This window comes from Magnolia sinica, chromosome 3, assembly GCF_029962835.1.
Source record: "Magnolia sinica isolate HGM2019 chromosome 3, MsV1, whole genome shotgun sequence".
Lineage (NCBI taxonomy): Eukaryota > Viridiplantae > Streptophyta > Magnoliopsida > Magnoliales > Magnoliaceae > Magnolia > Magnolia sinica.
In genome coordinates this window covers 100,348,733-100,475,483 of record NC_080575.1, presented here as the reverse complement: position 1 = coordinate 100,475,483, position 126,751 = coordinate 100,348,733, and the positions used below count along the sequence as shown (strand labels likewise).

The following is a 126,751-nucleotide window of genomic DNA, read 5'->3' as shown; positions in this document are numbered from 1 at the left end:
GAGCGGGCTTCAACTAGTCAAAGGGATCCTCTACTAGTCAAGCTAGCCCCTCGACTAGTCGAGCAGTATGTCTTCAATCTTTAACCGTGTAGTTTCTTGACCTCTTCTCTTATCTCTGCATCACATTATAGCTTCTCGTGCACACTCTGTCCTTCTTTTTCACTATCGCCAAGCCTAGAGAAGTTGCACATAACTTGAACTCCTCTGCAGGAACATTCTAGGTGAGCATGTCTGACGGATCAAAATCCACGTGCTCAACCACCTTAGCTCTTGTCTTCTCAAAAGGAAAGACGTAATCTTCTTACCATCTCACTGCTACCCAATATTGCTTGCCAGAGTATTTGCTCACAACACCGATAGCCTGTGAAATAATCAGTCTAATACAGACCATGGCATGCACTGCCAACCGCATTTGAATAAGGCTCATGAGACATATCCTACTTTTCCTCATTTATTTTAGGACATGCCCTGATAAAAACTTGAGAAGAGACGCGTAGGAAATGCTCATCGGCTTTTCCTAGTCCATCACATCCTTATTCAATACATACACAAGGTATTCTAGATGTGATTACCAAAACCTACTCCTCTTTCAGTCTCAATGCCAAGAACTATCTTTGTAGCCCCCCAATCCTTCATCCTTAATGTCCCACTTAATCGAGTCTTCAGTACATGATTTCAAACATGTCATAATTGACGATCCACATGTCATCTATATACCATTCCTGACTCACCATGAAAGAATCAAATCACTACCTAGGCAATAGGTCGTATCACAACCTCCTGCAAACTTTTTTCTCAGCCCCTTTAACTTTGAACTGCTCTGGTTGCTTCATATAGATATGCTCTTCCAATTTCTCGTACAGAAGTGTAGACTCCACATCCATCCATCCAGTTCGAGATCACATTGGCCAACCAACGCCAATCACGAATCTAATAGACACCTACTATACCGTCGGTGCGAATATCTCTGAGAAGCCGATCCCTTTTCTTTGAGCATAACCCTTTGCTACCAACCTCACTTTGTATCTATGTTATATCCTCCTGAAGATCCACCTGCATCCAACCACTTCCTGGCCCACTAGAAGCTCCACCAGCTCCCATGTGTCGATCTGGTACAACGAGTCAATCACATTGCCCATAGTTACCTTCCACTTCTCAGCACTAGGCTCACCTAGAGCCATTTGAATATAAGACAGATCCCTTGCGATATTGGAGTCATCCATGTACCTCACTGATATCCTACGATTATGCTATATGATTCTTCTCATAGATGACTGCTCCACCTGCTCTGTATCTCTGTCAGCGCGTCACATCCTTCCTGCCCTGCCCACTCATGTGGCCAGCCTAGCATGTCACACACGTGCAGAGGTGGAATCCGCTATAACCACTGTGCTTCACCTTTTGAAGTGCTCCCAATCAACCTGTAAACATTATCGAGTCGTTGTACTTCCATGATTACCTGTACCCCCTTAAATACTTTAAGGACACCATCAATACTTGTGAACCTGCACCTTATAGCCTCGAGTCCACAGAGAGAAATCAAGCTCTTCTTCATGTTAGAAATGTGCCTCACCCCAGTCAGGGTATGCTCTGTCCAATCAAATATCTTGACACGCACCATACCAACAGCCACAACATTACAGATACTATCATTGTTCATAAATACCTATCCACCATCTCACTCCTTGTAGCTGGTGAACCAACTCCGATAAGAAGTCATGTGAAAGGATGCCCCTGTGTCTAGAATTCACTCGCCCCTACGATCATCGTATGACCATCTAATCGTAGACACAAACAAAACATCACCATCACATCCACTCGATCCATCTGACATGGCAGCATTGGTCTCCCTTTACGAAGCCTCAGATTCTTCTCTCTTAGATTTGAGATTTTCACAATCCTTCTTCACATGTCCTTCCATCCCATAGTTCCAGCACTTCACCTTTCTTTTGCCTTTGCCCTTGGATTTAGACCTAGAACCTAAAGAACCTATACCATGTTCAGAATTCCTATCCCTTGTAAACAGTGTATCAGAAGATATCCCCATGTCGACGTTTAGCTTTCTCATGGCCTTCCCTTGAAGGGTTGAGATAACGGTATCAATACTCAGGGTTTTATTCGTGGTGCATATTATGTCCTTGAATGACTCATACGATGTCGGAAGAGAATTCAACAACATACATACATGTTCTTTACTTTCATCACTTCCTCTATATCCAGCAATTTGTAAACTAATTTATTAAAGTTACTAATGTGAGCCTCAAGATCTCCACCATCTACCATCTTGAAGTTATACCATTGACGTTTCAAGTATAGGTGATTTTCAGAGAATTTTTTTGCATAGACATCCGCTAACTTTGCCCATAACTTAGCCATAATTTTCTCCCTCATGACATTGTAGAGAACCTCATCCGTGAGACGTAAACAGATCAATGATAAGATCTTCTTATCATGAGTATTCCAATCATCATCAGTCATAGTAGACTTTCACTCCTCAAGAGCACCATCTTCACCTTGCTTGATTAAGGAACTGATCATTTTGATCTTCCATAACTCAAAGTTATTTTTTCCTAAGTACTTCTCAATATCATACCTTGTGCTAACCATTATTGCATATCCCTCATATTTAGATCTGTGCCCCAACGATTGCTCTGGTACCACTTGTTGGGATTTGAGTTGTGGAATCACACAGATCTAGATCTAGGATAGCAATCCAAGAGCACCAAGCAATCACAAGATAACACAAAAATTTAACGTGGAAAAACCCCAGTGGGAAAAAACCATGGCATGAAGCGACAGATCTTCACTATGAAAATAAAAATTATGAAGAGAGAGGACTTACTCGATTCGAACAACCTCAAATTTCATCCTTACTACACTCTTGATAACCCTAGATCCCTTTTAAAAACCCTTGGAATAACTTTAGGATGCCTTAACATTACTTAGAAAGAACCTAGGGACTCCTATTTATAGTTTAGGAAACTCCACTTATGCACCTCTCTGAAATTGCTTTAAATTTATGCAGTTCGCAGAATCCACGCAGTATCTGCGTAACCTTCGATTGATCGAGCCTGGGTTCGACTAGTCGAGCCTGTCCCTTGACTCGTCGAAGACCTTGGGATCTTTAGAAACCTTGTCAATGGACTTCAAGTCGAGCGGGCTTCGACTGGTCGAAGGGATCCTCGACTAGTCGAGCCAGCCCCAGCCCCTCAACTGGTCGAGCAGCGCGGTGAAACCAAATTTAAGATATCTGTTTTACAATAGGAATAAACAAATATTATAATTAAATCATATTTTTTAAATATGTGCAACTTCTATGAATGCGCATGAGGTAAATCATTTTTCCTATGAGGTTTCTGTATTCGTTGCCACTATATCTTATTAGAAATTTCAAGTTTCTTTCATTCAACAGATTTGGGCATATGAGGTTTATATGAGGTTTTACCTGAATTATCCATCCCAAAGTGCTATGCCGCCAGATGTACTTTTATTAGAATTTCACGTTTTTTGAAATGCACTATAACTAGGGCGACAAAAATAATAGTACATTAAGAATATTTAAGAATGTGCTGGTAAGTTGTAATATTAGTAATTTATTTGTTCGTTTTGTAACCCTATGATTAGTGTTTCTAACATTATATGTTGTTTTAGCTTTGAATTAGCGATGAACTCATCCCCACAATAGATGAGGAAAATATTGTCATTCTTGTCCAAGTTCATGAAATTTTAAAAGGGATGAAAGAGATGAGAATTTTGAGGAAGACGGGTGTGGAGGTGGATTGGTGTGTGAAGGGGGAGGGGAGTAGTGTGAAGAATAATGAAGAGGTGAATACTGAACAAGATAATGGGAGGAGAGGGGCAGGGGAGGAGGGTGAAGAGCAGTATACTGGTAGGAAAGAGACGATGGAGTGTTCCGGTGGAATAGAGGTTATGATGAGAAGATTGATTGCTAATCATAAGAGATTGTCGGAAAGGGTAGTGTAGTATGTAGCAAAATTGAACGAACTAAAAATGGAGAATAAGATACTGTGGAGGAAAATAAACCGTCCATGTGCCGTGGTGGAGTCAAATAAGGTATTTAAATGTCTAGATGCAATCATGTACAAATTTAATTTATTGCGAAGTATCTTATGCATATGATGATCTTGCAGGGTATGCGTCGCACGTCACTAGCGGCTGAGGCCCAAGGGCAGCCCTCACGATCTAATGAGTCGGTGACCCACTTCACATCATCGGATTAGGCGAGGGACTCTACTCATGACATGGATGATTCGGAGACCCACTCTGCATCATCAAATTAGGCGAGGGACTATGCTCATGACATGAATGAGTTGGGAGTCTGCTCCGCATCATCAGATTAGGTAGGGGGACTAACGACTGTTGTGAATGAGGCAGGGGCCATTCCCGATGACATTCATGAGTCCGGGGCCATGCCGAGGTGGTGTCATCATTTGTGACACCTCACCAAGTTACGTGTGGGGTGGTATATAGAAATGATGGAAAAGTCATATGCGACAAACGTCATTTAATGTAGGTGATCAGTCTATATACAACACTTCGCACTGAGGAAGAAGCCATTTTGTTCAACAAATATATAATTATGTACCTGTTGCAAATGCGTAGCGCTAAAGAATTTGAAACAGTTAAGGCATCTTATGATGAGGTTATTCATTCTTGGCTGCAATGTCTATGGGATGATACATGGGTCAATGACCAGGTAAGATTTTTCACCAAAGTCTTTTAGGGAATGTTTGGTGTATGGACTTACGTGGGATTAAGTGGGATGGAAATACAATGAAAGTAATAATTACGGAGTGTCAGTGATTATCGCAGGACTCAGAACACGCAACAAACCTCATTTTGTGTTTGGGATGTAAATTTTTTAGACAGTGATTCTCAGAACACCTCAAATGTTTGTTTAGGACTTGCACAACAACAAAACGCAACCTTTCGCAAGTTCCTATGTGGGATGCTAGGTGTGCCCACGATGATGTTAGTGAGAAATCCACCCTAATCATCCATTTTGCAAGATCATTTTAGGACATGCAAAAAAAAAAATGAAGTGGATCCAAAACTCGAGTGGGGCATATGAGAGAGAAAATTAGGAAAGAGTTTCCTATCATTGAAACCTTCTTGGGCGCCATCTTGATGTTTATATGCCATCAAAACCATTTATAAGGTCACTCCCATTAAGATGAAGTGAAAAAAAATAAAAATAAAATTAGCCTAATATGAAACTTTTGTGGCCACATGAATGTTTCAACGGTGGTCATTGAATCCCCATTATTTCCTCTCATGTGGCACACTCGAGTTTTAGATCCCCCTCATTTTTTTTTGTTACACGTCCTAAAATGATCTCGCAAAATGGATGGACGGAGTGGATTTATCATAAACATCACAATGGGCCCCGCCTAACATTGTAACGTAGGAACATCATGCTAAAGGCTTTGTTTGGAACCGGCATCCTAAATCCAAGAGAGATAGACCATATCCATCTTTAGCCAACATAGCACTGACGTGGTTTCCAATGCTTGAATTCTTTGGTTGAGGAATGTGATGCCAAAATGCCGATTTCAATTCCCAATGGGATTTCAAGTACTATCCCTCCTAATTTCACTTAAGTCCATATACCAAACACTCCCTTAAGTACTTCATTTTATACATGATTTTTGATAATTTGGGAATTGCACAGGGAATCGACCTGTACATAGATTTATTTTTTTATTAATCATCGTTTAAAACATCCCGAAACATATTCTCAGGATTGCATATTTGTGTCGGTAGTTTTTAGAGTTATGTCCATTTACTAATATGCAAATTTAACTTATATAGTATTAATCAAACTTTCAATATTTTGATTCATTTGTGACAATAACTTTTTTATAACGACGTTATAGTGTTGGTAACTATAAAAACAAAGATAAAATTTTGAAGGTTATTAAGATAATGCCCTCAGTTTTGTTAAAGGGCATTACTTACAAAAGTATATGTAAAATTTTAAATGTGTAAGTTTGTCATTGCACTTATACATGATGCGTTTGGCTTAATATTATAAGTTGGGTTTATTGTAAATGCACTCATAATAGTTTTTACGTGTTTTGTACATATATTTTCTTATCAATGTCCAAAGCGAACATTGGATTTTGCTTGTAACATACACCTATGACAGACATGTTCAGTTGCTTGATAACATCCAAACTAAATGGAAGGATGATCATGACGAGGAATATATTAGCTTCATGAAGGGCCTGAGATGGTTGTTCTATCTATGTGATTAAGGGAATGCTTACTGAAAAATCAACTGGAGTTTTAAAATGGTAAGCGAGATCCGAAAATAGGTTGGTGGGAATGAATGTGGGATCAGCATGATGAAATACATTAATTCCCTATATAACGAGCTAGAGATTATATGGAGTCGGGCAAGATTCTTCGAAATATGTGTAAGTCCTATTCATTATGACTTATTCATCATTTTATAAATAACAGTAACTTGTATGACAACTTATAGGATGAAATATCTAATTTCATAAAGATATGCCTTTCAACTGGCAACATCATTTTAGAAAGAATGAAAGAAGAAAAAGTAAAATGATTAATGCTAAATAAGTGGAAGATAAATTACAGGTTGTTGAAGAGGTGGGAGATGAGGTACATATGCTAGCTATAATACCACCCGATATGAAGCAAACCTAACAAAGATTCCACTTCCAAAAGAGGCCACTAGAAGCCAGACTCGTAAAGCTAAAAACCCCATATACGAATCCAAAATGCAGACTTATATATGAAGGAGAAAAATGAAAATTTAACAAGCCGAAATGCAATGATGTAGAGTTATTTTACTATTTATTTTATTATATTTTGAATTTGAGCGACAAACATATGTATGGGTATTGTAATAACTGATTAATATATATTAAATACTTCATTTTTAAGCGACAAATGTACATGTGTTCTAATAATTGTTTCATATTTATTTATTTTTGTACAACAAATGTATGTTTGAATGTTGCGTAAACAACGAATGTTGGAATGGAGGAATGTTGTGATCGTCGATACATACTTCGAATCACTATTAAACACCGTGCTTTGCCAATACATAATAGGGATCACCGATAGCGACTGTTGTTTGCCAATACTGATTGTGGTTCGCTGCAACACACAGTGGATCATCAATATTGATCGTGATTCACCCATACACACTATGGATTGCTGATGGTGACCATGGATCGCTGACACTGATTTTGGTTTGCTGATACAAATTGTGAATCACTGATAATGATTGTGGTTCACCCATATATACTGTGGATCACCGATAGTGACTCTAGATTGCCGACACTTACTGTTCGTTGAAAGTACTTGCGATTGATAGTGATTATCGTTGATCAACAGCGACAATCGACAATTGATAGTTTTAATATCTCCGATCCGCTATATATTATCGGTGATCCACAATGATTATCGTTTATCAACACTGACTATCGACAATCAACATTGTTAATATCGCCAATCCACTGTATATATCAGCGATCCATAGGGAACATCTCTTATCTTTATGGTTTGTATCTGCGTTACACATCCATATTCATTCGATCAAAATTCAACATTTACATTCACCTATAATTCTTCAATCATTTAATTTATCTTTCACATTTTTTCAAAAAATAGAGCATGCATATACAAGTGATGAGAATTACTTCACAAAAAATAGAATAAACATATACATGAAAATCAATTTTCATTGATGACGGGGGAGGAAAATGCATGTTGTTCGATTGTGACCTGTTTGCTTGCACCTAAATCATTTTACGATTGACCTTTTTTCTCATTGGCTTGCAATTTTGTTCTTTTTCCATCTTCCCCTTTTTCTTTCTTGACTTGGGGGACATATTTTATCACATATTACCTTAACATCAGTGAAGTGTGTTCCATTGGCTAATATTAGGGACTGGATACAGGGATTCCTGGTATATACATTAGTAAATTGGTGTTAAGTACAATGAGGAATACCAGTTGTAACAATCCTTTTCATAGTTAGCACAGGTTGCAATTGCATGCATGTAATGCAATTCATCACAACAAACTCACCACATCCACATTTCACTTCGCTCAATTTCACAACGTCAATATACTCCCTTTGCTATTACTTGATATTCATCCACAGTTATTATTATAGATGATGTCCTCATAGCCTCTCTTGATGGTTCGGTCAAACAGGCCTCCCCCCACGGAGTTACTTTTCCACAAAAATCCTTTACATATTCTATTATAACCATAAAGAACTCTCCTGTCTTGTGTCTCACATCATCAAAAAGCTTCATGATCAGGTGTTCTCTAGGGTGTTTCCACAAAAAATTTCTACTCATAGCTATGTTTGCTATTATGATTTGCATCTCATAACCGGAAAGAATGCAAATGCCCATCTTTCTTAATTTATATTATTTAGCCAGTCATATGTGGCAGGGTTGGCCAATGTTATTCAGTGCATGACATCCTCAAATCTTTTTCTTCGACAAGTTTTAATAGCTGCACAACGTCTGATCCTTATATGCATATATCATATTTGTCCATATATGGTGTGCAATATTCATGCGTTGTAAAAGAGCACGAATTTCACTCCGTTAATCATATATGTATGACGATCCAATATAATAAATAGATCGTCGACTAGTTCAATAGCTCGTCGTAAACTTTTTAGGAACTAATTCCACCTGCTATTATTCTTCGCCTCACCAATCCTGTAAGCTACCGTTAGGATGTGATTATTCACATCTGATGTTGTAGTTATGAATAATACACCTTTATACATCTCCTTTAGATGAGCCCTGTTCATAAACAATACTTTTCAAATATAGAGCCGAAAGCTTCAAATGCATTATTCGGGTGTAATAAAGCATCTATCAAAGTAGTTGATTTTGTTGTTTATTTGTAAATTCGTTACTGTTCCCTGGTTTACCTTCGATAACTAATGTAGATAGGCCAGCATCACAATGTACGAATATTCGAATAAACTCATAACCTCAATAGTTGTGATTCTCTTGTCGATATACGCCTTCATATAATTGACATCAATTGTGAAATCCTTGCACATTTCGTGTTATATATTGCTTGTCTTACATGCTAAGCCCTTTGTCATTTGACTAGCGGCAATCTTGCTGTATACGTTGATGATTTACTATCGATGATGTTTCTCCATCCATTTATAAGTTGCTTTACGTTTACTATTCTCATTCTCATTCTCTATAGAATATGTCTGACGATAAGCTATCGCCTCGGAAGATTGGCTACTTGTGTATTCAAATTAATATGTCTTTATTTTGAATGCACCAGTGTCATCCAACATCGATGCATGCAACTTTCAACCATAACTTTCAATTAGACATTTAATCTTGTATCTCTGTTTATTTGATTTCAATACCTTATATTAGTAGTTTTATATTGCAAACTTGCATATCTAGAAAATTCTGCATTAACGAATACAACGTTGACTTCACATATGTTAAGCGGCAACATTGCAAATGGCGTGAAGATGACATCCATTGTAATATGACTCTGTGGAGTTAATGACTGCTCCCAACCATCAGCCTCTGATCTCGAATAGGTGAATTGGTCGATAGGCTAGGGATGTCTACATGATCCTGTGAAGGGAAGTTCATGTAGTCTTGTTTATCGATTAGTTGAAAAGTTGTCACATCAAAACTGTTGAACCTCGGATCTTGAATATGTGAATTAGTTGATGGGCCATAGATGCTTGCATGATCCTATGAAGGAAAGTTCGTGCAGACTTGACTATCGATCAATTGAGAAGTTGGTGTGTCAAAATTGTCGAGCCTTCGATCTTGATAGGTGAATTGGTTGATGGCTCATGAATGTTTGCACGATCCTATAAAGGAAAGTCTATGCAGTCTTGGCTATTAATCAGTTAAAAAGTTGTAACATTAAAATTGTCGAACCTCGAATCTTGAATAAAGTGAATTGGTTGATGGGCTAGTAATGTCTGCACGATCCAGAGAAAGAAAGTCTATGCAATTTTCTTTATGTACAGATGTATCCATAGTTATTATTGACGCATTCGGATCTACCATCACGAGCTCTTTTGTACGTCTTACTTTCTCTACAAAACATGTGTATGAATTTTAAAGTCATAGCCAGAGATAATCATATACGCCATGACATTGTCGTCTATCATAATTTGTGTTCCAACTGAGATGGTACCATGCATATGGTAAATAACATTTATTCTAACATTGTATTACTCAGGTGTTGTGTTCAGTAGTATAGATAGTAGCTCCTCATATATAATTTCATTGCTCATAAGGACCATCTTATTCTTGCCATTAGTGTAATCTCATTTCTATGTTCATATACTAGCTCACAATCATAATTGCATTAGCCATCATGTTCAAAATTTACTATACCTGAAAGGAAAATTGCTTTGCCAATTAGGATTATAATTATAATATTCTCTATATTCAATGTGCACCTCCATTTGTTAGGATACATGCATATATATAAAAAAGCATAAAATACACTTTACCCCATTCCTGCAAAATTATTTTAAAAGAGTCGCTAGAAACTCGTTGGAATGGAAGTAATGGTGCCGCATGTATGTCGTCAGGTCGTCGGAGTGGCACCAATAGTCCCTACTGCCTTCTACGGTAGTGGTCCCCACACTCCAAAATAACTTCCACAATAATTCAAATAGGGCCCCCTTGTCTTACATGCATCTTTGGGATTATTTTTGTGGGGCCCACCATGTATCTCCATTTAAATCCACACCAACTATTACCTCGTATGAATAATTTTAGGGCATGGCGCAAAGATTAATTAAGAGAAGAAGACATCAGGGGTAATGTTGTTAATAGGTCGGGCATAGGGTAGGTCTAGCTTAAATTTTGAACTACTTCGGACCGGGCCGTCAGGCCTACCCTATTCAAAATTCTGAATTTTCAAGCTTAAGCCCGACCAATTGATACCCCTACTTAGAAGTATACCACAATAGAGGAAACAACTCCAATCAAAAGTCCACTAATATCTCTAGTACGATGTTAAAGACGACTTAGATGAAGATGAAATCAAGACTCATCGATGTCTCATGATTCTTCAAAATAAATTAACAGATAAGATCAAGCAAGGAGTGGGATTCACAATCAGCTCTTCCAATCAACTTTCTAGACAAGCCATTTGATTAAGGATGATGAAAGAGAGAGAAGAAAATGCCAAAATGGCCTTTCCCACCCAAGGACCCCCACCTATTGAACCCATTCCATGTCTTCTTTATGTCACTGCCTTGTCTTGGAACAAATTCAAGCTATCCACATGATATGAGTTTTAATTTCATGCTATAGGATGAAGTTTGAGTGCAAAACTCATGACAGGTGGGCTACATTGATGGAAAAAAATAATCTAAAATTAGCACATACTGCTTATGCAGTTGTGTGTTATGGATAGCTCAATTTTTTTTTATTTTTTATTTAAAACGATTATACTCATGGGTTCATGACTATTCGATTGATGTAAACGGATAAAAGTCGACTGAAGAATAACCCTAATTATTGGTTCAGTGTCCACGCTGTTTTCAAAAGGATCTCTTGATTTCCGCGACGCAGGAATATTTTCATTCCGACTTCATATGATGAGGCATCACCTCCATGACATCACAACTGAGGGCTATTATAATTAATAACCTAAAAGGAACTCTTCAATGGGAGGGACCGTGCATAAAATGTGTTCACATGCTAAACGCACGAGCGCCGTTGATGGCAATCTAGATCATTCAAAAGCCGTGGCCTTACGTTGAATAGCCAAAAAATACAATAATTGGGCAAATTCTAGCCGCTTGATCAATATGGACATCAGATGAACAGTTGGAACCAAGTAGCGGTTAACAGCTATATATTTTGTTGGCCCTATGATTATAGGGACACTTAAGTTTTGGTATGATTCTTTTGGCCCTATGATTTTTTGATGTGCCGGATCCACAATGTTGAAAATGTATGGCCCACTTTTTCGATTTAGTTCTTTGGAGGTGGGCCTAAACTATAATCAGATGATCTTATCCGTAGGATCAAGAGTCTGCAAGATGGACGATCGAAATGAAAATCAGGAACACCACCGGCTGAGGAGCAATCTTTGGATCCTGCACCAGTCTATACATGTGGGCCCCTGAATAAGTGATCTGAACCATTGATCTGGTGGGCCCAAAGGTAGACGGTGGATGGCCCAAAAATAATTCATCGATAATAAGTGGGGTTCACTGGATCATAGGTCTGGATTGAAAAAAACTGGCCCCACCGTCCACCTATACACTGCAGATTATGTACGTCTTGATGCATCAGGACCCTGCAATTTTGCAGAGGCTTGACTCAGGAAATGTTTTAGTGTCACGTGCGGAGACACGTGTATCTTATCTAAAAGAGGAGTCGTTATGTCGGCGAGCGAGAAATCTCAATGCCCACAAGTCGTTATGTCGGCGAGCGAGAAAAAGACAAGCACGTCGTGTTTTTGGGTTAAGTATGATACGGACGTACCATGCCCTTTGATAAAGCAAATATACTCTGGCAGAGTGTGATGATACTCAGGCACCAATGAATTGTACACGTGGCATTCTATGTGCTTCAAAATGAACCGTCAAATTACGAGTCCAAACATGAATCATCAACCGGTACTCATCACACCAGATGTGGTTATCCAAACAGCCGATTGGTGGGAATTTATCCAACTATCCTAATTTTAAGGAAAGGATTTTCTATGATTCAACGGTTAGGATACTCTAGCGAATCCAAGTTTGGGCTTAAAAACTATACAAGGGTGGGCCCCATAATTCGAACGGTTTATATTGATCTAATGTCTAATACGTATCAAATTTCTGAGTGCCAGCGTATCAACCATCACACTCTACCAGAGTATCAAAATTCAAAAGACTCCTACGAAAACAATAGCTGTATGCGAGTGCACGTAGCATGGTTAGAACCGCGTTTGGCTACAAAATCAGGAGACAAAATACTTCCAAACTAAATCATTTATGAGAAAAGCTTTAATACTCTGCCATTGTGTGATGGATGAAACGCAAGCAGTTAGAAATTACATTGTACACGTTCTCTAAGTAATTCAAATTAAACCGTACAATTATATGTACCATTTTAGATGAATGATGCACACAAAGTTATACTAATGTAATTATATGAATATCATATTGGTGGACATCTATTGGACGGTTAATAATGGGATTAAAAAAAATCCAACGGTCTCATATCAAGCAAGCGTCCGTCCACGAATAAGGGATTATGATTTTTTAATCAAATCTGATTTTTGGACCGTGACTCAAAAGACAGGTTTCAACGATTTAGCGGGTTCAATTTGAGTTAACATATGGGGCGTGTACGACTTCCAAGTGCCTGCGTATCAAGCATCATACGGTCGGCCAGAGTATAAAAAAACTCCCCATCATTTATTATTGCGTGTTTGAATTTCATGTAACAAATATAAGTGATGGCTCATTTGGAGTTTCAACTCCCGATCGAGGGCATAGTTGGTTTGGAGTTTCAACTCCCGATCAAGTGAGTGTGGGGGGGGTGTGTGTAAAAAGAAAATAATAATAAAATAAAAAATAATGTAACAAATATAAGAAGATTAGTGCTTTTGCTCTACGCTGAGTAGATGGTTTTTTTTTTTTTTTTTTTTTTTTTACACACGCACACACACCCCCACACACTCACGTTGGTGGAATTTCACCACTTATGGGTACTTGAACCCTTGACCGGGAGTTGAAACTCCTGAGAGTCTACCACCCGACCAAATTTCACCACCTGAGTCGATGGCTCGGGTGCCCCAGATGAGCCGCAAAATCCTACTGATTATTGAGAAATTTAGGACGGTGGACCCCACCTTTTAGCCAGCTGTTTTTATGAAAGAAGACAAACTTAGTTTTGCAACTTAGGCCTGCCCGTGCTGAGACCGAATTTCAGGACGAAAATACCCCTCCTTTCACGGAAACGGATTGGGTACTCCGCCTGCCACCAACCAATGGTGGATGGTCAGTGGTCTGTGGGCCTCACTATGATGTATGATTTTCATCCATGCCGTCCATATACTTTTCCAGATCATTTTATGGTATGAGACCAAAAATGAGGTATATCCAAATCTCAAGTGTACCACATTACAGGAAACAGTGTTGAATGAGCGTCAACCATTAGAAACCTTTAGGGGGCACACTGTGATGTTTGTGAGAAATCCTCCCCGTCTAAGTTCATTCATATGGTCACAAAGACCTGGATGAAGAGGAAAAACAACTTTCATAATGATCCAAAACTTTTGTAACCCCTAAAAGGGTTTCAATGGTAGATGTTCAATTCCCTATTGTGTTTTAGAGTGTGGTCCACTTGATAGTTAGATCTATCTTATTTTTCGTCTCAAGACTTAATATGAGTACGCCAAATAGATGGATGGTTTGGATATAACCTAGACCTCATGATGGGACCCACATAAGCAACACAACATTAAAAAAATAAAAAGCCATAGACTGTAGCGGCCGCGCAGTATAGCTACGGTTATAACCCGTAGCCATAGTGTATCGAAAATTACAATTTTTTTGGCAAACTCGCTGGACAGTTCTGGACTTTTTCGATAATATTGAAAGCCTTTCGATATATCAAAGGACCTATAGCTATGGTTATAACCGTAGCCAGTCTATGCAAAATTTATGTTTATTTTTATTTTTTATTTTATTTTTATTTTTTTACATGAAGAACTTTATTCTACCTACTATTATCTAATACACATTTATATAAATATGTATATATAAGCATATAAAATTTTTCTCTCTCTTTTTTTCATTTCTTTCTTTATTCATTTAACAAGAATATCTTCTAAACTAGAATTAGTTACCTGACGTACCCTATATGATTTTGGGGTACGAGAAGTTACTTTAGCCAACCAACCCGGTTATTTTTCAAGATTCCATCAGGTCGATGGTTGAAAATCCATTTCATTCACTTCGTGGTCAATTTCATTTACTTTGCGATCAATTTTATGTTTGCTCCGCTCAATTTTTAGTTTGCCCCGCTCATTTTCATTTTTGCCCCGCTCAATTTCATGTTTGCCCCGCTCAATTTCTACTTTGCTCCGCTTAATTTCGAGTTTGCCACACTCAATTTCTAGTTTGCCCCGCTCAATTTCTGTTATGGTGGGCCCTACAAAATTTTTAACGATGAAAATCAATTTTCCCGCTGCTCTTTGTAGTGTGGTCTAGTTGATCTTTAGATATGGTTCTTTTTTTTATATATATAATGCTCCCAAATGATCTCGAAATATGGATGAATGTTGTGGATATAATAAATATAAAAATGTGGGGCCCATGTAACTTTGATCTCCTTTGAGCGGGGTGAACATGAAAATTGAGCAGGGCAAATTAGAAATTGAGCAGGGTAAACATGAAATTGAGCGGGGCAAACATGTAATTGAGCGGGGCAAACATGAAATTGAGCAGGGCAAACATGAAATTGAGAGAGGTAAATTGAAAGTTGAGCGGGGTAAACATGAAATTGAGCGGGGCTAACGAGTATATCTACTCTGTTCATCGATTTTTCCATCTAATATAAGAGGTTGAGCCCCAAATTGAAGCATATCAAAATATCAACTGGATCATACCACTGGAAACAGTGGGCATAATGATTTTCTAGTTTGCCCCGCTGATTTTTGAGTTTGCCCCGCTGATTTCATGTTTCCCCTGCTCAATTTCATGTTTGCCCCGCTGATTTTCTAGATTGCCCCGCTGAGTTTTTAGTTTGCCCTGTTGAATTTCATGTTTTCCCCGCTGAATTTCATGTTTCCCCCGCTCATTTTTCAGTTTTTCCCGTTGAATTTCATGTTTGCCCTGCTCAATTTGCAGTTTTTCCTGCTGAATTTCATGTTTCCCCTGTTGAATTTCATGATTTGCCCTGCTGAATTTCATGTTTTCCCCGCTGAAAATCAAGTTTGCCCCGATCAATTTCATGTTTTCCCCGCTGAATTTAATGTTTCCCTCGCTGAATTTCATGTTTGCCCCATTCAATTTCATGTTTGCCTCATTCAATGTCTAGGTTCCCTCCCTCAATGTCTAAGTTCCCTCCCACATATGGGGTTTTGGTGTATACATAATCCGATGAACATGATGTATTACAAATAAAACATCATTGTGGGGCGTAGCAAGCGTAATTGGATTGCATACTGAGTTAGCCAGTACGCTCCCATTGTACTAAGTAAACTTAGATGAGCCCACATTGAATGTATGTAGTATATCCACGGCGTCCATCCGTTCTTCCATCTAATTTTAGCGGTTTAGCCCCAAATTGAAGCATATCAAAAGATCAAGTGAATCATACCACGGGAAACAGTGTTGATTTACTTGACATAGCCCAACCTGGCCTGCTGACAGCCTTAGATTTCACAATATATGTTTCTCTAACACACCAATGTGGTTTCTATTTTTCTAATTAGAATGCTGAGTTTGAAAGTCACATTGAAACATTCAAAGAAGTTATGGAATGACTTTTCCATCTTCAAGGTTGTAGGCCCCATTGTTGTATCTTTTGTTGGTTTCTTGGTGACAGGAAGCTGTACACCTAACTGTTAATGTTATTTTTGAAGACCCTGGAGTCCAGGAGTTACTGGCCAAACTTTACCAAAAAGGTATTTTTTAGCACCTCATGTCATCCATTCATATATAATACAATTCAGAAAAACTTGTCTTTATTAGGATTTTTTCTTACCCTTCGAAAAAAAAGGGTCCCCATTTTTCCATCTGTAGATTTTTCATCTGTATGTATAGTATAAGTTATCTAAATAAAAAGAAAGAAAAAAGTTGCAGTATCACTCACTGCTGCTGCTAATATCAGAATCTTATATTGGACCACATGCATTAGATGGAAAAACTGAGCTTCCATGTTGTACTTGGATCTTCTTGTGAGAGAATTGCTACAGAACATTAACAATTCTATCCATATGTATAATGTTAACATGCTGTTTTATATGTGTAGTGTAGAAGCACTGTTTGCTGCTTTTATGTTGGTTTACACAGGATACTTTTTCTGGTCTATGTTGAAAAAATGTTGAAATTCTCGTGCTATGTTTGAACGATAAGGACAACCAGAGTAGTATTAGTAGAATAGCAAGAATATCATTAGTAGAAATAAAGCACGGAACAAATATGTTTTTAAAGAACATATTGCCGAAAGTACACTTTTTAGGTTATTCACCTGGAACAATTGGATGACAACATGTTGAAGCAATATGGAAAAACTACATCAGATTTTTATGGAAGTTATTGAATTTTAAGAAATCTATGATGGTAGAAACTTATGGCAGTTGCATGTGCATTTAAACTCGCTTTCAACAACACATCTAATAGGTCTTAAGTACAAAACATACCTCTCAATGCAATGTGCTTATTGGAACGAACATTTCGAACATTATTCAAAGCATTCCTCAGAAGATCTATAAATTATTCCTGAGGGACACCTCCATAGTTTAGTAGTGAAATTAAAGTCTTATTTAGGTACGTTTTCCTTGGTTGATTCCTAAAAAATACAAGCACTAAAAGCAAACAAGGTACTGTACTATTATTCACACAGCAATTTCAAGAACACGTAACTCCAATGTCTTACCTTAATAAAATTTCAAATACTCCCAACAAAGATGGAATTTATTCATCTTCGTATCGATTCCTAGTGGGGATGGCTAACATGGAGGGTATGTATTGACATGGGTGTATACAACAAGCTAACCCAAAAAAAACACAACAAAAAATAAAATTACAAAATATGCAAATGTAGATATTATCGACATATCATCGATATTATCGAAATAAATCATCGATAATATCGAATCTGAATGACAATTGTCTAGTAAGATTTGATGTATTTCCATAAAATGTCGATATATCGAGATATTATTGATATATCGACTTATCGATATATCGACATGTCGTAGATAATATCGATATATCGGCTACGGTACCTATTGCTACGGTTATAATCCGTAGCAATAGGTGTACGGTTATTACTCAACATTAGTTATCGATACTATCGATCATATCTCGATATTATCGATGACTTATGCTTGATACTATCGAACATATGTCGATAATATCGAAAATTCTTCCATTTTTTGAGTTTTGTTGCTGGACAATTTGGCATTCATATTCGATGTTATCGAACTATCTATGGCTACGGTTATAATCCGTAGCTATAGGTCTACGGTCATTTTCTCCTTCTCCCTCACATCTTTGCAGCCATTTGAATGCCTTCGAGAACTTCTGTCCTCATCATACGATGATGACAGTTTTTCTGGACCTTCAAAGGACTCAGGAAGATCAGCAGGAAGAACAACACAATCATCCCCACCTAACTTTTCCATAGATAGGCTGTTCCCACTTGCTTCATCTTTGCAACCTATGCATGATGTATCAGGTGCAGATTCACATGCTTCAAATTATGCCTCATCAGCATTTGCATGAGATTCTGTCTTACTGCAGTTGTATTTACAGACCTTAAGAACAGAATTAGTGCAATTCCTTAAAGGCGGACTACCGCTGATAGTCTGATGCTCAGCCCAACACTTTTTCCTCTGCTCAAATTGCTCTAATGCTTCAGAATATGCCTCATCAGCATTTTTTTTCTTTTTGAGAATTTTCGTATTAATTGAGAATCTTAATTAAAAAAATAAATTAAGAAATTTCAAATAATCGAAAATTTTGAACAAAATTAGCTGAGCTTCTTCTATTGGGAACTCATTCCCTTTTATCTATATATGTTGACTATTGTGTTTGACACCTTAACAGACAAGCAAGTGGAGGCCTTTGGCTCTGTCCGGAAAATGGATCGCAAATCTCCTAGAAATTCCTTTAGCCTGCAGGAAAAAGGAAACCAAAACTATCGAGAAGCGGAATTGTACAATACTCTGACAGATTCAACATCCACACATCCACAGTGCTGAACAGGGCATAATTGCAGTTTGGGGGCTACTTCCTCATACAAATACTAATGGAGGTTGTTGCAATTTGATTACCTCACTATTGAAATCCAATTTAGTTGTGTGTGCAACCACATCTTAGGTTCTTGAGTGTTCTTTCATTAAATAGTTATTATTTGAAGATGTTGGTTGGCTTCTCCTTCTAATTGCACTTGTTTTTATGATAAATAGATGGCATGAATTTCAACTTTGACATACAATGTTCATCTACTGCAGAAGCTCAACCTGGTGAACAGTGTGCTATTTACTGGTGGATGGGCTAAAACTGGTTTATACTATGAGACTGTGCAGGAGATTTTCAAGGTGTTTAACTGTTTTGCGATTTATGCTATTTTTATTTTTCTGACTTGATATCCACATTAGTTTTTTTTTTTTTATAAAAGAAAGAAAGTGCCTTTTGTGAATTATGATTATTGGGAGATACACATGACACACATGGACTATGGAAATCAATCCAGATTGTCCCGGTTATGGGCCCTTTTAATTAGATGGAGCATAGCAAAAGAAACCACACTAATTGGATTACTAGACCACCTGTTTTTCTTTTTCTCAATGAATTTCAGTTCCTCCTAAATCTAGGGTCCTAGACTAATATCCCAAGGAATTCCTGGAAAAAATCAGCAGGTACACCCAAAGTTTTCATTAGTTTAATTTGTGATTACTCATTATATCTATCAAATCTAGGATCCTAGACTAATATCCCAAGGAATTCTTTCTTTCTTATTCTGGATCATTGCTGAAAAATGACTTATTGTTATCACACACATTTAGCAGTTACTTCCTCTCACTCAGTTGAATGGAGTACTATTTCATTTATAAATTATATATGAATTGTCTTGTAGGTAAATTATACATGGAAATAATTTTATATACAGAGGTAACTATTTTAAAGAGACAATCAATTGTTCATGTATCACTATAAGATAAGGCAACTCATCCAATCAATAGATCTGGATTGTCCATTAGGTTCAGCCACAATTCATGGGCCACCATGCAAAATACACTGATTGAATTATCATAACTGTCCAAAAGTTGAACTTTCATTTGCTGACATTCTGTTTTCCAAAACATGGATGTGTTGGTTAGAGTCATCAGGGCAAGGTGATTGTTTGGAATCATTAACAAATGTGCCCCACCAAATGGGTGGTTAATATGTCAATTGGACCTTTTTCATAGCAATCTCGACTCTCCATTTTATGGTTCTATTAATTGGATGGCTTGATTCGTGCCCCAACGAAGGGTGGGTTGGGTCAAAGGGACTGTCAAAATCGTTTGATTGGTCTGTCTAGGTAGCCCTATGCAATTGGGAGCACATAATTTGTAGAGCTGTGGGAGCACTGGACCATTTCTCTAATTAAATTTCAGTTTACTTAGTTCATAATTTCTGTGGTCAGATATCCCAAATACCAAAAGCATTAGTTGATGCATACAAGAAAGTAACAAGAACGCAGGAGGTAAAAGTGCACAAAAGATGTTCCAATGTCGCACAAAAAAAATTGCAACCAAAGGGCCGCGATCATTGGCAGATAAGATGGCGAATAGTGATTTTGATGGAGACATGTATTGGGTGTCAAGAAATCCAGAGGTTCGTAACCATTCCCTATTAGTTTATTAAGTAACATATGTTAGCACAAGTCTTTCTCAATATCATTCATTTTGGCACTTGATTTTTTCATGTCAATTAATTGGTGGACATGAACATGTTATTTCATTAACAAGTAAATGAGTTCCTCACTATATTAGTAAAATATTAAGTTTCCTCGTATGTCTTAGTTAAAAAATGCCCAATTGTTCTTTTCTTAAGTGTATTATTTAGGAATCTTTTTTCTTTGGAAGGATTTTCACAAGAATTAAGACAAGATCTCGGCTAACATAAAGGAGCGGGGCAAACATGAAATTGAGCGGGGCAAACTGGAAATTGAGCGGGGCAAACATGAAATTGAGCGGGGCAAACTAGGAATTCAGCGGGGCAAACTGGAAATTGAGCGGGGCGAACATGAAATTGAGAACCTTTCAAGTCCAAAGAAAAGTAGAGAATGCATTGGCTCCTTACCTCTAGCTCTAACATCAACCTCTAGAGCAAGGACAAGAAAAGAAATCTAATAGATTCTAAAAGACTTTAAGTTGTCGATTAGAAGTTTTCAATACTTGACTCATATTAGCCTAAACATCTTGTATATTGTGGAATTACTTAACTAGTACATGAAATTTCTAAGTTGGATTCATCTACAAGTAGGGAAAAGGATTTTGCATCATTTGAAAGGTATACTTGATCATGATATTTTTGTGTGTTAAAGAATATAGACTCTTTTTTTGTTCACAAATAGTGATTAGGTTGGCCAATTTATATAGATGTGATAACAAACAAACATCATTGTTGGGCCCACTATGGTTTCAACGGTGGAAACCATTATGCCTACTGGTATGATCCACTTGATCTTTTGATATGCTTCAATTTGGGGCTAAACCACTAAAAGTAGATGGAAGAATGGATGGACGGCTCAATTTCTGCATCAGGTGTGAAGAAGAAAGTTGATAAAGTAATAGTACTTGTGGGGAAAAGAGAGGAGAAAATGACCGTAGACCTATGCCCCGCTCAATTTCATGTTTTCCATGCTCAATTTCTAGTTTGCCCTGCTCAATTTCATGTTTGCCCCGCTCAATTTTCAATTTGCCCTGCTCAATTTCTAGTTTGCCTCGCTCAATTTCATGTTTGCCCCGCTTAATTTTCATGTTCGCCCCGCTCAAAGGAGATCAAAGTTACATGGGCCCCACAGTTATGTATTTATTATATCCACAACGTTCATCCATATTTTGAGATCATTTGGGGGCATTATTTTTTTTTAAAAAAAGAATCATATCCAAAGATCAATTGGACCACACCACAAAGAGCAGTGGGAAAATCGATTTTCACCGTTAAAAATTTTGTAGGGCCCACCATAACATATTTTTTCCATCCAATATATTCATAAGGTCACAAAGACCTGGATGAAGAGGAAAAACAAATTTCATAATGATCTAAAACTTATATGACCCCTAAAAGGGTTTCAATAGTAGACGTTCAATCCTCCACTACCTTTTACAGTGTGGTCCACTTGATAGCTAGCTTCTTTTTCTTTTCTTTTTTTTCGTTGTAATTCCTGGTTCATGATTGGTTGAATTCCCCAAGTAATGACCTTAAAATTTGATGTTTGGTTAGTTCATTCGCATTTCAAGTTCATTGAAATTCATGTTAGGCTAGTTCAATTGTATTTCAAATTCATTGAAATTCATGTTACCCTCGCTGAATTTTCAGTTTTTTTTTTAATATATATAAAACTGCTGAATTTCATGTTTGCCCCACTGAATTTTCAGTTTGCCCTGCTCAATTTCCAGTTTGCCCCGCTGAATTTCATGTTTGCCCCGCTCATTTTCCAGTTTGCCCCGTTGAATTTCATGTTTGCCCTACTGAATTTCTAGTTTGCCCCGCTCATTTTTCAGTTCGCCCCGCTGAATTTCATGTTTGCCCGCTGAATTTCATGTTTGCCCCGTTCAATTTCCAGTTTGTCCCACTCAATTTTTAGTTTGCCCCGCTAAGTAGCAAGCGTAATCGAATTGCGTACTAAGTTAGTACGCTCCCATCGTACTGAGTAAACTCAGTTGGGCCCACATTGAATGTATGTAGTATATCCACGTCGTCCATCCGTTTTTCCATCTAATTTAAAGGGTTGAGCCCCAAATTGAAGCATATCAAAAGATCAAGTGGATCATACCACGGGAAACAGTGGGCATAATGATTTCCACCGTTGAAACCGTATTAGGCCCAACAGTGATGTTTGTTTATTATCAAACACGTTCATAAAATGATTCAAACGTTAAGTCCCTATTGAATTCAAGAGTAACTAATCAAATAACAAGCCTTTCTTGTTGCATGATAATATGGAGGATTGTTACTGAAAATTCAAAATAACTTGAAAGAGTTATGGTGTAATATGCATACTATGGCATGTCACATCTCAACTTGATAGGTATCATTTTTGTATTGATTAGTGGATATTGTTAATACTTCTTAACTTGATTCGAAATTTTTTAAAATGATTTTGTAATGGAATTGGATGGTATGTGTTGTTTGGAATTGGATTGAATCCACTATCTAAATCAGTCATATATGCATGCATAATTTCATTTTGAAATTACATTGATTCACGAGGTGTAGTGGGATTTTACTCTACATCGTATCCTACACTATTGCTGCTGAAATGATGTCTTGGGTTTGTTGCAATTTTGAAAATAATATATTTCCCGAGATTTGTCCATTCTCTTGGTATTTTAGTGAGAAATAAAGCATGGAAATGTTAATTAGGTAACAAATGCAAACATATCACATTAGTCTAAAACAATCAGAGGAATCACATAAACAGAGTCATATAACAACAAAATTAAAAACAGATTAACACAAACTTCAATAACTTTTAGCATTCCAGTCGGATCTACAGTTCCCATAAAATAGTAACACTCACTGGCATGACGCCTTCCTCCCTTGAGACTTTTCAATTCTTCTATCATTAGCACTGACAAGTGAGCTTTCAAATATGGTTCATCAAGAAGAATTCCATAGAGAATCATTCTTAACGCAAGAAAATCATCCATGTCTCCGTGATTTAATGTAGATGCAATTGTAAGGACCAGTAATTAGTGAAATTTATCATAGAGGGTGTCAAAAATATTTTCCTAAAGAACAAATTGCCCAAAGAACACTTTTACTTTTTAGGTAATTCAGCTGGAACAAGTGGATGACAACATGTTCAATTTCCTGTTTGACCCGCTTAAACAAGTGGATGACAACATGTTGAAGCAATAAGGAAAAAGTACAATGAATAGTAAATCAGTTGTTTTTGTCATTCCTTTGAATTTCAGATGTTCCAATTGAGCAGCTATACAGTTCCTTGTTTGATATTTATTTGTCAACACATCAACGAACAATATCTTTAATAGGATGTATCAATGATACAAGTAGGCACTAATTTTGAGTAGGGAGGCGGACCCAAATTTACAAATGTCATGTGAGACTCAACCATGGATAGATTTTCAACTAGCATCAAGTTCAGATTTGGTGTTGTAGAAAGTCACATGATCCACTACTTCCCGCTCAATTTCTAGTTTGCTTCACTCAATTTCATGTTTGCCGCGCTGAATTTATAGTTTGCCCTACCTAATTTCTAGTTTGCCCCGCTTAATTTCTAGTTTGCCCCGCTCAATTTCATGTTTACCCCGCTCAATTTCTAGTTTACCCCGCTCAATTTCATGTTTGCCCCGCTGAATTTATAGTTTGCCCCGCTTAATTTTCAGTTTACCCCGCTTAATTTCATGTTTGGCCCGCTCAATTTCATGTTTGCCCCACTCAATTTCTAGTTTGCCCTGCTGAATTTTTAGTTTCTCTCACTGAATTTATAGTTTACCCCGCTCAATTTTCAGTTTGCCCCGCTCAATTTCTAGTTTGCCCCGCTGAATTTCTTGTTTGCCCCGCTGAAATTCGTGTTTGCCCCGCTCAATTTCTTGTATGCCCCACTGAAATTCATGTTTGCCCCGCTCAATTTCTAGTTTGGCCTGCTAAAATTCGTGTTTGCCCTGCTCAATTTCATGCTAGGATTGCTCAATTTAATGTTTGCCCATCTTAATTTCATGGTAGATAAGGTCAATTTAATGTTTGCCTCGATAAATATAATGCTAGGATCGCTGAATTTAATGTTTGCCTAACTCAATATTATCCTATGCTCGCTCAATTTACAGTTTGCCCATTCAATATCCATGCAATGCTCGCTCGATTTCATGTTTGCTCCGCTGAATTTCATGTTTGCTCCGCTGAATTTCATGTTTGCCCCACTTAATTTCCAGTTTGCTCCACTCATTTTCTAGGTTACCCCACTAAATTTTCAGTTTGCCCTACTCATTTTCGGCACAAACAATGAAATTGTATTAAAATTTACCCAATTCTAACAAGGACTTGATTGACAAGACAAGAATAATGGAATTGTTCTAGACATTATAAAATGAAAAACCATTGTTGTCAAATGCAATCACATATGCGCATACTATGGATCAGATCTCAAATACCATCATGGCATATGCAATCTCAGCAAGTACGCCATGACATACTTTGATATGCAACTAATATGCAATCACATATGTGAGTACGTGATGGCATATTGCATATGTAATCACATATTTCTCAATAGTCAGAAATATGACCATTGGGAGCAATCTTTTTTATTTTTTTTGCAATGTGGGACACTGTTGCTTATAAATAGGCACTCATATCCCCTCCATTTTCATTATTCTTGACTCTAAAGCTCTCATTCTTTCTCTTTTACTCTAATCTCTCTACAACTATTTCAAGTTTCTCCCTATTACTTTTCATTTCCCATTTACAAATTTGAACATTTCCAAGACCATTCAAGATTTAAGAATACCATCCAAGATGAAGATTCATCATTCGAGTATCCAAGATCGAGCTTCAAATTTAAAGTTTAAAGTCGAAGCGTTCAACCATCGAAGATCAAGATTCAACAATTAAGATTATTTCATTTCCTCCCTTTTCTTTTATAGTTTTATTTCTCATTCACTCATTCATAGGCAAGTCTTCCCTTATTTTTTAGATTTTTTTAAAGGTTACATTGCCTTTTAAGGTTACATTCTCTACGGTTTCTTAATGTTTTGTTTTACTTTATTTATTTATTTATTTATTTTTGCATCAGGTGTGAAGAAGAAAGTTGATAAAGTAATAAGTACCTGTGGGGAAAAGAAAGGAGAAAATGACCACAGACCTATGGCTACGGATTATAACCGTAGCCATAGATTATTGATAATATCAACTATATTTTGATAATATCGAAAATGAATGCCAAATTGGCCAGTAACAAAACTCAAAAAATGGATAAAATTTTGATATTATCAACATATGTTCGATAATATCGAGCATAAGTTATCGATAATATCGAGACATGATCAATAGTATCGATAACTAATATTGAGTAATTACCATAGACGTAGGCTACGGATTATAACCGTAGCAATAGGTAGCGTCGATATACCAATGACCTTTCGATATTATCGAAAAGGTCCATTAACTGTCCAACGTGTTTGCCTAAAAATCCTCCAATTTTCAATACACTATAGCTACGGATTATAACCGTAGCCATAACCGCAGCCAGACTCCACCGCGGCCGTCTTTTTTTTTTGCTCTGTTGCTTTTGTGGGTCCCATCATGAGGTCTGTATTATATCCAAACCATCCATCTATTTGGAGAGATCATATTAAGGCTTGAGATGAAAAATAAGATAGATCTAACTATCAAGTGAACTACACTGTAAAAGGCAGTGGGGAATTGAACGTCTACCATTGAAACCCTTTTAGAGGTTACAGAAATTTTGGATCATTATGAAATTTATTTTCCTCTTCATCCAGGTCTTTATGACCCTATGAAGGAACTTAGACGGAGAGATTTTCTCACAAACATCACAGTGGGCCCCCTAAAAGTTTTTAAGGGTCAACGCTCATTCAACACTGTTTCCTGTAATGTGGTACATTTGAGATGTGGATATAACTCATTTTTGGTCTCGTATCATAAAATGATCTGGAAAAATATATGGACGGCATGGATGAAGAGCATACATCATGTTGGGGCCCACAGACCACCGACCATCCGCCGTTGGCTGGTGGCAAGCAGAGTACCCAATCCGTTTCCGTGAAAGGAGGGGAATTTTCGTCCCGAAATTCAGTATCCGCACGTGGAGGGTCTAAGTTGCAAAACAAGGTTTGTCTTCTTTCATAAAAACAGCTAAAAGGTGGGGTCCACAGTCCTAAATTTCTCCTGATTATTCGGTAACCGAAGGCTTATTTATACTCTGGTGAAGTGTGGTGGCTCATACGCACGCACACAACGCATTTTAGTAAACTCAATATGAATCGTCCGAAATACCTAAACTCTCTGAAAATAGGTCAGGGGACCTAAAATTAGTTTTCTCATGAAATCTTCACCACTGATTAATAGAAATATGTTCGTAGAAATCAGATCAATGAATACTTTTGTTATTAACTGTCCAATAGATTAAAAAAGATCAATGAATACTTTTGGCATTAACTGTCCAATGGATATCCACCAGTCCTTCATTTGAGATATTTAGAGAACCAAGGACGCGGATTAGATACTGACAGGTTGAGTAGCCAGACTCGCTACTGAAGTGACCTCATCAAGTTCTGTGGGACCCACAATGATGTATATGTTGTATCTACATCGTCCATCCATTTGGAGAGATCATTTTAGGACATGAGACAAAGAATGAGTCATATCTAAATCTGGAGTGGACCCCACCACAGAAAACAGTGGGAAGATTGACGCCCACCGTTGAAACCTTCCTAAGATCCACTATTATGTTTATCTGTGATCCAATGTGTTCGTAAGTTAAGACAGACATGAAAGAAGGGAAAACACAAATTTTAACTTGATCGAAAACTTTTGTGGCTCTTAGAAAATTTTAATGGTGGGTGTCACTCTCTCCACTGTTTTCTGTGGTTGGTCCAGTCGAGCTTTGGATCTGACTCATTCTTTGGTTCGTACCCTAAATTTATATCTCCAAAAGGATGGATGGTGTGGATACAACACATACATCATGGTGGGTCCCACAGAACTCAGTGACGTTACTTCAGCAGCAAGTCTGGCTACTCAATAGCTAATCCGTGTCCGAGAATCAAAGGACGTCATATATTTTGTTAGAAGTTTTTAGCAAAATGACCTCACGGTAGGGATATTTCGAGGATATCCTTTTTATTTTCTTTATTTTTTTTTAAAAATGTTTTAGCAAATTTTTAATTTTTTGGTGAACCAAAATACGCTTGCTTTTAGGAGATTTGCCCTTGCTTTTTTTCATGAGATATATGAAGTGGCCATAACATGATGACTGGGGCCACTTGAATGCAGATCTAATCCATTCATTCTTTTTGTGGCCTATTATTTCAATGAAAATACATTGACTTCATCTTAATATGAGTTCCTTGTGGCCCAACCAAGCGATAATGTAGTCATTCTCGATTATTTCTTTGTAGTGTGATCAAGTTGATATGCGAATAAGACTCATTCTTTGGCCTATATTCATTTATGAAATGTTGATTCCAATGGACCGAATATATTCAATACATATCCAAATAAAAAGATTAAATAAAGTCCAAACACATAAACTTCATTAGGCACATTAGGTGATAACACGATAGAGATGGTAGAACTAGAGCTCAACTCAGCTCGGCCACTAGCTGACCCCAGCTTGAACTTGGCTCGGCTCGGCTCGGTCTTCGAGCCTAACTGGCTAGCTCAGCTCAATTTGGTCAGCAGCTCGAGCCAGTTCAAGCCAAGTTCACCTGTGCAAAAAACAGCAACAACGGTTTACAGGTATTTCATCAAATACCTTGTAGGCAACATCAAAATCAAGAAAAAAGTGTATTTGTTTTATATACATACCTTCTATGCCACTGGCCGACACTTCATTGAGTCATTTCATCAAACACTTGGTGAGCAACATCAATATCAAAGTAACCAAGTCACCGAACTGGTTTGATCCGAGTCAAGTCGAGCTCGGGCAAGCCCGAACTCGGTTTGAAAATTTTTCGAGCTCAAAAAATCAACTCGACTTGGCTCGAACTCAATTTCGACCCGAGTCGAGTCGAATGGAGCTTTTTTGAGTCGTGTGTGTGTGTGTGTGTGTGTGTGTGTGAAGGCCAACCAAGAACCCCACGGCAATTCTCTCACATATCAAATACACCTCGGTTTCCAGGAACAAGGAGGAAAAAAGAGAGACCACTTCAGTGATAGAAAGTTTTAGGAACCACTAGCTGTGAAATCTGTAACTCATACAGACGATGAAGAATCATAATACAAGTTCCGAGGTGACCAATGTCCAAAAGGGAGAGGTTATCTGCCACAAGGGTTTTTCCGTCATTTTAAATTCAATCCTCAAGGAGATTACGAGAACAGATACAAAAGGAACTGCAATTCGACCATCAGAGAAGTTTAGCCACAAGACACCCACAATGGCAACTGGGAAGCATGAAGTTGCTGCCATAAATCATTTTATCACATGCAGCTACCGAAACAAGACGCTCTTAGTCTTTCTCCACAACAAGAGAGCATGATAGAGAACAAAAGATCCGTAAGAGAGCTACCCCAAATAGCTGCCGAACCTGCAAAATCTTGCAAAACAATCTGCAGCATTTTACATAGAGAACAGAGACCCTTCCCCCAACCAAAATCATCAAAGCTGGACCGTGGTGTTCCATATGGTGCATTTAAAATTCCACATAGCTGTTGAAGCTGCCCAAAGAGAGCTTTTCACAATTTTAATTTGTAAAAACTGTCTCAAAGAAACCCAAGCATGCATCTAAAAAGATCATAAAGGCCAAATCGTAGCCTGCCAGAACATTAAACACAATTAAATTTCATCGGGTATATAACAAATTAACTGGCACACAAGATTATATTGGTAAGTAATGAAAATTTACCGCGTTTCTTCTTGTCAACGACTTGGTAAAGTCGATCCCTAGTGGGGGTAGCTAACATGGAGTGTGTGTACTGACATGGGTGTGTACAAACAAGCTAACAAAAAAAATAAAAATGATTTGGTAAAGAACCCGTGGTATGGAGAGGCATTGATCTTACAGTAGAAACTAGCCACAAAACATGCATCAAGAATAACACCATACCAAGAACCAAGAACCCAGAACCTCTATAATTAGGCAGCAATAACGGGCATTCAAAGACTAAAAAGACAAAATCCCCAAGTTCATGTCAGATCAAGAAGAAGAAGACAGTGAATTTGTTGGAAATATGATGAAGCACTACCATCAGATTCACACATTTAGGTCAACATGATGAAAGAAAAATTGAAGAAGATAATCAGTTGAAAACTCGTAGAAAAAGAGTGGTCTCTTTCCCAGACCTTTCACGTCTACACTATTAATCACCCTACTTTTGCATCCCAATAGTTTACGACTCACCCAGGACCGCCAACACCTATTAAAGATCAACCAATTCTAAAAAGTTTCGGAAGTGAAATTCGCCTCAAGGAATAATTCCAAGAAATTAGCATCAGGAAATGTCATCCCACAAGGAGAAATATATGTTCAACAGTCACTCTTCCTAGTTCTTGCCCCACACTGAAAGACTGACGGGAGTACACTAGTTCGTAAGATCTAGTTTCTTTCTTATAAACATCATCCACATCATCCTCCCCTAATACATGCACACAAGCAGATGGAGCCCCTCAAGGTAGATGAACATCCTCATTTGTATGTAAGAAGATACAAGCAGACAAGCATTAGCTGAGGAGAGGCAACCATTCTTCTAACACTCCCCTTATGCATGCTTTGTCCATCTATTTCTCATGCCCACATTGGGACAACAGTCCAAAAATCAGGCAGATCCAAAACTCAGTCCATAAATCTGTAAATTAGGGTTTTTTTTTTTTTTTTTATTTTATAAATTACCTGTACGATCATAATGGCTTCCACAACACCAGCTACAACAGATTGAGACGATGCCTTCTCTATGCAGAGAACCACACCCATCCCTGATTTACAAATGGGAGAAACGAGATCCATACCAAATGACCAGTAGCATGCTTTTTTCCAAGAAGATTCTTGGTTGAAGCATGTCTTCAAACAGTTAAAATACACGTGTAGGCGGCCATGGACAGTAGCGGATATGGCTGCGGCCCAATTTCTGGCCATCAAAAGAGGAAATGAGAGAGAGAGAGAGTACCTTCGACTTTCTCCTCTGATTTCTTCTATTCTCTTCTACTGTTGGAGAGAGATCGAGAGGGGGAGGGAGAGGAAGGGAGAGAGATCGAGAGAGTACAAGGGAGAGGGAGAAGCGAGACGGGAGAGAGATCGAGGAAGAGAGAACGAGAAGAGAAGGAAAGAGAGGAGGGAAGATTGACGCCCACCGTTGAAACCTTCCTAAGATCCACTATTATGTTTATCTGTGATCCAATGTGTTCATAAGTTAAGACAGACATGAAAGAAGGGAAAACACAAATTTTAACTTGATCGAAAACTTTTGTGTCTCTTAGAAAATTTTAATGGTGGGTGTCACTCTCTCCACTGTTTTCTGTGGTGGGTCCACTCGAGCTTTTAGTCTGACTCATTCTTTGGCTAGTACCCTAAATTTATATCTCCAAAAGGATGGACAGTGTGGATACAACACATACATCATGGTGGGTCCCACCGAACTTAGTGACGTTACTATAGTAGCGAGTCTGGCTACTCAATAGCTAATCCGTGTCCGAGAATCAAAGGTTGTCATAAATTTATACCAAAATGACCTCAAGATAGGGATATTTCAAGGATGTCCTTCCTTTTTATTTTCTTTATTTATTTTTAAAAAAAATCTTTTACCAATTTTTTAATTTTTTTGGTGAACCAAAATACGCTTGCTTTTAGGAGATGTGCCCTTGCTTTTATTCATGAGATATATGAAGTGGCCATGACATGATGATTGGGGCCACTTGAATGCAGATCTAATCCGTGTGTGTGTGTGTGTGTGTGTGTGGTCAAGTTGATATGCAAATAAGACTCATTCTTTGGCCCATATTCATTTATGAAATGTTGATTCCAATGGACCGAATATATTCAATACAAATCCAAATAAAAAGATTACATAAAGAAAGTCCAAACACAAAAACTCCAAGCCTTGGGGTCATTTGGGTAAAAAATTCCAATTTCATCAGGCGCATTAGGTGATAACATGATAGAGATGGTAGAACTAGAGCTCAACTCAGCTAGGCCACTAGCTGACCCCAGCTTGAACTCGGCTCGACTTGGTCTTCGAGCCTGACTGGTGAGCTCAGCTCAATTTGGTCAGCAGTTCAAGCCGAGTTCGAGCCAAGATCGAGCCAAGTTCACCTGTGCAGTATTTTCACAAACACATGGAATGCACCTTCAAGTTCTCACTTAATGTAAAACAGCAACAGTGGTTTACAGGTATTTCATCAAATACCTTGTAGGCAACATCAAAATTAAGAAAAAAGTATATTTGTTTCATATACATACCTTGTGTGAAAGGCCAACCAAGAACCCCACGGCAATTCTCTCACATATCAAATACACCTCGGTTTCCAGGAACAAGGAGGAAAAAAGAGAGACCACTTCAGTGATAGAAAGTTTTAGGACCCACTAGCTGTGAAATCTGTAACTCATACAGACGATGAAGAACCATAATACAAGTTCCAAGGTGACCAATGTCCAAAAGGGAGAGGTTATCTGCCACAAGGGTTTTTCTGTCATTTTAAATTCAATCCTCAAGGAGATTACGAGAACAGATACAAAAGGAACTGCAATTCAACCATCAGAGAAGTTTAGCCACAAGACACCCACAAAGGCGACTGGGAAGCATGAAGTTGCTGCCATAAATCATTTTATCACATGCAGCTACCGAAACAAGACGCTCTTAGTCTTCTCCACAACAAGAGAGCATGACAGAGAACAAAAGAACCGTAAGAGAGCTACCCCAAATAGCTGCCGAACCTGCAAAAGTTTGCAAAACAACCTGCAGCATTTTACAAAGCGAACAGAGACCCTTCCCCCAACCAAAATCATCAAAGCTGGACCGTGGTGTTCCATATGGTTCATTTAAAATTCCACATAGCAGTTGAAGCTGCCCAAAGAGAGCTTTTCACAATTTTAATTTGTAAAAATGTCTCAAAGAAACCCAAGCATGCATCCAAAAAGATCATAAAGGCCAAATCGTAGCCTGCCAAAACATTAAACACAATTAAAACAATTTCATCGGGTATATAACAAATTAACTGGCACACAAGATTATATTGGTAAGTAATGAAAAATTACCGCGTTTCTTCCTGTCAACGACTAGGTAAAGAACCCATGGTATGGAGAGGCATTGATCTTACAGTAGAAACTAGCCACGAAACATGCATCAAGAATAACACCATACCAAGAACCCAGAACCTCTATAATTAGGCAGCAATAATGGGCATTCAAAGACTAAAAAGACAAAACCCCCAAGTTCATGTCAGATCAAGAAGAAGAAGACAGTGAATTTGTTGGAAATATGATGAAGCACTACCATCAGATTCACACATTTAGGTCAATATGATGAAAGAAAAATTGAAGAAGATAATCAGTTGAAAACTCCTAGAAAAAGAATGGTCTCTTTCCCAGATCTTTCACGTCTACACTATTCATCACCCTACTTTTGCATCCCAATAGTTTACGACTCACCCAGGACCACCAACACCTATTAAAGATCAACCAATTCTAAAAAGTTTCGGAAGTGAAGTTCGCCTCAAGGAATAATTCCAAGCATTTAGCATCAGGAAATGTCATCCCACAAGGAGAAATATATGTTCAACAGTCACTCTTCCTAGTTCTTGCCCCACACTGAAAGACTGACTGGAGTACACTAGCTCGTAAGACTTAGTTTCTTTCTTATAAACATCATCCTCCCCTAATACATGCACACAAGTAGATGGAGCCCCTCAAGGTAGATGAACATCCTCATTTGTATGTGAGAAGATACAAGCAGACAAGCATTGGCTGAGGAGAGGCAACCATTCTTCTAACACTCCCCTTATGCATGCTTCGTCCATCTATTTCTCATGCTCACATTAGGACAACAGTCCAAAAATCAGGCAGATCCAAAACTCAGTCCATAAATCTGTAAATTAGGGTTTTTTTTTTTTTTTAAAATAAAAATAAAATTACCTGTACGATCATAACGGCTTCCACAACACCAGCTACAACGGATTGAGACGATGCCTTCTCTATGCAGAGAACCACACCCATCCCTGATTTACAAATGGGAGAAACGAGATCCATACCAAATGACCAGTAGCATGCTTTTTTCCAAGAAGATTCTTGGTTGAAGCATGTCTTCAAACAGTTAAAATACACGTGTAGGCGGCCATGGACAGTAGCGGATATGGCTGCGGCCCAATTTCTGGCCATCAAAAGAGGAAATGAGAGAGAGAGAGAGAGTACCTTCGACTTTCTACTCTGATTTCTTTTATTCTCTTCAACTGTTGGAGAGAGATCGATGAAATTGCGCATCAAAGAGAACGAGGGAGAGAGACATCGAGAGAGAGGGAGGGAAATCAGGGAGATCGAGAGGGGGAGGGAGAGGAAGGGAGAGAGAGATTGAGAGAGTATGAGGGAGAGAGATCGAGGAAGGGAGAGGGAGAAGCGAGTCAGGAGAGAGATCGAGGAAGGGAGAACGAGGAGAGAGGGAAAGAGAGGAGGGAAATGAAGGGCGCGTGGAGAGATCTTGGATGGGAGAGCGAGAAGAGATGGAAAGAGAGTGAAATATTAAGGGCCCCGGTAAAACCCTTTTACTGGGGCCCACCTATCAAAATCGAGGGCACTTTTTTATGGCCGCCGGTGATTCCCATTATCACCAGCATTTAGAGATGGCTGCTGATAAAAAAATGTGCTGGTAAATGTTAGTGCACTCATTTTTGCACCCTGGTTTGTCAATCACGAGAGTCGTTGCGTCGTAAAGTTGGTTGAGCCTTTGGAAAGTGAAGATCGAAGACACAGCTGAGCAGAAGCATCAAGGAGGCAAGAACAGGTAAACATGTGGCCTTGGTGACCCTAACCCTAACCCAAAACAAACCCTTCACGTCTAGATGATCTTGACCTAATAGGAATAATTAATTGATCATCACTTAGCCTTAGGAAATCAAGAAAAACATGATAAACAAGGCTAGAAGAGGTGCGAAACTGTTGTGCAAAAGATAGCTCAAAATAACAATTTTCGATGAGACTTCGGTGGCATCGAGCTGCCATCGAAGCTCCTTTTCGATGACATCGAAGACTTGCTCGATGACATCAATCGAGAGTCAGGGATGTCCAACAACCAACTGGATTATTCTCTGAAATTCTCGATGGCATCGAGGTCCCTTCAATGACATCGAAACTTATGTTTTCGATGACATTGATTGAGAGTCAGAAAATGTCTAGCAATTAAATGGGATTTCTCCCTGGAATTCTCGATGACATTAAAGACCCCTCGATGGCATCGATTGAGATCCAGAGATTGTCCAACAAGGTTTGTGGATTTTCCCCTTGATTTTCTCGATGGCATCAAACCCCTTCGATGGCAGTTTGATCTTCGATTAAATCGAAGACAGTCGATGAAATCGAAAAATGGTCCAAATATGTCCAGCAAGAAACCATCATATTGTCTGGATTTTTCGATGACATCGAACGAGCCATTTTTTGCCCTTTTTTTACCGTTGGAGCTCAAACAGTTTATAAAGGGCATTTGGCTTTGGGGCTTGATGATGGGTTTTTGGAGCAACCGGAGGTAAGGTGATCCCATACGCATATCCCTCACTCCTTGCCTCCATTCCAATGAGTTCCAAGCATCTCCCTTGAGATTTCAACTCTAATGAGGATTCCAACCTCACCATTGGAGATTTGCTTGAACTCCTCCATTTCCTAGACATTGGACTTAAGCATCTTGGTAAACCATTGTCCAAGTCTTCTAGGAGACCCATCTTGTTGAATCCCCTAGGAAACCAACTACCCATTAGTTGTAGGAGATTCAACCCACTCCCATCACCTTGGTCATCTTGAAGAAGAATAATATGCAAGGAGATTGATCATGGAGCTGAAGCCTTGGCAAAGCAGCGGTAACATGATCGGGGGAGCATCGAGGAGCTGATTGAAGCACGAGAGAGCGGAGATCAAGCGACGCAAGACGGAGCGGCAAAAGTGACTCAATTCGACAAATGTCATGTGTAGGAATCTGGTTTTGTACTCCAACCTTGTGTAGGTTGGAGTGCAAGAGTTTGTATCCCCAAACTCACCCTAGGTTCTTGTGCAGGACCTGGGCCTGTGTGGCTTAAATCTGTGGTTCTTGTGTAGGACCTAGGTTGTTGGTTAGCTGAAGGAAAAACCAACTAAAGTCCTTTTGTAGGCCTCCAACTTTAGTAAACGTCTTGAGATCAGGAGTAGGACCCTTTCTCTTGTGTAGGGCATAAATCTTAGGTTCGGGATTGGGACCTTGGCCTGTGCCCGAAATTGTTAGGTTCAAGAGTAGAACCTTTGCTCGTGTAGGGCATAAACTCTAGGTTCTTGTGTACGACCTTGGCCTGTGTGGCCTAAATTGTTGGGTTCGGGATTAGGACCCTTGTCCTTGTGTAGGACATAAATTCAGGTTTTTGTATAGGACCTTGACTCTTCCATAGGGCCTAAAGCGTCGGGTTCTTGTGTAGGACCCTTGCTCTTCCATAGGGCATAAATGTTTAGATTCCTTGTGTAGGGTTATAAAGGTTTGAGGTGAACCTAATTTAAAACCTCCGATAGTGAAATCCGGTACACTCTAGGAGAGAGTGCGTCCGCCGGGAGTGGAGTAGGCACGTATCCGAACCACTATATACGATCGTGTTTGGGATTGTCTTTGCGCATTTATTTAATTATGCTTTTGTGCTTTGAATGCTTAATTATGATGCATGATTAGATGAATGTCTACGATTGATACGAATCACATCCCACATACTCATGTACACTATCTTTATAGGCTAGTTGCTTTACTTGTATATCTAGTGTATCCTATGTGATTGGACACTCTATTGGCTTGGAAGCCTTAGGGTTACATTGCTTAGTATAGTTTAAATGGAATTTAATTTAAACTAGGCAATTTGTTTTTAATTGGCATAATTTTTAATTGGTCCTAATCAACCCCCCTCTAGGACATAGCTTACATTCTATAGCTCTGCCATACTTTCGTACTTAGACGCATTGCATCCCATCCGACGCAATTTCAGTAGAAGGGCATTTTCTTGTAGTGCCTCCAGTACCGAGGTGGTCCTAGGCAATGATGGTGGGTGCTTTGTGGGCCCTCCATGATGCATGTGTTTTATCGATGCCATCCATCCATTTTGCCAACTAATTTTAGGACAAGCCCAAAATGAGGCAGATTCTAAAATCTTAGGTGGGCCACATCACAAGAAATAGTGGTGATTGAACACCCGCCATTGAAAGCTTCTGGGGGGCTATAAAAGTTTTGTATTATTTGTGTTTTCTCTTCGTCCAAGTGTATGTGACCTGGTCAACAGGTTGGACGGCAAATAAACATTACAGTGGCCTTATGAAGTTTTCAATAGTGGGCGTTCAATCACTAGTGTTTCTTTTGGTGTGGTTTACTTGAGATTCGTATTGCCTCATTTTTAGCTCATGCCTTAAAATTAACTGGCATAAAAAAAAAAATCAAGCCAATCCACTTAAATGAATGGTATAGATCTAATGCACTTGGTACAATAAAAAAAATCAAGCCAATCCACTCATCGGTGAACATATTTGGCCTATTCTTGGAGCTACGTGATCTTCAAGGTTGGAGGCCACCTCTTGGATGGCTCAAATGTCATAGATGTGCCTCTTCGGCAGTGTACACGAGGTGGGGACCACCAAGAACATGCCTTACCCAACAAAATACCTGCCCGCTAGTCGGGCGTGCCATGCATGTGTAAGGAAAGGAGAAAAACTTCACTATTGCAGAGTGTGATTGATGATAAGCAGGCACTTCGAAATTGCATTACCTCAACAACATGGTCTTAACTCGTTAAGGGTAGTCGGCCCTTAAATCTTCGGGAAACAAACAAAAGAAATTGTCAATCTTGACCGTGAAAGGGAAATGGCAAAAGGGATCATCATATGGCATGAACCATTAGAGAATGGGGTATATTGTGGGAAAATAACCTTCTACTCTATACCATGTCAAACAACCACTTGTCCTAAAAACTTGAGCTCTTAAAGATTCGTGTATCAATGTATATCAAGGGATTTTAACATCCTCGCAACGACAAACAGAATGCCGCTAGACTAAATTACTAGAAAAAACCCATGACTTTTTTTAGTGGAAGCCAAGGGTAGCGTAGCCCACTGAAATCATAGCATCTATCTATTAGATTGGATGACTACCAGAGGATGACTAAAATCTCAAAAATCCAACTGATTCTATGTGGCGTTGTTGATGGCTACCCGGACATATGTACCACATAATGGACCTGATCTAGTTTTAATGGGTCCAGGTCCCATCTCTTAGACATGTTAGGAAAATTTGGTCGGGCTGAGGTCTCACCTTTTGGGCCTAGTTAAAAACCATTTAGTTGGTTTTGGGATGGGTACAGGTGATAGACCCTGTTAAAGTCAAGCCAGGTTGGGACAGGTTATATTTTTTTAATATGCATTGATGATTTTAGCAATGCAATATGGCTTTGTAAGCGACATACATGTGAGAGATTTCTTTTTTAAAAGACACCCACACCACACACATACCCCACACCATATGAGCCTTGATCCCATGATCTCAGTGCTGAAACAGAGTCTGTCTACCACTTAGCCATGGAGCCAGACCCTGTGAGAGATTCCATTTATACATGCTTGGTGTGTGGGAGATTCCATTTATTAACACACTAAGCATGTGCCAAAGTGGCACATGTGTACAATGTAATCACCCAACCATATAAATGTAATTATTTTTCTCGACCAACTCAAAACGTAGATCCCAAGCACCTGGATAAGTACACAATGGATACTGTGGGCTACATGACAAACAAATGGTCCAAATTACAAGGCATTGGACCCACATGGCAAGCATGATGACTAATTCCTCAAGGCATATTCCAACAGTCAAAGAGAAATAAAAAATGGAAGTAAACCAGAATGAAATCATAGAATGCACAAACAACAATACCTTGTATGGTAGTTGTGTGTAAATTGCAAGTGACTAAAAAGCAGAAGATAATGCTGTTGCTCTCCAGCCAATAATAATAATAACCATATAGACCAAACCAATTCCAACAACTTGAAGATCTAGCCAACTTAGCAATTCAAGGGACTATCGACAACGTGTCTAATGCTCGTATGAAAGGAGCCCAAATGAAGATTGTGCGACAAAAGTATGTAATGGGGCCTAGATAATGAATGGCTTGGATCTCACGTGCTTGTGCATGGGAGGATTATGGCAGCTCAAACATGCACGAGTCTAATTTAATTTATATTTGAAATACGTAGTCGCCATCATATAATCGTACTGTTACTTAGTGAATGATTATATGAATTGTATTCCAGTCGAAAGTGTTCTCATTATTTTCATTTGGTATTCAGGTGAAAAAAGGGCCCAAACAGAAGGATGTGATGGTGAATCGGGCTCCATCACGCATACATACAGGGTTCCACCTGAGAATATCAGAAGTTCTCGGGTGGTTTTCAATTTGACCTAAAAATCTCATTAATGGGAAAATCCAAAACCTTCAGTTAGTGGCCAGAAAATGTTGTGTCCTCAAATATCCTTCATTCTCCGTCTATTTTTGTTGTGATATCCTTATTGGATTACGGCGGTATAGTCCTCACATGCAAAGACACCAATTGAGACTAACTGCACCATGCAATTGCAGGGCGTAGTTGATGACCTTTTTCTTCACTCTCTAAAATCATAATCCCTCTAAAATAAATTGATTATTATTATTTTTTACTATTGTAAGTATAGTGAAGTCATAGTTTTTTCCCATCATTTTATGAGACGGGCTCTAGGAGTATCGGTACCTGTAAAGCTTCCAGTGGTACAGGGTAGATGTGAGACCCACCTGGTGTATATAACACATCAGAAACCTGCCATCAGATGCATATCATTAGTATACATTCGCAGCCTTAATTCTCACTGGGGCCCAAATGAGTTGCAGAACAGCTTGATATTTGTCCTAACCCTTTATCCATGGCAGACTAAGGGTCTGGATCGCCTGGATTCTGTGGAAACAACATTATGGGCCCTTTAGAGGAATCAAGGGTGGGCGTTCTCTCAACTTGTTTAATGTTTTGTGGCCCCCCCTGAGTTTTCATTTGGGCTTATTTTTGGACCCCGGATGTAAGGGTGAAGCATCCGATAGATGGATTGAATGTTGTGAATACATCACTTGGACCCTCCTTCTGTGCCCAGCGACACCATAGCCTGCAGTGGTACTAGTACCATTAGAGCAAATTTACTACCTGTACCTTCTTGCACGTCATGGTACTGTTGTAATTATGCATTTCTCTTCAATTTTTTTTTTTTAAAAAAAAAAAACTCTATGCAAAGGAGGATGCAAATCTCAGGCTATCCCAATTATTAATTCCATTTTGGTTTCGCGACATACTGAAAACTTTTACTTTCTCATGGATATTTGCTTAAATCTCAAGTTAGGGAACAAATAAGTGTTAGCGCTAGATACAATAATACAAGGTGAATCAAGCAATCTTCTGCAAAATGTCCATGTAAAATTCATCTAAACAAGGTTTCTCACTTCACCAAAAACAAGTACAATCTAGTCAATTTGTTTAGAAGATTCAACTAATTAAAATTAAAAAAGTAAATTCTACAAAAGAAGAAGAAGAAAAGAAGAAGAAGATATAACAAACCTTTTTTACATGCACAAAACTTGTAAGAACAATATCAGGTATCCTCATATAGTTGCCCAAAGTGGGAATTGGGAACTGAATCAGCAACAGGTTTGGGCGTGGGATCGAGGAAGCATCAATTTCAAAATGTTAAAATGTATAAACATGTAGGAAGTGGGAGCGGGAGTGGAAGCGTAAGCAACACCTAGTTAGAAAGTCTGTGCAACTAATTCCCATCAAATTGAAGGAAAAACACCAAGCGTCAAAGCTCTTCAACGCCATTTTCTTTTATTTTAAAAAAACTTATATAGAAAAACAATTTCCTTGTTTTTCCTACTCTTTTAATACTACTTTCTAACTTAATCCAATGTCTAAGAACCAAATTGTCTAAGGAACAAGTGGAAATTGTTTCTTATTGAAATAGTGCAAGACACACAAAAAGCAAATTTTTGGTTAGCATTTTAAGCATCATAATTTTCTAAAGTAACAAGAAAAAAAGGCCGTCACAAGGGGAAAAAAAAAACCCAAAAAGAAACAAGGAACAAGTGGAAATTGTTTTTTATTGAAATTGTGCTAGACGCACAACAAGAAAAATTTTGGTTAGCATTTTAAGCATCATAATTTTCTATAGTAATAACGAGAAAAAAAGGCCATCACAAAGGGGAAAAAAAAAAAAAAAACCCAAAAAAGAAAAGAAAAAGAACAAGAAGAAATGAAACGAAAACAAAACAATTAAAAACCCTAATTAAAGAAAAGTTGGTTAAATCAGCTAGTATCCTTAGAACCTGCTCTAAGAGCAGGATGTTATCAACTCTGAGGGTTTCTTTTTAAAAGAATGGGACAAGTCATTAAAACAGGTACGATTCATAGAATTAGCCACACACATACGGAACTAGTTGAATGGATTATTAGAAAGTAGCCCACCAAGTTAATGATTTGGACAATTGAGTAGAGGCCGGGCTACCCCTTTTCGACTTGAAATTTTCTTAGTCACTGGAAAGTAGTCCCCCATGTTAATGATTAGGACAATTGAGTAGAGGCCTAATTACCCCCTTTTGACTTGAAGTTTAATTGGCCAAATGCAAAATTTGGTTTAAAAGTTGGCTATGTCGGTGAAATAAATATGATTTTAAGAACTAGTCATACATATATAGGCCTTCCCACCAAACATATGAATGGTTTGGATCACTAAAAAGTAGCCATCTGATTTGAAATCGGACAAATCATTGAAAGAAGTATGATTTTTAAAATTAGTTACACACATACGGGCCTAGTCAAATGGATCACTGGAAAGTATCCCACCATATTAAGGATTTGAACAACTGAGTAGAGGCTGGGTTACCCCTTTTCGACTTGAAATTTAATTAGCCAAATGCAAAATTTCGTATTAAAAGTCAGCTAAGTCATTGAAACAAATAGGATTTTTAGAACTAGTTATACACATACGGGCCTTTCCCCCAGACATATGAATGGTTTGGATAACTAAAAATTAGCCCTCTGACTTGAAATCGGATAAGTCATTGAAACAGGTGTGATTTTTAGAATTAGCCACACATATGGAACTAGTCGAATGGATCACTAAAAAGTAGCCCTCCATGTTAATGATTTCGACAATTGTCTAGAGGCCAGGCTACCCCTTTTCGACTTGAAATTTTCTTAGTCATTGTAAAGTAGTCCTCCATGATAATGATTTCGATAATTGGGTAGATGCTGAGTTAACCCATTTCGAATTGATATTTACTTACCCAAATGCAAAGTTCGGTCTTAAAACTCGACTAAGTCGATGAAACAAATAAGATATTTAGAACCAGTCACACACATATGGGCCTCCCCCCTAGACATATGAATGGTTTGGATCACTAAAAAGTAGCCCTCTGACTTGAAATCAAACAAGCCATTGAAACAGGTATGATTTTAAGAATTAGTCACAAACATACGGGCCTAGTCGAATGGATCACTAGAAAGCAGCCCGCCATTTTTAGGATTAGAACAATTGCGTAGAGGCCGGGTTACCCCTTATCGACTTGAAATTCACTTAGCCAAATGCAAAATTTGGTCCTAAAAGTCGGCTAAGTTGTTGAAATAAATAGGATTTTTAAAACTAATCACACATACGGGCCTTACCTCCAGACATATATGATTGGTTTGGATCACTAAAATGTAGTCCTTTGACTTGAAATTGGACAAGTCACAAAAACGGAAATAATTTTAAGAATTAGTCACAAAGATACAGGCCTAGTCGAAAGGATCACTAGAAAGTAGCCCGCCACTTTGAGGATTTGGACAATTGAGTAGAGGCCGGGTTACCCCTTATCGACTTGAAATTTACTTAGCCAAATGCAAAATTTGGTCTTAAAGTCGGCTAAGTTGTTGAAACAAATAGGATTTTTAGAACTAATCACAAACATACGTGCCTTACCTCCAGACATACGATTGGTTTGGATCATTAAAATGTAGCCCTCTGACTTGAAATCATACAAGTCAAAAAAATGGGTGTATAATTTTTAGGATTAGTCACACACATACGGGCCCTAGTCGAATGGATCACTGGAAAGTAACCCGCCATATTAAAGATTTGAATAATTGATTAGAGGCCTGGTAACCCCTTTTCGACTTGAAATTTACTTAGCCAAATGCAAAATTTGGTTTTAAAAGTCGGCTAAGTTGTTGAATCAAATAGGAATTTTAGAACTAGTCATACAGAAATAGGCCTTTCCCCAGACATATGAATGGTTTGGATAACTAAAATTTAGCCCTCTAACTTGAAATCGGGCAAGTCATTGAAACATGTATGATTTATAGAAATAACCACACACATACGGAGCTAGTCGAATGGATCACTAGAAAGTAGCACTCCTTGTTCATGATTTCAACAATAGAGTAGAGGACAGGCTTCCCCTTTTCGACTTGAAATTTACTTACCCAAATGCAAAATTTGGTCATAAAAGCCGGCTAATTCTTTGAAACAAATAAGATTTCTAGAACTATTCATACAGATACAGGACTTCCCCCCAGACATATGAATGGGTTGGATCAATAAAAAGTAGCCCTCGGACTAGAAATCGAACAAGTCATTGAAACAGGTATGATTTTTAGAATTAGTCACACACATACAGCCCTAGTCGAATGTATTACTGGAAAGTAACCCACCATATTAAAGATTTGAACAATTGAGTAGAGGTCGGGTTACCCGTTTTTGACTTGAAATTTACATAGCCAAATGCAAAATTAGGTTTTAAAAGTCGGCTAAGTCGTTGAATAAAATAGGACTTTTAGAACTAGTCATATAGATATATGCCTTCCCACAGACATATAAATGGTTTTGATAACTAAAATTTAGCCCTCTGACTTGAATTAGCCCACACACATACGGAACTAGTTGAATGGATCACTAGAAAGTAGCCCTCCATGTTAACGAATTCGAGATTTGAGTAGAGGCCGGGCTACCCCTTTTCGAATTGAAATTTTCTTAGTCACTGGAAAGTAGCCCTCCATGTTAATGATTTGGACAATTGAGTAGAGGCCCGATTACCCTTTTCGAGTTGAAATTTAATTAGCCAAATGCAAAATTTGGTCTTAAAAGTTGGCTAGGTCGGTGAAGCAAATATGATTTTTAGAACTAGTCATACATATACGAGCCTTCCCCTAGACATATGAATGGTTTGGATCAGTAAAAGTAGCCTTCTGACTTGAAATCGGACAAGTCATTGAAACATGCATGATTTTTAGAAATAGTCACACACATACAGGCTTAGTCGAATGGATCACTGGATAGTAACCCGCCATATTAGGGATTTCGACAATAGAGTAGAGGCCGGGTTACCCCTTGAAATCGGACAAGCCATTGAAACATGTATGATTTTTAGAATTAGTCGCACACATATGGGCTTAGTCGAATGGATCACTAGAAAGTAGCCCGCCATATTAAGGGTTTGGACAATTTATTAGAGTCCATCTTAGCCAAATGCAAAATTTGGTCTTAAAAGTCAGCTAAGTCATTGAAACAAATAGGATTTTTAGAACTAGTCATAAACATACGGGCTTTTCCCCAGACATATGAATGGTTTGGATCACAAGAAACTAGCCCTCTGCCTTGAAATCTGACAAGTCATTGAAACAGGTATGATTTTTAGAATTAGTCACACATATACGGGCCTAGACGAATGGATCACTGGAAAGTAGCCCGCTATATTAAGGATTTGAACAATTTATTATATGCCGGGTTACCTCTTTTTGACTTGAAATTTACTTAGCCAAATGCAATATTTGTTCTTAAAAGTCGGCTAAATTGTTGAAACAAATAAGATTTTTAGAACTAGTCATACACATACGGGCATTCACCCCAGACATATGAATGGTTAGATCACTAAAAATTAGCCCTCTGACTTGAAATTGGACAAGTCATTGAAACAGGTATGATTTATAGAATTAGCCACACATATACGGAACTACTCAAATGGATCACTGCAAAGTAGCCCTCGATGATAATGATTTCGACAATTGAGTAGAGGCTGGGCTACCCCTTTTCGATTTGAAATTTCCTTAGCCATATGCAAAATTTAAAAGCTGGCTAATTTGTTGAAACAAATAGGATTTCTAGAAATATTCATACAAATACAGGGCTTCCCCCAGATATAGGAATGGTTTGGATCACTAAAAAGTAGCCCTCTGACTTGAAATCGTACCAGTCATTGAAACAGGAATGGTTTGGTCTTAAAAGTCGGCTAACTCATTGAAACAAATATGATTTTTAGAACTATTCATACAGATACGGGCCTTCCCCTCGGACATAAGAATGGTTTGGTTCACTAAAAAGTAGCCCTCTAACTTCAAATCAGACAAGTCATTCATACAATGTATAATTTTAAGAATTAGTAACACACATATGGGCATAATCGAATGGATTGCTGGAGAATGGCACACCATATTAAAGATTTGGACAATTGAGTAGAGGTCGGGTTACCCCTTTTTGACTTGAAATTTACTTAGCCAAATGCAATGTTTGGTCTTAAAAGTCGGCTAAGTCGTTGAATTAAATAGGATTTCTAGAACTATTCATACAGATATAGGCCTTCCCCCAGACATATGAACGGTTTGGATCAATAAAACGTAGCCCTCTGACTTGAAATCGGACAAGTCATTGAAACATGTATGATTTTTAGAATTAGTCACACACATACGGGCTTAGTCGAATAGATCATTGGAAAGTAGCCCGCCATATTAAGGATTTGGACAATTTATTAGAGGCCGTCTTACCGCTTTTCGACCTGAAATTTACTTAGTCAAATGCAAAATTTGGTCTTAAAAATCGGCCAAGTCATTGAAACAAATAGGATTTTTAGAACTAGTCGTAAACATATGGACCTTTCCTCAGACATATGAATGGTTTGGATCACTAGAAACTAGCCCTCTGCCTTGAAATTCGACAAGTCATTGAAACAGGTATGATTTTTGGAATTAGTCACACATATACGGGCCTAGTCAAATGAATCACTGGAAAGTAGCCCGCTATATTAAGGATTTGAACAATTTATTAGATGCCGGGTTACCCCTTTTACACTTGAAATTTACTTAGCCAAATGCAATATTTGTTCTTAAAAGTAGGCTAAGTCGTTGAAACAAATAAGATTTTTAGAACTTGTCATACACATACGAGCATTCACCCCAGACATATGAATGGTTTGGATCACTAAAAATTAGCCCTCTGACTTGAAATTGGACAAGTCATCGAAATAGGTATGATTTATAGAATTAGCCACACATATACGGAATTACTCGAATGGATCACTGCAAAGTAGCCCTCGATGATAATGATTTCGACAATTGAGTAGAGGCCGGGCTACCCCTTCTCGATTTGAAATTTCCTTAGCCATATGCAAAATTTGGTATTAAAAGCTGGCTAATTCGTTGAAACAAATAGGAATTCTATAACTATTCATACAAATACAAGGCTTCCCCCAGATATAGGAATGGTTTGGATCACTAAAAAAGTGGCCCTCTGACTTGAAATAAGACCAATCATTGAAACAGCAATGGGTTGGTCTTGAAAGTCGGCTAACTCATTGAAACAAATATGATTTTTAGAACTATTCATACAAATACGGGCCTTCCCCTCTGACATAAGAATGGTTTAGTTCACTAAAAAGTAGCCCTCTGACTTCAAATCAGACAAGTCATTCATACAATGTTTAATTTTAAGAATTAGTAACACACATATGGGCATAATCGAATGGATCACTGGAGAATGACACACCATATTAAAGATTTGGACAATTGAGTAGAGGTCGGGTTACCCTTTTCGACTTGAAATTTACTTGGCCAAATGCAATGTTTGGTCTTAAAAGTCGGCTAAGTCGTTGAATCAAATAGGATTTCTAAAACTATTCATACAGATATAGGCCTTCCCCCAGACATATGAACGGTTTAGATCAATAAAACATAGCCCTCTGACTTGAAATCAGACAAGTCATTGAAACATGTATGATTTTTAGAATTAGTCACACACATACAGGCTTAGTCGAGAATGGATCACTGGAAAGTAGCCCGCCATATTAAGAATTTGGACAATTTATTACAGGCTGGGTTACCCCTTTTCAACTTGAAATTTACTTAGCCAAATGCAAAATTTGGTCTTAAAAGTCCGCTAAGTCATTGAAAGAAATAGGATTTTTAGAACTAGTCATAAACATACGGGCCGTTCCCCAGACATATGAATGGTTTGGATCACTAAAAAGTAGCCCTCTGACTTGAGATCGGACAAGTCATTGAAACAAGTATGATTTTTAGAATTATTCACACATATACGGGCCTAGTCGAATGGATCACTGGAAAGTAGCCCGCCATATTAAGGATTTGAACAATTGAGTAGAGGCCCGATTACCCCTTTTCGACTTGAAATTTACTTAGCCAAATACAAAATTTGGTCTTAAAAGTCGGGTAAGTCATTGAAATAAATAGAATTTTTAGAACTAGTCATCACATATGGGCCTTTCCCTGGACATATGAATGGTTTGGATCACTAAAAAGTAGCCCTCTGACTTAAAATCGGACATGTCATTGAAACGGGTATGATTTTCAGAATTAGTCACATATATACGGGCCTAGTCGAAAGGATCATTGGAAAGTAACCCGCTATACTAAAGATTTAAACAATTGAGAAGAGGCTAGGTTACCCCTTTTTGACTTGAAATTTACTAATCCAAATACAAAATTTGAAATGTCGGCTAAGTCGTTGAAACCAATACGATTTTTAAAACTAGTCATACACATACGGGCCTTTCCCCCAGATATATGAATGGTTTCGATTACTAAAAATTAGCACTCTGACTTGAAATCTGACAAGTCATTGAAACAGGAATGCTTTTTTGAATTAGCCAGACATACGTAACTAGTCGAATGGATCACTAGAAAGTAGTCCTCCATGATAATGATTTGGACAATTGAGTAGAGGCCGGGTTACCCCTTTTCGACTTGATATTTACTTAGCCAAATGCAGAGTTTGGTCTTAAAAGTCAGCTAAGTCGTTGAAACAAATAAGATTTCTAGAACTAGTCATAAACATACGGGCCTTTCCCTAGACATATGAATGGTTTGAATAACAAGAAAGTAGCCCACTGACTTGAAATTGGACAAGTCATTGAAACAGGTATGATTTTTAAAATTAGTTAATCATTTACGGGACTAGTCAAATGGATCACTGGAAAGTAGCCCGCTATATTAAGGATTTGAACAATTGAGTAGTGGCCGGGTTACTCCTTTCTGACCTGAAATTTACTTAGCCAAATACAAAATTTGGTCTTAAAAGTCGGCTTAGTCATTGAAACAAATAGGATTTTTCGAACTAGTCATACACATACAGGCCTTTCCCCAGACATATGAATGGTTTGGATCACTAGAAAGTAGCCCTCTGACTTGAAATCGGACAAGTCATTGAAACAGGAATGATTTTCAGCATTAGTCACACATATACGGGATTAGTCGACTGGATCACTAGAAAGTAGCCCGCAATATTAAGGAATTGAAAAATTGAGTAGATGCCGGGTTATCCCTTTTCGACTTGAAGTTTACTTTGCCAAATGCAAAATTTGGTTTTAAAAGTCGGTTAAGTCATTGAAACAAATAATATTTTTAGAACTAGCGATACACATACAGGCCTTTCCCTCAGTTATATGAATGGTTTGGATAACTAAAAATTAGCCGTCTGACTTGAAATCAGACAAGCCATTGAAACATGTATGATTTTAAGAATTAGCCACACGCATACGGAACCAGTCAAATGGATCACTAGAAAGTAGCCCTCCATGTTAATGATTTCAACAATTGATTAGAGGCCGGGCTACCCCTTTTCGACTTAAAATTTTCTTAGTCACTGGAAAGTAGTCCTCCATGATAATGATTTAGAAAATTGAGTAGAGGGCGGGTTATCCCTTTTCGACTTGATACTTAGCCAAATGCAAAGTTTGGTCTTAACAGTCGGCTATGTCATTGAAACAAATAAGATTTCTAGAACTAGTCACACACATATGGGCCATCCCACTAGACATGAATGGTTTGGATCACTAAAAAGTAGACTTCTGACTTGAAATCGGACAAGTCATTGAAACAGGTATGATTTTACAAATTATTCGCAAACGTATGGGCCTATTCGAATGGATCACTGGAGAGTAGCCCGCAATTTTAAGGATTTGGACAGTTGAGTAGAGGTCAGGTTACCCTTTATCGACTTGAAATGCACTTAGCCAAATTCAAAATTTGTAACTTAAAGTCGGCTTAGTCGTTCAAACAAATAAGATTTTTAGAACTAGCGACACATATACGGGCCTTCCCTCCAGACAAATGAATGGTTTGGATCACTAAAAAGGAGCCCTCTGACTTGAAATCGGACAAATCATTGAAACATGTATGATTTTTAGAATTAGTCGTACACATACAATCTTAGTCGAATGGATCACTGGATAGTAGCTTGCCATATTAAGGATTCGGACAATTGCGTAGAGGCCGGGTTATCCCTTTTCGACAAGAAATTCACTTAGTCAAATGCAAAATTTGGTTTTCAAAGTTGGCTAAGTCGTTGAAACAAATTGGATTCTTAAAACTAGTCATACACATACGGACCTTTTCCCCAGACATTTGAATGGTTTGGATCACTAGAAATTAGCCCTCTGACTTGAAATCGGACAACTCATTGAAACAGGTATGATTTTTAGAATTAGTCACACATATAAGGGCCTAGTCGAATGGATCATTGGAAAGTAGCCCACCATATTAAAGATTTGAACAATTGATTAGAGGCCAGGTTACCCCTTTTCAACTTGAAATTTACTTAGCAAAATGCAAAATTTGGTTTTAAAAGTTGGCTAAGTCTTGGAAACAAATAGGATTTTTAGAACTAGTCATACACATACGGGCCTTTCTCCCGAACATATGAAGGGTTTGGATAACTAAAAATTAGCCCTCTAACTTGAAATCGGACAAGTCATTAAAACAGGTATGATTTTTAGAATTAGACACACACAAACAGAACTAGTCGAATGGATCACTAGAAAGTAGACCTCTACGTTAAAGATATCGACAATTAAGTAGAGGTCGGGTTACCGCTTATCGACTCGAAATTCACTGAGCCAAATGCAAAATTTAGTCTTAAAAGTCATTCACTGAAACAAAAAGGATTTTTAGAACAATTCATATAGATACGGGCTACCCCTCAGACATAAGAATGGTTTGTATCACTAAAAAGTAGCCCTCTGACTTCAAATTGGACAAGTCATTCATATAGGTATAATTTTAAGAATAGCACACCATATTAAAGATTTGGAAAATTGAGTAGAGGGCGGGTTACCGCTTTTCGACTTGAAATTTACTTAGCCAAATACATATGAATGGTTTGGACTTAAAAGTCGGCTAAGTCGTTGAATCAAATATGATTTCTAGAACTATTAATACAGATATAGGCCTTCCCCAGACATATGAACGGTTTGGATCAGTAAAAAGCAACCCTCTGACGTTAAATCGGACAAGTCATTGAAACATGTACGATTTTTAGAATTAGTCACACACATACGGGCATAGTCGAATGGATCACTGGAAAGTAGCACGCTATTTTAAGGATTTGGACAATTGAGTAGAGGTCGGGTTACCCCTTTTCGAATTGAAATTTACTTACCCAAATGCAAAATTTCGTCTTAAAAGTCGACTAAGTCATTGAAACAAATAAGATTTTGAGAACTAGTCATAAACATACGGGCCTTACCACAGACATATGAATGGAGTGGATCACTAGAAAGTAGCCCTCTGACTTGAAATCGGACAAGTCATTGAAACAGGTATAATTTTAAGAATTAGTCACACAATTATGAGCCTAGTCAAATAGTTCACTGGAAAGTAGCCCGCTATATTAAGGATTTGAACAATTGAATAGAGGCCGGGTTACCCCTTTTCGACTTGAAATTTACTTAGCCAAATGCAAAATTTGGTTTTAAAAGTCGGTTAAGTCATTGAAACAAATAGGATTTGTAGAACTAGTCACACACATACAGACCTTTCCCCAGACATATGAATGGTTTGGATCACTAAAAGTAGCCTTCTGACTTGAAATCGGATAAGTCATTGAAATAGGTATGATTTTTTTAGAATTAGTCACACATATACGGGCCTAGTCGAATGGATCACTAGAAAGTAGCCCGCTATATTAAGGATTTGAACAATTGAGTAGAGGCCGGGTTACCCCATTTTGACTTGAAATTTACATAGGCAAATGCAAAATTTGGTTTTAAAAGTCGGCTAAGTCGTTGAAACAAATAGGATTTTTAGAACTAGTCATACACATATGGTCCTTTCTCCAAGATATAAGAATGGTTTAGATAACTAAAAATTAGCCCTTTGACTTGAAATCAGACAAGTCATTGAAACATGTATGATTTTTGAATTAGCCATACATACGGAACAATTGAGTAGAGGCCGGGTTACCCCTTTTCGACTTCATATTTACTTAGCCAAATGTAAAGTTTGGTCTTAAAAGTCGGATAAGTTGTTCAAACAAATAAGATTTCTGGAACTAGTCGCACACATACGGGCCTTCACCCCAGGCATATGAATGCTTTGGATCACTAAAAAGTACCCGTCTGACTTGAAATCGGAAAAGTCATTGAAACAGGTAAGATTTTAAGAATTAGTTACAAACATACGGGCCTAGTCGAATGGATCACTGAAAATTAGCCCGCCATTTCAAGGATTCGGACAATTGAGTAGAGGCCGGGTTACCCCTTATCGACTTGAAATGCACTTAACCAAATTCAAAATTTGGTATTAAAAGACAGAAAGTCATTCAAACAAATAGGATTTTTAGAACTAGCCACACATATACGGGCCTTCCCTCCAGACATATGAATGGTTTGGATCACTAAAATGTAGCCCTCTAACTTGAAATCGGACAAGTCACTAAAACGGGTATAATTTTTAGAATTAGTCACACACATATGGGCATAGTTGAATGGATCACTAGAGAGTAGCACGCCATATTAAGGATTTCGACAATTGATTAGAGGCCGTGTTACCCCTTACCGACTTGAGATTCACTCAGCCAACTGCAAAATTTGGTGTTAAAAGCGGCTAAGTCAATGAAACAAATAGGATTTTTAGAACTATTCATATAGATACAGGCTTTACCCTCAAATATAACAATGGTTTCGATCACTTAAAAGTAGTCTTTTGACTTCAAATCGGACAAGTCTTTCAAGCAAGTATGATTTTAAGAATTAGTAACACACATATGGGCCTAGTCGAATGGATCATTGGAGAGTAGCCCGCCATATTAAAGATTTGGACAATTGAGTAGAGGTCGGGTTAGCCCTTTTCGACTTGAAATTTACTTAGCCAAATGCAAAGTTTGGTCTAAAAATTCGGCTATATTGTTGAATCAAATAAGATTTCTAGAACTGGTCACACACATACGGGCCTTCCCCCCAGACATATGAATGGTTTGGATCACTAAAAAGTAGCCCTCTGACTTGAAATCGGACAAGTCATTGAAACAGGTATGATTTTAAGAATTAGATGCAAACATACGGACTTTGTCGAATGGATCACTGGAGAGTAGCCCGCCTTATTAAAGATTTGGAAAATTGAGTAGAGGTCGGGTTACCCCTTATCGACTTGAAATTCACTTAGCCAAATGCAAAATTTGGTCTTAAAAGTTGGCTAAGTCGTTGAAACAAATAGAATGTCTAGAACTAGTCACACACATACGGGCTTTCCCCCCAGACATATGAATGGTTTGGATTATTGAAAAGTAGGCCTCTGACTTGAAATCAGACAAGTCTTTGAAACAGGTATGATTTTAAGAATTAGCTCCAAACATACGGGCCTAGTCGAATGGATCATTGGAAAGTAGCCAGCCATTTTAAGGATTTGGACAATTGAGTAGAGCCCGGGTTACCCCTTAACGACTTGAAATGCACTTAGCCAAATGCAAAATTTGGTCTTAAAACTTGGCTACGTCGTTGAAACAAACACGATTTTTAGAATTAGTCACACATATTGGCCTTCCCTCCAGTCATATGAATGGTTTGATTCACTAAAATGTAGTCCTCTAACTTCAAATCGGACAAGTCACTAAAACGGGTATAATTTTTAGAATTAATCACACACATACGTGCCTAGTCGAATGGATCACTGGAGAGTAGCCCTCCATATTAAGGATTGGGACACTTGATTAGAGGCCGGGTTACCCCTTATCGACTAGAAATTTACTTAGCCAAATGCAAAGTTTGGTCTTAAAAGTCGGCGAAGTCGTTGAAACAAATACGATTTCTAGAACTAGTCACACACATACGGGCAATCCCCCAGACATAAGAATGGTTTGGATCACTAAAAAGTAGCCCTTTGACTTGAAATCGGACAAGTCATTGAAACATGTATGATTTTAAGAATTAGTCACACATATACGGGCCTAGTCGAATGGATCACTGGAAAGTAGCCCGCCATATTAAGGATTTGGACAATTGAGCAGAGGCCGGGTTACCCCTTTTCGACTTCAAATTTACTTAGCCAAATGCAAAATTTGGTCTTACAAGTCGGCCAAGTCGTTGAATCAAATAGGATTTCTAGAACTATTCATACAGATATAGGCCTTTCCCCAGACATATGAATGGTTTGGATCACTAAAATGTAGCCCTCTGACTTCAAATCGAACAACTCACTAAAACGGGTATGATTTCTAGAATTAGTCACACACATACCGTCTTAGTCGAATGGATCAGTGGATAGTGGCCCGCCATATTAAGGATTTGGACAATTGAGTAGAGGCTGGGTTATCCCTTTTCGACTAGAAATTTACTTAGCCAAATGCAAAATTTGGACTTAAAAGTCGGCTAAGTCGTTGAAACAAATTGGATTTTTAGAACTAGTCATACACATACGGGCCTTTCCCCCAGACATATGAATGGTTTGGATCACTAGAAAGTAGCCCTCTGACTTGAAATCGGACAAGTCATTGAAACATGTATAATTTTTAGAATTAGTCACTCATATGCGGGCCTAGTTGAATGGATCACTGGAAAGTAGCCCGCTATATTAAGGATTTGGACGATTAAGCAGAGGCCGAGTTACTCCTATTCGATATAAAATTTACTTAGCCAAATGCAAAATTTGGTCTTAAAAGTCAGCTAAGTCGTTGAATCAAATAGGATTTGTAGAACTATTCATACAGATATATTTTTCACCCCAGACATATGAATGGTTTGTATCACTAAAAAGTAGTCAGACAAGCCATTGAAACATGTATGATTTTAAGAATTAGCCACAAGCATACGGAGCCAGTCAAATGGATCACTAGAAAGTACCCATCCATGTTAATGATTTTGACAATTGAGTAGAGTCGGGGCTACCCCTTTTCGACTTGAAATTTTGTTGGTCACTGGATAGTAGTCCTCCATGATAATGATTTAGACAATTGAGTAGAGGCAGGGTTACCCCTTTTCTACTTGATATTTACATAGCCAATTGCAAAGTTTGGTGTTAAAAGTCGGCTAAGTCATTGAAACAAATAAGATTTCTAGAACTAGTCACACACATACGGGCATTTCCCCCAGACATATGAATGGTTTGGATAACTAGAAAGTAGCCCTCTGACTTGATATCGGACAAGTCATTGAAACATGTGTGATTTTTCGAATTAGTCACTTATGTATGGGCCTAGTTGAATGGATCACTGGAAAGTAGCCCCCTTCTCAACTAGCCCTCTAACTTGAAATCAGACAGGTCACTATAACGGGTATAATTTTTAGAATTAGTCACACATACAGGCCTAGTTGAATGGATCACTGGAGAATAGCCCGCCATATTAAGGATTTGGACAATTGAGTAGCCCGCCATACTAAGTGGTTGAAACGTATAGGATTTTTAGAACTATTCATACAGATATTGGACTTCCCCTCAGACATATGAATGGTTCGGATAACTAAAAAGTAGACTTCTGACTTCAAATCGGACAAGTCATTCAAATAGGTATGATTTTAAAAATTAGTAACACACATATGGGCATAGTCAAATGGATCACTGGACAGTAGCCTGCCATATTAAAAATTTGGACAATTGAGTAGAAGTCGGGTTACCCCTTTTCAACTAGAAATTTACTTAGCTAAAAGCAAAATTTGGTCTTCAAAGTCGGCTAAGTCGTTGAAACCAATTGGATTTTTAGAACTAGTCATACACATACGGGCCTTTCCCCAAGACATGTGAATGGTTTGGATCACAAGAAAGTAGCCCTCTGACTTGAAATCGGACAAGTCATTGAAACATGTATGATTTTTAGAATTAGTCGAATGGATCACTGGAGAGTAGCCCACCATATTAAAGATTTGGACAATTAAGTAGAAGTCAGGTTACCCCTTTTCGCCTAGAAATTTACTTAGCCAAATGCAAAATTTGGACTTAAAAGTCAGCAAAGACGTTGAAACAAATTGGATTACTAGAACTAGTCATACACATATGGGCCATGTCGTTGAATCAAATAGGATTTCGAAAATTATTCATACAGATATAGGCCTTCCCCTAGACATATAAATGGTTTGGAACACTAAAAAGTAGCCCTTTGACTTGAAATCGGACAAGTCATTGAAAAATGTATGATTTTACGAATTAGCCATACACTTACGGTCTTAGTCAGAATGGATCACTGGATAGTAGCTTGACATATTAAGGATTTGGACAATTGAGAAGAGGTCGAGTTATCCCTTTTCGACTAGAAATTTACTTAGCCAAATGCAAAATTTGGACTAAAAAGTCGGCCAAGTCGTTGAAACAAATTGGATTCTTATAACTAGTAATACACATACGGGCCTTTCCCCTAGTCATATAAATGGTTTAGATTACGAGAAAGTAGCCCTTTGACTTGAAATCGGACAAGTCATTGAAACATGAATGATTTTAAGAATTAGTCACACATATACGGGCCTAGTCGAATAGATCACTGGAAAGTAGCCCGCTATATAGAGGATTTGGAAAAATGAGTACAGGCCGGGTTACCCCTTTTTGACTTGAAATTTACTTAGCAAAATGCAAAATTTGGTCTTAACAGTCGGCTAAGTCATTGAATCAAATAGGATTTCTAAAACTATTCAAACAAATACGGGCCTTCCCCCCAGACATATGAATGGTTTGGATCAATAAAAAGTAGTCCTCTGACTTGAAATTGGACAAGTCATTGAAACAAGTATGATTATAAGAATTAGTTACAAACATACGGGCTTTGTTGAATGGATCACTCGAGAGTAGCTCGCCATATTAAGGATTTAGACAATTGAGTAGAGGACGGGTTACCCCTTATCGACTTGAAATTCACTTAGACAAATGCAAAATTTGGCCTTAAAAGTTGGCTAAGTCGTTGAAACAAATAAGATTTTTAAAACTACTCATACGGATATGGGCATTCCGCTCAAACATAAGAATGGTTTGGATCACTAAAAAGTAGCCCTCTGACTTCAAATCGGACAAGACATTCAAATAGGAATGATTTTAAGAATTATTCGCACACATACGGGCCTAGTCGAATGGATCATTGGAAAGTAGCCCGCCATATTAAAGATTTGGACAAAATAGAATAAAGGTCGGGTGACCCCTTTTCGACTTCAAATTTACTCAACCAAATGCAAAGTTTGTTCCTAAAAGTCGGCTATGTCGTTGAATCAAATAGGATTTCTAGAACTATTCACATAGATATAGGCCTTCCCCCAGACATATGAATGGTTTGGATCACTAAAATGTAGCCTTCTGACTTGATATAGGACAAGTCATTGAAACATGTATGATTTTTAGAATTAGTCACACACATATAGTCTTAGTCGAATGGATAACTGGATAGTAACCCGCCACAGTAAGGATTTGGACAATTGCATAGAGGCTGGGTTATCCCTTTTCAATTAGAAATTAACTTAGCCAAATGCAAACGTTGGTCTTAAAAGTTGGCTAAGTCGTTGAAACAAAATGGATTTTTAGAACTAGTCATACACATACGGGCCTTTCCACCAGACATATGAATGGTTTGGATCACTAGAAAGTAGCCATCAGACTTGAAATCAGACAAGTCATTGAAACGTGTATGATTTTTAGAATTAGTAACACATATACGGGCCTAGTCGAATGGATCACTAGAAAGTAGCCCTCCATGTTAATGATTTCGACAATTGATTAGATGCCGGGCTACCCCTTTTCAACTTTAAATTTTCTTAGTCACTGGAAAGTAGTCTTCCATGATAATCATTTGGACAATTAAGTAGAGACTAGGTTACCCCTTTTCGACTTGATATTTACTTACCCAAATGCAAAGTTTAATCTTAAAAGTCGGCTAAGTCGTTGAAATAAATAAGATTTCAAGAACTATTCACACACATACGAGCCTTCCCCACAGACATATGAATGGTTTGGATGACTAAAAAGTAGCCCTCTGACTTGAAATCGGACAAGTCATTGAAATAGGTATGATTTTAAGAATTAGTTACAAACATACAGGCTTTGTCGAACGGATCACTGGAGAGTAGCCCGCCATATTAAGTATTTGGACAATTGAGTAGAGGCCGGGTTACCCCTTATCGACTTGGAATTCACTTAGCCAAATGCAAAATTTGGCCTTAAAAGTCGGCTAAGTCGTTGAAACAAATATGATTTTTGGTACTATTCATACAGATACGGGCCTTCCCGTCAGACATAAGAATGGTTTGGATCATTAAAAAGTCGTCCTCTGACTTCAAATCGGACAAGCCATTCAAACAGGAAAGATTTTAAGAATTAGTCACACACATACAGGCCTAGTTGAATGGATAACTGGAGAGTAGCCCGCCATATTAAAGATTTGGACAATAGAATAGAGGTCGGGTTACCCCTTTTCGACTTGCAATTTACTTAGCCAAATGCAAAATTTGGTCAAAAAAGTCGGCTATGTCATTGAATCAAATAGGATTTCTAGAACTATTCATACAGATATAGGCCTTCCCCTAGATATATGAATGTTTTAGATCACTAAAAAGTAACCCTCTGACTTAAAATCAGACAAGTCATTGAAACATGTATGATTTATAGAATTAGTCACACGCATACAGTCTTAGTCGAATGGATCACTGGATAGTAGCCCGCCACATTAAGGATTTGAGCAATTGAGTAGTCACACACAAAATCTTAGTCGAATGGATCACTGGATAGTAGCCTGCCATAATAAGGATTTGGACATTTGCGTAGATGCCAGGTTTTCCCTTTTCGACTAGAAATTTACTTAGCCAAATGCAAAATTTGGTCTTAATAGTCGGCTAAGTCGTTGAAACAAATTGGATATTTGGAACTAGTCATACACAAACGGGCCTTTCCTCCCCAGACATATGAATGGTTTGGATCACAAGAAAGTAGCCCTCTGACTTGAAATCGGAGAAGTCATTAAAACATGTATGATTTTTAGAATTAGTCACAATTATACGGGACTAGTCGAATAGATTACTAGAAAGTAGCCCGCTATATTAAGGATTTGGACAATTGAGCAGAGGCCGGGTTACCCCATTACGACTTCAAATTTACTTAGCCAAATGCAAAATTTGGTCTTAAAAGTCGGCTATGTCGTTGAATCAAATAGGATTTCTAGAACCATTCATACAGATATTGGCCTTTCCCAAGACATATGAATGGTTTGGATCAATAAAAAGCAACCCTCTAACTTGAAATCGGACAAGTCATTGAAACATGTATGATTTTCAGAATTAGTCACACGCATACAGTCTTAGTCGAATGGATCACTAGATAGTAGCCAGACATATTAAGGATTTGGACAATTGAGTAGATGTCGGGTTATCCCACTTCGACTAGAAATTTACTTAGCCAAATGGAAAATTTGGTCTTAAAAGTCGGCAAAGTCGTTGAAACAAATAGGATTTTTAGAACTATTCATACAGATACGAGACATCCCCTCAGACATAAGAATGGTTTGGCTCTCTAAAAAGAAGCCCTCTGACTTCAAATCAGAGAAGTCATTCAAATGGGAATGACTTTAACAATTAGTCACACACATACGGGCCTAGTCGAATGGATCACTGGAGAGTAGCCCAACATATTGAAGATTTGGACAATAGAATAGAGGTCGGGTTAACCCTTTTTGACTAGAAATTTACTTAGCCAAAGGCAAAGTTTGGTCTTAACAGTCGGCTATTTCGTTGAAACAAATTGGATTTTAGAACTAGTCATACCCATACGGGCCTTTCCACCATGCATATGAATGATTTGGATCACTAGAAAGTTACCCTCCTACTTGAAATCAGATAAGTCATTGAAACACGTATGATTTTTAGAATTAGCCACACACATACGAAACCAGTCGAACGAATCATTAGAAAGTAGCCCTCCATGTTAATGATTTCGACAATTGAGTAGAGGTCAGGCTACGACTTCAAATTTTCTTAGTCACTGGAAAGTAGACCGCTATCATAATGATTTGGACAAGTGAGTAAAGGACGGCTTCCCCCTATTCCACTTGATATTTACTTAGCCAAATGCAAAGTTTGGTCTTAAAAGTCGGCTAAGTCGTTGAGACAAATAAGATTTCCAGAACTGGTCACACACATACGTGCCTTCCCCCCAGACATATGAATGGTTTGGATCACTAAAAAGTAGCCCTCTGACTTCAAAATCAGACAAGTCATTGAAACAGGTACGATTTTAAGAACTAGTTACAAACATACGAACGTTTTTGAATGGATCACTGGAGAGTAGCCCGCCATATAAAGGATTTGGACAATTGAGTAGAGGGCGGGTTACCCGTTATCGACTTGAAATTCACTTAGCCAGATGCTAAATTTGGTCTTAAAAGTCGGCTAACTCGTTGAAACAATTAGGATTTTTAGAACTATTCATACAGAAACGGTCCTTCCCCTTAGACATAAGAATGGGTTGGAACACTAATAGGTAGCCCTTTGACTTTAAATCGGACAAGTCATTCAAACAGGAATGCTTTCAAGAATTAGTCATGCACATTCGGGCCCAGTCGAATGGATCACTGGAGAGTAGCCCGCCATAATAAAGATTTGGACAATAGAATAGAGGTCAGGTTACCCCTTTTCGACTTGAAATTTACTTAGTTTGGTCTCAAAAGTAAGCCATGTCGTTGAATAAAATAGGATTTCTAAAACTATTCATACAGATATAGGCATTCCACTAGACATATAAATGGTTTGGAGCACTAAAAAGTAGCCCTTTGACTTGAAATCGGACAAGTCATTGAAACATGTATGATTTTTAGAATTAGCCACACACTTACAGTCTTAATCGAATGGATCACTGGATAGTAGCCCGACATATTAAGGATTTGGACAATTGAGTAGTGGTTGGGTTATCCCTTTTCGACTAGAAATATACTCAGCCAAATGCAAATTTTGGACTTAAAAGTCGGCCAAGTCGTTAAAACAAATTGGATTCTTATAACTAGTAATACACATAAGGGCCTTTCCCCCAATCATATGAATGGTTTAGATCACAAGAAAGTATCCCTCTGACTTGAAATCGGACAAGTGATTGAAACATGTATGATTTTTAGAATTAGTAACACATATACGGGCCTAATCAAATGGATCACTGGAAAGTAGCTCGCTATATTAAGGATTTGGACAATTGAGCAGAGGCCGGTTTAGTCGGCTAAGTCGTTAAATCAAATAGGATTTCTAGAACTATTCATATAGATATAGGCCTTTCCCCAGACATATGAATGGTTTGGATCACTAAAAAGTAACCCTCTGACTTGAAATCGGACAAGTCATTGAAACATGTATGATTTTTAGAATTAGTCACACACATACAGTCTTAGTCGAATGGATCACTGGATAGTAGCCCGCCATATTAAGGATTTGAGCAATTGAGTAGAGGTTAGAGGTCGGGTTACCCTTCTTGGACTTGATATTTACTTAGCCAAATGCAAAGTTTGGTCTAAAAAGTTGGCTAAGTCGTTGAAATAAATAAGATTTCTAGAACTAGTCACACACATATGGGCCTTCCCCCCAGACATATGAATGATTTTGGATCACTATAAAGTAGCCCTCTGACTTGAAATCGGACATGTCATTGAAACAGGTATGATTATAAGAATTAGTTACAAACATACGGGCTTTGTAGAACGAATCACTGGAGAGTAGCCTGCCAAATTAAGGATTTTGACAATTGAGTAGGCCGGGTTACCCCTCATCGACTTGAAATTCACTTAGCCAAATGCAAAATTTGGTCTTAAAAGTCGGCTAAGTCGTTGAAACAAATATGATTTTTCGAACTATTCATACAGATACGGGCCTTCCCCGCAGACATAAGAATGGTTTGGATCACCAAAAGGTAGCCCTCTAACTTCAAATCGGACAAGTCATTCAAACAGGAATGATTTTAGGAATTAGTCACACACATACGGGCCTAGTCGAATGGATCACTTGAGAGTAGCCCGCCATATTAAAGATTTGGACAATAGAATAGAGGTCGGGTTACCCCTTTTCGACTTGAAATTTACTTAGCCAAATGAAAAGTTTGGGCTTAAAAGTAGGCCATGTCATTGAATCAGATAGGATTTCAAAAACTATTCATACAGATATAGGCCTTCCCCTAGACCTATGAATGGTTTGGATCACTAAAAAGTAGCCCTAGGAATTGAAATCGGACAAGTCATTGAAACATGTATGATTTTTAGAATAAGTCACACACATACAGTCTCAGTCGAATGGATCATTGGATAGTAGCCTGCCATATTAAGGATTTGAGCAATTCAGTAGAGGCCGGGTTATCCCTTTTTGATAAGAAATTTATTTAGCCAAATGCAAAATTTGGTTTTAAAAGTCGGCTAAGTTGTTGAAACAATTTGGATTTTTAGAAGTAGTCATACACATACGGGCCTTTCCACCAGACATATGAAAGGTAAGGATCACTAGAAACTAGCCCACTGACTTGAAATCGGACATGTCATTGAAACAGGTATGATTTTTGGAATTAGCCACACGCAACGGAACCAGTCGAATGGATCACTAGAAAGTAGCCCTCCATGTAATTGATTTCGACAATTGAGTAGATGCCGGGCTACCCCTTTTCGACTTCAAATTTTCTTAGTCACAGGAAAGTACTCCTCCATGATAATGATTTGGACAATTGAGTAGAGGCCAGGTTACCCCTTTTCGACTTGATATTTACATACCCAAATGCAAAGTTTGGTCTTAAAAGTCGACTAACTCGTTGAAATAAATAGGATTTCTAGAACTAGTCACACACATATGGGCCTTCCCCCTAGACATATGAATGATTTGGATCACTAAAAAGTAGCCCTTTGACTTGAAATCAGACATGTCATTGAAACAGGTATGATTATAGGAATTAGTTACAAACATACGGGCTTTGTTGAATGGATCACTGGAGAGTAGCCCGCCATATTACCAAATTAAGGATTCATACAATTGAGTAGAGGTCGGGTTACCCCTTATCAACTTGAAATTTACTTAGCTAAATGCAAAATTTGGTCTTAAAAGTCGGCTAAGTCGTTGAAACAAATATGATTTTTAGAACTATTCATATAGATACGAGCCTTCCCCACAGACAAAAGAATGGTTTGGATCACTAAAAAGTAGCTCTCTAACTTCAAATCGGACAAGTCATTCAAACAGGAACGATTTTAAGAATTAGTCACACACATACGGGACTAGTCGAATGGATCACTGGAGAGTAGCCTGCCATATTAAAGATTTAGACAATAGAATAGCAGTCAGGTTACCCCTTTTCGACTTGAAATTTACTTAGGCAAATGCAAAGTTTGGTCTTAAAAGTAGGTCATGTCGTTGAATCAAATAGGATTTCTAGAACTATTCATACAGATACGGGCCTTCCCCTCAGACATAAGAATGGTTTGGATCACTAAAAGGTAGTCCTCTGACTTCAAATTGGATAGGTTATTCAAACAAGAATGATTTTAAGAATTAGTTACAAACATACGGACTTTGTCGAATGGATCAATGGCGAGTAGCCCGCCATATTAAGGATTTGGACAATTGAGTAGAGGCCGGGTTATCCCTTTTCGACCAAAAATTTACTTAGCTAAATGCAAAATTTGGACTTAAAAGTCGGCTAAGTCATTGAAACAAATTGGATTTTTAGAACTAGTCATATACATACGGGCCTTTCCACCAAACCTATGAATGGTTTCAATCACTAAAAAGGTATGATTTTTACAATTGGCCACACGCATACGGAACCAGTTGAATTGATCAATAGAAAGTAGCCCTCCATGTTAATGATTTCGACAATTGAAACAAATAAGATTTCTAGAACTAGACACGCACATACGGGCCTTCCCCACAGACATATGAATGGTTTGGATCACTAAAAAGTACCCCTCTGACTTGAAATCGGACAAGTCATTGAAACAGGTAAGATTTTAAGAATTAGTTACAAACATACGGGCTTTGTCGAATGGATCACTGGAGAGTAGCCCGCCATATTAAGGATTTGGACAATTGAGTAGAGGACGGGTTACCCCTTATCGACTTGAAATTCACTTAGCCAAATGCAAAATTTGGTCTTAAAAGTCGGCTAAGTCGTTGAAACAAATAGGATTTTTAGAACTATTCATACAGATACGGGCCTTCCCCTCAGACATAAGAATGGTTTGGATCACTAAAAAGTAGCCCTCTGACTTCAAATCGGACAAGTCATTCAAACAGAAATGATTTTAAGAATTAGTCACACACATACGGGCCTAGTCGAATGGATCACTAGAGAGTAGCCCGCCATATTAAAGATTTGGACAATAGAATAGAGGTCGGGTTACCCCTTTTCGACTTGAAATTTACTTAGCCAAATGCAAAGTTTGGTCTTAAAACTCGGCTATGTCATTGAATCAAATAGGATTTCTAGAACGACTCATATAGATATAAGCCTTCCCCCAGACATATGAATGGTTTGGATCGCTAAAAAGTAGCCCTCTGACTTCAAATCGGACAAGTCATTGAAACATGGATGAATTTTAAAATTAGTCACACACATACAGTCTTAGTCGAATGGATCACTGAATAGTATCCCGACATATTAAGGATTCGGACAATTGAGTATAGGCTAGGTTATCCCTTTTTGACTAGAAATTTACTTAGCCGAACGAAAATTTTGTTATTAAAAGTCAGCTAATTCATTGAAACAAATTAGATTTTTAGAACTAGTCATACACACACGGGACTTTCCCCTAGTCATATTAATGGTTTGGATCACAAGAAAGTAGCTCACAGCCTTGAAATCGAACAGGTTATTGAAACATGTATGATTTTTAGAATTAGCAACACATATACGGGCCTAGTCGAATGGATCACTAAAAAGTACCCCGCAATATTAAGGATTTGGACAACTGAGCAGAGGCCGAGTTACCCCTTTTCGACTTGAAATTTACTTAGCCAAATCAAAATTTGGTCTTAAAGAGTCAACTAAGTCGTTGAATCAAATAGGATTTCCAGTACTATTCTTACAGATATAGACCTTTCCCCAGCCATATGAATGGTTTGGATCACTAAAAAGTAGCCCTCTGACTTGAAATAGGACAAATCATTGAAATATCTTTGATTTTTAGAATTAGTCACACACACAATCCATATTAAGGATTTGGACAATTGAGTACAGGCCAGGTTATCCCTTTTTGACCAGAAATTCACTTAGCCAAATGCAAAATTTGGACTTAAAAGTCGGCTAAGTCGTTGAAACAAATTGGATTTTTAGAACTAGTCATACACATACGGGCCTTTCCACCAGACCTATGAATGGTTTGGATCACTAGAAAGTAGCCCTCCGACTTGAAATCGGACAAGTCATTGAAACAGGTATGATTTTTAGAATTAGCCACACGCATACGGAACCAGTCGAATGGATCACTAGAAAGTAGCCCTCCATGTTAATGATTTCGACAATTGAGTAGAGGCCGGGCTACCCCTTTTCGACTTCAAATTTTCTTAGTCACCGGAAAGTAGTCCTCCATGATAATGATTTGGACAATTGAGTAGAGGCCGCGTTACCCCGTTTCGACTTGATATTTAGTTACCCAAATGCAAAGTTTGGTCTGAAAAGTCGGCTAACTCGCCACACACAAACAGGCCTTCCCCCAGACATATGAATTGTTTGGATCACTAAAAAGTAGCCCTCTGACTTGAAATCGGACAAGTCATTGAAACAGGTATGATTTTAAGAATTAGTCACACATATACGGGCCAAGTCGAATGGATCACTGGAAAGTAGCCCTTTATGTTAAGGATTTGGACAATTGAGCAGAGGCCGCTTTACCCCTTTTCGACTTCAAATTTACTTAGCCAAATGCAAAATTTGCTCTTACAAGTCGGCTAAGCCGTTGAATCAAATAGGATTTCAAGAACTATTCATACAGATATAGGCCATTCCCCAGACATATGAAAGGTTTGGATCACCAAATAGTAACCCTCTTACTTGAAATCGGACAAGTCATTGAAAGATGTATGATTTTGAGAATTAGTCACACATATAGTCTAAGTCGAACGGATCATTGGATAGGAGCCCGCCATATTTTTGAGTAGAGGGGGACTTGAATTTATTCGGCCAAGTCAAGTCATCGGCTGTCATACACATGCGGGCCTTTCCAATAGGAATGGTTTGGAGCAGTTCCGACTTGTCAAGTCAAATGATTCCTGCAGTCATTGTTTGGATCACAGTGCCTCGATTTAATGATTGATCCAATTGACGTATAGATTTTAAGGCTAGTAAAGCACTCGACTCGACAACTTCAAGTTTTTTAAGATCATTTTCGAATATAACATAGAAATAGCCCATATTAAAGATTTGGACAATTGAGTAGAGGCCAAGTTACCCTTTTCAACTTGAAATTACTTAGCCAAATGCAAATTTGGTCTTAAAAGTCGGCTAAGTTGTTGAAACAAATATCTAGAACTGGTCTCACACATACGGGCCTTCCCCGGACATATGAATGGTTTGGATCACTAAAAGTAGCCCTCGACTTGAAATCGGACAAGTCATTGAAACAGTATGATTTTAAGAATTAGTTACACACACGGGCCTAGTCGAATGGATCAATGGAGAGGAAAGTAGCCCGCCATATTAAGGATTTGGACAATTGAGTAGAAGGCCGGTTATCCCTTTTCGACTTGAACTTAGCCAAATGCAAAATTTGGTCTAAGGCTAAGTCAAAAATTGATTTTAGAACTATATCATACAATCGGCCTCCAGACATAACAGAATGGATCATCATAGAAAGTAGCCCTCCTCCATTGAACATATGATGACAATTTTTATTAGCCATCTAAAACCCTTTTCGAATGGACTAGAAAGTAGCCTCCATGTTAATGATTTGACAATTGAGTAGAGGCGGGCTACCCATTCATGATTTCTTGAGGAGTTACCCTTTTCGACTTGATATTTACTTAGCCAAATGCAATGTTTGGTCTTAAAAGTCGGCCGTGCCGTTGAAGAAATCGGACAAGTCCATGAAACAGGTATGATTTTAAGAATTAGATCAAACATACGGCCTTTGTCGAATGGATCACGAGTAGCCCGCCATATTAAGGATTTGGACAATTGGGTAGAGGGGCCGGGTTACCCCATTTTGACTTGAAATTCACTTAGCCAAATGCAAGATTAGGTCTTCAGATAAGTCATTGAAACAAATAGAATGTCTAGAACTAGTCATACACATACGAGCCTTCCTCAAACATAAGAATGGTTTGGATCACTAAAAAGTAGCCCTCCGACTTCAAATACAAGTCATCAACAGAATGATTTTAAGAATTAGATCAAACATACGGGCTGTCGAATGGATCACTGGAAAGTAGTCCTCGATGATAATGATTTGGGCAATTGAGTAGAGGACGGGTTACCCCTTATCAACTTGAAATTCACATAGCCAAATGCAAAATTTGGTCTTAAAAGTCGGCTAAGTCGTTTAAACAAATAGGATTTTTAGAACTATTCATATAGATATAGGACTTCCCCTCGGACATAAGAATGGTTTGGATCACTAAAAAGAAGCCCTCTGACTTCAAATCGAACAAGTCATTCAAATAGGAATGATTTTAAGAATTAGTCACACACATACGAGCCTAGTTGAATGGATCACTGGAGAGTAGCCCGCCATATCAAAGATTTGGACAATATAATAGAGGTCGGGTTACCCCTTTTCAACTTCAAATTTACTTAGCCAAATGCAAAATTTGGACTTAAAAGTCGACTAAGTCGTTGAAACAAATTGGATTTTTAGAACTAGTCATACACACACGGGACTTTCCCTCAGAATAGGATTTCAAGAACTATTCATCCCACCACATATGAATGGTTTGGATCACTAAAGAGTCCTCCGACTTGAAATCGGACAAGTCGACAGGTATGATTTTAGAATTGAAATCGAATGGTCATTAAAAGTCTGAAATATTCCATGTTAATGATTCAACAATTGAGTGGGTCACATATACTTTCGACTAGTAGAAATTTTTAGTCACTAGAAGTAGTCCTCATGATAATGATTTCACAATTGAGTAGAGGAGGTTACCCCTTCGACTTGATATTTCGTATTAAAAGTCGGCTAAGTCGTTGAAACAAATAAGATTTTTAGAACTAGTCACACACATACGGGTCTTTCCCCCAAACAAATGAGAACTGACTTGAAATCGAACAAGTCATTGAAAAAAGTATGATTTTAAGAATTAGTTACAAACATGCCACTTTGTCGAATGGATCCTTCGAGAGTAATTGAGTAGTCGAGGTTACCCTTATCGACTTGAATTGCCAAATGCAAATTCTTAAAAGTAAGATAAGTCGTTGAAACAAATAGGATTTTAGAATTATCCTTTCCCTGGACATATGAATGGTTTGGATCACTAAAAAGTAGCCCTCCGAACTTGAAATCGGACAAGTCATTCAAACATGTATGATTTTAAGAATTAGCCACACGCAGACGGGCCTTGGATCGAATGGATCGCAGACTAGGCCTCCATAGAATTAAGTCCTCCAGATTTGGACAATTGATTGAATAGAGGTAGGTACCCCTTTCGACTTATATTTACTTAGCCAAATGCAAATTTGGTATTAAAAGTCGGTAAGTCGTTGAAACAAATAAGATTTTTAGAACTATTCATACATTGGCTGACCATATGAATGTTTGGATCACTAAAAAGTAGCGCTCTTAAATCGACAAGTCATTGAAACATGTATGATTTTTAAGAATTAGTTACACATATGGACTTTGTCGAAGCTTAAGGATTTGGTCTTTAGAGTGGTTACCCCTTATCGACTTGAAATTACTTAGCCAAATGCAAAATTTGGTCTTAAAATTTGGTACCGACATATTAAGGATTTGGACAATTGAGTAGAGGCGGGTTATCCCTTTTCTCAAAATTTGTAACTTAAAGTCGGCTTAGTCGTTGAAACCTTTTAGAACAGTCTACATATGGCCTTTCCCATATGAATGGTTGAAATCGGACAAGACAAGTATGTAGGTCGGTTCTTATACATGGAACTGAGTCGAAAGCATCCCTCCATGTTAATGATTTCGACAATTGAGGCCGGGGCACCCCTTTTCGACTTCAAATTTTCTTAAAAGTTCCTTAGAGCGACCCTTTTTTAGATATTCATATACATACGGGCCAAATGCTACATAGTTTGGTCTTAAAGAGTCTAGGTTTGGAATCTTAAAAGTCGCTAGTCGTTGAAATCAAGATAGAACTATTCATACAAATTCAATACGAGGCCTTCCCTACGAAAGATATGGCCTTGGATCACTAAAAAGTAGCCCTCGAATAGCCCTCGACTTCAAATCGGAGAAGTCATCAAAACAGAATGATTTAGAATTAGAAGTAACACACATACGGGCCTAGTCGAATGGATCACGAGAGTACGCCGCCATATTATTAATTTGGACAATTGAGTAGTTAGTGGGGTTACCCTTTGACCAGAAATTAGCCAAATGCAAAAGTTTGGTCTTAAAAGTCGGCAATGTCATTGAAACAAATTGGCAAATTGGATTTTTAGAACTAGTCATACATATACGGGCCTTTCCACATATAAGGGACTTTCCACTAGACATATGAATGGTTTGGATCACTAAAGTAGTCGATTTGAAATCGGAGAAGTCCATTAAAACATGATGATTTTAGAATTAGTAGACAATGGTCACTGGAGTAACAGGTATGCAAATTGGTTTTAATTACCCAACACGTAGATACCATATGGGCCTCCGAGAAGCATCATGAAATCGGAAGTCATTGAAACCATATTAATGATTTTTAGAATTAGTACACACACATACGGGCTATTGTTCAAAATGGATAGAGGCCACTTTTCGACTTCAAATTTTCTTAGTCACTGGAAAGTAGCCCTCTGGCTTGAAATCGGTCTTGAAAGTCGGCTAAGTCGTTGAAACAAATTGGATATTTAAGAACTAGTCATACATATATGCGGGTTACCCCTTTTCGACTTGATATTTACTTAGCCAATGAAAATTTTGGTCTTAAAAGTCGGATTTATAGAACTAGTCATACACATACGGGCCTTAACCCAAGTCATAAGCCTCTTACTTGAATTCGGACAAGTCATTGAAAACATGTAGGTCGAATAGAATTAGTCTTAAAATGTTAAATTCGAATGGATCACTTGGAAACGTAGCCCACTATATTAAAATATATGGACAAGATTTCTAGAACCGGCGGCCTACCACAGGACATTTGACTTATGGTCTGGCCAAATCATTTGGTCTTAAAGTTAGTCGGAAGCCCTCTAAATCAAGTAGATAGAACTTTAATATCGATTTAAGAATTACAAGATCATGAAACAGAAATTGGACAAGTCATTGAAACAAGTATCATAGTCGAATGGATCAATGGAGAGTAGGCCGCCATATTAAGGATTTGGACAATAGAATAGAGGTAGCCCGGGTTACCCATTTTCGACTTGAAATTTACTTAGCCAAATGCAAAATTTGGTCTTAAAAGATGGCTAAGTCGGCTAAGTCATTGAAACAAATTGGATTTTTAGAACTAGTCATACACATACGGGCCTTCCTCCCAAAAGACAAATGAATGGTTTGGATCACTAAAAGTAGCCCTGACTTGAAATCCGACAAGTCATTGAAACAGGTATGATTTTAGAATTACTCACTTTGACGAATGGATCACTGGAAAGTAGCCCTCACATATGATTTCATAGACCCTTTGACTTGAATGGATCACGAAAGTAGTCCTCTATAATAATGATTTGGACAATTGAAGAGTCGACGTCCATGTTACTTAGAAATGAAAATTTTGGTTGATTTCAATTGATTTTAGTGAGTAGCCTCGACAAGTCCATGTATGATTTTAGAATTAGTCACATACACTATATTAAATATTTGGACAATTGAGTAGAGAGAGGGTTCCTGATGACGGGCCATGCAAAATTTGTACTTAAAAGTCGGCTAAGTCATTGAAACAAATTGGATTTTTAGAACTAGTCATATACATACGGGCCTTTCCACCAGACCTATGAATGGTTTCAATCACTAAAAAGGTATGATTTTTACAATTGGCCACACGCATACGGAACCAGTTGAATTGATCAATAGAAAGTAGCCCTCCATGTTAATGATTTCGACAATTGAAACAAATAAGATTTCTAGAACTAGACACGCACATACGGGCCTTCCCCGCAGACATATGTATGGTTTGGATCACTAAAAAGTAGCCCCTCTGACTTGAAATCGGACAAGTCATTGAAACAAGTATGATTATAAGAATTAGTTACAAACATATGGACTTTGTCGAATGGATCACTAGAGAATAGCCCGCCATATTAAGGATTTGGACAAGTGAGTAGAGGTCGGGTTAACCCTCATCGACTTGAAATTCACTTAGCCAAATGCGAAATTTGTTCTTAAAAGTCGGCTAAGTCGTTGAAACAAATAGGATTTTTAGAACTATTCATACAGATACGAGACTTCCCCTCAGACAAAAGAATGGTTTGGATCACTACAAAAGAAGCCCTCTGACTTCAAATCGGACAAAGTCACACATACGCTTAGTCGAATGGAGGATTAAGGATGGACAATTTAAGAGGGTTACCCTTTTACTTGAAATTTCACACAAATAGCCACATAATACACATAAGTGAAACAAATAGGATTTTAGAACTAGTCACACTGGAAAGCCCTCGACTTCAATCGGTAATACTACACATTTGGACAGAGGATAAGTGGATTCACTAGTAGATGTTTGGACAACAGAATAGAGGTCGAGCAACCACTTTTCAACTTGAAATTTAATTAGCCAAATGCAAAGTTTGGTCATAAAAGTCGGCGAGGTCGTTGAATCAAATAGGATTACTAGAACTATTCATACAAATATAGGCCTTCCCCCAGACATATGAATGGCTTGGATCACTAAAAAGTAGCCCGCTCACTTGAAATCGGACAGGGAATTGAAACATGTATGATTTTTAGAATTAGTCACACACATACAGTCTCAGTCGAATGGATCACTGGATAGTAGCCCGAAACATTAAGGATTTGGACAATTGAGTAGAGGCCAGGTTATCCTTTTTCGACTAGAAATTTACTTAGCCAAATGCAAAATTTGGTCTTAAAAGTCGGCTAAGTCCTAGAAACAAAATGGATTCTTAGAACTAGTCATACACATACGGGTCATGCCCCCAATCATATAATTGGTTTGGATCACTAGAAAGTAGCCCTCTGACTTGAAATCGGACAAGTCATTGAAACATGTATGATTTTTAGAAGTAGTCACACATATACGGGCCTAGTCGAATGGATCATGGGAAAGTAACCCGTTATGTTAAGGATTTGGACAATTGAGCAAAGGCCGCGTTACCCCATTTCGACTTCAAATTTACTTAGCCAAATGCAAAATTTGCTCTTGCAAGTCGGCTAAGTGGTTGAATCAAATAGGATTTCTAGAACTATTCATACAAATATAGGCCATTCCCCAGGCATATGAATGGTTTAGATCACTATAAAGTAACCCTCTGACTTGAAATCGGACAAGTCATTGAAAGATGTATGATTTTTAGAATTAGTCACACATACAGTCTTAGTTGAATGGATCACTGGATAGTAGCCCGCCATATTAAGAATTTGAACAAATGAGTAGAGGCTAGGTGTTATCCCTTTTCGACTAGAAATTTCCATTCCCCAGACATATGATTGGTTTGGATCACCAAAAAGTAACCCTCTGACTTGAAATCAGACAAGTGATTGAAAGATGTATGATTTTTAAATTTAGTCACACATATAGTCATAGTCGAATGGATCACTGGATAGTAGCCCGCCATATTAAGGATTTGAACAATTGAGTAGAGGCCGGGTTATCCCTTTTCGACTAGAAATTTATTTAGCCAAAAGCAAAATTTGGTCTTAAAAGTCGGCAAAGTTGTGGAAACAAATTGGATTTTTAGAACTAGTGGGCCATTCCACCAGACATATGAATGGTTTGGATCACTAAAAAGTAGCCCTCTGACTTGAAATCGGACAAGTCATTTAAACAGGTATGATTTTTAGAATTAGCCACACGCATACAGAACCAGTCGAATGGATCACTAGAAAGTAGCCCTCCATGTTAATGATTTCGACAATTGGTTAGAGGCCGGGCTACCACTTTTCGACTTCAAATTTTTTTTGTCACTAGCTAAGTCGTTTAAACGAATAAGAATTCTAGAACTAGTTGAACCCATACGGGCTTTCCCCCCAGACATATGAATGGTTTGGATCACTGAAAAGTAGTCCTTTGACTTGAAATCGGACAAGTCATTGAAACATGTACAATTTTAAGAATTATTTACAAACTTACGGGCAATGTCGAATGGATCACTGGAGAGTAGCCCGCCATATTAAGGATTTGGACAATTGAGTAGAGGATGGGTTACCCCTTATCGACTTGAAATTCACTTAGCCAAATGCAAAATTTGGTCTTAAAAGTCGGCTAAGTCGTTGAAACAAATAGGATTTTTAGAACCATTCATATAAATACGGGACTTCCCCTCAGACATAAGAATGGTTTCGATCACTAAAAAGTAGCCCGCAGATTTCAAATCGGACAATTCATTCAAACAGAAATGATTTTAAGAATTAGTCACACACATGCGGGCCAAGTCGAATCGATCACTGGAGAGTAGCCCGCCATATTAAAGATTTGGACAATAGAAAGAGGTCGGGTTACCCCTTTTCCACTTCAAATTTCCTCCGCCAAATGCAAAGTTTGATTTTAAAAGTCACTTAACCAAATGCAAAGTTTCATTTTAAAAGTCGGCTATGTCGTTGAATCAAATAGGATTTCTAGAACTATTGATACAGATATAGGCCTTCCCCCAAACATATGAATGGTTTGGATCACTAAAAAGTAGCCCTCTGACTTGAAATCGGACAAATCATTGAAACATGTATGATTTTTAAAACAAGTCACACACATACAATCTTAATCGAATGGATCACTGGAGAGTAGCCCGCCATATTAAGGATTTGGACAATTGAGTAGAGGCCGGGTTATCCCTTTTCGACTAGAAATTTACTTAGCCAAATGCAAAATTTGGTCTTAAAAGTCGGCTAAGTCGTTGAAACAAATAGGATTTTTAGAACTATTCATACAGATACGGGCCTTCCCCTCAGACATAAGAATGGTTTGGATCACTAAAAAGTAGCCCTCTGACTTCAAATCGGACAAGTCATTCAAACAGAAATGATTTTAAGAATTAATAGCACACATATGGGCCTAGTCAAATGGATCAATGGAAAGTAGCCTGCCATGTTAAAGATTTGTACAAAATAGAATAAAGGTCGGGTGACCCCTTTTCGACTTCAAATTTACTCAACCAAATGCCTTCCCCCTAAACAAATGAATGGTTTGGATCAATAAAAAGTAGCCCTCTGACTTGAAATCGGACAAGTCATTGAAACGGCTATGATTTTAAGAATTAGTTACAAACATACGGACTTGGTCGAATGGATCACTGGAGAGTAGCCCGCCATATTAAGGATTTGGACAATTGAGTAAAGGCCGAGTTATCCCTTTTCGACTTGAAATTCACTTAGCCAAATGAAAATTTTGGTCTAAAAAGTCGGCTAATTCGTTGAAACAAATTGGATTTTTAGAACTAGTCATACACATACGGGCCTTTCCCCCAGTCATATGAATGGTTTGGATCACAAGAAAGTAGCCCTCAGACTTGAAATCGGACAAGTTATAGAAACATGTATGATTTTTAGAATTAGTCACACATATACGGGCCTAGTCGAATGGATCACTGGAAAGTAGCCCACTATATTAAGGATTTGGACAATTGAGCAGAAGCCGGGTTACCCCTTTTCGACTTCAAATTTACTTAGCCAAATGCAAAATTTGGTCTTAAAGAGTCGGCTAAGTCGTTAAATCAAATAGGATTTCTAGAACTATTCATACAGATATAGGCCTTCCCCCCAGACATATGAATGGTTTGGATCACAAGAAAGTAGCCCTCTGACTTGAAATCGGACAAGTCATTGAAACATGTATGATTTTTAGAATTAGTCACACACATACAGTCCTAGTCGAATGGATCACGGGATAGTAGCCCGACATAATAAGGAATTGGACAATTGAGTAGAGGCCGGGTTATTCCTTTTCGACCAGAAATTTACTTAGCCAGATGCAAAATTTGAACTTAAAAGTCGGCTAAGTCGTTGAAACAAATTGGATTTTTAGAACTAGTCATACACATACAGGCCTATTCCCGAAACATGTGAATGGTTTGGATCACTAGAAAGTAGCCCTCTGACTTGAAATCGGACAAGTCATTGAAACATGTATGATTTTTAGAATTAGTCACACACATACAGCCTTAGTCGAATGGATCACTGGATAGTAGCCCGACATATTAAGGATTTGGACAATTGAGTAGAGGCCAGGTTATCCCTTTTCGACTTGATATTTACTTAACCAAATGCAATGTTTGGTCTTAAAAGTCGGCTAAGTCGTTGACACAAATAAGATTTTTAAAACTAGTCACACACATACGGGCCTCCCCCCCAGACATACGAATGGTTTTGATCACTAAAAAGTAGCCCTTTGACTTTAGAATTAGTCACACACATACAGCCGTAGTCGAATGGATCACAAGATAGTAGCCCCCCCATATTAAGGATTGGAGCAATTGAGTAGAGGCCGGGTTATCCCTTTTCGACTAGAAATTTATTTACCAAATGCAAAATTTGGTCTTAAAAGTCGGCTAAGTCGTTGAAACAAATTGGATTTTTAGAACTAGTCATACACATACGGGCCTTTCCACCAGACCTATGAATGGTTTGGATCACTAGAAAGTAGCCCTCCGACTTGAAATCGGACAAGTCATTGAAACAGGTATGATTTTTAGAATTAGCCACACGCATACGGAACCAGTTGAATGGATCAGTAGAAAGTAGCCCTCCAATTTAATGATTTCGACAATTGAGTAGAGGTCGGGCTACCTATTTTCGACTTCAAATATTCTTAATCACTAGAAAGTAGTCCTCGATGACAATGATTTGGAAAATTGAGTAGAGGCCGGATTACCCCTTTTTGACTTGATATTTACTTGGCCAAATGCAAAGTTTGGTCTTAAAAGTCGGCTAAGTCGTTGAAACAAATAAGAATTCTACAACTAGTCGCACACATACGGGCCTTCCCCCCAGACATATGAATGGTTTGGATCACTAAAAAGTAGCCCTCTGACTTGAAATCGAACAAGTCATTGAAACAGGTACGATTTTAAGAATTATTTACAAACATACGGGCTATGTCGAATGGATCACTGGAGAGTAGCCCGCCATATTAAGGATTTGGACAATTGAGTAGAGGACGGGTTACCTCTTATCGATTTGAAATTCAATTAGCCAAATGCAAAATTTGGTCTTAAAAGTCGGCTTAGTCGTTGAAATATATAAGATTTCTAGAACCGGTCAAATACAATACAGGCCTTCCCACCAGACGTAAGAATGGTCTGGATCACTAAAAAGAAGCCCTCTGAATTTAAATCGGACAAGTCATTGAAACAGGAATGATTTCAAGAATTAGTCACACACATACGGGCCTAGTCGAATGGATCACTGGAGAGTAGCCCGCCATATTAAAGATTTGGACAATAGAATAGAGGTCGGGTTACCCCTTTTCGACTTGAAATTTACTTAGCCAAATGCAAAGTTTGGTCTTAAAAGTCGACTATGTCGTTGAAACAAATTGGATTTTTAGAACTAGTCATACACATACGGGCCTTTCCACCAGACATATGAATGGTTTGGATCACTAAAAAGTAGCCCTCTGACTTGAAATCGGACAAGTCATTGAAACATGTATGATTTTTAGAATTAGTCACACACATACAGTCTTAGTCGAATGGATCACTGGATAGTAGCCCGACATATTAAGGATTTGGACAATTGAGTAGAGGCCGGGTTATCCCTTTTCGACTAGAAATTTACTTAGCCAAATGCAAAATTTGGTCTTAAAAGTCGGCTAAGTCGTTGAAACAAATTGGATTCTTAGAACTAGTCATACACATACGGGCCTTTCCCCCAGACATATGAATGGTTTGGATCACTAGAAAGTAGCCCTCTGACTTGAAATCGGACAAGTCATTGAAACATGTATGATTTTTAGAATAAGTCACACATATACAGGCCTAGTCGAAAGGATCACTGGAAAGTAGCCCCTTATATTAAGGATTTCGACAATTGATCAGAGGCCGGGTTACCCCTTTTCGACTCCAAATTTACTTAGCCAAATGCGAAATTTGGTCTTACAAGTCGGCTAAGTCGTTGAATCAAATAGGATTTCTAGAACTATTCATACAGATATAGGCATTTCCCCAGACATATGAATGGTTTGGATCACTAAAAAGTAACCCTCTGACTTGAAATCGGACAAGTCATTGAAACAGGTATGATTTTAGAATTAGTCACACACATACAGTCTTAGTCGAATGGATCACTGGACAGTAGCCCGCCATATTAAGGATTTGAACAATTGAGTAGAGGCCGGGTTAAACCTTTCCGACGAGAAACTTATTTAGCCAAAAGCAAAATTTGGTCTTGAAAGTCAGCTAAGTCGTTGAAACAAATTGGATTTTTAGAACTATTCATATACATACGGGCCTTTCCACCAGACCTATGAATGGTTTGGATCACTAGAAAGTAGCCCTCCGACTAAAAATTGGACAAGTCATTCGAACAGGCATGATTTTTAGAATTAGCCACATGCATATGGAACCAGTCCAATGGATCACTAGAAAGTAGCCCTCCATGTTAATGATTTCGACAGTTGAGTAGAGGCCAGGCTACCCCTTTTCGACTTCAAATTTTTTTAGTCACTGGAAAGTAGACCTTCATGATAATGATTTGCACAATTGAGTAGAGGCTGGGTTACCCCATTTCGACTTCATATTTACTTAGCCAAATGTAAAGTTTGGTCTTAAAAGTCGGATAAGTCGTTGAATCAAATAGGATTTCTACAGATATAGGCCTTCCCCCAGACATATGATTGGTTTGGATCACTAAAAAGTAGCCATCTGACTTCAAATCGGACAAGTCATTGAAACATGTAAGATTTTTAGAATTAGTCACACACATACGGGCTTAGTCGAGTGGATCACTGGAAAGTAGCCCGCCATATTAAGGATTTGGACAATTGATTAGCGGTCGGGTTACCCCTTTTCGACTTGAAATTTACTTAGCCAAATGCAAAGTTTGGTCTTAAAAGTCGGCTGAGTCGTTGAAATAAATAAGATTTTTAGCACTCGTCACACACATACGGGACTTCCCCAAATACATATGAAGGGTTTGGATAACTAAAAAGTAGCCCTCTGACTGCAAATCGGACAAGTCATTCAAACAGGTATGACTTTAAGAATTAGTAACACACATATGGGCCTAGTCAAATGGATCGCTAGAGACTAGCCTGCCATATTAAAGATTTGCACAATTGAGCTGACGCCCGGTTACACATTTTCAACTTGAAATTTACTTAGCCAAATGCAAAGTTTCGTCATTGAAACAAATAGGATTTTTAGAACTACTCATACACATACGGGCCTTCCCCCCAAACATATGAATGGTTTGGATCACTAAAAAGTAGCCCTCTGACTTGAAATCGGACAAGTCCTTGAAACAGGTATGATTTTAAGAATTAGTCACAAACATACGGGCATAGTCGAAAGAGTAGCCCGCCTTATTAAAGATTTGGAAAATTGAGTAGAGGTCGGGTTACCCCTTATCGACTTGAAATTCACTTAGCCAAATGCAAAATTTGGTCTTAAAAGTTGGCTAAGTCGTTGAAACAAATAGGATTTTTAGAACAAGTCACACACATACGGGCCTTCCCTCCAGACATATGAATGGTTTGGATCACTAAAATGTAGCCCTCTGACTTGAAATCAGACAAGTCACTAAAACGGGTATAATTTTTAGAATTAGTCACATACATATGGGCCTTCCCCTCAGACATAAGAATGGTTTGGATCACTAAAAAGTAGCCCTCAAACTTCAAATCGAACAAGTCATTCCAACAGGTATGATTTTAAGAATTAGTAAACACATATGGGCATAGTCGAATGGATCACTGGAGAGTAGCCCCCATATTAAAGATTTGGACAATAGAATAGAGGTCGGGTTACCCCTTTTCGACTTCAAATTTACTTAGCCAAATGCAAAGTTTGATCTTAAAAGTCGGCTATGTCGTTGAATCAAATAGGATTTCTAGAACTATTGATACAGATATAGGCCTTCCCCCAGACATATGAATGGTTTGGATCACTAAAAAGTAGCCCTCTGACTTGAAATCGGACAAATCATTGAAATAGGTATGATTTCTAGAATTAGTTACACACATACGGGCCTAGTCTAATGGATCACAGGAAAGTAGCCGGCTATACTAAGGATTTCAACAATTAAGTAGCGGCCGGGTTACCCCATTTCGACTTGAAATTTACTTAGCCAAATGCAAAATTTGGTCTTAAAAGTCAGATAAGTCATTGAAACAAAATAGGATTTTTAGAACTACTCATACACATACGGGCCTTCCCCCCAAACATATGAATGGTTTGGATCACTAAAAAGCAGCCCTCTGACTTGAAATCGGACAAGTCCTTGAAACAGGTATGATTTTAAGAATTAGTCACAAACATACGGGCATAGTCGAATGGATCATTGGAAAATAACCCGCCATTTTAAGGATTTGGACAATTGAGTAGAGGCCGAGTTACCCCTTATCGACTTGAAATTCACTTAGCCAAATGCAAAATTTGCTCTTAAAAGATGGCTAAGTCGTTGAAACAAATAGAATTTTTAGAACTAGTCACACACGTACGGGCCTTCCCTCCAGACATATGAATGGTTTGGATCACTAAAATGTAGCCCTCTGACTTGAAATCACACAAGTCACTAAAACGGGTATAATTTTTAGAATTAGTCACATACATATGGGCCTTCCCCTCAGACATAAGAATGGTTTGGATCACTAAAAAGTAGCCCTCAAACTTCAAATCGAACAAGTCATTCAAACAGGTATGATTTTAAGAATTAGTAAACACATATGGGCATAGTCGAATGGATCACTGCAGAGTAGCCCGCCATATTAAAGATTTGGACAATTGAGTAGAGGTCGGGTTATCCCTTTTCGACTTGAAATTTACTTAGCCAAAGGCAAATTTTGGTCTTAAAAATCGGCTAAGTCGTTGAAACAAATAGAATTTTCAAAACTAGTCATACACATACAGGCCTTCCCCCCAGACATATGAATCGTTTGGATCACCAAAAAGTAGCCAGCTGACTTGAAATCGGATAAGTCATTGAAACAGGTATGATTTTCAGAATTAGCCACACAGATACGGAACTAGTCAAATGGATCACTAGAAAGTAGCCCTCCATGTTAATGATTTGGACAATTGAGTAGAAGCCGGGTTACCCCTTTTCGACCTGAAATTTACTTAGCCAAATGCAAAGTTTCGTCTTAAAAGTCAGCCAAGTCGTTGAAACAAATAGGATTTCTAGAATTATTCATACAGATACAGGACTTGCACCCAGACATGAATGGTTTGGATCACCAAAAAGTGTGTTTCAAGCATGACCTTCGAGTCCTTACCCCAGTGGTAGACTCTGAGGAGTTTCAAAACGAGGTCTTGGGTTCGATACCCATAGGTGGTGAAATCCCACTACAGCGTGTGTGGGTGTATGTGTCAAGTTTGTGTGTTCTAAAATAATAATAATAATAAATAAATTTTATTTTTAAAAAAAAAAAAAAAAGTCCAAGGACTATTCATAGAAATAAAGTAGACAAAAAAAAGAAGAAGAAGAAGAAGAAGAAGAAGAAAAAGAAAAAGGGAAAAAAAGCAAAACCAAATTTAAAAACATACCCCTATCCGAACATGTGTGTACTTAATGAAGCATCTTCTCGATCACCATTTCCACCTGGTCTTCATAATAAGCATCTTCTAGCATCAACAACCTGCAACATGCACAAAATCACCCAAAGAGGATCCTGTTACAAAATCTATAGAGTGATCATGAACCTGGATTTTTCTGTTTTAAATCTTCTATCCAAAATCCACTTGAAACAGTTTTTTTTTCTGAAAGGGCCATCATACTTCAAATTGCATTTATAAAATACAGCATTCAACCTTGCTGGTTTATGCAAAAAAAATCGCTAGGCATCATTCGTTGTTCGAGTCATTTCTTTATTTTATCCACACATGCACAAATTCCACCAAAAAACAAGAAACTATCTACTTACAATAGCTTATATCGTTTATGTCAAAATTTCAAATGCAAATAAGAAGCAGATATTTACCATAGAATCATCAGCCCTACCAAGAATCCTTGGTCCCAATCGCCTGCCCATAATCTGAAATAATGAAACATGCTAATGAGAAACATACACAATCCCTGTCCAACCAATTCATACGAACAATATTAATCACAAAGGAAGGTTAAAACAGTTGAGATAATTTGAAACAATAGCAATCAAGGAGAACCTGTTATAGTGTTCCAAGAGACAATGATTCCACGCAGGCCTGTGAAAATGCTTCAAAATCAGCAACATATGAAACAGTTGCAATCAAGGAGAACCTGTTATTCGAATCAGAAATTTCACCTTGCATTGCAGTCACATATAGGGTTTGATTATCATCACTATTATGAGAAAAACGGCAGAACCCGAAAACGTCACCCTGAATTTGACAGACGTATCCAGCTTAGATTCAAAGAAACAAGTCTAAGGACTATTCATAGAAATAAAGTAGACAAAAAAAAAACAAAAAAACGAAGAAGAAGAAGAAGAAGAAGAAAAAGAAAAGGGGAAAAAAACCAAAACCAAATTTAAAAACATACCCCTCTCCGACCATTTGTGTACTTAATGAAGCATCTTCTCGATCACCATTTCCACCTGGTCTTCATAATAAGCATCTTCTAGCATCAACAACCTGCAACATGCACAAAATCACCCAAAGAGGATCCTGTTACAAAATCTATAGAGTGATCATGCACCTGGATTTTTCTGTTTTAAATCTTCTATCCAAAATCCTCTTGAAACAGTTTTTTTTCTGAAAGGGCCATCATACTTCAAATTGCATTTATAAAATACAGCATTCAACCTTGCTGGTTTATGCAAAAAAAATCGCTAGGCATCATTCGTTGTTCGAGTCATTTCCTTATTTTATCCACACATGCACATATTCCACCAAAAAACAAGAAACTATCTACTTACAATAGCTTATATCGTTTATGTCAAAATTTCAAATGCAAATAAGAAGCAGATATTTACCATAGAATCATCAGCCCTACCAAGAATCCTTGGTCCCAATCGCCTGCCCATAATCTGAAATAATGAAACATGCTAATGAGAAACATACACAATCCCTGTCCAACCAATTCATATGCACAATATTAATCACAAAGGAAGGTTAAAACAGTTGAGATAATTTGAAACAATAGCAATCAAGGAGAACCTGTTATAGTGTTCCAAGAGACAATGATTCCACGCAGGCCTGTGAAAATGCTTCAAAATCAGCAACATATGAAACAGTTGCAATCAAGGAGAACCTGTTATTCGAATCAGAAATTTCACCTTGCATTGCAGTCACATATAGGGTTTGATTATCATCACTACTACGAGAAAAACAGCAGAACTCGAAAACCTCACCCTGAATTTGACAGACATATCCAGCTTAGATTCAAAGATACAAGTCTAAGGACTATTCATAGAAATAAAGTAGACAAAAAAAAACAAAAAAAACAAAAAGAAGAAGAAGAAGAAAAGGGGAAAAAAAGCAAAACCAAATTTAAAAACATACCCCTCTCCGACCATGTGTGTACTTAACGAAGCATCTTCTCAGTCACCATTTCCACCTGGTCTTCATAATAAGCATCTTCTAGCATCAACAACCTGCAACATGCACAAAATCACCCAAAGAGGATCCTGTTACAAAATCTATAGAGTGATCATGCACCTGGATTTTTCTGTTTTAAATCTTCTATCCAAAATCCACTTGAAACAGTTTTTTTTTCTGAAAGGGCCATCATACTTCAAATTGCATTTATAAAATACAGCATTCAACCTTGCTGGTTTATGCAAAAAAATCACTAGGCATCATTCGTTGTTCGAGTCATTTCCTTATTTTATCCACACATGCACATATTCCACCAAAAAACAAGAAACTATCTACTTACAATAGCTAATATCGTTTATGTCAAAATTTCAAATGCAAATAAGAAGCAGATATTTACCATAGAATCATCAGCCCTACCAAGAATCCTTGGTCCCAATCGCCTGCCCATAATCTGAAATAATGAAACATGCTAATGAGAAACATACACAATCCCTGTCCAACCAATTCATATGCACAATATTAATCACAAAGGAAGGTTAAAACAGTTGAGATAATTTGAAACAATAGCAATCAAGGAGAACCTGTTATAGTGTTCCAAGAGACAATGATTCCACGCAGGCCTGTGAAAATGCTTCAAAATCAGCAACATATGAAACAGTTGCAATCAAGGAGAACCTGTTATTCGAATCAGAAATTTCACCTTGCATTGCAGTCACATATAGGGTTTGATTATCATCACTATTATGAGAAAAACGGCAGAACCCGAAAACCTCACCCTGAATTTGACAGACGTATCCAGCTTAGATTCAAAGATACAAGTCTAAGGACTATTCATAGAAATAAAGTAGACAAAAAAGAAGAAGAAGAAGAAGAAGAAGAAGAAGAAGAAGAAAAGGGGAAAAAAAGCAAAACCAAATTTAAAAACATACCCCTCTCCGACCATGTGTGTACTTAATGAAGCATCTTCTCGATCACCATTTCCACCTGGTCTTCATAATAAGCATCTTCTAGCATCAACAACCTGCAACATGCACAAAATCACCCAAAGAGGATCCTGTTACAAACTCTATAGAGTGATCATGCACCTGGTTTTTTCTGTTTTAAATCTTCTATCCAAAATCCACTTGAAACAGTTTTTTTCTGAAAGGGCCATCATACTTCAAATTGCATTTATAAAATACAGCATTCAACCTTGCTGGTTTATGCAAAAAAAATCGCTAGGCATCATTCGTTGTTCGAGTCATTTCCTTATTTTATCCACACATGCACATATTCCACCAAAAAACAAGAAACTATCTACTTACAATAGCTTATATCGTTTATGTCAAAATTTCAAATGCAAATAAGAAGCAGATATTTACCATAGAATCATCAGCCCTACCAAGAATCCTTGGTCCCAATCGCCTGCCCATAATCTGAAATAATGAAACATGCTAATGAGAAACATACACAATCCCTGTCCAACCAATTCATACGCACAATATTAATCACAAAGGAAGGTTAAAACAGTTCAGATAATTTGAAACAATAGCAATCAAGGAGAACCTGTTATAGTGTTCCCAGAGACAAGGATTCCACACAGGCCTGTGAAAATGCTTCAAAATCAGCAACATATGAAACAGTTGCAATCAAGGAGAACCTGTTATTCGAATCAGAAATTTCACCTTGCATTGCAGTCACATATAGGGTTTGATTATCATCACTATTATGAGAAAAACGGCAGAACCCGAAAACCTCACCCTGAATTTGACAGACGTATCCAGCTTAGATTCAAAGATACAAGTCTAAGGACTATTCATAGAAATAAAGTAGACAAAAAAAAAAAAAAAAAAAAAACAAGAAGAAGAAGAAGAAGAAAAGGGGAAAAAAAGCAAAACCAAATTTAAAAACATACCCCTCTCCGACCATTTGTGTACTTAATGAAGCATCTTCTCGATCACCATTTCCACCTGGTCTTCATAATAAGCATCTTCTAGCATCAACAACCTGCAACATGCACAAAATCACCCAAAGAGGATCCTGTTACAAAATCTATAGAGTGATCATGCACCTGGATTTTTCTGTTTTAAATCTTCTATCCAAAATCCACTTGAAACAGTTTTTTTTCTGAAAGGGCCATCATACTTCAAATTGCATTTATAAAATACAGCATTCAACCTAGCTGGTTTATGCAAAAAAAATCGCTAGGCATCATTCGTTGTTCGAGTCATTTCCTTATTTTATCCACACATGCACATATTCCACCAAAAAACAAGAAACTATCTACTTACAATAGCTTATATCGTTTATGTCAAAATTTCAAATGCAAATAAGAAGCAGATATTTACCATAGAATCATCAGCCCTACCAAGAATCCTTGGTCCCAATCGCCTGCCCATAATCTGAAATAATGAAACATGCTAATGAGAAACATACACAATCCCTGTCCAACCAATTCATATGCACAATATTAATCACAAAGGAAGGTTAAAACAGTTGAGATAATTTGAAACAATAGCAATCAAGGAGAACCTGTTATAGTGTTCCAAGAGACAATGATTCCATGCAGGCCTGTGAAAATGCTTCAAAATCAGCAACATATGAAACAGTTGCAATCAAGGAGAACCTGTTATTCGAATCAGAAATTTCACCTTGCATTGCAGTCACATATAGGGTTTGATTATCATCACTATTATGAGAAAAACGGCAGAACCCGAAAACCTCACCCGGAATTTGACAGACGTATCCAGCTTAGATTCAAAGATACAAGGAAAAAAAAAAAGGGAAATCCAAAAATGTACTTTAGGAATCAGTAAAATGGGCTCAAGCCCACAGCCAAATGGTAGACAAGGTGTGTTCCAACAGAGGTAACGGGTTCAAGCCTAGATTGCCTATCAAAAGAAAAAAGGCAAGTAAAACAAGCTGCTTACATTTTCTCGTGGTAAATTGGCTACAACCATCAATGACGTTAGGTCCCAAACCCGACAAGGACCACTACTTCCCAAGGATGCCAGAAATTTCCCATCAGAACTGCATGAGAATGTCTGAGAAGTCTGATAAACAATCTAGATATTCAATATAACAAATAAAATCAGAACAAAGGGATCTGAATTTTATATATATATATATATATATATATATATATATATATATATACACGGAAACGCTCACCTGCGAACCAGTTCGTACGTACTACGTACAAACTTTTTTGAGAACCCATCATACGTGATGTGGATCCAAAATCTAAACCGTTCATATGAAGAAGCACCTCCTGAAACCTCCCAGGCCCAAGTTTTACTTTGATCCAAAACTTTGATGGGCCATGAAAAATGAAAACAGTTTCCTCCCTTGATTTGCATTTCTCTTTGCTATGGCCCACTAGAATATTAGATCAGGGTGAAAATTTGTCACATGAGGTTTTATGAAATTCCGCATCACATGGACTGTTCAGATTAGACACCCATGGCACGTGTGGAAAGGTGCGCATGTGCGTAGGTGCGCAGGGGAGCATGACTCTATATATATATATATATATATATATATATATATATATATATAACTTGGGTTTCTAGCACTCTCAAGCAAACTGATGTGGTTTGTAAATGCTAACTACTATGCTATTAAACTATAGTACAAAGTCCAAACATTTTCCAGACATATACAAATATTTCCATGTACCTGAAATCCAAATCTTTCACAGAGGCATGGGGCATCAGGCTGATCAAGAAGGACTTCCATACTAGCAACTTGAAAACTCTTAAATAGCCATCCTACATTCAACAAAGCTGAAGTGTAACATACCACCTTGAAGATTGATCACATTCAACTTAATCTATGCATTTAGACTAAAACTAATGGCATGATGATTTTGCATACACATGCACACAACCAGCTTGCTACATGCTTAAATGTGAGATTGGACATAAAAGTATACTGGCCAAAGACCCACTTATCACAGACAGGCCCTTCTTTACCTGCAACCCATCTATAAAATCAGCAATTTCACTTGCAAATGCAAACAAAGAATGATAGATTAATAAGGTCAGCCAATTAACTTGAAAATCATACATAGAGGCACAAGTCCTTCATGGCTCCAATCAATCGTCAAGTAATTCAGCTTCAATTCACCAAAGTAACTCTGGTTGGTTTTATCAACATCCGATTGTGCCACTGTCAGAAGTCCTGTTGCAGCGTAGTTCCAGTGCAGTTGCATCGTGGAGCACCGGAAAAAACTTCGCCAAGCAACAGGCTGAGCCTGTGCATCCTTGTCACAGGAAAAAATCTAGACACTAGCTGGAATTCCCTATACAAAGAAAAAGAAGAGTAAAGTTTGAACGAGTTTCTCTGAAACACAAATGCATTTAGATGTGTGATCTATGCACTGACCAAACACAAATCAAAATTCCATGTATTTCAGGTTCAAATAGTTATTGCAATTTGGAGGGTTACTTCCTAAATATAAATAGAGTTAGACTAACCTGTTTTGATCATTTCAATAAAGAGGAAATGACAAGAATGAATGATGTTTCATTGTATTCATAACAAGCAAGCAGCCTCCAAATAGCAATTAAGTTCTTCTTGAGTCCAACTTGAGATTGACATAATAGCATTTTGAAGCCAACCCTAAATAAGAATATTTGAAGCAAATTACAATCTGGTTATTTCAAAACTTGGGATGTTTGTCCAATGAAACAAACTACCCACAATGCTTTTGATTCAATTCGATTTTTATGAATGTATATTCCTTTTGCCTAAGAGTAAATGATCTAACAGTGAGTCTACGGTTTAGGGCCTCAACATATTCTGGTATTTAAGTTCTACAGCATTATCATGAAAAGGTCATAGCACTTATTCTCTTAAAAGAGTTACAATCTAATCAGCCACAAGATCTTCCTTCTACGAATAGAAATCTCTCATAACCCATTACCCATCAAGTATCAACTCACCATTTTACCGGACACAAATATTAAAGCTGTTGCTTTCAGCTCCCTTATCCGCATTATGACCGCAGCAAAATGCTGTTGGAAAAAACAATTTGAGGAGGCAAATTAGTCATTCTTGACAAAAGATACAATGCAATGAGGATTTATATGAAACTCGACCAGAGGACATGCACGGAATACAAGTTTCATTTTATATACAAGTGGGCTCATAGCACTTATTCTCTTAAAAGAGTTACAATCTAATCAGCCACAAGATCTTCCTTCTACAATTAGAAGTCTCTCATAACCCATTACCCATCAAGTATCAACTCACCATTTTACCGGACACAAATATTAAAGCTGTTGTTTTCAGCTCCCTTATCCGCATTATGACTGCAGTAAAATGCTGTTGCAAAAAACAATTTGAGAAGGCAAATTAGTCATTCTTGACAAAAGATACAATGCAATGAGGATTTATATGAAACTCGACCAGAGGACATGCACAGAATACAAGTTTCATTTTATATACAAGTGGGCCCATGTTATGTAATCTGACCATGGTTCGAAAACCCAAAAACAGGACTCTAACTCGAAAATCAATAAGTTGATCGATTCAAAGAGTACGTTGTGACTAGGATGTAGACAACCATTTCAGCTCAACCAAATTTGGAGCAGTGTTTTAAATAACTGTAGCGTGATGCGTAGTGCTCAACCCTCTATAGCATGTAGCGTAAATACGTAGCGTGTAGCGTAAGCTACACGATACTTCTATTTTTTAATTTAAAAATAAGACAAATATAATAAATAGTGAAAAAAAAAGGAAAAAAAATATAAAAATGCCGAAAAGATGATTCATTTTATCAATTATAAGCATGTTCAAAAAAGTTATTAGTTATCATTTATCAAAAGCAAATCCACATATATAAGCCAAATCAAATAATTATCACATCAACAACTTTCTAAGCAAACCACTTTAATTAATAATGTCTAATTGAAACCACAAGTCACAATTAGGAAAAGAAATAAAAATCTCATAGGTTAAAAGTATCAAGTATAATACAAGTGTCACATTCCTCAACATTAGAAACAAAGAAAACATGAAATAAAATACTAAAATAATAAAATAGTAAGAAAATACATTGTAGCTTACGCTACGAACGCTACGTACGAGCGCTATTTGAAACACTGATTTGGAGTCAGCTCAACCATTTTTCAGCTATAATGTAGACCATCAGTACGTTGTGCACCATCGTAAATGGACCATTCCCAAAGAATTTTCTCTATAGGTCAGCATAACATTTCAATTTGTACATTTCAAAAAAAAAAAAAAAAAGCATTTCCATTTGTTTGGAGTCAGCTCAACCAGTTTGTCGGCTATGATGTAGACCATCAGTACACTGTGCACCATCACAAATGGACCATTCCCTAAGAAGCCAGCATAACATTTCAATTTGTTTGTTTCAAAAAAAAACAAAAACAAAAACCAAAAAAAAAAAACATTTCCATTTGTTGCTTGCAAATAAATGGTTGGAGAAAAGCAATAAAGCACTAGTGACTAGGATATCCCAGAATGAAGTGTATGACCATCCATTGTTGCGGCCCAGCCAATCAAGCATCTCTCCACTTGTATAAACTGAAAACCCGAGCATATTGTGCATATCATCAGGTCATGAATTGGATAACTCATCCACTGAAATAACCCAAGTAAATTTTCTCAGTTATTAGCTTCTTCTTTTTTTCTTTTTCTTTTTCTTTTTTTAAATGGAGTAGTTCATATAATGTATATTAGCTGAAGTTTCAAAATAAACAAGCATTTTCTGGCTTGTAATGTATAAATAGAAATTAAAAAGAACTGTTAATTAGAAAAGAAGTTCTAATTAAGCCTTCAAAATCAAGCCTCTGTGAGAATCAAGCCTTTAATAACCTTTGGCTGAGAATCCATCTTGACTGTAATCAGAGCATGGTAGTGGCAATTATGCATAAACAGAAGTGTAAGTCCTCCCTTCAAGCTCAACTGCTGCACAAAGCTCTTAGATCAGAAAATCCTCCCTCCAAGCACACAACTGCTACCCATACCAAAGGTGGAATCATTACAAGTCTTCATTCCTGTTGTCTTTTTTTTTTTTTTTTGAAAGATTCCATTCCTAATGTCCTTAAGCACTTGGCATAAAAAATAATGGAAATAAAATTATCATACTAGGATTCAAAACCAAAACCATTAAATGAGCATCAAAAATCACAAAGGCAAACATTTCTACAGAAATCCACCTAATAGTGAAAGTTTAACTCCTGAAACCAAAAAAGGATCAAACCATAAAAACCAAAGCATAGACTCCAAAGGTCTTTGTAAATTTTCTCATCTTTCGAAAAAAAAAAAAACCTTGAAAAGGTCTATTGCATAAACAACACAAAACGATAGTTCCAGGTGTGGTATCTTTGTAAATTTTCTCATTGTAAATGATAGTTCCAGGTAGGCCATACACAATCCATGGTCAGGTGTTCTCCCAAGCTGGCAATCCCAAGAGATTAAAAAATAAAAAAATAAATAAAATAAAATAAAAAACAGCTTAAAACTAGGGAATAAGAAAAAATTACCTCAGCAGTGGACGGTCATGTAATTGCCTGTTTCCCAAGATCAATCTACACAGAGATACTGACTTGTGACAGATCTATACCCGAGCCTTGTAGTGCCTTGTTAAAATAGTCAATAACCTGCTCCAAATCATGCCGTTGGACTGTAAGTTTGAAGTTCAGATAAAATATCAAAGAAAGGCTCAAAAAGTGCCACTGATAAAATAAAATCCATAAACCAAATCATCCAACAGTCACATTCTGACACAGAGCAGGATGATCAGATGGCAACATTCGCCAATAAGCCAGGGACAACTTGAAACAAATGCAGACATACACAAAGGCCATGAAATAGGCAGTAAATCCTGATAAAATGAAGATAAGAACAGATTGCATAATTCAAAGATAAGTACTTGCAAACACATGTAGGCGCTTGTTATGCCCTGTAATTAAAATCATTTAATTTGTATATCATGATTTTGGATTTACAAAATGCATTTGGATGAACTGTCAAGTTAAATTGCAATTACTAGTGCAATTAAGCAGGAGTAACCAAGCATTACTGGACATTGATATTAATGCAGAGTTCAAAATCAAGTTACATTGCTTTCAAGGTGAAAATGAATGTAGCTGTAAAGACTCGAACACCTGCACCAATGGAACTTCACATTAATTTCAAAAGACAATCCAATGCAGCACATGTGCAATGTTAAAGTTAGGGGGAAAAATTGCTAAAGACTCAAACACTGAGCAAGACATCCAACTCGGAAAGCACCATTGCTAAAGACTCAAACACCTTAATGTAAGTGAGGGGCCTCGGCCTTTATGATACCATGTGCAGTAGGAGGTAAGAATGTCAAGTGCAAATACCTGAGCAAAGCACATAAAGAGAAAATGGCTCAGTTACAGGCATAGATACTACTACACTGATGTTTTTGAACATGTCATTCTAAGCCAAAAAAAAATAAAAAATGAAAAACATAGATTTGCTAAGCCAGCAAAGCTCATGTACAAGTGTCAGCATGGCACAATTGGTACAAGATCCAATCCATCCATCTAAATGGAAATACTATATTGATAACCTGGCCCAAGAATCAGGTTGACCCACTAGTCATGTGGGCCACAGTTTGTGAATAAATGAACAGATATGAAAAACATGGCCGAAGTTTTCTAACCCATCCACTCGTTTTCAATATCATGAGAAAAATGTCCAAATCTAAAACTCTCCCTAGAAATTCCCAAGCCTCCCTAGATATTCCCAAGCCGAGAAATTGTAGCCTAACAAAAATTATAGCCCTTGACTAAGCAGAATGGCTGAACAAGATTCATGTAGGCTTAGACTTTTTTTTCTCCTGTTGAAGGATAATGATACGCAACTACTGTTCAAATGAACTCATTATGTATTACAGAATAATTGAGATCAACCATGATTAGGCATCTGCCAAACAGTGCTTACATGAGGAATTCAAAATCAGATTGTGACAACCAGATTCAGTAAGAAACTGTGTCCAGGTTGACAACCAGAAACTGTCAAACCCCAGATATCACTTCCTTATCTCTCCCCACATCATCCCTTAGTTTCCAAATTGGAAATCAGAAGCAGCTAAGGAAGCAAAGATGCAATAATCTGGAGAAATTTCTAGAACCCTAGAAGACAGAAAGAGAGGAAGAGAGATAAACCGAGAGAGGCGAGAACGCACGAAGACTTCAACAGAGACTGGTGCGCTACGATCCTACGGTACGCTTGCATCAATGGCGATGAGAGAGGGAAAGAGGCTTTCTGAGAGAGAGAGAGAGAGAGAGAGAGAGAGGGGGGGGAAGAAGGGAGAGGTTTTCAGAGAAGAGAAATAGAGAGATGGCTTTCTTGGCAAGGAAGAAAGACCTCCACTCGTATATAAATGCAGACCTCAACCGTTGAAGGGTTATTTGGTAATTTCAGAAAATTTGAGTAATTCGGAGGGAAGCGGATTCGCAGCAACATGGCTGGTGTGGGTACGTGTCGTGCGAAGACGAGCGTTGCAGCTCCGAGTTGTACGAACGGTCCATAGGAGATCAAAGTTACATGGCCCACATAATTATGTATTTATTATATCCACACCGTTCATACATTTTTTGAGATCATTTTAGAGCATGATACCCAAAATTATTCATATAAAATCTTAAGTAGACCACACCATAAATAGCAGTGGGACAATGATTCTCACCGTTAAAACATTTGTAGGGCCCACCATTGCGTTTATTTTCCATCCAATCTGTTCATAAGGTCAAAAGGAGCTGGATGAAGGGGAAAAACAAATATCATATCGATCCAAAACTTATGTTTCCCCCAAAAGGATTTCAATGGTAGACGTTCAATCCCCCAAAGCTTTTTGTAGTGTGGTCCAATTGATCTTTGGATCTGTCTTATTTTTCGGTTAAAGCCTTAAGATGATCTCTCCAAATTAAAGAACGGTTGGGATATAACACATACCTCGTGATAGGACCCACAGAACTTGGTGACGTCAACACACGCTGGTGTGCGCTACACCAGCCCTGCTTCCAAATCCGAGTGAGTGATGCGTATCTGCCGTTGCACTTCTTCTATTCACACGTGTCATGTTATGATTAAAGATTTCGAATCATGTAAGAAGATTTCGACAGTTGGGCCGTTGGGGCGGAGAGTGGAAGACTCTCGTTAGACTTTCCCATTTTGATTTCATTGCACGTGCGCCTCAAAGAGAGCGGATTCGCTGAGGCGGGGTAAAGGGAGCGGATTAGGTGAGACCCCGGACTCACACAAGACGGTGAGGCCCTTGCTGTTTGGCCCACCTTGATATTATGTATTCTGTATCCACGCCGTCCATCCGTTTTTTCAGATTATTTTAGGGCATTATACCAAAAAAAATGAAGCAGATCCAACTATCAGGTGTACTATAACATAGGAAACAGTGGTGATTAACCATTAATGGGCCACAAAAGTTCTGGATCAAGCTGATATTTATTTTCCCCTATGAAGGCTTATGTGACCTCATCAATGAATTGAATGGCAAATAAAAACCACAGAAACATTAAAGTACGCTAGGGTATTCAATCACACGTGTTTAGAGTATAGTACACCTACATTTGGATTTTATTTTTTCTCGGCAGTGCCCTTCTTTTCTTTTTTCTTTTTCTCTCGGGAATGCCCTGAAATGATGCCAGAAAAACAGATAGAGAATGTCGATATAGACCACATGTACTAAGATGGGCTATGGTAAGGGCTGCACCATCTTGGGTGTCCCGGGCCTCACCTAATCCACTCACCAGAAACTCAGCATTTGGTGAGGGCTTGACCGTGGGGCATATTAGGCGTAGGCTTGAAATCAAGTGGATTCAAATCTCAGCACCACACCACAGGGAACTATAGTGATTGAATGTACACCATTACAATAATCTTTTATAGGCAATAACTTTTGACAAAAGATTGGACCACAAACAAAATTTATGGTGAGCCCTGAGATGTTTTTAATGGTAGGTATTCAATTACTATTGTTTCTTGTGGTGTGGTCCACCAAAGACTTGGATCTAATGTAATTTTTTGGTTCATACCCTAAAAGTTGACATGGATATATAACATATACCTCAAGGTGTGGCCTACGCTGTAACCGGAGTCGGTGTTTACCCTGGCTCATAGAATCAGAAGGCACTCGTCAGCCAAGGGTAAGAATACTTGTCATACATACACGGTTTTACTCAGAGTTGCTTGGTAATTCTTTATTAGTTTTCAAAATAAAATAGTAAAGTTTAGCATCATGGATGGTGGGTGTCAATGGGCTGGGCTCATGCCTGCAAAATTAGAATTTTGAATCAAGCCAACCTGAAACAGTTCAAAATCCGGGCCAAGACCAACCTTAAGCCTAGCCCATTGACAACCCTAATTGTGGAGGAGCATATTAGGTGCGGCCCCAACCTCACCCAAGACAGTACCATGAGGCCCATCTTAATGTATTTATTCTATATCCACGTCGTCCATCCGTTTTGCCAAATCATTTTAGGGCACGAGCCCAAAAACAAAGATCCAAATCTTAGGCAGACCATACTACAGAAAATAGTGATGATTGAACACGTTAGCATTAAAAATTTACTACGACTCACCATAATGTTTGTATAACGTTTATTTGCCATCCAACCAATGATAAGGTCGCGTGAACTTGGCTGAAGGGCAAAAGAAAAGGAAAAAGGAAAAAAAAAAAAAAAAAAACAGCTTGATCGATAACTTTTGTAGCCCATTAATAGTTAGGGTTGTACACGAACCGAGTTAGCTCGACTTGACTCGACTCAAAAAAGCCCGATTCGATTTGGTTTGAAACCGAGTTTGAGCCAAGTCAAGCTGATTTTCTTGCTCAAAAAAATTTGGAACCAAGTTCGAGCTTGCCCGAGCTTGACTCGACTCGAATAGAACCCCAACTCGAATCGAACTCAAATCGAACCAATTCGGTGACTCGGTTACTTTGATATTGATGTTGCTCACCAAGTATTTGATGAAATGACTCAATAAAGTGTCGGCGGGTGGCAAGGAAGGTAGGTATATGAAACAAATACCATTTTTTCTTGATTTTAATGTTGCTTATAAGGTGTTTGATGAAATACCAATAAAATCGCTGCTGTTGTTTTACATACAATGAGAATTTGAATGTGCAATCCATGTGTTTGTGAAAATGATGCACAGACGAACTCAACTCGATCTTGGCTCGAACTCTACTCAAACTGGCCCGAGCTATGGAGCCGAGCTGAGCCAAGCTGGCTAGCCATGCTCGAGGACCGAGTCGAGCCGAGTTCGAGTTGGGGTCAGCTAGTGGCCGAGCCGAGTCAAGTTGTGGCAAGCTCGACTCGGTTCAACTCGTGTACACCTCTATTAATAATCAATCACCACGGTTTCTATGGTATGGTCCACCTGGGATTTGGACCTGGCCTCACGTAGCAAATGATCTGGCAAAACAAATGAATAGCTTGGATATGGAATAAATACATCAAAGTGGGCCCACATCAAGGGCCGCACCTAAACCACTCCTCGCGGGCGAAACATTGTCACGTCCCTAAATCTAATGTCGGTAATCCGTGATTACTATATACCAAATTTTAGTTGACAGCCTCCGTAGAACTCCGATTTTGGGGATTCCAACTATCACATACTAAGTTCCATAAGTAGGGCTCCGTAAGGAGGATTTCTGAAAATAAAGACGACAAACAGATATCATTTCTCAAAATCTCATCATATTCAACATGTGTTACTGTGTACAACTGAGCACATCAAGGCAAAACCAAAACATAAATCATGTCATATTTACTATACCTGATGTACATATACAGGGCACTACAAATATATATATATATATATATATATACACTAATATGTACAAAACAAAAAGAACAACTGGAGTCTATAACCTCTACTCCTGCAGCTCCCTACTCTCACCTGTACAAAAAAATACAAAGGAAACCATGAGCTACTAAGCCCAGTGAGTGCATGTGTGCAGTGGAAATGCATATTTCATGTCATGCTCATATCATGCACAAGCCTACTGGGCCAATAACAATAAAATAAAGATACAATGCATTATGTCACTTTTCATGTTCCAAATCATTTTTTTATATCAATTTTCCGTTATAGAGGTGGGACTTCTACCCACTTGTAACATACATACTCTTTCAACGTTTCCACAACTTTCCACATTTCTCAATTGGATAACCAAGGTCTGAAATAAAGGTGGGACTCGCATATAATTCCTACCCACTTGCACAGGATTTTCCACCATGGTCAACTATAGAGGTGGGACTACATAATTCATGGGCCGAACTAGTCTATCCCACTTGTATTGAACCTCACCATCTGCCTAACAGCGAGAAGTCATAAGTCACCTGGCAAAACGATAGCAGACAATTTATGAGCTCGTCACACACAACCTATCTTTGCTTGCCCATAAGCAGGAACCTCTCAATCAATCGACATGCGTCGGTGGGAGTCGCCGCTTACTTTGGTATTTCGGCATTCTAGCGCTCTGTTCTTCCACCCGGTTTAGGCATTGGTTGCTCCCAATGGTACCAATCAGGGTTTAGAGACTTTCACCCAGGAACCCTCTAATCATGTCCTGCTGAATTACACATTTCCGGTGTGGTGTCCAACTCAAGTCATAACAAAGCATGTTTCATCGCATTTACAATCATCGTATGCTCAAGTCATAACAAAGTATGTTTCATCGCATTTACAATCACCATATGCATAAGTCCACATACAATCACAATATATCATGTTTTTCAAAGAAAGCATAGGACGACCTTCCTCATGTGGTCTCCTCATGAATTTAAGTTTCTCATAGGGGTCTCATGTAATGAATCTTGTATCTAGACGATTCACATACTAATCATAGACACATCGTGTGTCGCAACACAACCCACTATGATCACCATACCATGATATGAATCATTTACTCTCAATCATACAATGATACAACAACTATGAACCATGCGTATGATATGCACATGACTTAGCCAATCTAAATCCAACCCGGGATTCATTCCGCTATAAGACTTCATGCCACAAGCATGTTTTTTCTTACGAGTTAGCTACACTAAAAGGAAGAAGGATAACTCTTTCAAATGTTTTGTCAAACAGGTAGCGGGCGGACTTTGTAAGGGACTAAGATGGAAACCGATGGAAATACTTGTGAATTTAAATAAAACTAAAGCATATGAATCCCTTGGGTGTGGGCCGCACGGATGGTTTAATTGATGGTGGAGATGGGGTCATGATGGGTTGATCTTGCATAGCTTCTCCCACGGCCCATTTCTCAAGTTCATCTCTATCATCCAATCTTACATCAATAGCATAACCAACTAAATCAGAAAATCCAGCATCATAGCCATTATTGGGGCAATTCAAAGCTCTCTCTCTCTCTCTCTCTCTTTCTCTCTCAACAACCATGGACTAGAAAATCTATTCTTTTATAGGGCTTTCAAGTAATCTAACGCACATATATGCGTGCTCCTAATCTATGCACTCAACTGTAACAATCAAATGATTGGATTTCAAACTTGGCTTCTACTTCTTTTTCTTCTTCTCAACTTCAAACTTAAGCTACTCTTTTTTCTTTTTCTTTTTGTCTCTACACTCACCTTAGGCTTCCCATGACATAAGGAAGAGAGTGTTGGAAATGAGTTGTTGAAAGAGAGTTTTTATATTTATGGACTTGAAAATGGTTTTAAAATTGGCTTTTGTCTAAAAAGAAGGGTTTTGAGAAGTTTAAGCTTATGGTAACAATAGAAAAATGTTATTTAAGTGATTTGAAATAAAGCATTCCAATGATTTAAAAAAAATCGAGGTCATTTGAGTTATTTTATCAAAATGTACATGTGCATATCTATTCATAACTTACAATCTGGGTGTCATATTGACATGCCGTTTTCGCCAGTAATTCCGTAACTGGACTACGGTCACAACGATTAGGCTCTCGGAACTAGCGAATTTTGAAAACTCAATGATGGGCCACCTCCAGATAAAATAAGGACATAGTTATCATTTCTCAGATTGTTTAATTTTAAATCCGTATATTAAAATTCGGATATCGGGTTGAAATGCAGCTTACTACTCAATAACAGAACAACATTATGATTAAGTCAAAATATTCTCGAGGCCAATGGACCTACAGTCAACGTCTATCAAGTGTAGGAACCAGATTTCGGAGCCTTGGGTCTTACAACAAGTGTGACGCCCCGTCACTATTGCACATGTGGGAGGGCGCATGTGGGCGGACGCTGATGTGGGCGGGGCCTAAAAAGGCCTTGGTGAGCTTCCAGTGGTTGGCAAGCTACTGTGTACAAAGTATGGCAGAATGTTGTCTCATATCGGAAGCACTGTCCAAAGTTGTGGTGGATATATGTGGAGTTCACACCTTCATAATATGAGGCCTTGTGCTTGGACACAAACAAAACCACCATTGTGCATTCTAATGGCAATTGGGTTGGACAATATCTGACGGGGTAGGTGCTGATGTGGGCGAGGCTGGACGGGCCTGGGCAAGCTATCAGTATCTTTTCCCCAGATAAGGCCTTTTAGGGGAGAACCCTAAGAACAAAACCATGCGAGCGTGTGTGTGTACCCATAGTGGATAATATCATACTGTGTTGGTCGGGCTGTTACAAATGGTATCAGAGACGAGGACGGCTCTGCCCTCAGTGGGGGATAGTGTGACGCCCCGTCGCTGTTGCACATGTGGGCGGGCGCATGTGAGCTGACGATGATATGGGCGGAGCATAAAAGGGCCTGGGCGAGCTACCAATGGTTGACAGACTACTGTGCTGGCAGGCTGCTGTGTATACAGTAGGGCAGAACATTGTCCCACATCGAAAGCGTTGTCCGAAGTTGCGATGGTTATATGTCGAGTTCACACCTTTATAGTATGAGGCCTTGTGCTTGGACACAAATAAAACCATCACTGTGCACTTTGATGGCAGTTGGGTTGGACAATATCTGACGGGGTAGGTGCTGATGTGGGCGGGGTCGGCAGGCCTGGGCAAGCTACCAGTATCCTTTCCCCATATGCGGCCTTTTAGGGGAGAAACCTGAGAACAAAACCATGCGGGCGCGTGTGCATGCCCAGAGCAGACAATATCATATTGTACTGGTCGGGCTATTACAGGCGTGGTGTGTTAAAGAGGTACAACCCATCCAGCAGGTTTGTCCCATAATGATGTACGCCTGATCCAATCATTAGCTAGGTCACCCATAGATTTAAGGGGTTTTGGATTGTCTATATTGTTACCTATGGTGTCCTTGACCTGACAGTTAGATTGCCCTCATTTTTTTGTTTGTATGATCATGAATGTGGATGTACTAACTGGATGGGTTGGATGTTGTACACATACCCCACCTGGGCCATAATGCATGGACTTTAACACCTTTTAAAGAATAATAATAATAATAATAATAAAAGAAAGCATTTTAATATGATGATAATAATAATAAGGTACTCTACTATAACTTAAAAATGTGGAGGCATTGTTTCATAAAATCAATAGCATGTGGATGAAATTTTTCTCTAAAAATCCCAACAAAATTATGCATTTCTATTGGGGAGCTTTTCCCTACTGGACGCCTCACCTTTAAGCCAACAACCTTATCACACCCTTCTAAACTTACTGTACCAAACTAAGCCCCTGGTGTACGAGCGCTGACTCCTAGAACTCCGAGTTGTACGAACGATTCAAAAGAGATCAAAGTTACATGACCCCACAGTTATGTATTTATTATATCCACAACGTTCATCCATATTTCAAGATGATTTCATTGCATTATATATATATATATATATATCCAAAGATCAGCTGGACCACACCACAAATGGCAGTGTGAAAATTAATTTTCACCGTTAAAAATCTTGTAGGGCCCACCATAACATTTATTTTCCATCCAATCTATTCATAAGGTCACAAAGACCTGGATGAAGAGGAAAAACAAATTTCATATTGATCCAAAACTTTTGTGACCCCTAAAAGGGTTTCAATGGTAGACATTCAATCCCCCTCTGCCTTTTACAGTGTGGTTCACTTGATAGTTAGATCTGTCTTATTTTTCATCTCAAGCCTTAATACAAGCTCACCAAATAAATGGATGGTTTGGATATAACATATACATCATGATGGGACCCACAAAAGCAGTGGGGGATTACACTAACAAAATAAAATAAAATTATTCCATGGTGTACCATGGCAGTACCGCCATATCGGCAGTAGTGCCGCGGCAAGCTGTGGAATAATTTTTATTTTTATTTTTTTACATAAGAAGAACTTTTTCCCCTTGCATTTTTTTCTAATACATATTTATATAAATATGTGTATATATATATATAAATCTCTCTTTTTATTCATTTCTTTCTTTATTCATTCAACAAGCATATCTCCTAAATCAGAATGAGTTACTTGACGTACCATATATGAGTTTGGGGTAGGAGAAGCTACTTTAGCCAACCAACCTAGTATTTTTCAAGATTCCATTAGGTCGATGGTCGAAAATCCATTTTATTCACTTCGCGGTCAATTTCATTCATTTCATTCATTTCGCAGTCAATTTCAATCAATTCGCGGTGAATTTTATTCACTTCGTGATCAATTTCAATCAGTTCGTGGTGATTTTCATTCACTTCGTGGTCAATTTCAATCAGTTCGCAGTGAATTTCATTCACTTCACGGTCAATTTCACTCACTTCGCAGTCAATTCCATGCATTTCGCAGTGAATTCCCTTCACTTCACGGTCAATTTCATGCATTTTGCGGTCGATTCCCTTCACTTTGCGGTTAATTTCATGCATTTCGCGGTCAATTTCGGTGAATTCCCTCCACTTCACGGTCAATTCCCTTCACTTCACGGTCAATTTCATGCATTTCGCGGTGAATTCTCTTCACTTCACGGTCAATTTCATTCATTTCGTGGTCAATTCCCTTCACTTCGCTGTCAATTCCATGCATTTCGCGGTCAATCCCAGCGAATTCCCTTCACTTCGTGGTCAATTTCATGCATTTTGCTGTCAATTCCCTTCACTTCATGGTCAATTCCATGCATTTCGTGGTGAATTCCCTTCACTTCACGGTCAATTCCATTCATTTTGCGGTCAATTCCCTTCACTTCCCGGTCAATTCCATGCATTTCGCGGTCAATTCCCTTCACTTCATGGTCAATTCCATACATTTCGCGATGAATTCCCTTCACTTCACGATCAATTTCATACATTTCGCGGTGAATTCCCTTCACTTCACGGTCAATTCCATGCATTTCGCGATGAATTATCTTCACTTAACGTCAATTCTATGCATTTCGCGGTCAATTTCCTTCAATTCGCGGCCAATTCCATGCATTTCGGGTAAATTCTGGCGAATTCCCTTCACTTCATGGTCAATTCCATGCATTTCGCGGTCAATTCCCTTCACTTCACGGTCAATTCCATGCATTTCACGGTCAATTCCCTTCACTTCACGGTCAATTCCATGCATTTCGCGGTGAATTCCCTTCACTTCACGTTCAATTCCATGCATTTCGCGGTCAATTCCCTTCACTTCACAGTAAATTCCATACATTTCGCGGTCAATTCCGGCGAATTCCCTTCACTTCACAGTCAATTCCATGCATTTCGCGGTGAATTCCCTTCACTTCACGGTCAATTCCATGCATTTCGCGGTGAATTCCCTTCACTTTACGGTCAATTCCTCATTTCGCTGTAAATTCCCTTCACTTTGCAGTCAATTCCATGCATTTCGCTGTCAATTCCGGCGAATTCCCTTCACTTCACTGTCAATTCCATGATTTCGCGGTCAATTCCATGCATTTCGTGGTGAATTCCGACGAATTCCTTTTACTTCGCGGTCAATTCCATGCATTTCGCAGTGAATTCCGGTGAATTTCGTTCACTTCATGGTTAATTCCATGCATTTCGTGGTCAATTCCCTTCACTTCATGGTCAATTCCATGCATTTCACGATGAATTTCCTTCACTTCACGGTCAATTCTATACATTTCGTGGTGAATTTCGGCGAGTTCCCTTCACTTCTTGGTCAATTCTATGCATTTCGTGGTCAATTCCCTTCACTTCATGGTCAATTCTATGCATTTCGCGATGAATTTTCTTCACTTCGCGGTCAATTCCATGCATTTCGCAGTGAATTTCAGCGAGTTCCCTTCACCTCACGGTCAATTCCATGCATTTCGCAATTAATTCCCTTCACTTCACGATCAATTCCATGCATTTCGCGGTGAATTTCCTTCATTTCACGATCAATTCCATGCATTTTGTGGTCAATTTCCTTCACTTCGCGGTCAATTTCATGCATTTTGCGGTGAATTTCGGCGAATTCCCTTCACTTCACTGTCAATTGCATGCATTTCGCGGTCAATTCCCTTTACTTCACGGTCAATTCCTTTCACTTCACTGTCAATTCAGATTCGGTGCTAGTGCCCCCGGCCACTAGAGGTCCGGGCGGCATTGCCACCCGGGGTGCGCTAGTGTTGCCGAGCACTTTTTTATTTTTTTGGGTGGGTCTCATTGTGGGTCTCACTTATACTTGAGAACACTAATATTTAAGGTCCCCCACACACCCAAACCCTCATCTTCCTCTTTCCTTTTCTTCATCTCCCTTCCTAAAACCCTCTCTTTTTCTAAAACCCTCTACTATCTTCTCATCTTCCAAACACCTCACTCTTCATCTTCCAAACACCTCTCTTCTTATTTACACAACCATCTTCTCATCTTCCAAACACTCTTCATCTTCCAAACACCTCTCTCTTCATCTTCCAAACCTTCAAGATTTCACGTTTATCAATGCATCCACGTCCTCTCAGAAAAAGAATGCAGGTAGCCTTGAGTAGAATGAAACATGAAAGATGTAATGTGATAGTAGAATGGAGATTCTACGGAGATTTAATAAAGAAAATGGGTTAAAAGAAGGAATATGGATGATGGAGATGAGTTCAGACATATTTGGGTGTAAGGGAGAGAATGAAGTGAAATTGATAAAGCAGGACATTTTCGACTTGTGAAAAGTTGTCTGTACATCAGGGGAGTATTCTTGGAAGGTAAGAATAAGTAGGCTTAGTAAGGTGCGTGGCCCATAAGTTGGTCGTACAGTAGGAAAAAACTCTTCCATTGGGTCATGCGACTTGGACGGTCTAATTTGATTTGACACATACATTCCCAAACTGCTATCAAAGAGCGTTGTACTCTTCCAAATTCAAATGCCATGCAACTCTTTTGGTAGGTTGCCAGAGCCATAATCTTATATATGATTTGGTGAACCGGATCCAAATATCCTTAGATATGCTATGTGGGACGTTGGAATGCTTTTCTATTGGCGGGAAGAGGAATGGTATCTACATAGCCTCATCTTCAAGTGATTCGTGGTTGAGATTCGATGCAAGATGTGATTCCCATGGTGATTAATGAATATTTATCAGCCATAAATTATGACAACTCCATCTATTGGGTGGGCCACCTGTGCAAAATGGACTATTAGATGGCCATAAATTGTCTAGCACGTGACTCTTGGAAAATGAGTTGGATGGTGTGGTTTCTAAGACAGGATATGTAAAGAGACTTTTAGATTCCGACGCATGTTTACCATTTACAACATGTTGAGAGCTTTTTAAGGCATACGTTTTCATTAAAGATTTTTTCTTTCCACGTATTAAGCTTGGAAGGAATTTGATAAAATAAATAAATAAGAAAATGAAGGAATTTGATAGAATCTAAGGCTGTAAGGCCGTATTGCAGCCCTATGTTCGAATTTTTAAAATGCGAACTAAAACACGTCAATAATGAACTGTTGATTTTTGTCGATATTGTTCCGTCGCTTAAAACGTCTTTCATTGATCTATCACAGTTCACAGATGAAGGAACTAAAGAGAGCCATACGTCAGCCCTTGGAGTGAGATGTAGTCATAAATACAATGCTTCAACTGTCAAACCTTAAAACCTTGACCCAAACAATGGTAATTGACCCGAACTAGCAAAGTAGCTATACCGTATAATGCTCAGCTAGAGACATGGTTTTAAGACTATGCCGAGTCAGCACTCGGAGTTGGTTGAACCCAATCTGTTTCGAGTCAGGCAGATTCAACCCTAACTCAGGCTAAGTTGAAACTCGACCCGAGATCGAATGAGCTGGTCTGACTCTTACTTTGCGCTTTCTATATATGGGACATATCCAAACGGTTAATGTGATTGGCCTCAACTAGGGATTAGCTCATGCACCAAAATTCTCCTTAGTTATAACAAAAAAGGAAGACGCTGGAAACTTCAATTGGTGGGGAGCAAACACTGATTTGAAAACCGGACGGGACAGTTGAAGCTGTCTAGGCCAGAACCGGGGCCTTTGGTTCTCCTTCGATTGGAACCGCTCAGGTCACATGGATGAATGCACACAAAAATGGGTCGACGCCAGTCTGGATTTGAAACATCGGTACCATATGACCACTTAATAAAGCCAAAAAAACAGAGGCAAGGGATCAACGGTCAGGATCTTTGATTGGAATATAATTGCCTACTACCTGGAGCCAATCAAACGATGCTTAAACCACGTCCCACTGAAGAAAATCTACTATAGAGCAATTTATCATTTGACAATATTGACTATATTCATCCTTAGGTTGCCTCCCACACCCAGTCCTTTTACTTCAAAAATACATGCCCTCCTCTCCATCAATTCCCTAACTCTCCTTCTTTGTTTTCTGGTCTGGGCCCCAAATTTCCTCGCTTTTATGTCTATATAAACCGTAGATCCAGGGGGGCTAACCTAAGCCGATCAGTGAATTCAACGGTTGGGTTATGGCCACATGGAATTCACATTTAATCAGAGAAGAATCTTGCAACGGCCCAGATGCTACATGCAGAACAGCACCTACTGGTCTTTGTCGCAAAATCCCATTCCGGATGTGCATAGGGATTCCCGCCCAGCTTCCTTGGATCATTTAGATCTATTAATAGACATACTCCAAAACATGAGAATAGTTGGAACGTGTATTTTATTAATAGGAAAGGTCCCATACATTTTAAGAACTCACCCAAGTGATTTTTTTTTTCCTCCGTTTCTTTTTTCTCCTAATCTTTTTTCTTCCTTGAATGAGTCATATAGGCAGAAGCACCTTATAATGGCCAGAAGGCCACCGAAGAAAAGGAGACTGGAAATGCTCATAAAACACCTGACACCTTCCTCCTGTCAGGAGTATAATACTAGGAACTTCAGCCGTGAAGAGAACAATACCAGAGAATAGGATTTGTGCATCATATACAAATATGGCCCACCACAAGGCCATCAACAGCAACCGGACAGCTAGCTCTTACTGAGTCCTCTCTCTCTCTCTCTCTCTCTCTCTCTCTCTCTCTCTCTCTCTCTCTCTCTCTCTCTCTCTCTCCCCTCACTTCTTCTTATCTGTGCCGAGCGAGAGGAGCTCAAAGCTTCTAAGGGGGTGGTCGTCGCGGGCTACTTTTGCAGATGCAGTACGGGTATGGGAGGACTTGGACTCTAACCCGGGTTGGATCCTTTGGGCAGTGGATGGGCGGCCGCTGCCTGAAATCAGACGGCTTGTACGGCTGATATGCTCATTGGGCTCGCCAGAGGAGCTTGGCCGGCTGCTCGAGGCAATGGCTCTTTTCGACGCGCTTCCATTCCGAGAGGAACCACGGCCTGAATCAGCGCCCTGAAAAAGGCATGCAACATGTAACAACAATAGCAAGGAGTAGCAAAATTCACATACAACTGTGAATTTCACAAAAGAAAAAATAAAAAAGAAAAAAAAAAACCAACATGGTTTGAAATTTGTTTGGAAAAGCATCCATTATTACTCAAAAGTCTAATGTCCATTTGGAACTCATTAGCATTGGAACTTCTCTTACCGCATCCTTGGAAGATGCGGCTGCATCTTCCAAAGCCTTGTTCCTGGAGTGATCACCATGATGACCGGAACCCGTATTGTTTCTTCTAGTGAATGCTTCGACAGCGCCCGAGAATCTATCACGGATCTCTTGTCCCACTATACAATGCAAGTAAATCAACGTGTCAAGCACTGAAGAACCCATTGGAAAGAAAACAATGCCTGCTTAAGTTCCAAGCAACGAATTTTGCAGAGGGAGAATATTTTTGAAGGCAACTCAAAATTTTTATTAAGGAGAATAAAAGAGGAGAGATCATCCAGCCAATACGAGGATTAAAAAATAAAATAAAATAATAAAAAAATAAAAACAAAAAAAACCCCAACACCACTGGATAATCAACCTGAGGTTCTTTCCGCAGATGGACCAGCAGGTGCACCTGTTCTTCCACTCGACTGCTGAAAAGAGAGAGAAGAAATGAGCATGCATGTCTACTGCCAAAAATGTCATATCAAAAACATATTACATATGTAACATGGACAGTCCACTTCCCAAAAAAGAAAAGAAAGGCATAAAAAAACATCTGTCAGGCACATATTGGACATGGACGCAGCAACAATGGAAAGAAAATCCATCTGTTTGTTTTTCTTTTCACAATAAACATAACCACCAATTTATCAGCCAACAAGGCAAAAACAAGAGAACCAAGGAAGAAACCAGCCAGGGAGCTGACACAGCGAGGATCCTCTTGTCATTCTATGGGCCATAAAAATAACAGCAGCCAAAGCCACAAGCTACAACAAAACTGAAATCATAATGACATGTGGAAACCCTCAAAACTGGAGCCCAAGCAAAGTCTAGGGAGCGCCACATCGGTGCCTGATGCAGATCGCCAATTTAGGAAGAACTCCACCCTCGGAGCTCCATTGGATTTCAGCATCACCAAAAAAGCAGCTATTTTACTTTATATGGTGTTGACAGAGGATGCTATGCTTTGAAAAGTTCTCCCATTTCTCTCTTGACACATTCCACATGATTGGAGGGGCCCACCTGACCACAGTAAGGTCGATTATCCACCCTAGCAGTAGTCAGGCCACTCCAACAATGTGGAAAAATTGGGCCCACCTCCCACAGAGGAGCAATAGAAGTGATCCATGTTGTGCTGTTCCTCCCAACACAGCATATATTCAGCAAAGCAAACTTCCATTTGTTCAAGCTATACGCTCAAGCAAAAGATTCCATTCTAGGCAAAAGACAGCATCCATTTGTTTCGCTTGCCCCACACACAGCACATATTATGGATGATCAAACCACGCTTTTGCAGGTTATCAATAGATAACACCTTCTTCCTCTCCACCAGCCAAGTGAAGGATTGTCACCTGGGTTTGGCGCTCCATAAAAAATGAAAGGCAGGTCTCATGGGGGCTCACCAATACCTTTCTCTAAGTTATATAGTAAAATACCCATACTACATGGAAGAATAAATAAAGCAAAATGCAAACAAAATCACATAAGATATATTACATTGAAACATAAACACAGTTTGGGTTGAACACCAAGGACCGAGGAGAATTTGACATGCTAGCGCTCACACATGCATAATGATATTTAATATGTATCATTAATCACCTTTTGTTCATAAAAAGAAACCAACGTTTTTTCACAGATAGCTGTCAACTAATGTCTAACCGATGGAAACAAATCTCACACAGTAAACTTAAAAAAATGAAGCGACTCTTTTATGCAGTTAAAAATCTTACACGTGCTCTAGAATTGCCGCTGATCTGGGGGTACTTCAATATGGTCCAATCGAATACATAGTCGAATGAATAACCTGCATTTTTATGGCGTCAAGATGCATCTGGGAAATTTTACTTCAGCTTCAGAGCAAAAAATTGAGACACCCCTCCCAAGATGAATTCTATCAACCACATAATTTCAATTGATAACAAGCAGCATATGATGGGCTTAAGTCATAATAATCACAGCCTTGAGTAGCAGTTCAATAACTGACCAAAAATGCCAAAGGAGGAAAAAAGAAGAGAACAGAAGAAAGGATAATAGCTTGGGCACTTACCTTCTCGAATAAAGAGATCACGGAAAAGCCTCTTCAAATATGAATAATCCGGCTTGTCATCAAACCGCAAGGATCGGCAATAGTGGAAGTACGATATAAATTCTGATGGATAAGATTTGCAGAGCACCTGTTAAACAATATTGCCATTTAATAACTTTAATCTGATACCCAGAAAAACTACCAAAATGCCTATATATATATATATATATATATATATATATAGCTGTGTGTGAGAGGCCTCAAGTCCAACCGGTTGAACCACTGGTTATGGTCCACCCAGCGGATAATTTCTAACTTACCAAGTACATGGGATATCCAACCTATTCAATCGATTGGTCCAACCATGAACACTTCATGCAAAAATCATCCTCATCCACTGACCAAGTGGACCATACTTGTGTTTTGCTATTTATCAATGGCTATAAACTGTTTTCTATGGTCCAACTCACTTGATGATTGTATAAGGTTGATTTATTTTTTTTCAAAGATCGTATAAGGCTGATTTTTGCACTAGTTGATCCTCATCGTGGGGCTAACCTATTAGGAGGATTGGATGTCACAAGCACTAAACAGGTTGGAAGTTATCCACTGGGTGGACTGTAATTTGTGGTGACTCTCTCTCTCTCTCTCTCTCTCTCTCTCTCTCTCTCTCTCTCTCGTTTTATATATATATATATATATATATATATATATATATATATAGCTGCACACCAGTTCGCATGGAACTCATGCAAACTCATCATATGTGATGTGAGTCCAAAATCTGAACAGTCCACATGATGTAGCACCCCATGAAAACCCCAAGGCCCAACTTTTACTTTGATCCAAAACTTTGGTAAGCCATGAAAAAAGAAAACAGTTTCCTCCCTTAATTTGCATCTCTCTTGCTATGGCCCACCAGAGTTTTAGATCAGGGTGAAAATTGGTCCCTGAGGGTATCATGGGATGCCGCATCACATGGACCGTTCGGATTAGACGCCCATGAGCAGGTGTGTGTGTGTGTAATGCCCACCTGCACACACGTGTCTTGGCACAAAATCTGAACGGTCCTTGTGATGCAGCACCCCTTGAAACCCCCCGAGACCAAATTTTAGCTTGATCCAAAACTTTGGTGGGCCATGGCAAATAAAAAAGTGTTTCGTTCCTTGATTTGCTTCTCTCTTTGTTATGGCCCACTAGAGTTTTGGATCTGGCTGAAATTTGGGCTTGGGGGGGGGGGGGGTTCATAGGGTGTCGCATCACGTGGACCGATAGGATTTTGTGCCCAGCATATGTGTGTTGCTCACTTGAAAAGGTGAGCAGGAGAGTAGGCCTCTGATGCAAGACAATTAACCACTTGCTCTAAAAGCTCGAACTGATAGAGCATGGCGAATCAATCCCTTTATCTAATGCAGGGGCATTTTCACACCAGGCTCGAGTGGGGTTGCCTATGGAATGCAGGGGCACACTTGGGGTAGGCGGCTTGTGTGAGGCGGTACCCATGTGATTTGGGACCCACGATGAGGGTTCAGCCAAGGTCCTAACCCATGAGATGTGGGGCCTGGGCTATAAGATAAAGGGATTGATCCACCATGCTGTAACAGTTCGAGCTTTTAGAGTAAGTGGTTAATTGTCCTGCATCAAATTGGTATCAGAGCAGGAGGTCTCATTTTCGAGATTTCTCACCGGGGGTGATTAATGCAGGGACATTTTCACACCGCGCTCGAATGGCGTTGCCTGTGAGATGCAAGGGCACACTTGGCCCACCAAAGTTTTGGATCAAAGTAAAAGTTGGGCCCTGGGGGTTTCATGGGGTGCTACATCACGTGGACCTTTCATATTTTGGACTCACATCACGTATGATGAGTTCTCAAAAAGTTCGCACAAGTTCCTTGCCAACTGGTGTGCAGCTGAACATTCGGCTATATATATCAAGAATCAGAAAATGTGCTAGTGGTCGGATCTTAAACCGTACAAATTGGATCACAGTTACAATTTTTTTTAAAGGCTATCCAGTTTTTACAATGCCACTGCTTTGGCTAAAAAACAGAAGGGGAGGCAATTTATCCAGAAAGTGGCAATACCTCAACGGGAGTTAGCATCTTCTTTTCACTGATTTTATCATACTTCTGCTTTTTAGTGCCAGCCTTCAAACCCTGCCAGGGAAGGCTGATACACAGTAATCATAAAGATTGAGTTAGAGAGGAGAGAAATAAAACTCTACAAACTGACAGATCCAACATAAATGGGAAGGCTGACACATGAACATGAAAAGTAAAGATGGTTATCAATTTGACCTTCCTCTTAAGAAATACATAAGCACGTAACCAAGAGACTCCAGATCATCTCTTCTGCTTTGTTCTGCAAGGAAAGATACGAACGTCAATCAGAGATGACAAAGGAGCAAAAGAAGCCATAATCTGTTTCAGCAGGAAAGACAGAGACCACTTTCCAATCAGTAGCTAGCAAGGTAAAACCAGCACTGCATTTCACTCACCTACTCCTAGGTGAGTATTGACACTTGCATATCGAGCTGTTCCAGTGAGATTCTTGTTTTCCCTGAAAGAAAGAGTCGGTAAGTCTTTGCAGCAAAAACTCAAAAAAGCAGAAGCTTTCAATCAAGACCAGAACGTAAAGCTGCAAGAAGGCAAGCTTGGTAAAAGACTAATACCATCCCAAGCCGTAATCAATAAAAAGGCACTGTGTGATATTAATATTAAATTTTAGTATGCAATATAAGACATAATCCAGAAAACCAACAACCTATGGGTTCTCTGTCAGAAGTGGTAATTGTAAAACTCTCATGTGAAAATTCTGAACCAATGCATCTACAGTAGTGTACAATGAAACTAAAGAAACAAACAAATGCCCAGAGCAGAATCAAGCATCAATCACTCGGCAAACAAATGAATAGCTTGGAGGAACCTTTGACCAACACATACAATGAGAGGCCCAATGCTGAATAGATTTCTCCGCTTCTCAAGAAACAAACAAATGGCCAGATCAAGCATTAATTACAGGGAAAACCAATGAGTAGCTTGGAGCAACCAGATCCCTTTCAACTCATACGAAGAGAGGCCCAATGCTCTATAGATTTTATCCGCTTATCAACAAATAGCGAACCTTTTTCCTGCCATTTGCAAAGCTTTCGCATAAGAATGAATTCTTAGAGCCCTGTCTTCTAGTTTAGCAAGGCTCAGCAGATATTTTTACACTGATGTCATCATGAGGCATCAGGCGTGGGTATGGAATTAAAGAATCTTGAAACTGTTAGGGGATAACAAAGACAACATGACATGGAAAGGTGGGAGAGAGTATGCAGGAAAAAAGAAGGGGACAAGCCCTAGGGATTGGATTTTGGGGGGGAGGGAGGAGAGCTGGGAAGACCACTGAAAAGAGAGCAGGTGAGGAATGTTTGCAGAAGCCAGAAAGCCCAAATTGTACCAAAATAGGAGACGAAGATTCAAAGCATGAATAGGGGGATTATTCTTTCTACCTGGGGAAGTGGGAGCTGTGACTGGTTTTCAACAGATGCGATTGGAGCTCAAGGGGGATATGAGTGACCTGGGGTTAAAAGACCAGTGGGACAGGTGCTTTTCGGTTTCTGCATTGCTGAAGGATGTGATACCGCTCTGCATGAGCAAGAGCACTTGAGAAATGTACTTGCAAGGTAGGTTAACATTAGACTACAACAGGCTCTTGCACATTAAATAGGCTGCATTTACAACGCAGACTCAAATAGACAAAATATGCAGGGAAGTGGAATAGCAACACAGGAGAAGTGCTCTTGTATTTACCAGGTCACTATACGTACCTGTATGGTATATGCTTATGAGTTTGAAGATCCCTATATTTTTTTCCAAGGCCATAATCAATGATATATACCTGCAGTAAAGAGCACATTGGCAACATAAAATATAAGGTCAAAGAAAAAAAAAAAAACATGAAGGAAAATCTCTCAGATATTGACATTTCAAATCAGAAATCCCTCAAATGTCTATCTGCAATGGTCTCTTTTTTTTTGGGAATATGATGAATAGTCTTATTGAAATGCCGCGCATCTAATGGTCTTGTCCTTCGGTAAGTTATAAATATTAGACAATGTATGTCAAATCTACCTCAAATGTTCAAGTTTGACTTTAGAACAGCAGAACTGTCCAATGCAAGCAAGTTTGACCTAGTTTTAAAACCATTGGATGGTAAAAGACTGAGCTTTTTAATGGAAATGGTAAATTTATAAGAGAGAGAGAGAGAGAGAGAGAGAGAGAGAGAGAGGCCCACAAAAACAAAACATGAGGATGAGATGATGTGGCAGCATCCAGTTAGAACAAGGCTGAATCCAGCCTCCAAGATACATCAACAGACTCCTGCCACAACCATGAAAGACCTTAAGACCCTTGGCCCAATTGATAACCCTGTTCCAAACCCTTTGAAAGAGACATTGGAAAATTTCAGCTTCGTTAAGAATGTTCTCCCTTTTCTCTCTTTCCAAATCAACCATTTTTATTTTTATTTTTGAAGTGATAAACTTTATTAAGAAGGCAAAAAGGCCAGAAACGACAAGAAAAAGAAAGAAAGAAAAAAAAAAAGCTGGACCAACCAACACCTGAAAACTCAGGGCTCCCACTCCTTCAGCAGAACCTTCCTAACATTTTCGACTAAGGAAGCGCTGCGATTTCTAAAATAGCGATCAGAGACCTGCAAGCAGAGCGAGCCACCAGTTCGACCTCCCTTTAGACCGGGGCCCTCCCTCATGCCCCACAAGGAAAGGCCCCTCCATAGACTTAGGCATGACCTATGAGACCTAGAAGATAGAAAGGATGCTGCCCTATACACCCCTTTGTGAAAGGACAGTGGACAAAGACATGCTCCACTGATTCTGCGTCTTTCGTGCATAAGAGAAATGTTCGACAACACCATCGCCCTCTCGCACAGATTGTTGATATTCCCTATTCTGGACAGCCAGCCAGCCAGCCACGCAAATGCAGCCACCTTGGGAGGAGATCCATGACGCCAAACATAACCTGTGTGGCATTTACTAAGATCAAATTCAGAGTGAGATATTGCACCTAACGATGAGCGAACAGAGAAGCCTCCTGATCGGTCTCTTATCCAAGTCAGCAAATCATTTACCCTCAGAGAGGGGCACAGACCAGCCAGACAAAGAGCCGAGCCATTTCATCCACTTCGGAAACTAGCAGATTGCGCCTACAAGGGGGAAGCCACAGCCCATCAGAAAAAGACCAGGCCAGCAAGATTTCCACTACGAGGCATCACCTTACAATATAGGAAACTCTTAACCGAAGCGGAATTTCCCCAACCCAAACATCATCCAAGAATCTAATTCTTACCCCATCACCAATGCAGAACCCAATTCCCTTGAAGATTTTAGGCGCCATCTTCGCGACCATAATCCAGCTAGAAGTAATAGATGTCATAAACTCTTCCTTTGCTCATGTGAACCCCCCAGTAAAGCTTGGAGGATGCTATGAATACACCCTCGCATCACACAATCTGTCTCAAAGAGACTAAGAAATCTCCACTAGATCTTTGAAGTGAATCTACAATGTGAGAAAAGAACATTCACATTCTCCTCATTATGCAGACAAAGGATATAAACATCAGGAATGATAACATTTCTGCTTCTCAAATGAATGATTGTTAGGGTTTCATCCCTTCCCACAATCCAACAGAACAATACAACCTTTGGAAAACCCAAAGTGTTCCAAATGCATGCCGTAGGATCTGCCATCTTTCTGCCCAAATCCCCAGCTCACATAGATAAAACGATTGACAAAAATTTCCGTTTCTTTTTAGATTCCAGCACTGCACATCCCTCTCCCTTCTATTGGGATCAACTAGTAAGAAATCCACAAGGGGAGCAAATTACTCGATTTCTTGTCCAAAAACACTCTCCTAGAGTTCGGAGACCAGACTGTCTGGCTTGTTGTAGATGTACAGATCAAAATGCCTATTCATCAGCTAGCTGATGCACCAAAATGCACATCTCTTTCTCCATTATCTCCTACTATGTTGAGTAAGCAGGCATTTGTGGAACAAGGTGATTGAAAGGTTCAAGAGGAAGTTATCAAGGTAGAAGAGTGGACATCTGTTGATTGCGGGACGCATCACTGCTATCAATGCAGCCTTCTATAATATTCCTCTCTATTTCATGTCTTTATATAAATGTCTGAAGTGAGTTATGGATAGACTAAAAAAGTTGAGTCAGGATTTCTTATGGCAAGGAGCTGAAGAAAAGCATGAATTCCATTTGCTCAAGTGGAAAGAAGTATGAAAACCCATTATCCGATGGAGGTGCAGGCATTAGTGTTGGAATCAATAAATGTGGCACTATTGGGAAAGTGGCAGTGGAGATTTAGGTCCGAAGAGGGTAAGTTGTGGAGAGAAATCTTCGCATTATGGCTGTGGAGATTTGCATCCAAGTATGGCATTCAAGCGGGGGCTGGGAGGTTAAGAAATCTTCACATTATCGAGCTTTGGGGATTTGGAAGGCCATGATTCAGTAGCTTTGGTTAAACCTAGTTTGATATTTTTCTCTTGGAGATGGGAACGAAATCTGTTTTTGGTAGGACTCATGGTGTGGGGATAGATCTTTGGAGGTAGAATTTCCATATTTGGCAAAACTAGCTCTTATGAAGAATATGTTAGTGGCCAGTTGTTTCTCCTCCACCGGTTGGGGCAGGTGTGGTGCCCTTCATGCTGTAGAGACTTATCTGACAAGGAGGCGGTGGACTATGTTAAGCTCCAAAGGATTCCTTGGTATGGAACGCTTCACCCTTCAAAAATTCATGGTTAAATCTTTCTACATGATGCTTTGGGATTCATCAAAAAAAAGAAGACACGATTTTTTTTCCATGCCTTTGGTCATATGGCGCCCCCCCTAAGGTGGCATCTTTTGTTTGGTTGGTCAGGCGGAAGCAAGGTGTGCCACATCAGTTTCTGTGGGCGTATTGGTGCTGACTGAAATCGACATGCGTATCAGCTGTAACAGTCGAAATGGTCGCGTAACAGTTGATATGTCCACTGTAATGGTAAAAAGAAAAAGAAAAGAAAAAAAAAAAAAAAAAAAACCTTTTTTGGCTTAAAAAAATTCTACAAAAATGTGGGGAAAATCCCAAATATTTAGAGGATTTCAACCTTTTGTTTTGACCATGTTTATGATGGCGTAACAGTCCACTCTTTAGTGAGAGTGTTGTTTTGCCCTGTCTAATGATTTTATTAACTCAACAGGCTTAGATTGGTTTCAAATTGGACCACGATTCATGCAAGCTATAGCATTCATCCTATTAATACACATCCCTAAGCATCTGACATCATTAGCTCAACGCAATTTAAAGAAAAAAATTGATATTAAATTTGGATAAATAATGTCGCCAATTTAGGGTGCCATTCAAATGCCACCAAATACTCCCGAAATTTATGTAATGTATGGCATTCATCCCACTAATGCATATCCCTAAGCATTGGGCATCAGTCTTCCCAAGTAAAATAGTGTCGCCAATTTGGTGGGCCACTCAAATGCCGCCAAATCGGTAGGTGCCATTCAAATGCCCCCAAATACTCCCGAAATTCATGTGATGTATGGCATTTATCCCACTAATGCATATCCCTAAGCATTGGGCATCAGGCCATCACTCTTCCCAAGTAAAATAGTGTCGCCAGTTTGGTGGGCCACTCAAATGCCGCCAAATCGGTCCCAAATTCATGCAGGCTATGATACCCATCCCACTAATGCATATCCCTAACTATTTGACATTATTTCCCCAAATGAATTTTAAGGAAAAATTGAAATTGAACTCAAATGAATAATGTGGCCGTTTTGGGGTTGATTTGGGGGACCACTTGATGCGCCAAATTGGCCTCAAATTCATGCGATCTATTGGCACACATCCCACTAATGTAATTGAACCCAAATCAGTGGACATTTATTGGACGGTGAAGAATGGGAAATATCCAATGGCCCTATTTCAAAAAACAAGTGTCTGCAAATCAATGGTTAAAATTGTTCAAACATTTTGATTTTAGGATTGTGACTATGCAACAATAGGTCCCATAAGTTAATTGGTTAATTTTAGTGCAAGCGTATCAAGTGTCATGCTCCACTGGAGTATCACATAAGGAAAAAAAGAGAAGATATCAAGTCAAATCGATTAGACCACAAGACACAGTCCACCTAACAAATAACTTCCAACTAATTAAGTGCAAATGAAATCCAACCTTTCAAATAGATTGGCCCCAAAATGAGGGCCACTTGGTGCAAAAATAATTCATGTCTACTCATTAGGTGGGCCATACCATACACAAAAATTTCTATCCATTGATAAATAACAAAAATACAAGTGTGGTCCACTTAATAAGTGGATATGCCTGAATTATGCAAGAGGTGATCTTCGTGATGGGGCAAACCTATTGGATGGAGTAGATTTCTTACAAATATTAAAGGTTCAAACTTATTCAGTGTTGGACCACAACTTATGGTCCAACCAGTTGGACCTTTTCATTTTTAAAAAAAAAAATGAAGAAGCTTGGGTGATATTAAGCCACAATGCATATTTTGAAATGGAGAGAGAGAGAGAGAGAGAGAGAGAGAGAGAGAGAGAGAGGAGTTGTTGGCAAAGGAGAAGAAGAAGAGGAAAAAGAAAGAAGAAGCATCTCCAATTAGGTATGCATTTTTCTCTTTTCTTCTTTCCTTAAAGAAGATAGAAGAAGAAGGAAAGAAAAGAAAGCCTCTCTCTTTTTTTTCTTTTTCCTTTTTTTTGAAGTGAACGTTATAGGGGTAATGCCCATTGCACCCCATAAAGGCCGTTACGTGTCTGTTTTTCCACCCCACACCAATTCAAATCCATATCGCATAACGACCTAGGCCGTTGCCGTATGTATAGGCATAACTGATTTGGCATACCTTGGGCAAAAACGCATCCTAATAATAGACAATCTTCAAAAAAGGTCTATGATTCTCCCCAATATTTGTCTTCCATGCATGAGTGATGCATAAACGATAGATCATCTATTCATCCATTGCTCCTTTGCACGACAAGTGTGGATCACTATCCTAAAGACCTTTGGTGTCGATTGGGTGATGCCACAATCAGTAGTCGAATTGCAATGAATGTGGCACAGTATTTTACTTTCTAAGGATAAGTTAGCGACTGGTCATGCTTATAGTGCCTTAGAAAATTTGGGGGGAACACAATAGGGGATGTATCCTTGACTAGCAAGGTCCGTGGGAAGAAGTAGCATGGTAATCTAAGAGGGACCTCATAAAATGGGTATCTAGGGTCAAGCATGTCAATGTCTTTGATGTTTCATCCACATTTGGGCCATGATTTTGGGTTATCATTTAGGATGTAATCACTTTTGTATTATTTGTTGCATGGATATTTGTCAAGCAACCTTTCAATAAAATAGACTTATTATCCTTCCAAAAAAAAATGTTTAGTAAGCGGACTGAATAGCTTAAAAGACAATGACACCTGCTAGCTTTTCCTAAAGAATAATGAGTTATGGTCGTTGATATGCAGTTCAATGCACTGGAACTCCATAGGTTGTAGCATTATTCAAAACGAAAACAATTTTTCTAATAGCAATAGTATCAGTGTTTAAGTAACGGCAAAAATGCAAAAGCCGAGTGAAGGGAAGTGGACAGTGGACCCTGTGAGGCAAGGCATAAGCCTAAAAGACTGACAGAGGTGCATGAAACATGCCTCAAAATATTTAATAAAAATAATCATTAAAAATGAACAGATAAAAAGAAAAGTAAAAAATAGAATATTCCAAAAGGTGCTAGATTTATGTGTTGTGGCATCTTGAGGCTTAAATATCTGCACTACTTGTCTTACGCCAGTTTGAGAGGTGCTACATTTATGAAATGATCAACCATTGAATGCCTTTAACATAAAACCCAACATGCCCAGTGCTACCATTCTCCAGGCCAAAGAAAAGTATAATCTCAAGAATCCACCCAATGCAAGTTAATCTATCCATTAGAAATAATTATAATTCTACATTTCATCTAGCTATGCACAATATTTGGATTACTACCCCATCCCACCGTAGTTTTATTAAAAGATATTAATAGTGCTACCATTCTCAAGGCCAAAGATAAGTATAATCTCAATAATCCACCCAATGCAAGTTAATCTATCCATTCAAAATAATTATAATTCTACATTTCATCTAACTATGCACAATATTTGGATTACTATCCCATCCCACCGTAGTTTTATTAAAAGATATTAATAGATCCTACAATGTCCAAATTCCAACAGCTAAAAGGAGATATTACAAACACCCTGGACCATACAATAACGAAAGCATTAATATGATTATGGAAAGATATGAATTCCCATAACTCTTTGATCAACAAGTGGACTTCTTACAATTTCCTGCCCAAAGCACATAACTGGCTCCTACTCTCTTTAGAAAAATCCACGGAAAATAAGGTCCCATGGAAGCCAATCCCCATGTAGACTACTCTGCAAAATCTAACCATTATTATTTTCACGCACATTATCTCCAACAATTGGGAGAAAAGGTGCATACAGCTCATGAAAAAAGAAAACCCTAGAAGGCTATATAAGTTAAGCAAAGAAATCAAAAGTTTCCCATTCTTCAGAAATCATGATGCAGACATCTATTGTATATGCACAACTAAGACAGCTAGAAGAGGATGATTATTACATGGATACCATGTACCTGATTGGCTCTACGCCCTAAACCCATGAGAAAGTTGTCTGGCTTTATATCGCGGTGAAGAAAACCCCTTGAGTGCATATATTCAACTCGATTAATCTATCAAAAGATGATAATAATATAAGTATCAATGTGGTTCTATTACTTCTGTAACAGCCTAACAGGAATATCATTTGCAATTCTCATCTTTGTCAGAAATAAAAGAGATTGTTTTACTCACTAACTGATCTGCAAGCATCAGCACTGTTTTCAATGTGAACTTCCGATTGCAGTAGTTGAACAAGTCTTCCAAGCTTGGCCCAAGAAGGTCAATGACCATGACGTTGTACTCACCCTCCACTCCAAACCATTTTAGATGGGGAATTCCAGCTTCATTTGAAATGTATAAATCAGAATAAACGCAAAGATCAGCTCATCAAACAAATCAATTATGTTTGCAGGTAAAACTTACTCCCTCCTTGGAGAAGCATGTACAATTTCGATTCATAGTGAAGCTGAGGATGCTTGGTCTTCACAGGTTCCTGTGAATTATAACCGAACAAGTATTTCAGAAGAAGATGTAAAAAGGATTCCTGTAAAAATGCCAGACCAGACCTGTATTCAATTACACACACACACACACACACACACACACACACAAGGCATGTACTTCAGGGAAAAACAGAGAAAGAAGCACAGCCACCAGAGTAGGCCAAATAAATAAATAATAAAAAAGAAAGAAAGAAAGATAATGATAATAAACACAAGTGTGCATGTAAATTGAATGCTTTCTTTACAAAACAAAAGGAGACATTCACTGTTTCATTCGTGAATCAAGATATTTTAGTAGTATGATGGGAACTTATTCAAACCAAAAGGCCACTTGGAATTTTTACAAAAGCATGAAAATCCTATCTAAACTGGAACATGGGAGGGAAACCCTTTTGCAAATTTAATAGTGCAAAAGAGATCTTGCAAGCTAGCTGAACCCAATTAGATGGTATAAGGCTTACATGATGATGAAAATGACGCTGATGAGAGATCTTGCAAAAGCTGAAACAAAAAGCACAGAATATTTCTAGGTCGCAATACACCCAAGGCAAGATAACTGCTAAGCCAGAAAACACATTATGTGCCCTGGCGAATTGATGGATGAAGACTCATTCAAATGAACATTTGATCGTTCAATAATGGGATGGTGTCATTTTTTAACGACAGCATCTACTACATGTGGAGTTTCAAGCCAAATATGCTATGCTGAATAGGTGGAGCTGGACAAAACAACTATTGTGGAGATGATGGTGGTGCAATTATGTAAGAACCTGAGTCACTAGAGTGGGATAGAAAGGATCATGTGTAATGCATAGATCGATAGTGTGAAATACAAAATTAGATGAACAGACACCACACAGGCCGTTAACTGATTTTGTGGCAACAAAACTACATGTCAAGATACAGATTTTTTATTTTTTTACTTTTTTGGGAGAGAAGAGGTTCGAAATACAGAATTTTTTATTTTTTATTTTTTTACTTTTTTGAGAGAGAAGAGGTTCGAAATACAGAATGCAAGAGAGAAGGGGTTCAAAATACAGAATGGGTAGATATTTATCCACAAAGGTGATGCTTAACTTCACGATCATAATAGGAAAAAAAACATATAACGAATGCAAAATTGACGACTTACCAACATTATCATAACATAAAAGAACAAATAATTAGTTTAACAATAATGACAAACCAATTCTCCTAACCATCAAGCTTTTAAACTTTCAATAAACTTGATTCACGAAAATTCAGATTTTCAAACTCTTCAAACGTGCATTGTGAATTTCATCATAAGGGAACGTTTTAATACAAACCAGCTTAATGGCAACTTCCTCTCCACTTTGTATATTAACACCTGAATCGAATCAAAGCACAGAAATATAAGAATGGCTGCCCAAGAGAAAAAACATCAAAAAAAAAAAGTGCCCAGGAAAAATACATGAAGAAATCATAATTATGACAACATACCCAGATAAAGCTCGCCAAAAGATCCACTCCCTATCTTCCTTCCAAGCTTGAACTTTCCTCCGATGACGTGATCCATGATCGAACCCAGTCCAATCAAATCACAAAGAGGAGAATCCCTAATTTTTTTCCTCGAAACCCAATGCGCGTCACCGATTCATCACCAACTCTTACCTAAAAGAAACCCCAAATTTCTTTTACGGCAGATCAAACACCACCGCAGTACCTCAGATTCATCAAATCCGATCATCCCAATCAATCAACAACCCCACAAAACCGCTGTTTTCTTCAATAATCCGCCAAACAATCCAATCACAACCAGAAATTTCCCCCAAGGAGATCAAATATCATTCCTTCAACAATCCACCAAGAATTCCCTCACATCTCTTTCCCCGCAAAACAAAACCTTCAAGCCCTAGAAATATCCATCAACCATCAAACCTCACATAACCTCCAAATCGAAACCCTAAATCTATATTACCGATCGTATCAAAACCCTAATTCTCCGAAAGAAAGCCGGCTCCAGCTATGAAAATCAAATGCGGGATCGCGAAATGCAATCTTTGATCAAGAGCCTACCATATAAAAGAAGAAAATGCGATTTTTAGCGTAAAAATAAGAATCAAATTCAAAGAATTTCTCTTTGAAGAAATTCGATATCTCTCTCTCTCTCTGTCTTCAGATATGAAGACGGAAGAGAGAAAATTCTCGTCTCTCGAAATGGCGGAAGAATTCAAGGGTTTTTAAAGAGAGAATATTTCGGGGTGAGAGAGAGGGGAAAGGAAGAAAAGGAGGAGAGAGAGGAATGATGAGGAGAAAGCCGGGGAGGTGTTTTTTTTTTTTTTTTTTTAAAAAAAAAATTTAATTATTTTATTTATGAGTTGGTTTTACCTCTCTCGCGACTAATGAACAGCATATGTCGCCACCAACAGGGACAGCATGCCGAGTGGGGCAATGATTTAAACCGTTCCTTTTCTAGGTAATAAAGACATAAGTGTTATCCTTTATCGAGGGTTCAATAAAGGATCCTAGCCTTCGATCTTTCGAATTGAATTTTAACCATTGAAAATTTTCTTTTGTTGTTATAGATTTATCTAAAGATAGTGAAAGTCGTGAAAGTCACAACTCACAATCACCCATTATGTTTAATTTCTTTTGGCACAGTTACAGATTCCACAGAATAGACGGTTCTGATCATCAGATAATTAAGCATGTGGCCCCCGGTGAGCCGCAACACACTCGCGATTATGAGTCGCGACAGAGGCAAAATTAACTATTTACTTATTGGGGTATTCTGCGTCCGTCGAGTATGGATAGAAACCGTCCGTACTCTCCTTCTCCTCCTGCAAGACGACGGCTACTGTCCGCGTTTACCACCGTTTTGAATACGGTGGTGACCCATTCACCTCACATGGGACACTGATGTACAGCTATCCAGGCATCGCGATCCACGTTGTGGATGGGTCGTATCTACAGAAGTACACTGGTCAATAAATCCTGGCCATCCAATTGATGGTTACAGAAAAAGTAGATTAAAAAGTAAAATAGTGGACTCCCTATTTTTAGAACGGTGAGTGTGGCACGTGCATATTGGCCCTACGATTCCCTCCGTGGAGCATGATGTCAATCCTGGCCATTCAAAACACAGGAATCACACAGATGGAGCAGTGGTAACCTTCCAATTGGTGGCCATCAATGTAAGGTGTAAGATTGTTCAGTCGGTATAATTTTCTAGTATTGTCAAGTCACAGTGGGACCCAATGATTTGGACGGTCTGGATTGAGTAAATTTAGCTGCGTTTGTGGGTGCCGGCTGCGTAACAGGTGACCTACAACATTGTATGATAGCAGTTTCCGATGGATGGGAAAATTTTCGCAGCTTTTGCAGGCCGTCCGTGGAATAAACTGTGGCAAAGAGGGATTACGGGAGCGGATTCGGTGAGACCCCGGCCTCACCCACGACGGTGGGTTGGGGCCCACTTTGATGTATGTATTCACTATCCACGCCGTCCATCCGTTTTTCAGGGTCATTTTGGGGCATTATGCAAAGAAGCAGATCCAATTATCCGGTGGACCATTCCATGGGAGATAGTAGTAATTGAATGTCCTACCATTAAAAACTTTTCTGGGCGCACCTTAACATTTCCATAGAGTTTATTTGCCATCTAATCCTTTTGTGTTTTTTCTTCTTCTTTTTTTAACGCGCGCGCACACTCACTAGTCACTAGTGGGATTTCACCACTATGCATATTCGAACCCTTGACCGTACGTTGAAACTCACGGAATGTATGTTTGACACCGACACAAGGTCATGCTGTGTGGGAACTTCACGTGAGGTCAAGCTGTGTGCGCCACACCAACATGTGTGTCGAATATCAACATGGGGCATTTGATGGGTTCCCTTTTAAATGACAGGATATCCCAAAATTCAGCCATATATGGAACTCACGTGGAGCTATACCATCTAAAATTACGTGAAGACATGCCTAAAACATATAAAATCACTTGGTGGGCCCAGCAAATGATTATGAATGTTTTAATGGGAGGGTAACCTCTCTCAACTTTTGTATGTGGTGTGGCCCACACAAGTCATGGATTGACTTGATTTTTAATCCTAAGGCCCACCATGGAATGGTGCATTTTAATGATGGGGTAGATGTTCGATAGGCATCACGTTGGAGCCCACATAGCTTGACCTCATGGAAAGTTCTCACGAGTTGGACAGTATAAATCCATTTCCACGTACATACGTACGTACATATATACATACATACATATATGGAAAAAGGTATCATGTGCTCGACCGCATAGTAGCTTTCCATGAGGTCAAGAGTTGGCAACACTATCGGTCGAATGTTGGAAATTCTAAACCAACTATGAGATTTTATAAGATGAGCGGAGAAACAAAACCGGTAAAACCAGTTATTAAAATACAACTTCGTGTATTTCCTGCAAAAGCCTTTAACATGAAGTATTGCTCTAGAAACCTAAATGGGGCCTACCGTGGGATTTTTTGATAAATCCACCTCGTCCATTTGTTTTTCCATATCATTTAAGGGGTTGAGCCTAAAATTGAACCAAATCCAAGTCTCAATTTGATCGTATCACAGGAGATGGTGGGAATAATGATTTCGACCATTGAAATCTTGCTACGCCCCACAGTGATGTTTATTTGTCATCCAATCTGTTCATAAGATCATACAGGCATGGATGAAAAGAAAAAACAAATATAAGCTTGATCCAGAACTTCTGTGGCCCCCAATAATTTTTCAACAGTAGATGTTCAATTCAACTGTTTCATGTTGTGTGGTTCATTTGAATATTCTATATAATCAATTTTTAGGCTCAGGCCTTAAAATTATATGATAAAATGGATGGACAGAGCAGATCATATACATAAACCATGTGGACTTCACAGAGTTTACTCAGTACGCTAAGGGGGTGTTTGGATGGACGAATTGGAAGGGATGGGAAGGGATTAGATGGTAAAATCCTGAGATATGCCAAACATGCCAAACAGACCCGGTGAACTTGTCTCGAGATATAGCAAACCCATGAATCTCAAACAAATCCACTGACATTACCATCATTACCTTAAATTTGATCTCATCCCTCCTAATCTCGTTCAATTGGGCCTGGGGCGTGTTTGGACAGACGGATTGGAAGGTAAAATCCGAGGATATGCCAAACGTGCTAAACAGACCTAATGAATTTGTCTCGGGATATAGCACACCCATGGATCTTAAACCAATCCACTGACATCACCATCATTACCTTGAAATTGATCCCATCCATCCTAATCCCTTTCAATCTGGCCACCCAAACAGGCCCTAAGCGTAGTGAGTTACTACACAATCTGCTTCCGTCAAAGAGGGACGTGGATTAGATACTGACAGGTTGAGTAGTAGCGAGACTTGTTACTGGAGTGACATCACCAAGTTTCGTGGCCCCACTATGATGTGTGTTTTGTATCCAAGCCTTCCATCCACTTAGAGAGATCATTTTAGGGCAATACCCAAAGAACGAGTTAAATCCAAAGCTCCAGTGGACCCCAGCATAGAAAACAGTGGGACAGTGACACCCATCATTAAAAACTTCTAAATGCCGCAAAAGTTTTAGATCAAGCTGATATTTGTGTTTTCCCTTCTTTCATGTAGGTTGGATTTCAAATAAACATTATGGTGAGCCTTAGGATAGTTTCAACTGTGGGAATCACTCTTCCCACTATTTTCTGTGTTGGGGTCCACTACAGATTTTTATCTACCCCATTCTTTGGCTCATGCCCTAAAATGATATCTCAAAATGGATGGACAGTGCGGATACAACACATACATCATAGCAGAGTCTACAGAACTTGGTGACGTCACTTCATTAGAGGACTAGCTACTCAACCTATCAGTATCTAATCGGCGTCCATCAAACCAGGCCCGTTCTGTAAACGGATTGGCTACTCCCCTACCAACGGTCAGTGGTGGGTGGTCGGTGCCATGTGGGCCCCACAATGATGTATGTGTTTCATCCATGCCATCCATCTATTTTTTTAAAGATCATTTTCGGGTATGAGACTAAAAATAGGGTATATCCCAATCTCAAGTGGACCACATTACAGGAAACAGTGTTGATAGAAAGTCGACCATTAAAAACTTTTTGGGATCCAAAAAAGTTTTGGATTAAGATGATATTTGTTTTTTCACTTCATCTATGTCTGTATGACCTAATCAACAGATTGGATGTCAAATAAACAGTACAATAGGCCTTAGGAGGATCTTGATGGTGGATATCCAAATCACTATTGTTTTCCTATGGTGTTGTCCACCTAAGATTTATTTCCTTTTCATTTCTGAGATAAAACCATAACATGATATGTAAAAATGGATGAACAACATGGATGAAACACATACATCATGGTGGGGCCCATAAAGCACCGACCACCACCACCAGGCGTAGGGGGAGTAGACAATCCGTTTTCGCCCGTTTCACACTGACGCAAAAGAAAGAGGACACGGATTGCGTCCTACCCCGCCCCCACGGTAATTCGTTCGAAGAGGGCTCCGTGGGGCCCAATGTGATGTAAGTGTTTTATCCACATCGTTCATTGCCTTTCTTAGATCATCATAAGGTATGAACCTAAAAAAGAAGCAGGTCCACAGCTCTAGTGGACCACACCAAAGAAGCTGCAGTGGTAATGACACCCACTGTTGAAACCTTTTTAAGGGCCATCGTGATGTTTTTTTACCATCCAACCTATTTAAAAGGTCACATAGACGTGGATGAAGTGAAAACACAAATATCAGTTTGATCCGAAACTTTTCTATCTCCCAAGAAGTTTTTAATGGTGGATGTTCAATCCGCAACTTGTGGTCCACTTGATCCTTGGACCTGACCCATTTGTTGGATCACATCTTAAAATGATATGAGAAAAAAGAATGGACGGGGTAGATTTCATAGAAAACCCCACTATAGGCCCCACCTAGGTTTCTAGGACAGGACCTTCGTGTGGGAGGATTCGGTAGGAAATATAAGAGAGAGAGAGAGAGAGAGCCAGTTTCACCGGTTTTGTTTCTCCACTCTCCTATAAAATCTCACCTTTCTCCTTATAAAATTTCACTGTTCTTTTAAAACTTTCACCATCTGATAGCTAGCATAGCGCCAGCAATCAACCTCATGGGAAGATAATGTGCGGTCGAGCGCTATATATATATATATATATATATATATCAACTTGATCTAAAACTTTTGTATCTCATTAATTGCCTAAAGGAATGGAAACCCTACCATTAAAAATTTATTACGAGATACACGGAACGTTTGATAATATGATATTTATGTTTTTCATTCTTTCGAGTCTATATGTCCTCGTGAGCAAGTTCGATTGCAAATGAATGTTAAGGTGGTCATAAGTAAAGTTTTAACTGCAGATGTCATTGTCATATTTGCTTCCTGGGGTGCGGTCCACTCCAGCTTTAGATCTGCCCAATTTGAAAAAAATAATAAATGGACAAGAGAGATAAAAACCATACATCATGGTGGCCATACAGAGACCCTGCCAATACGGATTATGGGCAAGCAGGGGCAGGACAATCCACACCCATTTGTTTCTTGGCAAACGGCAGTGGCCCATTTGAAGCACTCCAAATAATTCCTAAGCTGAAGATGTCAGAGATTGGATTACTCCATCTTCCCAAATCGCTACTTGCAAGTGGACGGTTAAATGAAATTGACTGAATCAACAGTCTGGATTGTCTTGTCATGGTGACGTTACAGCCGTTGGCAGAATGGACGATTGATGTTTAGGGTTAAGAAAATTGCCAATTGATTTGTTTGAGTCGTTAACCAACCACAGCGAGTCACAAATGGATGGTTGGATTAGCTACGCTGTGCATAGGGGATGAATCGTATGGATGGTTTATGTCCAACTGCATGTATAGAATATTATCTCTTCATTTTTTATGTTATTTTCTTTTTCACTTCCAAATTTCGTTTTCTTTTCATCCCTCCTTTTTCAATGAAAACGAGGGGTTAGGCGCTGCCTTCTCGCTACAGCTACCGTCCAACGGAAGCGGATTGCGTGGTATGCCACACATCACCGACCTCCCTGGTGTGTTGACGTGGCATACTTATGTGGGACTCACCATATGTATGTGTTATATCCACACTGTTCATACATTTTTAGAGATAGTTTTAGATTATTAGAAAAAAAAATAAGTAGATACAGATCACAAATGGACCACACTACAGAAAGCATGGGACAATGAGTCCTACCGTTGAAAACTTCTTGGGGACCAAAGAAGCTTTGGATCAAGCTGATATTTTTATTTTCCCTTCATAATTGTCTTTAAGACCTAGTGAACAGTTTGGATGGAAAAA

The 126,751-nt window shown here is 38.6% G+C and overlaps 1 protein-coding gene and 4 long non-coding RNA genes across 24 annotated transcripts; all 5 read right to left on the bottom strand.

Annotated features, from left to right (window-relative positions):
* Window positions 1–32,106: 32,106 nt before the first annotated feature.
* On the bottom strand, window positions 32,107–91,599 carry LOC131240414 (uncharacterized). Of its 18 annotated transcripts, XR_009168741.1 has the most exons (16): window positions 91,440–91,577; window positions 90,556–90,629; window positions 90,362–90,407; window positions 89,784–89,900; window positions 89,113–89,251; window positions 87,523–87,594; window positions 86,745–86,889; window positions 86,322–86,569; window positions 85,945–86,036; window positions 85,197–85,319; window positions 83,952–84,027; window positions 83,833–83,871; window positions 83,649–83,702; window positions 83,217–83,308; window positions 32,875–33,030; window positions 32,107–32,779 (listed from the first exon to the last, which is right to left on the bottom strand). It is a non-coding gene; the product is annotated as an uncharacterized LOC131240414 (long non-coding RNA). The 18 variants fall into 18 exon arrangements; XR_009168733.1 differs by lacking the exon at window positions 89,113–89,251 and having other exon boundaries at window positions 91,460–91,599; XR_009168730.1 differs by lacking the exon at window positions 89,113–89,251.
* LOC131240416 (uncharacterized) lies at window positions 80,332–81,134 on the bottom strand. Its single transcript, XR_009168749.1, has 4 exons — window positions 81,054–81,134; window positions 80,935–80,973; window positions 80,751–80,804; window positions 80,332–80,408 (listed from the first exon to the last, which is right to left on the bottom strand). It is a non-coding gene; the product is annotated as an uncharacterized LOC131240416 (long non-coding RNA).
* LOC131240418 (uncharacterized) lies at window positions 81,575–82,101 on the bottom strand. Its single transcript, XR_009168750.1, has 3 exons — window positions 82,026–82,101; window positions 81,907–81,945; window positions 81,575–81,776 (listed from the first exon to the last, which is right to left on the bottom strand). It is a non-coding gene; the product is annotated as an uncharacterized LOC131240418 (long non-coding RNA).
* LOC131240415 (uncharacterized) lies at window positions 84,140–85,184 on the bottom strand. The gene is made up of 4 exons (XR_009168748.1): window positions 84,918–85,184; window positions 84,799–84,837; window positions 84,615–84,668; window positions 84,140–84,273 (listed from the first exon to the last, which is right to left on the bottom strand). It is a non-coding gene; the product is annotated as an uncharacterized LOC131240415 (long non-coding RNA).
* A 12,664-nt stretch (window positions 91,600–104,263) lies between the features above and the next one.
* On the bottom strand, window positions 104,264–120,681 carry LOC131240413 (casein kinase 1-like protein 10). Of its 3 annotated transcripts, none has more exons than XM_058238629.1 (15): window positions 119,889–120,681; window positions 119,735–119,775; window positions 118,348–118,417; window positions 118,117–118,265; window positions 117,900–117,995; window positions 110,998–111,068; window positions 109,681–109,742; window positions 109,481–109,544; window positions 109,268–109,352; window positions 107,205–107,331; window positions 106,888–106,961; window positions 105,531–105,582; window positions 105,152–105,288; window positions 104,678–104,955; window positions 104,264–104,637 (listed from the first exon to the last, which is right to left on the bottom strand). In XM_058238629.1, the coding sequence occupies exons 1-15, from the start codon at window positions 119,962–119,964 to the stop codon at window positions 104,589–104,591; spliced, it is 1,431 nt and encodes a 476-aa protein (XP_058094612.1). In that variant the 5' UTR covers window positions 119,965–120,681; the 3' UTR covers window positions 104,264–104,588. The 3 variants fall into 3 exon arrangements, with proteins under 3 accessions (XP_058094612.1, XP_058094611.1, XP_058094613.1); XM_058238628.1 differs by having other exon boundaries at window positions 105,531–105,585; window positions 119,889–120,680; XM_058238630.1 differs by having other exon boundaries at window positions 104,264–104,955; window positions 105,531–105,585; window positions 119,889–120,678.
* Window positions 120,682–126,751: the final 6,070 nt, after the last annotated feature.

Coding starts and splice junctions, on each gene's coding strand:
- LOC131240413 (XM_058238628.1), bottom strand. CDS start 119,964: ATGGATCACGTCATCGGAGGAAAGTTCAAGCTTGGAAGGAAGATAGGG. Junction 119,776..119,888: donor TTTTGGCGAGCTTTATCTGG/GTATGTTGTCAT, acceptor GATTCGATTCAG/GTGTTAATATACAAAGTGGA. Junction 104,638..104,677: donor CTCGGCACAGATAAGAAGAA/GTGAGGGGAGAG, acceptor AGAGAGAGAGAG/AGAGAGAGAGAGAGAGAGAG.